Below are 144179 nucleotides of genomic sequence, written 5' to 3'. Positions count from 1 at the left end.
GATGGAAAGAAGCCTCCGAACAAATGACTAGACTTTCCTCTTCCGTGACATGAATGCAGATTCTCAATGGCTCCTGTAAGGTACTTGCATTCAAGGGGACGACACAACTGTCCACAGCTATCGTTCAGCTGTCCTACCATTAAAGGCATGAGATGAAGGAGTGAGTTTAGAGGTGGAATTGACCCGTGCCAGAATAACTGCTCACTGGTTTTATCAGTTCCCTGTTAATCCTTTGACTTCAGCGCGAGATAGGAGCGCAGTGTTTGCTAATGTGAAGGAAGTATGACTCTCTCTGGCTGAGCTGCTCACGGCCCAGTGTGGAGGAGTTGTGTTTCAGCTCATCAATGAGCCTGTCAAAGATGCGAACGTAGGTCCATATGTAGGTCACTCGCACGTGTCAGTCTGCATGCTGCCGTCTTCCTCATCGCTTTACATTCATACTTTACTAACTCAAATGTTGAATTCCACCTAGTGAAAGACGTTTAGTGTTGCTTAAAAATTATAGCTTTAAAGCCACATGGAGTACAACACAGCTTATGAAGTTGGCTACATTTTATTTTAGCACATTTATCATTTCACCACAAGCTGTTTCTCCACAATAACTTAAAGAACACAGACACTAAATAATGTCGGTGTGTGTTAAGAGATCATTGAGGCTGTAATGTTAACTGAGTTGGAAATGTTTTCACCAGCCGGTCATTGAGTTGTGGTCCGAAGATCCATTTTGATATCATTGTCCTTGGTCCAATAAACACGGTATTCAGAGGAAATTTATTGTGAAAACTGTACATGTCACCGCCTTTCTCCTTCACCATTACCGGTGAAAACGTGTCGGAGGTGCGTCTTCTGTTCAGACAACAAAACAATCTTCTTATTTCGCAGTCCCTTCTGGAGCTCAGACGGTTACAACTCCATCATTCATGAACTGGCTGCGCTTCCTAATGGGAGCGTGGAAGGAGCTGCTCTGTTTAAACAACTGTGCTGCTTCCACTGCAAGACAAAGTCTGCCCTTTGCACTTCCTCTGGGACAGTGTGACTGACATTTCCTCTAATGCCACGACATGATCTGTGCCATTTTCAACAAGACGTGGACGAATGCCACCCCGTGCGCTCGCCGCCGCGCCCCTCCACCAGTGAATTATGGATTAGCTTTCTACTACGATTAAATGCATTTACCCCTGCAAGCTGACAACCTCCATGTTTAGCCGTGGTTTGAGTTTGGAGAAAAAAAAAAAAACAGCAGCGATATTTTGGTCCCGCTCTCCCTGCAGTCAGAAGAGATTAAACAGTTACTGCTGAAGGACTATCTGCTCTCTAATGGCTTCGCACTTCCTCTTCTTCCGTCATGTCTTTTGGGGAAAGGTGCCTGCTGGATTTGAAGCAGCCGAATGGGCAGCCAGTGTTGCGAGGGGAGCTGAAATTTTCAGCTGAGTGCAGCGGTTTTTCTCTTCACTCCCTGATGGCTCCCAGATGTTTTTTACGGCAGACTCTCGCTCAGAATTGGCTCTTCTTCTTCATGTGTCAGTCTCACGTTTGCTCGCCCTCCTCCTCCTTCCCCCCCTCCTGCTGTCTGTCCTTCCAATTTTCCCTCTTTCCATCGTGTCCGTTTCACCTTGTCTGATCATAATCACCTTCCCTCAAATAAACACACCTCTCCTTAGTTGTTCTCTCACTCGCTCTCATTTCCTTCTCCCCCTTTTTTCCCCATCCCTCATCACTTTTCATTCATCTGGTCCAGATTCTTCAGTATTCAGCCGCGTCTCTAATACACTTAAACTTGTTATGTCTGCGCAGTGTTTAACCACTGGCCTGTTCTCGTCGTCAAACACGCCGGCCATGCAAAATTCATGTGCTTCTAAGGCACGCTGCCACCACCAGGACGACACCCACTGCACCTTCTCCTGCGATCTGAAACATGGCGATGGGACGTGCGCAAAACGCCTTTGTTTGAGCGCAGTATTCATGCACGAATGAGTGGAAACAGATCCAATAAGCAATATATAACTCGGCTGCAAGTTTCAAATGGATGTAGATGAAATGTTTCTACTGAGAAGGATTTAGTTTTGGATGCCTGAGATCCTGTACACTCAGCATGGTCTCTCCAGTCCCAGCCACACCGCCATGTGGGCTTCAATCGAGTTGTGCGAGCGAGTTCTTGAACACTAGTGCCACCTGCTGTCCCACTGAGCTCATTTAAAGTTGTCCATCACATCAACAACATTTTAAGTGCTAATAAGGGATACATTTATATAGATAAATACATTCAAAACAATTATAATGGGTGAAAAAAACGTTTTATAGTCTACATTAAAATTCTCTAAACCAGTCTTTACCCATTGTTCCTTTCAAACAGCAATATATTTACTTCCCAGTTGTCATTCTATGTGATTTTTTTTTTTAGATTAGTGGTGTGGCAAAAGAAAAAATCAATTCAGATAAGAATCTAGATTAGAATTTAAAATGTCCCAGATGTGATGTTAAAAAATAAATAAATAAATAAATAAATCAGCATACCGTCCACCATTTTATAGCTACTTGCGACGTCCTGATGTCACCACGCCACTCGTTGTGGACGCACACAGTCAGTGCCAAAACAAAAATAGCGAAGGAGATTCAGCCATCTCTGTCTTCTGTATAGGCAGATGGAGAGTTAAGCATCATTTCAGGTTTTTCCTGAGTGCCTAGAAAAAAAAAACGGGCTCAACCCGACATGAAAAACTAAGATGGTATCGCGAGGCATCACCCAGAGAGCCCTCTTTCACTGTGACAGCTGTACAACAGCTTTACCTAGAGACTGAACAAATGGTTGCCAGAATTTAATTGTTACGTTAGTGGCATGTAATATTTCTTTTTTGTAACAGTTGCAACAATTCCCTCACAGCATGGATAAATATTTAACACTGAATAAACATGTAAAAAATTAATTTCTCAATTTCTCTTTCTGTATTGCAAAGCAGTTTAGATCATGTTCAAAAAACATTATGAATCAAATGGGTTTGGATCGAAAAATCACTTTTGAATTGACTCATAGGAATGGAATCATGAGGCAGTAAAAGATTCCCAGCCCTAGTTTACATGTGTCTGGTTCAACTGCTCTTGACCACTGTGCTGCACGTGCTCCTTCACCAGCAACACTGCTCTGAGTTGGCTTCCCCCTATTTACACTGTCTGTGATCCTAACCTGTTGCACTTCTATCCCTCACTACTGTCTGTCTTTGTCAGCTAGCACTTTCTGTCTGGTCCTTCTGTTCCCAACATTTCAATGAACTATTCTGGAACTATTGCTAAAAACAGACGACAATATTTTTTTTCCAAGTAATTGTCGTTTGAGATTTTGATATACAGTATATGCACATGGTTCTGATCAGTTGAAATGGAGTCGCAGGCACAGTGCGCATCAGCCATTTTTGTAGTTGGTGTCAACACATTGACATTTTTACATTTTGTTTTGGCACATCCCATGCTGTGTGTGACTCAGTGTGGGCCCTTGAACACCTCATTTGAATGCATTTGCATGGGCCATGTGGGACTCACCTTCTTGCCACAGCCGGACTGGTTTGGATATGCAGGCTGCTCATGACCGTCCGCTGACAGAGAGGTTGACTGTAAACACTCAGACGTGTTTTGATGACGCACGCCGACCCAGTGCAAACTCATTGATATGGAGAGAGACGCAACAGCACCCTCCTCATCAGCAAACACATTCCTGTGATGTTGACCGGGTGAACTCTGGATGTTCAAGACCTGTTTGCAGATGTGTTTTAATGAGCACGATAAGTAAGTTGATGCGGCGCGATGTGAAGACGTGTCTGATAATGTTTCATCATGTCAGGGAAACCCAAGCAACTCGCAGGACGTTTCAAAGAAATATAAAATAGAGTCACAGTCGGACGATAAGATCACTGTCTACTGTCATTTTTCTCTCCCGCTGCTCTCCACACTCCAGATGTACTGTGGCTTCTACCTGCCAGCTTCTTTTAAGAAGCTGATTCAACAACACGACTGAGCTTAAACCTACAGCTTTACATTACTGATTATCATCCAGTCAGTCAGTCAGTTTTTGTTTTCTCCCCTGCTCACCCAGATCACTCTTCTGGATCAAACGTCCCACCTGAACTCAGCTTTTCTATTTTGTGTTGCTTCTAATTCCTACTGCCTTATAACACTGGTCCTAGGACAGGATTTAATCCGACAGTCCCTCTTGTGTGTCATGTAATGATGGGTGTCAAGTGAACTTTTTCACCCTATGGTGACTCGGCTTTCAACTGACTCGCATGTTTGCCCCTCCCTTGTTATCTTTGGACACCAAGGGTGGCGCCTCACTGGACTGTCCAGCGTGTTTGAGGTAAAGCTGACCCTCCAGTGTGGGATGCTCCTTAAGGTCCGCTCCTTTGCTCCAGTGTAATGTCACTAAATACCAGTCCCTCCAGGAAACGTTCACGATGTCACCCACTCTTTGCATGACGCTGCAATTTTGTCCTATCCTGCCTAACGTTCCTGCAAATTCCTCCCACCACACCTTTAGCTCCTTTCACCTACTCCCCTACATGTCATGTGCAAGCTCAACCACTCACATTTGCCCACAAATACTGCCGCCAAGGGTCGCGATTCGGACGTGTGCGATTTTGAATCCATTCAGAAATGTACGAACTTCAATTATTTAAATGTATAACAGACTGAACTAAAATGCAGAACTCACTAGCAGAACTCGTCATCTGAAACTATACGGAGTGGACATAAGCAAACATGGCTGACCGTGTGATCCATCTCACTCCACGCTATTTCTGAACGTTTTTCCCGACCCTGTGCAACGTGCTATATCACAGGTTACTGTTTTAATTTGCTGTGTTTATGAGCTGCTGAGCAACTCTGGTCACAAACACACAACCATTCACCATCTTTACCACTCACCCTTGTGAGGAGCTCCCTAACAAAACAACAAGCGCTCTCTGCACATTGTCCTTCTGGAATCTATTCACAGAAAATAATCATTTAAAAAATGTACTTCATTTGTCATTTTTTTTTGTTTTTTAACATAGCACGTATTTGTCTGTGGGTTCTTTGCACTTGAAACACTTAGAGAATAAAGCGTATTTTGCTAAAATCATTGCAACCTGGAGCTTTTTGTAGGCTAAAAAGTGACACGAGGTTTTTTTTTTCCTTCATGCCAATTTTTAAGGTTCTTATTTTCTGTCATGTTGATCCGTAACCATAAATGGTCTCAACTTTCACCAGATTTTTTTTTAAATCTGCCGCAAAATCAGTAAACAATCACTAAAACAGTCGTCCTGGAGGGACTGGTGCAGTATATACGCTATAGTCCCTCATGTGATCTCACGAAGCTTTTGGCACCATCAAACAAGTTTGTATATATAGCATGTATCAAAACATACGTTTTTAATTGTCGACTCCTGCCTCATCCAAACCCCAACCATCCTTTTTGAACGTCGCAGTGCTCCGGGAGAGGAAACCCTCATGCGACCGACAGTATGTGATGGTCTCAGTTAAATGAGTGTCGAGAACTAGAAATCCCTGCACAGTGGGCGCTATGCTGCTGAAGCGCTGGAGAGAAGGCCGGCTAGAAGAGAGTAAAACAGGAATATGGATGGAAGGATCTTCAGCTATTTGCTCTTGAACTGCTCTCTGCGTGAATCGCTGCACCTTGACCTTCAGTCACATGTTCCTTCCCTGGACCAGCAGTGACTGACCACTTCCGGGGGCCGCACTAGAGTAGTGACCTGATGTTCTAGTTCAGCAGCCACAGATGTTTGTGTTCCACATTCGCTAATATATATTCAGGAATCGCCCTCCCCACCATTCAATGCTCCCACGGTTAATTGCTCTCCGGTTCATAGCCATATAAGGCGCACTGCTCTGTGTGATGTCAGATGCTTGTTGGTTGCGTATTTCACTTCTGAGCGTTGCGTTGAGGACGGGGAATCCATTGGGAGGGCAGTTTGTCTTCAAAAGAGACAGGCAGGAGTCACACCAAAGCACAATAGCAAACCTTGCTCCACACTAACACAGTCACCGACTATACTGTCAGACGCACCGCGGCGGCGTCACCTCCGTCTGCACCCATCTGTGCCTCTCACTCTTCTTCATGAGCTTTTATCTTCATCAACAATGTTTACCTTGCTGTTTTCTTCTGCCCTTCATTTCACTCCACTCGGCTGATTTACATGAAAGTCTCCCCTCCCCCTTCATTTCTCATTAAAACTCTCCCACTTTAGAGTCACCCTGGCCCAGATCCTGCTCGCCTCCACTCAATAATCTCAGGCATCCTGCAGCAGCTCTCCTCTCCGTCTCCGCTTCCTCCCTCGCTGCTCTACCTGCCCTCCTTCTCTTGCTCTCGCTCCGTGGCTCTGGCGTCGTGTTGAAAGCGTGACGCACGAGCCGCTGTCAGAAAGAGATAGCAGACTTGACTCGGGCAGTGACGTCAGCCAGCTATCTCCCAGTGCTTCTTCCGCATAGCTCTGACCTGCTGCACACACTCACCTGGCTTTATCAAGATCAGAGCGCTGCTGCTGGTACGGGATGAGACGCCTCACATGTGCAGCCACACCTCGCCATTTCTCAGCACATTTACTGTACATGACTCATTAGCTGTTGTAGTGCAGCACTCACACTGCCAGTAGTATACTGTATTGGGAAAAAATAGATCCTAAAAATGCATGACTTTGTTCCAAGGTCAACGGGGCGCTAGTGCTCTACTTACTTCTGGTTAGAGATAAGGACACCCTTGACCAGTTACCATTCCATCACAGGGCAGGGCATGAAACTGCTCACACACACATCTTATTGATGAATGTTGGTAAATTTATGGAATCTGGGAAGAAACCAGAGTGCCCGGGGGAAACCCCATGCAAGCACGGAGAGAGCACAGAAACTCCTCCTATAAAGTTTTAGAGGTTTGCATTGAGGATTGCCGTTCTCCAGTATCACCCACACAACCATGGTTGCTGTGTTGGTCAGTGCTCTCGAAAGAGTCTCGAGTCGTCCACATACGAACACACACGTGACGTTAGATGATCATGGTCTCTGTCAGTTTGACAGCTTGTCCCTGGTGTGTCGTGTGAAGAATCGCCGGCTCCTCTGAGAAATCACAGGAAGAGAGTGTTTCATTTCGGATCCCGCTTTTGCAGAGACGGATTTCACATGTCGAAACACTTTTTCCGACTAAGTCCCAGAACAATTGGAACCTTTAACCGCGGAGACGAGAGTGGCTCTCAGAACTCCTTTGAAGTGGGAAATCGGTCAATGGTGGACTTCAGTGGATTTGGTTTGGGATTCACATGAAATAATGAGCTGGCCTGTTTCTTTGCATTTCCCTGAATTGATCGTTGACCGTTAGATGTCACTGAAGTTGGCGAGTCTGGCAGTCGAAATATCCGGCAGCCAAAAGTCCCAGCCAAGCCGTAAAACTCTCCTGGATTCCGATCACACTCTCCTTCGCCATCACTCGTACCTCCATTTACCTCATCAAAGGAACAGTGATGTTCCTCGCTGCTGCTATTTTATTCCACTTTATTAATGAAGGCATTGTTTTCTGCTTTAAAACCCTCTGAGGACTCATGTCACTCTGATCTGGGTTCATACTTAAAACCTCTCCAGAGAGGATTGGGAGCAGGTCAGACTCCACTGAAAATAATGATGGTTGTTACGTCGCGCCGAGCCGCTGAAGAAACAGGAAGGAGCGGAGCCTCGTCTTCCATCTCTCTGTTCGGTGTCTTACATCAGCCAGCCGTGACGCAATACAGCAACAAAGGAGGAGAGACTCACAATGTGGCTGTGTAGCACTGGAGAGTGTGGGATTGTGACAAATAAAGCCTGTCGAGGGAAGGATGATGAAGCCGCTTGTTCTCAAGTTGAGAACTAATTGCATGTCAAGCTTTCTCCCAGATGTCTGCTGCCCAGAGTTGGGGTTGTTAAGTTGTTCTTATAGCCTCTCACTGACGGATTATGTTTGTGTCGGAAGTGACGCCATGTGACTGAATATTGTGATTCAACTGTGTAAGTCTGTGCCTTCTCCGATTCTCAGAGGGGCACGTGATCGATTCTCTTTCCCACAGTCCCTGTCAGTATCAAGACCGAAACCTCAGACTCCACATGGGGGGACCAGTCTGAGTAGAGCAGGGGTCTCAAATTTGAGTGACTGAGGGGCTGCCAGCAGATGCTTATTTCTTTATTCAATGTCTGGCACCGCAGCACGTAGCAGCCCGGCATCGCGTACAACACTTACAGCAGCACAGTATCCCAGCATCTCACGCTCACACAGTGATCTACCACTACAGTCGTACCTATAACCCTCGCATTGGCTATTTTGAATGACATTCGACTTACGTCCAATCTGACTTACGACCGGTTGGTCGGAACCGATCCCGGTTGTAAGTCGGATGTTACCATACTATATGAAGCAAGTCATCACCACAAATGTGCATCACACTCTTTAGTCCCAGTCGCGAATTACAGTGTGTTGGATCAAAGTGTTCTACTCTGGGGGCGTCCCAACATGCATTGCAGGACTGAACCCTTCCGCTGGACTTCTGTTAATATTGGCAGAATTTCGAGGACATCAGTATGATTTGAGGGATTTGGTGGTTTGGCAAATTGGATTAAAAGAGCTTGTTATGTAGGAAGATGAAAATAGAGTGTCATTGTCTCCATTTATGGAAAAGTATCATGAGTGAAAAATCTAGCTACATTCACCATACCTGCGACAAAATTGAAGGTACTGTATATCAATGGGGTTGGGTCCATGATTCCAAGGTAAAAGCCTAAATGTCCTCCAGAAATCCACAACGATGCTAAAATTGAGCCCCCGATGGTGAGCCACAGAACTGCAGGCAGAGAACTGCGAAGGCTGCAAGTTTGAAAAAACAGAAGTCAAACCACTGCATGATCTGGCTTTGCTTTTTGTCCCTCCAACACAAACGGCTTTTATGGACCTGCCTTGCTGCTGCAAAGAAGATGCTTGCTTTGAGATGGAAACCATCCCACTCTCTGTCAATGGACGAACACCCCACTGGATATTGTGCAATTGGAGAGATCGGTTGCACGAATGCATGGAGCAAATGTGAAATCCTGGAACTCAATATATGTCAAGATTAGCGAGAGAGTGGAAAATCACTGTTTCTTTTCTATGTATTTTAATATATATTTAGAAACAGAGACTCTAGGGGATGCCGCCAGAAAGTTGGGAGGGGAGGTGTTGATGGAAACACAATGCATTTCTTGTATTTTGCTGACGAATCTTCAATAAAAAATTTGATATAAATAAATGAAGCCACTCTAGAGACGACGGTTCCTACACAGTTGTCTCAACTGCTGACCTTCACTGCAATAACAACAGGAGAATAGTTGTTGTGTGTTAAGTCTTGAGTTCTCAGTGCAAGCTTTTCTGTAGTTAGTATTATACACTGTAAATATCAAGTAATGGTCCTCTATAGCAGCAGTTGGACTCAATGTGTGGTACATTTCCTGAATCACAAAGATAACAGATAAAGGCTTGTATTTAAAGACACTGAGTGATGGTAAAGCTGATGACCGGTGACTGGATATAGTAAAGTGTGTACCAACTCCTGGAGAAATGAAACCTGAAACCAACAAAGCTGAATGAAAAAAACATCTTGAGTTCACAAAGTTGACATGAAACTCATTATTACCCTTATGTTTGTACAAGTGGTTGCCTGGGCTGTGACAGACTGGCATGCTGTCCAGGGTGTCCCCACTGTCATCCTTGGAGAACAACTCTACACGGCACAAAATGAAAAGGTTAGAAGCAGGCATCGCATCCATGGCTACTTAGTTTGCACCATTTACACACATAAACACTGTGCTAGACAGAGATAATAACCACTAGTCTTGACTGAGTCTAGGGAGTTGTACTAAAATATAAATCTTTAATTTTAACCATGGAATGTTGGACTGCTGGTTTAGAATGCTCTTAGCATCTCTGCATGTGCCGTCACCAGAGCAGTTCCCGTGCATTACAAACTAGAAGCTCTGACTGCATAAGAAGATCTTCGTGTGACCGACTTGCATTATGAGACCTGTAGCTTTAGAGGTGGAGGTTCATTGTCTACTAGACATTGTGATTTACAGCTCATCTTGTGTGGGATGGAGCAGTGTCCCCGAATGTGTCAGTGGCACTTACGTCCATCCATCTTGTGAAACTAAAGAGACAGAAAAACTATTGTGACGCTGAAGGTGGTTCCGAACAATCCCTCCATTTTCTGCACATCAGAAGAATCCACAGCCTGTGAGTGTAAAGAGTCTGAAGAGGATAGGAGAGAGATTAGCTGTGAACTTGAAACGGGAGACAGATAATCGTGTCCTCAGCTTGCTTTGGCAGGAGCCTCTCCTCTCCCCGCCAAAGAAATCAACCATGTCAACCTACGAGGAGCGATATCGCGGAGGGTTTCATCAGCTGCCCTTCACTGATGGAAGATCCCGACTGTGCGAGGGTCTCCAGAGGATTCACTAAATTCATATTGCAGTTTTGCCTCTGAGATCGATGCTTGCCCTCTGGAGCCTTGGACAGCTTCACTGCAGGGTAGCACAGTTGGTTGCGGTCACATCTCTGTAGCACTTTCAATCCTCGATTGTGCTGCCTGTCCAGCTTTTTTTTAATCATAATATACGGGTCTTGATCGAAGAACAAGATTGCAAACACACACGTGACCCAGATGAGTGCAAGGTGGCAGGATTCTCTGTTCTTAAAAGATAAATTGAATGTTGAAGGAGGCTCCAGGGCTGAGCGAAGACACCCTGGAGGGCAATGATGTCTCTCGTGGTATTCCTTTCGAAGAGCTGAAAAATGAGAAAAAACATGTTTCACCTTGTCTCTCTGTTCTTTACCAAGGATGTGATGCACCGAGTGGCCCGGATTGGTTTGTCTTAGTTAGTAATACTTACCTTCGCCGATGTATGATTGTACCATCTCACTCATCCATGGTTGAAGTGGGTTCCGTAACGCTAGCTAACATCATCTGGACTGCCTCGACATGCAACACAGCTAGCTTGCCGTCAACATAGGATGCAAAGGTGCCTTTGAAAATAGTCGCTACTTGGCGCTTTGGAAGTGAGATTGGGTTGAGCAAAGCAAACCAAGAAATGCTCTGGGTAAGTCGAGATCTCAGTCCCTTCGACTGGTTAGCTACCTGAGGCAAACTGATCTACTCGCTGGGACCATGACCAAGACCTACTCACCACTCCATCGCTGTGTCTTCCCAGTTTCAAGACACAAGGAACATGAACATGTGAGTTGCACACAATGGCAGACAATGTTGTTAAAAATAGCAACGACCGAGTGCAAAGAAAGTTTGCTCTCGCATGTAACACGTTGAAATTGATTTTACATTGTATCGCCTCACAATATTGCGTGCATACTTCTCTAAAATATTTTGCACTATATTTTTTTCCTACCTGATGTTTTTCAATGTAAGCTTTCACACCAGCAACGTTACTCTGCTGACCAAAATTGTTTTTTTGGACTGGAGTCGGTTGAAGTTTCACTAGGGACGAGCACACATTCAACCAATCGAAGTGCGCCTGTTGACACATCACATAACAAAACGTTCAGCAGCGCTTGATTGTGTTCATATCCCAGCAAGCGATTCTTTATTGGTATTACTAGTATAAAGTACTATATAGATGTTTTGAGGAGAACAGCTGCAGAGATGGAATATGATGACGGTGTGTGTATAGTCAAGCTCATGCCGATGTAAAATACCAGGGAAAGGTGGATAGATTCAAGTTTGTCAGTCACATTATTCCGTGATATTCCATGTACATTCCGTAATCCATGATTCATTCCGTGCTCGCGGAAATCATAGGTCCCTATTATTTGCGTCGACTTGCGTGAACGAATGTTTTGTATTTAATTCTGTTGTGCCTTGATGTATATAGACAGGCACGTCAATATTTGACTCTGAATATTTTGCAGTTTTGTGCCGATTATTTCCGTTGCCATTGGTGTGCAAGGAGTTTGAGCATATTTACACTCAGTCAGTCAATACAAACACATCATAGTGAACTGAAATGTATTTTTGTGAACCAATTTTGTAAAACATTTGGGGAAACGTTGTTTAATATTAAAACAAATGTATATTAAAGCTGAGTGATAAGGCTTCATTTACTCCAGAAGGTACATCTTTTTAGAACGAAATAAAAACAAAATAAAAATGAAATTGTATGATAAAAGCAAATGGAAACAGCCCTTCACATTTGTGACTGCAATATAATGGAACTTGCAATAGTGAGCTAGATTCCTAGCTTTCTAGTGACCACGAAGAGGACGTGCAGGGACAGTCAAAAGAGCTTCCTCTGACCACACAATGAACAGGTCCGCCATATCCTCCGATGAGGTCGATAAAACCACGGCCAACACGGCGGTGAAGGCCAAACGTGGAGACTGATAAATCACTCCAGTGCCCCCCGTCCTGTTTATCAGATCACTTCCTCTTTTTTTTCCCTGCCAGCATCCATCAAGTGCGCCGTAGTTAAATAGTGAAGATAAAAGCATATTGTGTGGAGCCACATAAAAACCGCCACTCCCGCTGATATATGAGGCTGTCTCGCGCCACACGTGATTCCCAGGCGATAGGTGCCAGAGAGACAGGGATCCAGTCGCTGACGCCTCAGTCCAGCGCTGGTCATAATCATCTCCACTCCAACAGCTCTGTTTTCTTCCCTCACGCCTTTTCTTCAGCTCACGTTGCACTGAAAGACGTGTGTGTGAAACGTACCGCCATAGATGATCGCGCTGCTCTTTATTCAATGTTTGACTTGATCTGCTGGAAGCGTGTCGACCGTGTCCTACTTGACCTGAAGCTGACACCACAATGCTCAGGTTGCCAGCAGCTCTTCTCTGTGTTTGATTGACATTTCGAGGTAGCAGGGGAGGATGGAAACGTCTGTTTGCTTACAACATTGCCCTCGCAAGCGAGGGATGAGGCAGATTCATGGCACGATAGAGAGAGAAAGAAAGAATGAAGTCTTTTTTTATTTCATCGCAGCAATGAAAGGGCATTGATGATGTTGTCATTTACCCTTTCTTGCTATACTTTTATTTTTACTATGAAAATAAAAGGGGTTGTACTAGCTATTTCCAGGTGCACTTGCCTCAAACATGATAATTTCCATGGATAAATGATAAAAATGACATTATTCAGCGTAGCAGTAACAAACAAGCTCTGATTTATGGACGTCTGAGGGGAAGTGTGCCGGCAGATAACTTCACCTCTGTTGATACAGCGTCTGGGAACCCAGATTTTAGGGAACTGCGAACAGCTCTCCTGCTTTTCTGCTGAAAAAGTCATGTTAACTGGATGCATTATGAAGGAGAATTATACCCGTCTCCCAGTGACGGCGCGCACACTTGAGGGAATTTGAAAACCTTTGTGTCTCGGCTTCCAGATCATTGTTGAATAAAACAGTGGATATTCACTCGTCTGCACTGCTGGGGAGAACATCTGTTTTAAAAAAAAACATTATTTCTGCCTTTCGCCTCTGGTGCTGTACAGGAATATTTTTTAGGTCACACTCCTTGTTGCGGTGATTTTTGGACAAGTACTATTTGCATGTGACCAATGTGCTGAGTATTTACCTGTCATTGGTTCCTTGAAGGAAGCCTCAGTTTCCCTTCCTCCCATTCTGCTTTTGAATGCTGTGACTCCAGAGAAAGGCATCCACCCTCACCACTGTCTAGTCCACCGCGATACCCAGCTGACACCACGCAGATGTGCTGTTATGAGTGTCACTGCGGTAACCACCCCTCGCGCCACTTAAAAGTCGCTCCAAATATTGGGTTATGTAACATCTAATCTGACCCAGAACCTTTTTCTTCTTGGGCGACAGTGGACCACAGGCGTGCCTCAAAGCCAGAAGCCATGGAGGCTTGTCAGTGGCCGGGCCGTCACACTGACACCAATACCCCAGGAATGTCTGCAGGATTCGTTCTTGACCACCGTTTAGTTCTCGGTTTAAAGATCTGCTGTAGTCTTTCCTGCATAATCTGGGTATGTTTGAGGTCCCACAAGTGTTTGTAAATTTGGCTTCTTAGAAGCTTTGATTTTGTTCTATAACTGAAGGTAAAAGCATGTTTACCGAGCTGTTTTCAGCAATATATTCACAGCAGGTAACATCGTAATGTCTAATGCTGCCAAAGCACACACGTTTTGCAAAGAGATCAGAACACATACCTGACAAAACCTTGAGCTCAACCTCAGCTTCCTGCCTTCACCCCGTGCCTCTCGACCCCATGTGCAAGGCTGAAGGATGACGTCTGCCTCCCACCTGGTTGCGCTAATGTTCACCATGCCAAGGTCAGCCGAGGCGTTTCTCAGGTTCAGGACCACAAGGATCATAAGCATAATGCAAGTCAGTGAGAAGCGCCTTGAGATTGTTATGCAACCTCCCATGAAGGAGTGCTTGGGTTACACAACAAAAGAGGGAGGATTTTTTTGCTTCACTTGAGAGTACGCCTTTATAAGAGGTCAGACTTTCAGATGCGTGCTGGACAATAGATAGAATTGATGCCTCTCATGGTGCTGAGGAGAGCAAGTTCAACATCACAGAGCAACAATCTCCGGTGAAACAGAAATGTAACACCCTCACCCATTCTGTTATAGGAAGACTGAGGAGGGTCAGAATTTTGAGCGTAGGGACCGACTTTCTTTGCCACCAGCTGGATGTTTTCTCTGTGCTTATCTGGATTGATCTCTCTCTGCTTCAGGGGTCCTGAAGGTCACTGTTCTCTGTATGGCCCCCAGTGGTGTGGCTGATCCGAATGGAATCCCTTCTGGAGTATTCAAAGTACCCTGGCTTGTGAAGGCCCTGTGACACACAGGTGGAGCACGATATTGACATGCATCAGAGGCGATCTGCTTTCCAGTGCGAGGTACAAAAAACGACTTGGAAGGTCAGACTTGACACCTGGGCCTTGAGTTTGACAATGTGCCATATGTGATATGACAGTAAGCCTGTCCAGGGAATGACAGGTTTTGTGAAGTACAATGGTCAGAGGACAAATACAAAAAGGGCATGAGCACATAAGTCATGTTTTTATGCAGAAGTCCAGTCTGGAAAGGTTTTGCAACAGCAGAGTTGCTCCTTAGCCCTTAGTTTCCTAGAATTTGAGGAGGAACTGAACAGCCTTTATTGATCGGTGCTGACTGACCTCTAACAACTGTGAATGACAAACTATATTTATTACTAGCAGCAGCTTTTGAATGTTACTGTCTTTGTGAGAGCAAGAGCGCTTCCGAAAATACCATTGTCCAGACAATGCTGTCTGAAGTTGTGTCACCATGATCTAAGGATTTAGCTTCCAAGTAAGTCGTGTAAGATATATTTGAGGTGGCTGTCATCTTCAGACACGCTGGTGTAAAGATTCTCCTTTAGCCTACAGCAGTCACATGAAGTCAGGGTGGAGGGAAACCTTCTGATCATGAGCTGTCGACTCGCCTGTTGCACATTACATGCGCCGCATCAGTGAAGCCCTCTGACACGGGCCAAACTTCCAACACCTCCACCTTTCTCCAGCCCCTCGCTCTTTCTGCTGCTGACCCTTTCAGTGGCAGCAGCTCCACAGAGCAGAGAGCTTCATGAAAGAAATATTTAGGCAGATCACAAGCTCCAGCTTCAGCTTTGAAGCCTGTGATGATGCTGTTGTCACCGACGGCGCCTAATTAGGCTGCGGAGAGTTTCTCTGACGCAACTTGGAAGAAGCCCAGCTGTCTCACCCCAGCACCACCGTGGAGATCACATCGTTCCAAATGACCAATTCATGTTTACACGCCGTCACTTAGATCCTCCACTGATCGGCAGTGAGCTCAACTTTTTGGTGAGGCCGTACGGCACGCAGACATGTGGCCTTCCCTTCATGTCAGATATACAGCTGAGCAACAGCTCTAGATAGCAGCAAACAGCGTTTCCAGATAAAGTCTCCTTCCTGGCTCTAGTCCGGACCTGAGAGTCTGGTGTGAACTCAACAAGGTTTTTTGGACGTTTAGACCAACCTGAAAAAGGACGGTGGAAAAACAATCGTCATCTCTGCCAGCTCAGTGAAACTTTGTAAGTGCAGCAAAGTCAGCAACTTGGGAGAGTCGCAGTCCTGCACCCTTCAGATTCATCCATAGGAACATGATCGCAGCGAAGACTGATAAATGAATGCAGCAGATCATCTTGTGCTGTGATCATCCACCATCAGCCTGAACACCATCCAGGGTGGACTGCGTTTGACACTGTTGAAAAACCTAGGCGTCAACATGCAAAAGTCCACCTGAAGATTGTCGCTAGTAATGCCTTGGGAGAGAGACTCTGTAACCTATTGAAAGTTGCTTAGACCTGACCCACTGAGCTAAAAACACTGCTATAAACACTTGCCATCACCAGGAAGACATATCCCAGACTAGACTGTCCTTTTAAAGGAAGGGTCATAGGTTCTTCAATGTGAGTGAGTGACTCCTACTGACTCACTCGCACCCAAACTAACATCAAGATTCATCAGCGACTCGCACTGTTGAACTCTTACATCCTTTTGTATCCCTTAAACCACATGTGCCAAACACAAGTCCCGGGCCCAAATCCACCCTGTCATGTTCATATTTGTGGCCAGCAAGACGCTTAACCACAAATAGATTGTTTTGAGTTCATAAAAAGTACAGATCACTTCCAATACGTGTTCATTTCATGTCCCACAAAGACTACAGTGTTTTAACTGAGCAGTTCAACAGGTTATTTTATTCAGTAAGTGGAGATGATTCAGTGCTGGAGGAGTTCAGTCGATTTTGATAAAACTATTGCATATAAAAACTGCACTATTGTTTAGACCCTCATGACCCTGACTTTTTCTGCTCCACGGGGCGCCACTTTTGCCACGTGAGAATGAGACTGAATGTAAATACTCATTGTGTTTTGGTCAGGTCATATCCACTTCTGATCACAGTTCATGCAGGAAGTCGGTCAATAAAGGCAAATGCACTTCAAAATATTGCTCTTTTCGGACACTTTCTGCCAATCTCTTCCCCCATGAAGAGAGTAACACTTCACTTGTTTTGGTGTCTTCAATGCAGCGCCGTTGCAAATCTCACATGTCGACTAAAGTGATGTTTTGTCAGGAATTTTGTCGAGCGCATGGCTTGGTCTGTGTTTCACCTTTGGGCCCATTGTGCTATTGCTTTGGACTCCCTGCTCTTCAACTATGCTTCATTTACTGCTCTTCAGTCTCCACGTTCTCCAGCTGCAAAACGTTTTTTTTTTTGAGTGCTAATCACATTTAGAATAGTGTTTTTGCGTGGAGATCTGCTTAAAGGGGAGCTATGTTTTGTGATGACACACAAAATTCAAAAGAATTGAGTCTCATGTCTCCATGTTTTCGTCTTCTACTTGCAGGAGGCTTCATTTCAGGCGAAGACAGTCCAGGAAAGAGTCCAACCTGAGGAGCTAATAATTTAATTTATGAGCTCTTCTTTGGTGGTGGTCCCTCCATTGTTGGACCCTGTAAACCTTCTCATTTTACTCGACAAACCAAACAGATTCCTTGGATGATTAAAGCCAAGCCGACCTGCCAGCTGGAAGGTTTTCCTTGTAAATTTGGCCCTAAGAACAGCAGACAGAGCCTGTGATGGAGCGGCAGGGTGGCCCGGTCCGTTGACGAAACCCCTCGACAGACTGAAGGGTCAGTGAATATATAAGGAGAGGGAGTCGACGCGGTGTGTCGCTCGACAATTTAAGACGCTCTTGTGTTGTTTTATACGTGTGTGTCCTTCGCTGTTAGCACGACTGTATCTCTCACATTCTTCCATGTCAGGTGGAGCAGCATCTCGTGTGGTCTGGAAGGTAAACAGGACCCCGAGGGGGTCTGCAAGTTCCCGCTCCTCCGTGTCAGAGTCAAGTGTGAGCTAATGGAGCCTGTCAAAATGCTGCTTGCCTAAAACCACCTGCGTGTCAGCGCTGTAAAGTTACACCAGCAAGGCCTCGAGCAAGACCCAATACTGCTCTGTCACATTTGATTTATTCACCGAGCGGAGAGGAATTAATGCCACAATTAATCTTAATTAAGGTGCCGTAACGCTGCCGGAGCTCTATTAGCTGTGACCTTCTGACCTCCCGATAAAACACCCTGCATGCTAGCTCGGTCAATAGCACAGCGGGCGTCTCATGATGGGGGTTGAAATACTCAGGCAGCGTATCGTGTGTTCGCCCTTGATGATGTTCTTTGATCTTTCTCTTGTGTAATGAGGAAAAAAGTGGCTGTGAAAGAAAATACAGTTTTAATATGAACTAAAGTGATGAGAAAGTTACTGCATTCATGTTTTCTTTATGTTGAAACAATGGTAAATTGCCAATTGCCTAGTATCAACAATGAGATGATCATTGAAATCAGGAAAATAAAATCTATTGCTTACGCTGTGAAGCCACATATCTAAGGAACTTTATTAAAATGGACTGTGTTAAACCCCGCCGCACATTGGTATTGAATTGCACTTGGTATGGTGTTTTAAATATTCAAAGTCTTCCCTTGCCAACGTATCTTTCTCCACCTGTCTACCTGCTCTTTTAAACCATTTTATTCTTGTCAATGTTTATAGTGTATTGACTTTCACCACAAAATATTCCAACTTTGAATTGCATTCTGTTGCACTTTCATTTCTGTTTGTCGATGTGTTATTAATTAAACTTGCTGGCATTTAAATTGCATCATGACAGCTACATTTCGTTCATAATATTTCAATGTTTCCATTTTTTTTAATTTTATAAAAATGTGTTCATTATTTATATTGTTTATATTATATACTGGGTATATTTTATATTGTTTATTAAGATTTTTTTTTTTCCCAAATAATGTTTTTCAATACTTGTGACCTTAAAATGAGCAATTTCTTCCTGAACAAAATTCAGTGTTACATAAAAATATCATGTATTTTGTAAAAGTAGAGGACATACAGTAGGAGATACTGACTTTTGCACCTTAAGCAAAATTACTTACAGTGTCACTCTTCCAACAGTGTGCGTTTAGCCTTTAGCTTTTAAAACCCTGCTGTTCTGTGGCTTATATGTTTAGAATATGTTTGAAATGTATTTAACATGTTGTAATAACTAGTCCCAGTGGTCATAAACAGTTTAGTTGTCCAATGAAAGGATGTAATTCTAGGTCACCGTTTGCAGTGGCTCTGTTCCGCACACCACAGTTTGATACAGCTTTGTCTTCTGCTCATTCAGTCTCTTTCTAAGACCCTTGGTAAAGGACCAAACTATAGAGTCCCACTTTATCATGTAGTCAGGGCGCTGACCTCTTTCTCAGTGGTGACTCCACTGAAACATGGTGACTGACATGAACCACTCTGACCCAAACGCAACTGGGAATGGTACTGTTGAGTCCTCATTCAAACTAAGATAAGAGAAGGTGCTGAACACTTGAGAGAAACGCGATGTAAATAACCAGATTCAAGTCGGAATAGCATGCAAGAGATCGAGCCATGACTGCAGCACTTAAATAATTTAAACACAATGAACAACATCTTTGCATTTGCATTATCATTCGTGCATGTTTTCCTGCTCGAGACATTGACACAACTGCGTTGCTTCATCAGTCTCACAGCCGTCCTGAATGCCAGGCCTCTGCATCCCTGTTCATTCATGCCGAAGAGTCGCTCGACTGAGTCCGACTCACATCAGCAGCAGCTGTTATGTGATCCGAAGAGCCACGGCATGTGTGTGACGTGTAGACAATATGTTTAGACTTAACTTTGTTAATTCATCATGTTACAATACTTGACTTACAAGTACTTCAGCTATATCAAAGTGTTTTGCGATTGAACATTCAACAATGAGCAAAAGGATCAATTCAGTTGCTTTTGGCATTTTGGAATCATGACCTTTTTACTACAGAAATGAAGAGTCTCTGGAATGAAATGCTGTCTAAACACTGACTACTCTCAGGGTCAGATTCAGTCCCATTCTGCGTCTTCATCTGTGACCTGTTGCTGAGACTGGACCCAAAATAAAAGGATACAATTTCAATGTGACATGGCTGGGAAACCGCCCTAATCTCGATCTGATTCAATATTTCTGGGAATAGATTATGATTTTCAAACTGCAAAGATTAAAAAAATGCTCCTGTTTTTAACTGCTCCTTTAACAGGTCTTTCTGAACACATGATGCTATGCTTTGTCGTGTTTGGATTAAACATCAACAAGCTCCTACTGAAGCTTATTTACTCAAAAACTCCAGAAAATAAACTCCCGAGACGTCAGCGTCTCCTTCATAAGACTGCAGTGGCCGTGTTTATGTGCGGAAACTCCACTCAGCTTCTCAGCCGCTCGTCGTGCTCCAGCAGAAATAACCAGTCAAGGAAACCGAAGCAGGCTCTACTCAGATGATGCCCCGGCGTGTCTTCCACTGCAGACAAGCATCACAGAACAACTGCTGGTGTTATACACGCTCCTATATGCAGCACGTGAGCAGCAGATTCCTGAGATGCTAGTTAGCCCGGCGGCTTATCTGACCGCTGCATGTGAGGAGGAAGCAGCCCTGCTCTGGAGTGCAGCGCTGCAATAACAAGCCCTGCCGGATTTTCTTGCCCAGCGCAGATTAGATCAGAGGGTGATGGTTTGGTTTGTCTGAGAGCTCCAAGTCTTTGGCTTTCACCACTTGGAAAACATGGAGGCCCACTCCCTGGGGATGGTCGCGAGCCAAGCGGAGTAGGGAGCTGCAGGGAAAGTCCACGTCCAACACACACTGGTCTGAGGACCGCAGAGCGCAGACAGGAAATGACCTGGGCCTTTGGAAGTCATTAAACCCTTAATCTGATACCACAGGGAGAGAACACACTGCTACAGTCTCTTTATTCAGTGGCACTTTTTGTGTTAGTCATTCCAACATTCCCTGGCTTTGAAATTCACATCTTGGATGGGTTTTCATCCAGTTTTGTGTCCCAATTATGAACCCCACCAACAAAAACGTGCTACAGCTGTGATGCTACGGAACCGATATGTTACCACCCTCTTTACTTCTAGCCTCTTCATAAATGTACATATTTAAACAGAGGAGATGTGTGTAGAGCAACCAAAGTATGGCGGAGTCAGTCAAGAGTCTAGCTACCAAAGATCGCAATTGTCTGCAAAAACTAACGCTGACCAGTGAAGAAAGGATCCTAGACTCGTACAACAGATGGACAGAGAATATCGGCAGGAGGCCAAAAATACACTGATACAACTTTATATAATACTGTTTCTAACAACCGACCATGCAACAGCCAGACATATATACCTCTGAAATCTTTTGCTCCTCTAACCCAGCGCTTCTCAATTACACTCTGTTGCGCCCCCACCAGGAAGAAGCAAACATTTTGCGCTGCCCCCCACCTCCCTCCGCCTTTCTAAATAGTATCATTTGTCTATAAAACGATTATCGGCACACCACTGCATAACATTAAAGATCCTTGCTAACATTAAAGAAAGGAAAAAAGAAAGTAATATAGATCAACTTCCAATAAAGAATAACTTTATCGACATTGTTTTTTGTCTGTGACAGAAAAAGTGCATCAGTTCGCCTGAAATAAAAATACAAAATCATGAGTGGATGTGCAGTTATACTTTATTCTAGTACAGCAAAAAAGTATGTTCCCCGAGGTCACATGCCCCACTATTTTGAGAAGGACTGCTCTAACCAATGTTCACTTGCTCATATATTTAAATGGTCTTAAGAGTCACTTCTGTCGCCAAAACACACGTGCGTCTTCTCTGATGATGTTGACTGTTTGGATCACACCTGTCTTTTGGGGGTCATGGTAGTTTGACAACCACTGCTTTAAGGAATATAGGAATATATATTTCTTTGGCTTTTGTTTGTTGCCTTATACAGGTCCTAATGGCTTTCAGTTTTCTCCATGTTTCTTCAGATGTCGATCAGGTATCAATAATTCTGTTCAATGATGCGCAATAGTGACTGAATACTGAACACAGCGGTTTAAATCTGACCCCCAGGACTTCAACAACACCCTGCTGCACCAGTCCAGCAGTTGTAATTTTTCAGCAGATGCCATTTTAGCGGCTAAATTATTGAGCGCTGCCAGAGAGGTATATGAAGCATGTTTCAGGGCTGCAGAAAAGGTTTGTGGCTTGTGTCTTTAATTGTTGCCATTGACGCCGGAACTGCAGAAGAAAACCACTCAGGAGGTTTTGGTGAATCCATGGATAAGAGGTATGTCCCTGTTTTGATCCTCACTAAACCCCTTTTTTGTTTGCGAAGAATTTGTTTATTTTTCAGACATTAGTGGCGACACTCCCACTCACTTAAGAGGCTTGTCTTTCTTTCCTCAATCATTATTCAGCAGCAACATACCATCCTGTGCTTCGCCTTTAAAGGCCAAAAAGGGTCTGTGGGTACAGAGTGTCTGTGCCTGCGCTCGACTCCTGTAAACACTTCAGACACGGTGTAATGTTCAATGTATCTCGGGGCACTCGCAGCTGTACATTGAACCAAATCTATTCAGCTGTAAACAAGAGAGCAGTCGGATAAAAGATTGTTACCCACCAACAGTGACGGACCATCACTTCTGCTTTGGGGTGTTGGATGATATTAACAGGACTAAAATGTTGAGCTTGACATAACCATCTGACAATGGTCAAGAGCCCAACTGCTCAACACTTTTGAAAAGAATAGAGCGTAGATGAGGATTTCTCTGAGGTCGAGGCGGGTAGATACAAAGATGATTGGGAGGGTCTTGGGGGGATAAACACCTTAGAAGATAAATGTTAAAAGTATAAAATAGCATTCAGTATTAAGTATAACCTCAGAGAAACAAAGGGAAATAGTCACTTATTTTTCAATATCGTCTTATTGATAGCATGTTTAGCTATTTTTTTCTGCTGTTGTGAGCATGACTTCTTTTTTTTTTTCAGAGATGTGATTTTAGCATTTTGCTGATGTCCCAAATGGAAATTAATTTCCCAATTTAGCCCACTTGTTTATCGATCAAGACTCTTGTTCCACATGTAGACATCAGATGAGTCCCTGCGAAACCTGTCTTTTCGTTCACTTATAGATTTTAAAACCAGGTCCAGAACAGGTGGATTTTAACTGGAAAAATTGTTTTTTATCCCTCTTCGTTTGTAAAACTGCACAGCAACTTCAGCAATGATGTTCTTGCCCCGCCCCTCCTTGGACACCCACGATTCATTGTGGTGTTGTCGGTCAATAGGGTTGTTTTTCTGTGATTTGGATACGTTATTTTTTTGTGGCCTGGCCTTGGTACTACATCCAGATGATTTTGTATGGATACAGTTTTTTTCCTAAAATGACATAGTTAAAAACCAGGGAGAGGACTCAAGGAAAAGGTGTAGACAAGGTGACTTGAAGTCAAACCAGTTAAAAATGTCCCACTGAGTATGCCGTCCGCGGACCCTAGCTAGCATGCGCTAATGGTAGTAAGCAACACTTCATCTTAACAAAAATTCAACTTCCTCTTACTATGAAACAAACAAAAAATGCCAAAGCATGTGATGCATCCTTCTGTGGTAATGCTACATGCTATCAAAACTGAAACACCCCGTGTTTATTCAATATTTCTTAAGTTAAATTGCGTCATTAAAAGTATTCTCCTAAAACAAATTTATTATTTTCGGCCCTCTACTTAAAGAATAACAAAGTCAGCAGGGCTACTCTCAACACCGAGCGATTTATAGCCTGCACAGCCTCATGAGCCCGGATCACGTGTTATCGCTCCACGATGTTTATAGTGTTCCAGCTTATCCAAATGACAACTGTAAGCTGTTAGAGAGTCTTCTCATTTTTGTCGGTTTACTTTATACATCCTTTCAGCCATTAAATGACGTCAAAGGGCCACTGCGAAGCACCAAAGGAGCCTTTTTTAGTCTGCTGACATCTGAGCTAACTAGACAACGCTCCGCACGTTGTTTTAATGGAAGAGTTTTACACAAACTGTGATCTGGTGTGAACAGAGGCGTTTGCCTTGACTTTAGGATTCAATGACGTTGCCTTAAAAGTCCTTGTTGAGGCGTCAATCCTGTTGGTGATCCCAGTAAAACATTATTCTCAAAAGGGATTGAGAACAGTGGTGTCGACCCCCTGCTTTCTCTCTGGCGGTCGCTTCCACTTTGGATCACTTCCGACTCCTCTCCAAACATGAGAGGCTGAAGCGATGGTGCCGTACCCGGTGATAGCGTCCAGGATACACAGTAGATACATGTCAGCTTAAAAGCTTTTCCTCCAAATAAAATATTACTGCAGAAGGTTGAAAAGGATGAGCTGGAAAGAGCTTGTCAGAAGCGGAGATGAAGAACAGTCATGAACGATTGGGGCCGACAAATAAGTGCGACGGATTTTTTGGGGGGGCGGAACAAGAGAGCCGTCCTGCCTTCTGTCTCATGTGGTGTCGGGGCCAAGATTGGCGTCTGTAGTCTTTCATTTACACTTACTAAAAACAACTTTATCTCCCCTTTTCATCTCAGCCATGCATTCTGATTTATTTTAAATAACAGTCGGTGGGGAATCATTTCAGACCTTCCTTGCCATTCGTCCTCAACTCTTCTCTATATACACAGCAGTACATCAAGTGGCGATAGTTGGTGTCTGCTGAAGAGACCATCATGAAAGTGAGTCCTATTGTCTTTTCCTGTGAATCTATAGTCACCAATGAGCTGAACCCAAATGTAACCCTTTCAATTTCCGGTCATGCTTTAGATTAGGGAACGTTTATTACCATGAGTCATCTACTTGCTCATATGTGTATTTGCAGCATATCAGATCATAATTATATTCAATGAAAGTTCACTCTTAACACCATAATGACCAAGTAGTAGCAGTAAATAAACATGTAATTGGTTTATTAACAGTTCCCAATGTAAAGTGTTGCTCTATTATAATACATACAACACTGTTCCCACCTCAGCTGTGTGTTTCAGACACATTTGGATGACAGAAAGGGATGGTGACGTTCATTTGGAATCAGAGCCTTTTTTTGTGTTTCCATTCGCGTCCAGCTGGCAAGTGACTGGGAGCAGATTGAAGCATGGACAGAGAAATTCCACCTTATCTCTGGAAAGGAGAGTCTCAGGCAGAAGAGGAGAGGTCCTGCTAAGCCCTGTTCCGATTGGATTAGTTCTCGCGAGGAACTTGGCGCATATGCTTTATCCCGGCAACCGTTACGGCAAACCCATTTCCCCTCCTTAGGCGTCACAAACTGACGGTTGTCAAGAGGACTTTAGTGTAGAAGTCAGTTTTGATACAGGTTCAATGATCAAAAGAAACCTTTCTGTTGTAACCGGTTAGTCAGTCCAGTAAAGCGCCACCCATGGTGCCAGGAAATGCCAAGGCAAGAAAATTGTTCGGTTGAAAGCTTCAACATGCAACAAAGGCTGACTTCTGCGTCACCCTGGGACGAACTATCCACTTGACAACCGTCAATATGCGACACCCGAGGACTAAGAAAATATTGGGCAGTACAAGGCCCGACTGTGTTGTTGCCAATGAGAATTTGTCCGAATATTACTCGCGGTCACGCCACCAGGACAAGCTGTCTTTCACACTCAGACGGCAGTGTTACCATGAAGCACTCTGCCCATGACCCTGTGTTTCCCTGGCGAAGGAGCGCGACTCAAGGAAATGATTCTAGTCTTGCTCTCCTAACTGCATACCTGATGTCAAGCAAAACATGCGAACTGACGTGGACGAAGCAAAAGTCAGCCGTCAGCTCTTCTGGGCTTCTTTTTGCAAGTCCAGACGCACGCATGAAAGCTGGTTTTTGTGGGCTGCCTGACTCTCACACAAGGTGGACCGCTGCTGTTTTTCCTGGCACCTCTTGCACAAACACTGGCCATTAATGCCTGAGCTGGCCGTTGCATCCGCACAATGATCTATGGTTTTATTTTGCATCACTATAAAGTAAACCAACCACTCCTTCCCACCGATTCCATTCTCCCAACAAATTCCTCATCCTTCTGCTGCGTTTGGACATCACCTTGGGCCGAGCCGTTCTGTGGTGGTCAGACAACTTTGGAAAACTTGTAACTTAACTCACCAATGCTTCTCCCCCTAGTCTCCTGTATATGCATTAAGATGTGTGACTCCATCACAGTCAAAGCCTGGAATTGCATTATTCATCCGAGGCGCTGGTTCAACGCTCTCTTTCTCTGCCCGCAGCGCTGCCACCCACACCAGCGAATTAAGCAACGGGCTTCTAATTCAATTTATAATGTTCTCTCCCATCACTCTTCAAAACGGAGCCTCGGTGTTATGCTTACTCGCTGTTTATCTGAGCATGGAAGGCGCGGTAAAAATAACCCCTTTCGACACACATTTCCAACTTCTGAAGATTGTCAATATTTGACAGAAGACCTTCCCTACTCTGCGTGTTATCGAGGTGTCCTGAAGGAGACAGTGTGCCAACTCAGGACATTACCAGTAGCTAGCATCAGAGAGAGCAACTGCTGGGCTTTAGTGGAGAAAAATGTCACAAAAGAGGTATAAATATGCAGCATAAAAGTCAGTTAAAGAGGTATGAAATAAAAAGAACTAATAGCTCACAAGTTAAATCATGGATGAGCAGATATTAATTCTTTGATAAAACCCTTTACTACCACATGGCGGTCACTCAAGTTAAAGACTGCATTGCACAATGCATTTATTTGATAAAGTTTAAGTTTAAAAGTTTAAGTCACTGAGGGGATCAATAAAGTTGACTGGGAAATTCCATCCGATTATAAAATCACTTGAAAACCTGCTGCATAGAAACATTGCAATCCGGTGAGCACAAGAGTCAGAGTGCATTCTGGGAGCTTTAGTTTTTAAGCCAGTGTTCCCTTTAAATTAGTAGTTTTTAGAAGTCAAAGAAGCCATGTGAATGTGAAAAGTGTTTCTGAGTTAATCCAATACAAGTAACATCCGACTTACGACCGGGATCAGTTCAGACCAACTGGTCCTAAGTCATATTGGACATAAGTCGAATGCCGTTCAAAATAGCAGACGCGAGGGTTATAGGTGCTACTGCAGTGGTAGATGGCTGTGTGAGAGTGAGATGCTGGGATACTGTGCTGCTGTAACTGTCGTACGTGCCGGGCTGCTACGTGCTGCGGTGCCAGACATTGGAAAATTGCTGGCCGTGGTCGTAAGTACCGGTGGACGTAAGTCGAGCAAGTCGTAAGTCGGATGTTACTTGTATAACACTTCATACATCGATGTACGTTATTTAGGGTTTGAAGTCAGATCTGTTGTAAATAAGCTCAATGCAGTTTTAGTTTGGGGACTATTTGCAGTTTGAGTCGAGGTTTGTGTGACAAATAAAGCAGAATTTCAGTCTGAAAAAACTGTCTTGATCGAGCAGGGTTTGCCAGCACAGCCGTTCGCTGGATTCAGGAGTGAGCGCAAGCTGACTGCACGGATGACCTGATCTGGCTTGATTCAAATATATAACATTGATCGTAGCTTTGTGATCAATACTGAGCTAATGCACTTTGATTCCAGTAAATAATCAAGCACCCTCATCCAAGCAGATTCTCAAAACAAACTCTTCAACAAAGCAGCATCACTTCTTCAGCTGTAATAAGCGCCACTCATGGGTTGATGCTCTCCATGCTTGCACCCGAGCGCCAGAGAAAGTAAACGACTGACAGGAAGAAAGTGAACATGCGTGCTTGAACGTGTGAAGGCAGAGACATTCGTGAGAGTCCGCGACATGACGAGAGCCTGCGCCGCTTCAGTGGAAACTTGTGCCCATGTGAGCCGTCACCAGGATTGATCCTGCTCTCAGCGCACAAGTGCCCGACGCAATGTAAACATGTTTCCATCACTTCATTCACACTTTCTTCCCTCCGCAGTTTAGTTCCTCTTCAGCTCAACGTTTACATGACCTGAACTAACAGTGAATAACGGCTGAGCATAGATGACACTTTAAAAACATCATTCATACCTTCTTCACAGTGAAGGATGAACATACTCCACCCACTGCACTCTGCCAAACCTCCGTGGCTGTGGTCCCCAACCTTTTTATCACTGTGGACTGGTCAATACTTGACAATTGGAACGTGGCCCGGGGGTATGAAGTTGCCACTTTGACCCGTCATATAAGACCTCAGCATGTTTGTGTGCCCACTAAGACTCACACACTCTCCTCCTCTTGACTAGTGCCCTTACACTCTATGACTCTGGTCGCTATGGTAACGTTTAAACATGCCTTTAAAATAGTGGTAGACGATGATGATGGTAGACGACCGACGTCTTCTTCTTGGAAGTCGTAAGCTCTTCCATCTCTTCACTGAACCTTTCCCCCATGGCAAAGAAACGGGTGTTTCCTACTCATTTTGTGAGCATGTGGGTTAAATTTTGGTTCTCAAGTGACCGAGGCTTAACCGAGAGAACCATCAGTCATTTTTCAAAATAAAATGTTTTTCAAAATAAAAGATCCTTCAGACTCAGATCATACACAAAACGTAAATAATTCATTGTTTGATGTGCGGACTGGTACCAATTGATCCACGGACCGGTACCGGTCCCCGGCCCGGGGATTGGGGACCACTGCTCTAATGGACAAGAGCCTGACTGAATTCTTCACGACACATTTAGATGCAGTTGTCTGCTCTGTTTTGTTTGTCTCAGCTCTCTTTATGTTGGATACAGAATATCCCAATACTGCTCCACCTGTCTGAGGATTGTGACCGGGAGTATATTTTCCCTCACTGCTGTACCTGTTATGTGTGTTACTGTGGGGAGGATGCAGCTCCCAGATTATACATCAGATCTGTCAGTTCCCCTCCGAGGTCAGCAAAGGTCTGAGTCAGGTCACACCAGATAAAAGCAGCCTCACCACATGTCTCACACCTTGGTCCCCTTTTTTTCTCAATGGGGTTCTGCTAGCTAGGTGCCTTTTTAGTCGTGCATGTGTTATCCTGGTTAATTATATATTGCAAAATCACGATTCTATTTTTGAGCGACTGATCATTTCAGCTCAACCCTCACCGACTTACGCAACGTGCTTCCTTCTGAGTCCGACTCAAGTGCTCCACAAATAAAGTAGTTTACACTCTCTGTCTCCTTCGCTGCGCTCTTATCTCCTGCTGGAGGAGGTGATGTTTTTATTCCTGTCATCATGAAAGACTGAGGCGGCAGCATTGTTTTAAACTCCCAAAAACCACAGGGTCAGATAAGATGGAAAAAAACAGATGTCGCGAAGATCCGCTCACCCCGGTTGACTGCACATGTCCTGCGTGAAACACTGCTGTCTGGCACCGAGCAACATGTGCTGGGAAGTGATGGACAGGTCCTGGCCTCCTCTGGCTTCTATCGCTCCCCATCCTGTTAGCGCCTCATCTCCTTCTCTGCTCCTGGCTAATCACTACTGACAAGGGAAGCGCAGGACTGTGCTTTCACTGACGGATTGAAAACTCCACTGTGACCTGTTCCACTCTCAGATCATGGTCAGGTGGAGCGGGAATTGAGAGAGCAAACTGGCAGCCAGGGATGCTGCTGGATACGCCGTCCCTGGTGCCCGCCAGATTTCCATACATAGCTGTTATGTGAGAGAGGCGACACGGCGGTGTGCAGCCCAGGTGGATGAGCGCGCGCTGGCAGGAGAGAAAGGTGGCTGTAGGCTTGAATGTTGTGAAGCTCCGGTCTGGGAACAAGGCTGAAGCCAAGTGGATTTATAGAAAGAAAAAAAGAAAAGAAAACCTGGAAAAAAAGAAAAATATTTTACCATTTGTGGCATAAACTCCTATTATCATTAGTATCCCGGGCTTTTTACTTTTTATGGGGTTGTGAATTTAAGACTCAATAGAAGCAAATAAGTCAAACTTGTGTAAGAGGAACCTCATCAGAAAACACTGTCTGTCTCTCTCTCTAACGGTCAAAACAGTGGGACGGCTTAAGTCGTGATTTTTGGTTATATTATTCTAATGCTACTACAGCTAATAATAATAATACATCAGGAGAGTCATTTTGATGATTCAAAATTCATTAATCTATTATTTAATGTGGAATTAATATGTTGATTTATGGGTTGATAATATGATCAACACCTGTTATAAGGTTTGGGATTTATGTCTAAAATGACACTGAACCTTAAACTGAGGAAGTGTTTGTTTCCACTGATGGTGTTGAGAATGATACTGAGAACAAAATTCATAATGTGTAGTGGGTAACTAACACTGAATGTGTAGGATTTAAACCTGGCTCAAACAAAAACAAACAAAAATGATGACACCTGAGGTGACAGACGTTTCACGCTTGGATGTAAACACGCAGAAGAACTTGAGATGTGTTTTCATAATTGAGAAGAGTCCGCGAGCTATAGCAAGAACAAGTTTCAGTTTAGTGGAGTCGACCCTTAGTGTCCGGTGTTGTGGTTGTACTGGCTGCAAACGTCCCTGCCTGGCAGTCGTACACACCACAGACATGCTTCCAAACTGCGTTCCTTCATTTGCATGCGTTGCATTAATCACCCCGATGTTCCGGAGTCAGGTCCCAGGAGGATGTTCTGCGGACATCTGAGCGAACACAAGTGCCTCTGAAATGTGAACACATGTACTTGAATGCACACAGATGATGTGTGTGCTGAAACATTGATGGGAGCCGCTCTGCTGTGACGCAACACATCATCAGTGACACTTAAAGCCAGATGAATATTTCAATGGCGAGTGGGGGGGGCGCTGGGAGTCGAGCTGCAGGGCAGCCACAGGACACTGTTCTGTGTCACCGCCCAACAGTTTGTGTGCACTTCATGTTCTGCCCAGCGTCTGTCATGCTGAGTTTCACTCGCAGGGAAGACTTTTGCTTGTTGTGGGTATGCATTTTAAAAAATGAGCTAAAAAAAAGGTTCCAAACACACAACAGCTCCTGGGCTTGTATGGGAATGATTTTGAGTCGACGCTCCATCCTCACAGTCACAGTCGCAGGCAGAAGGAGGGAAGCCTTTGAAAAGCTTATTTGATTTTAAAGCTTTTTTTTTTTTTTAATGCAAATGTTTTCTTATATACCACAACAAAGTTACGAATAACACAAATTTTGTGTGTCATTTGAGTTTGGCAACACGTCTGGATTTCCTTAGTTCGGATTTTCACATCAGCACTTGTCAATAGTGTATTGCTCATCTCATAGAATCAAAGAAGTCATTGCATCTAACATTATTTACCAACCTTTCTGTTATTATTATTATTTTTATTATTTGCCTTTGAAAATCTACCACATATCAACTTGAGCTTAGGATCGGTGACGTTGTTACGGCACATTTTCTTGCTCCGACTGGTGGTGGGGTCAGGACTGCAGACTGCTGGTTTGAACTCTTTTTGGCCAAAATGGCGTGCTACGCTGCACAGAGAGTCCTGTCCTCTGCCTCAGTTCTGTGTAGTTTACTGTTTTTTTTTTCAATTCATTTAAATCAATCCTTTCTTCTTTCAATGAGGAAGTCAAAGCACACTGCAGGTGTAGTGAAACTGTGCGATGTGCTTCTTCAGGTGCTGAGAAGATACTTCCACTTTGATGTCTAGTCGCTACTTAAAGTATTCTAACATTTACAGGGTATCAAGCAGATGACAGGTGAACCGTGTTCTGTGGTTGATGTGTTGAAGGACATCAGACTACCCAGCTGATCCAACTGGACCAGAACCAGGAGTTGTGTCCCACCTGTGTAGAGCTAAGAAAGAGAATCCCAGCTGTAACTGATGACGCACGTCCAGAGTTCCAAGTTTGGAAGATGTATATTAATTCACACAAAAATTTAGTTTTGTTTTATATAAACTGGACAATGTATCTTTTCCCCAAATCGTTGATAAAGCATACAGCAGACTCCAAGTTTCTGATGTTGCATTACTGCTATGACATTATTATTATTGTTGTTGTTGTTGTCATTGTCATTATTAGCACTACTACTACTACTACCACTAATAATAATAATAATAATAATAATAACTTAAAGCAGTTAAAGCTATTGTGAGAATTTAAAAAGTTCGTAAAGGTGAGATCACGTCAGAAGCGCAGATAAATAAAAACGTGGTTTAAAACGTAAAATGTTTTATCTGCTTTGTTAGACCATTTTTCACGACATACATATACCCCCACAATCGTACCCCCTAAAACATGTTCCCACGCAGCCACGACGGTGTGGGGTGTGATAGAAACCGCTGGTTGGAGAACTGGTGACAAAACACGGTGGATTTTCCCTCAACCCTCTCACAGCATACATTTTCACGGCACGTTTTTGCCCTCGGTAGCAGTCGGAACTGGACTGGGAAGTGGCTGAGCGCTGGGCACAAGTGTGATTTTTCACTGGACTGGATCGCTGCTTTGGCCACAGAGCTGCTGCTTGGTGGAGCCAGAGAAAAGGATGGGAGCAGGAGTGAAAGAGCCGTCGCGCCACAAAGGAGGGCAGAGCGGGACACGTGTGTGTGCGCGGGGTAAAGCAGTGTCCTAGATATCAATTACATCTGAATTATTCTCTCGTTTGTTTCTGTCGCCGTTTGGAGCAGAATTACCCGCCAAACACACACGCACGCGTCCCGGGACGGGCCGTCTCCGTGCGTAAAAGTAGAGTCCGCGCGTGGTTTGGAGTGAACTTTGAGCTCTCCTGCCCTGTCCAGCCAGCACAGACGCGATATAGACTTCCTCATACTTGATGCTGGCCATGAGTGATGGCGATGTCCGCAGAATCTGACGCGAGCGGTGCGCAGAGCTGCGCGCACCGAGAGCGCAGCCGCTCGCCAGACCGCAACGGTTATGTGAAAACATGTGTGATTCCAGCGTGCCGTGACCGAGTCTCGCAGTCGTGGGTGAGGCCAATGCTCACAAAAACATGGGACTCGCTGGGAGTTGGGAGTGCGGTGTGTGTGGGGTCGCTGTCGATTCTCCTCGCTCTGCTGGTCAGATGTGCAGAGAGGAGCGCCGCTGCTGCTGACAGCTACTCTCTCCTTCACTCGCTCTCAGTGGAGCTGCTGCGAACTTGCTGGAGTGTCCTCTCGCCATTGTTCACCCTTCTATGTGCCTTCTTCTGGGTCGGGCTGTACTTGATCCGCTGCGGGGTGCCGGTCCAAACCAGCCTTCTCTTCTTGACGGCGTGTCACCTGGGAGAAGCAGCGCTGTGGTTTCTCCTGGACGGGACAGATGAGCAGCTGCTTTCTGCCACTTCGGCGGCCGTGGTCGTGCTCGCGTGCGTGGCCACCGGAGCCCTGATGGTAGTGCGGCTCGACCGGGGCACATCTGTGGTTGTTTTCATCAGTTTGGTCCGGACTATCTCGCTCTTCTCCTTGCACAAAGTCCGCGCCGCTTGGAGACCGTGCGTGGCGTACCTGGTCGGTGTGCTGGGCTTAGTGCTGGCGAGGTATGCGGACAAGCTCCTTCCCGACCAAGGGAGACACAAGGAGGGCTGCACCCCCGTGACCGGAGCCAAGGAAGAGATCCCACTATTTAAAAGGCGCAGGAGGTCCAGTTCTGTGATAGCGACAGACATGGCACACAGTCAGTCCAACAGCAAGTCACATCGCAGGACCTCTCTGCCATGCATCCAGAGGGACCAGGTAAGACCACCCCGACTTCTGACTTTCACTTTGGGGAGAAGCAGCTCACAGAATCTGCCTTTTGCTCTCACCAAAACCAGCACTTGGTATGCGCACGTGATTCCACTGGCACCAACAAATAACACACATAGTACATGGAATTAAAAACAAACAGACAACAATAAAATAACAACAATTAAAGTCCAAGCACAATAAGAAGTTCCAGTTGCTTATACAAAAACTGTTAATTTACACTGAGATATGAACCAAATACATTTGCTCCAGTCGGATGTAAGGCGTTTTCTTTAGAAGGACATGAACTCAGAGCACAATTGAAATATTTTCAGTGGAACTGGAGTCTTGTTTGTGTTGCAGCGTACCATTTTAGTGAGCTCTCCATTTACTTACCATTGCAGAAGGATGTCTGCAACACATCTATTCAGGTTTGACATCGGATTAGGGAACAGGAATGAATCATTAACTGTGTTTGTGGCGCACGTGCAGTTTGTTGTTGATTCTTTTGCTTAAATATTTACACCTCTATGCACGGAAATGTCCACGATTTGACTTGCAGTCCACACCTAATATCCTGTATTTAGTCTGGCTGCATGGATGTGCTACATCATGTGATAAATTCAGCGTTTTATTTATGAAAAAAAAAAAAAAAAAAAAAAAGCGCTGATGCTTAGTTGTGACAGTGAATTCTCTCCATCCATGAAAAGCAGGTTCAGTTCAGTTCAGTTTGAAAGATCCACTGCTGGTTGTTCCTCTTAAGAGATACTCATTTAGAAACAGCCTTTCAAGTGATGATGAGGAAAAGGGAAGCTGAGGATACGATGTCAGTGATTCATCTGGTCCCTTATTATTTATGTCACACATTTTCCCCAGATGATCTCCGCGTTGCTGCCACTTTCTTCTCCACATATTGGGTCTTTGTCTCACCGCAGGAATCTAAAACCTCTCGGCACGCATACCTGCGCACATTCACCCGGACCCCTATCAGCTCCCCACCCCCCCCGAGCGTGGAGAATCAATGAGCACACAGAGCATGTGAATGGGAAACACTTTTTTATTAGTGTGCGATCAAAGCTCTCGTTGTGAGTGTGGGGAGCTGCCTGCATGAGAGGCTGCTCTGTCAACTGGGCCACTTGAAAGCTGCCTGGAGCTCTCAGGGCCAGTTAGTGCCGCTTGTTTGTTTTATTTGTGGTCTCACCCAAATAAATGAGACAAACTACTTTTTCCCCCCTCAGAGATGTTGCACTTGATCGCAGTGTTCAGTGTCAGTCCGGGGGACGTGTGTCGTGGGAGGAAGTAACGTTGTTCTAGACGGAGTGATGAGCTGGAAAATGACTGGCTATATAGTTCACATTAAATTTTTACAGCGTGGCTATAAACAAGAGTATGCGCAGATGGCTGATTATTTTACGATCTGCCGTGTTTTAAAGAGCAATGGCTGCAAATTACTGAGAGCATTTCAAGTCTTGTACCTATCAGATAAAGCCGTCACCCCCTTCCCCAGTCTCTAATCGAATTAACTTATTAAACTTTCTTCCCTTTCATGGGTTCAACATGCCCGGTCAGTGGATGCCATTAAGATCCCCTTCACTTAGAGAGATTTTTCCATGAGCACGCAACACTATAAACATGTCTATTAATGCCTCCTGAAGAGAGCGCAGCTCGAAAAAGTAGCTCTTTATAATGCCAGTGTTTGCATAGACGTCAATAGTCTCATGTCAGAAGGATGAGTAACAACTACAGTTGCTACTTACTTTGATGCACACTATGAAGACTTTGAACTGTGTGGACTACCAAATTAACAGATGCAACAGAAATGTGTCCTGAATAGAGGGAGTTATTTGTATGAAGATGGATATCTAGACGGAATGGAAGCAGTCTGTATCCCACACACAGCTGCTAGAGGAGCACACTGCCTTTGCCAGGCAGCAGAGCTGAAAAAGTCAGCTTGTTGGAAGTGACATGATGTGAATCAGTAGACACTTGAAGAAGTTTTCTATAACTGGAATTTGCCTTGAAAATGTCAGTGCATTTCAGCAAGTCACTAGGATAATCTATTCATCTTGTGCCAACTTAGCTAATATTTAAAGTGAACAAATACTACTGCAGTGAGATTTCACAACACAAGCATTTCCCAAGTTGTAACTTTTCTGAACCCTTACAGTAAATCCGTGCAAACTTTGCCTCTTATCGTGAACTAGTTCTGTCACCTGAGCCCCGCCACAGAGGAACCAGAGGTCACCAGTGAGTGTGTTCAGATGCCTACTGGAGAACTAGTAGAGAGTAGAGAGACTGTTTATTTTGCAAGAGTTGCTTCAGTGTTCCAGCACTTCTCTCAGCCCGACACATTATCATTTCAGCTGCTATATAAACCAAGTGACACACAAATATTTGTTCAGATCCAAAGGAGCGCCACTCCATGGTTGAACCCTAACCCCAACGTCCACATTTCTTAAAAGTCCACTTGAAAATAATCACTAGTTCACACCTGCAGAGTGTCCAGGATCTCGATTCATTTCATCGTTCTGGAATTACTTGCAATTTTTATTGTTGTAAAGCGCATTTATCGTTGAATTTGGTGTCTTGTCTTTCCTGACTCCAGCAGGTACGGATCAATTAATTTTGTCGTATCACTTGTGTGAAAGATTTTTTTTTCTCAAATTTAATTTGAGTAACAAGGTTCCTCGGTATAAACATTTTAACTGGCATATACTGCTGGACACACCATTTCAGGATCATGAAGTTACAGTCCAAACAGGATCCGTGCTGTCTTTCATCACATTATAGGAGTGAGTTTTGGGGCCTCTTTTATTATTTATTATTTTTTTAACCAGTAGATTTTGTGTGATCAACATCACGAAATCACATCATGGACCAAACCTAAAAGTGTCAGATGTTACATCTTTGGACTGAAGACATCACCAGTGTGTACGGAGCCTGGTGGGAGTTGTGTGATGACACTTGTTAGTTCAGATCCCAATTCCTTCCCTCACCTATTGTAGACTGTATCCTTTTGCTGTGACATGTGTACTGTAAACCTGAAAGGATTTTGTACTTCGCTACTTCACTTTTGTGAACTTTAGAATGCTCCATTTTTCAACTGCCAGAAGTCATTACTGTTGTTGGTGTTAGATGGTGGGTGACTGCCAAATATGACAAACTTCTGGAGAGAAAAGGAAACCGTAAATCCATATGAAGGTCAGATATGCAGTGTGGTTTGGAGTAGCACTGTAATTTTATGTACTTGGCAACTTTTCATGACAGCAAACGTCTGTCGATTGATTGTACCTGACTACGCTATAAGTGCTCATGGTTTCTATTTTACAGTCTGAGACTGGCCTATAGGTCTATGGTTTCAGCTTCAATGTCTGCAAAGTATCCATGTGTGCTTAAGAGTGAGGAGCAACGTGTCGGAAAAACAGGCTCCAGAAACGCACAGTTAAGTTACATTCATGGTGCTTCATCCTTATTGAAGGGATGATACGTGTGTCTTCATATCTCAGAGCACCTTCAGAAGCTTAAACAAACCCATTCTCTGAGCCAAGAAAAAAAAAAAATCTGTCTTCTATGCGTCTGTAGTTGTGGCATCTTAGCAGCATGGTGAGGAATAAAAACAAATCAGTTTCAGGCTGAAGTGATTCTGGTTTTATTTGGACTTAACCCCTGTGGACAGCAAAGCTTGCTCTGATATGAGCTTTTCTAGTTGTTGACCCAGACCCAGACCCCTGCCACGACTAAAGCATTTGCAAGGATGGCAATGAGAGTTCAGTCAAACTAATAAAGATGGTTGCTGTTTTGCCTGGATTAAACCCGTGAATGGATTCAAGACAGTGGTCAAAAAGCAGCCCATTAGTCAAAGCATTTAGTTGTTAACTGTTCTCCACGGTGCCTCGATGTGGCAACTAGCTGAATTCTGGTCTGGCTTCAGGATGTAACTCAACATCTGAGGAGCTGAGATGGAGCCGCCTCTGACCAGATCTTCCGCATTCATTTTCCCAGGCTCTCCTTATCTTTCTCTCTCCGCCGTCTGCCGAGACTCGCTCTTATGTTTGCTTCGAGATTCACTGACAGATGTTCTCGCCCTCCGCTGACAACGCAACTTAAGACCACGCTTGATTTTCGGAAACAGAACCTGGGTGAGCCAACATTCCTGCAGGGCTGTGCGGCAGCGCCGAGGAGTTGTCCAGTGACCTGCCTGCGATCCAGACACACATGGTGTACACATGTTTTCTTAACTGTCTTGTCTGTGTGGTCTGTAATGTGTAAACAAGCCCATGCTGACCCTTGCTAGTCATCACCTTGCTCGCAGAGGACTTCGGCAGGGTCAGGCCTGGTGGGGGCGGGCGGTGCTGGTGTGGGGGTCACCCACCATAACCTAACACATGGTGTCAGAACCGGTGTTACAATAATGACTGGAGAGGAAATGGACTGCCTGGCAGTGATGACGCTGTGTTGCCAGGAAAGTGCTCTCACTTGAACACCTCATAGTCGAAGACACTCCGTTTGTTTTATGGTGTTTTATCTGGGTGATCTGTGAAATTCTGAACGCCTAATGGTCTGGTTAACAAAGGACTGTTTAAATGTGTCTCTTTTTTTTAGAACCACTCTTGCAAACATTTGTTCTAATGCTGTTCAAAGTCATCCAAAACAATAGCCAAAAGTTTCCCACAGCTTCTCAATAAAATGTTTGCTTCAGTATTTATCTGTTCTGTTCTGTTATTGGTTTCATAATGGACGTTTCAGCAACAACTCTGCCTCCAGTCTGTCTGTTTGCTAAATAACTTTAGAGGTAATGAATACCTTTCATGAAGCAGCATAAAAAAAAGCCTTATAAACGTTGGATGTTCCACCACCACATGAATGCAGCCATATTGCAATGGCTCATTTCAAATTTTAGAACATTTTAGAGGCATTATCAATATCATTTAACCAAATAGGTTTGCATTTAAACCATGAATGAAGCAGTTGTTGCTTGAATCAAAGTAGGATCACTTGGATTCATAAATTTCAGCTGCTGGGACGAAGAGTTGAATGTTGTTGAATGAAAGAGAGCAGTTCCCCCGTCGACCTATTAGCCATCTACTCTGTCGGTGCAGCAGTGCTACCTCCCAGCTGGGGAATTGCATTTCCAAGTGCATTCATCCATCAATAGTTTCTTAAACTATTCCCGCTGTCACACACGCCCAGGTGTTGTAAATCAAGCTCCATCAAGTGGCGGCCTGTGGGCTTCTGCCGGCCCAGGAGCGGTCGCTGAGTGGCCCAAACCGTTAAAATTTGAACGGTGGTGAGCAACCTGGGTGCAACATGCCATGTAGAAACCAAGCAATTCACCAAGGTTCTTGTTAGCTTTACGTCCTGTGTGATTTATGCTCAGCATCTGTTGTTTGACCCAATAGCTGCTTTCGCATTGTTGGAACCCCTTCAGTTCTAGGAAGCATTTAGGAAGTTCCAATTCCAGAGCAGGCTTTTGGTGATGGTCGCGATTTTAAACACATTTTTAATCCACACATTTTTTTAAACTCTTAATAGTTGTGTGAGAAAGTAGTTTGGGATTTAGTCAATGCCAATGAGAGTTTCCTGTCGCGGTCCTGAGTCTCGGCTCCACGGTCAACATGATTTAAAGTCAGTTGTGACCTAAACTAAACCTGTGTCATGTATTCTGTGCAATATGAATCCCGATCGCCGTGGTGTTATTTCAATAGCGCGGGGTGGTGTGTCAGCAGCTCAACACACACACCGCTGCAGCTACACTCTCAGACTTGTGAGTTCGTAGTCTGTGATTGGTTGCTTAAATAAATGTATATTTGGGGAAGACAACAAAAACACTGTTATCAGTATTATACACTATTATACTATTGTGTGTGTGTGTTTGTTCAGTGGTGACAAATATATTTTATAACGGAGTGGCCTTGTCATGAAGCTAAGCAACTGGTTATAAGCGGAAGTCCTTATTCAGACGGTCTGTTCTGCTACCTCAGTTATGCACGTTGTTCGATGCTTGGTCACTGAAAGTCCAACACTGCTCACTAAAGCAGACTCATCGTTGTCTGCCACGACATTGCACAAGTTACAAGTTAGCAGCCAGAATTCTTGAGCCCTCGAGGAAGGGCCTTTTGAACTGGACTCAGAGGCGTGGACCTGCGTTGTGGATCGCTTTTCCCAGCGAGGAAAGAAGTCTCTCCTGCTGCAGACATCAGCACTGTCATCAAGACTTTTTTTTTTTTCCTCCCGAGATAGTCTGCCACATTCTTAGACTGCACTTGCAAGAGCTGGAGCGGAAGCAGATTAGGCAAGTAGCGCGGCAAACACGGGCGGTCGCGGGGCCTCTGCATATTTAATAAGCTTCCTAATAAGGAAGCCTCGCTCTGTTCTCCTCCCCGTCTGTACGCCGCTCTCCGTCATCCCACCCAAACCAACACAAATATTATCCCAACCAGAGGAGGAAATACTTTCTTAACTCGGATGATAAAGCTGCTCTTGAAATATATGATAATGACTTCCCGTGGAATTGGAAACAAACGCAATTACTGTCGCTGCTGTAACTGCTTCCTGTTAATTTAGCAGCACAATCCGAACTAGAATAGCGCTTTAGAAGGGGGGAGGTCGCTAATAGCCTGTAGGCCAGTGATTTACCACTGGGCCGCCGCACGCTCAAATCCCTTAACAGTCTGTTTGTATTCTAAACACTAAACCCTGATGGGATATGATCCTTTTATTTCCACCATTTTGACTGCTTTGGTAGCGCCGATGTTTAAATCCTCCTCGTGCGTGTGTGTGTTTTGTGATGGGGGGGATCCACTTCATGCTCCCAGCTCCGGTTCAGTCCCCGTCTATTAGCTGCTCCGTGCATGTGCGAGGATGCAAAAGGGGGAGGACTCAGGGAGGGATTGAAACTAGGTCATGTGTCGAGTCGCCAGGCAAAACAGCAGCCTGGCAGTTACCCCCAAAATGGGGCAAAGTTATTTGACTGATGCATTACTTCTAACATGCTGACAAACCGTTCTCTACATTATACGAGCAGCGCAACCACGACCGACTAATCGAAAACTCTTTTTTTTTTCCCTTCTTCAGTGAAGCCCGGAGCAGTGTCGGCCGTAATTCAGCTTTATTGCAGCTGCAATCTAATTGTCTTTAGAAGTGACTCTCAGTGAATATGTTACATGACGAATGGGATCTGGAAACGTCCTGACAGCCGAACCGGAGAAGTCTGATGCTGTGATAGAAGCGGAGCAGACAGACGACAAGGCAGTTTATAAATAGCAGATGATCCAAATTCTGTTTTTATCTGAAGGTAAATTATTGCTGAAAACCCTGCGTTGCCTGGTCGGGATTCAGAAGACATGAGGCAGCATGACTGAGGAGGACGAGGGGCAGCGCGGCTCTTTATTATATGCATGGAAAGGTCAATAACTTATGTTGAGTTGAAGGCAGTCCAACGCTGAAGTGTGTGATGAAGAGGATGAGCTTTGTTGGAATGGGACTAGAAGTAAGTAAGCAGGTCACCGGTTCGTAAGATAATTATTTATGTTGCAGCTAGGTGAAGTGTTAAGAGAAGCAATTCTCCTTGAATGTTTTTTAAGATTTGTTTATCCTGCTACAACTGTAGTTAAGGTCTGTGTAATGGGACATTGAACAGCGGCGGAGCCGCACTTTTGGCATCATCTTAATGAATAAATGAAATATGGCAGTTGTTATTTCCTCATGTGGCCCACAGAGACACGCCATGGTTTTAGCTGCGTGTGGGACACCTCTAATGCAAGTCGGGTTGCTTTGTGCGGCATGGGCACCAAACCATCTGCTGACTGAGTCTGGTCTCTATTTTAAAGGTTAGATTTGGAATGTGCTCATGAGTCTATCTGAAGGTCCAGTCAGTTTCTTTAGGGATCTATGAAGGACGGGTAGATGAGGTTTCATGAAACAGTGTCCTGATTCTCAGAGGCCACCAGATGGCGCTGTCGGCTGTAAAATCTTTGGGCTTAAGCAACCTCACATCACTTCTAAACTAACAGCACCATCTGAAAACTAGGACACTGTTTCATCAACTCCACAATACTGTTTTACAATACCTCATCTACCATCACTCGGATCTATGTACCTCGTACTTTGAGCTGCTCAGTTGAATATTTACATCAATGAATACTCAACAATCTTTTGACTTCTTTTGGCTTGTTTGTACGGAAATATTTTGCAATGGCATCAACAAAACAACAGCAATACTAATATAAATAGGCTTCATCTGTACAGCATCTTTCAGAATGCTGATCCCCAAGTGCATTACAGGCCCAAACATGAAGAGCTCATGGAGAATGCAGTGTCTGCACATGCAGAGGAATATACTTTTAAACTGACATGAATTGGATTGACGGTCTGATGTTAATAACTGTGTAAAAATGAGTTTTTAAAAGTGGGGTTACATGCTACATTTCAGATCTGCTCTGCCTCGCTTCTCCAGAGCCCAGGTGCCCTGATGGAAACAGTGCTGACACACTTCGATTCAAGTCTGGACTTTGGGACAATATTCGAAGCGAGCTCATAGGGGGGTCTGCGTTTCTGCATCGCAAGACAGGCTTTTAAAAGTGATCCATATCCAGTCCATTCCGTTGAAGATAGCAGCGGGGTGATGTGCTGTCATCTATGACCAGTTAGAAGCCTCGCTGCTGAGTTCAGCAAGCGGCTTCATGTTGATGCCAGTGAGGAGTTTCAGTAGTCCAGACGGAGCAATATGAACTTGTGATGTTTGCCTCTGTCTGCATGTGAGAGCATGGTTTTGATTTTGAATGATGATTTTCAACTGGAGGAAACAGGACTGGAGTGTATTTCTGCGATTTACGTTGGATCAAATGAAGGAGTGAACGTCACCGGAGTCAAATGTTCCGATCACGTTTGTTTATTAAATATGCTTTGAAAATTCGGTGCTCTCTGGCCGTTCACACGATGCGCTGCTTGGGCTTCATCTGTGATTGAGTTTGACGTCTCTGCGGTGGAACTTTACAAACTGAAGTCAAGTTACTTCAGCTGTGAAGGTCAAAATGAGACCAGTGATTTGGCGGACGTCAAAGTTGCAAAACTCCTTCCAAATCCACGCTAAACAGAGTGGTTAATGTGCTACCTTTTAATATCCAGGTTCAAAATATTAAATAATACAAACGGCAAAAAGAATGATCTTGTTTATTGACTTGACCTTCCGACAGCAGTCCCACAACAATTATCTTAACGGAAGCCTCTTGACGTTGTAAGATCTCAGTAACATCGAGGAAAACTGGCTTGGACGTGAAACAACTGCAAGAACATGAAAACTAATATAAAACCACTGACCCATTTTCTACAAAGCTGCAGCACAACCCAGTATTCCGCTGTGCTTCCACATTTGTAAAATATTTAGGGACATGAGGTTATTGCTCATGACGGTTTCCTTACTTTTCGAGGCTCCCATTTCTGAAATAAAAGGTCACGCTGCCCCACTTTTTTGGGGAATCTGATCATGGCAGCTGAGCGAGAGGTCAAACAGTGAAAGAAAAATCAAATGACGGAATGTGAGTTTGCTTTTTCTTGCTGCTGTGTGACCCCTGGTGCTTTGGGGATTTTCATCAACAGGCAGTATTCCTCTCGCACATGTGTTTGATTTCTTATGTTCCTTCATGGAGAGTCTCCCATCCCCGGCTTTCGTAACAAGTCAGTGATCACCTAAACCCACCAAAGCAGACAACGTTGAGGACCTTTCTTCCCAACTTCTGGAATGGGCATGATCTGATTACCATGGAAATTATGGAAGGATGTCTGTGTGTGTCTGTGTGTGTGAGTGTGTGTGTGTGTTGCCAGCTCCTTGATGACTGCCAGCTGCTGCCGGCAGAGAGGTTGAATTCGCTCAGAGAAACATCGAGGGCCTCTAACCACAGAAACAACCCAAAGCAGCTGGAACTGCTAGACGGGCCTCCGGTCCTGACACACAGCGCACATATTAACACCTCAGGAGCCAATGACGGCCCGGCGTTTGAATAGAATCGCAGATATTTAAGATAATGGTGGAATTTCTGTGCGTGAGCCACGAGTGTATTACATGCCATACTTTCCTCTGCTGTCTCTTCTCCTCTGAAGCAATTATGTCACTTTTTGTGTTACCATAAGAGACCAGTATTTCAGGGATGGAGGTGAACAGAATGTTCCTGGCAGTGAGCGGTGTATGCGGCTGTGCGTGTGGCCGCCTGTGTGTGCGCGATGGTAAGAGGCCACGATCGTGCTGATCTAAATAAGTGTGTGTGTGTTGTTAGCGAGGCAAATAAAGAGTCGAAATAATTCAATTACTACTTTACAGAGGTCCTCCGGAGCAAAAGCAAGTAGGTAGAGTTATTGTTTCCCTCGCGTCCTGCTGCTTCATGTTAGCCTTAACCATTAAGTGCCTACCGCAAACAGGGCTAACTAGTGCAGTTAGTGAGAAGGCATTAGCTCAAATAACACTTGTAGGATTGTTTATTCTAGATTCAACATTTGTCGTAATGATTTCAAGAGGCAGGGCTGGGGGCCAACTGCAAATGCCAACTCCTGGTTTCTTTTTTTATCAAACTCCTGTGGAAGCACTGTGCAGTGAGTTCAGAGCTAACGCGACTCTTGACCTCAGTTATTGGCGCTACATTGTAAACACTATTTAAAACAAATGACAAAAATCTCTTTTTATTCCAATAATGGAACGGATCATGGTTTAGAGACCCAGCTATCACACCAAATTGGTTTTATGGCAAATTTGCAGATGAAAAAATCCTTTTGTTTTTGATAGCAACGGTGGCTAAACTGTAAACAGAGTCCTTTGATAGAACAAGACATGAAGGGACAGGTTTCCTATGCTCACCTGACTTATGTACAGTGGATGATATCTCTTCACTGGCGTGGGAGCGTCTCGGGATCACTCAGTCAGAGCTGGCAGACGTTGCCCAGGAGAATGACGCTTAGCGCTCCCTGTTGAAGCTGCTGCCCCCACGACCTGGCGACGAATAGGTTGTCGAGTACAGATGGGTGTATAACATGCAGAGCTCAAAGCACAAAGACATAAAAAAATAGTTACCAGCCAATTGTCGATTCTTACTGCAACGTTGGTAATGAAGGGTCAAGTGTTTTTATTACACTCAGCGAAGACTCACTCCGTTTTGTGTCAACGGAAGGATAAAGTACTCTGTTGAAAGAAAATCTTTTGAATCATGGGTGAAGAATATGCTTATAACACTGTTTTCAGTCACGACAGGCATCAACATTGGAAATTTGTCCTCATTTGAATAGTACCTGATGCTCGGGTAACGAATGGATTCATACTGATTCTGAGTCATCAATCTATCCTTACTCCCATGGCGTAACATATTGACATTGGGAAAGTGGACTTTTGCGTCCTATAGTGACGGTAAAGGAGGGACAGGGAGACGTACGAAAGCTCTCCTCACTGAATCATATTGGATGTCAGTTGCTATTTATAACCCCCTACGTGGTCTGATTTTACAGTATTGATTATTGCAATTTTATTTCCCTTATTTTCCTGATCTATGAGCACTTCTAGCAATAGTACATGAGCATAGTTACAAAGTAAATAAATACAAAATATTCTACAGGAAATTGGTATTAAGTGTCCAGTGTCAACCTCAAAGGAACGATATTGAGGTGCAGTTATCGGAACACACTGGCCAAGACAGCGTCGACATGGCTACAGCATGGAGTCCTGGATATACATTTGAGTTCGGCTGTTGTTTGATACAGGTATGCAAATAACAGTTTGCCTCAAATATCAAGCTTTTGATTGGCTTCACTCATACGTGACACCTTCAACAGAAGCACTTGAGCTCGGCTCACCTTCAGTTTACCCATAAACAGACACTGCATGACGTCATGCCATTGCTGTCAGTAAAAATGTGAAAAACAGAGTAATATTGTCACAAAAAACAGCATTATATAAATGAATCCAATTTTGCCCTACTCAAAATAAAAAAACAGACACTATTTAATAAAAAAAAAAAAAACTAAAGCTGAATTTCAGCTGTTTATGTATTTGCTAAATCATCATTTGATTTTGTCACAGACACTCACAATTCAATTCATTGTTATGTATCAATACCAAGAAAAAACGATGTGCATGTAATGACACGACTAAGCCACAGACTGGGGCACATTGGAGGTAACTATCCCTTACATGCAGGGACATTCCTGTGCTTGCCATGGCGCTAAATGAACTGGAATGTGCAGGTTGAACGACCCTGAAGGACGGACCTGTGGCCCCATTCATCCCCCCGGCCCTCCCCGCCCTGACCTGAGCCAATACCAGCATCCCAGGCTGTCACCAGGTGTGCGGCGAGCCTGTGTGCTGAATGAATAGACACTCTCACTTGGCCTCAGGAAGTGTGTGCTCCAGTGTCTGTGTGCACATGTTTGTGAGCCGTGCAAGTGCTGGGGGTGGGTTGGGCCGGTCTAGTCCCAGACGTAAATAACTACAGTCACTTAAATGTGTGAAAAACAAACGCGCGGGACAACGATTCATTTCCCCTCTCAGTTCGTGAGCAGAAATTACCATTCTTTTTTAATTAGCTGTCTATGAATACTCATTCCTGCCGCACATATCTCTCCTCTCCTCCATGGTCTATTGTGGGCAGAACCAATTGTACGGCACAACTGCATATGAGTGAATCAAACGTTATTATCAGTCTATTCAAAAGCAAAGTAGGAGTATTAAAACATCCCGACTGAGCCTGTGAGTGGAGATCACATACATTATAAGTTGGCTGTATTGCCAAAGAAGTCCAGAGCGTGATCGCAAAGCTCTCTAAACATTCAGTTTTTGTGAACGTCATGAAGTGGCTGGGGAAAGGGAAACATGTCTGTCACTCATTTAAATGGTGACACCTGTTTCTGATAAAAAAAAATTTGTCATTCAAATTCAATCATTGCAGACTAAGTTCAAACTTTTAAACAACATTTAAACAGTTTAGTCCGGCTACTGGAGAGAAATTTGAATTCCTCTTAGTCGGACTACACGACCTGGATAATCCGGTTAATAGCTGGACTAAACTAGCATGAAGCCGAGTAGCTCAACAATGACTGAACTGGGTGATGTGCAACTTCATAGCTTCTACTACACCGCGGAAACTCATGGACTAATCACAGTCCAATAAACGTATATTCAATCAAATTCATGTTTGTAACGTGATACAGTATGTGTATGTTTGTTCCTGGCCTTAGCCTATGTCTGCGCTGAACACATAACAAACCTGATATCAGCTGTGTTCTGTAACTCACGACAAGGATCATTTGCAGATGTGTAGATTTCTCTTCGACTTTGTTTATCGTAAGATTGGAAGACCTGTTGTTGGTTTAAGGAGATGACATGACCTCCATGTTAGCAACCGCTAGCATGGTGGCTAAGTTAGAGCATCACTCTATGCTTCAGATATTCCACATAATTGAAAAAAGGGATTTATTTTATTCCGAAACTTGCGGGCTTAATCCCAAAACTTGCCGAAGGAAGCGTGTTGATGATGACAGCTCCATGATGCTGACGACATGTTTATTCTGGGCCTCCATGGTAGTTGGTCAGTCAGCACTATCACAGTCTCCAGAGTTCAATATAACAGTCTCAAACTGCTCCTCGCTACCTGTCAACTTTTCTTCTATGGTCATAGGAACCAAAGAGCTCACGGCGCCGCCCCTCATCACAGCTCGATTGTCTCTGCACTGTATGTATATTGGGAGAACATGACACAATCGGATTTGGCGGCTTAATCGAGCTACACACTGCATGTTACCGCAGTCAGTCAATCTGTATTAAAATTAAACTGTTCACATAATATGATAACAACTCAAGGTGCAAATGAGTTGTTATAACAAGTCTCTCCACGCACTGATAGATACACACGCTTGCACAGGTGTAGCGTGGTACAGGTTACAGTTGGGTAACTGAACAGGTAGCGCTACTGTGGACTGCCCACATTTGGGCTCTTGATAAACAGTGTTCAACATCACATAGAACACACATCATATTCAGTTTTATCCAACATGCTTGCACCTCAACAACACGATTGATTTTGTTGCTGTGCATCATTTATTATTATTATTATTATTTTATGAACAGACATGCCTTTTATTACAGTTCCACAGATTTTTTTTTTGTTAGGCAGTTTTTATAAGCCCTATGCATCTCCCAGAGTTTCGGTGCAACCATCGCCATTTTCTCACAAGCAGTAATATGCTCCTATTTTAACAATATAGAGCACGGTGAGATGGATGGATGAAAGGAAGAATGGATGGATTGGTGTTTTAAGGGAAGCAGAGACAACACAGCTCATCGAAAATGATCTTGTGTCATAAGCATTTATTTTATTTTAGGAAAGACGAAAGTGACATGTTTTGTTAGCGTTACGCAGATGAAAAACAAGTCATGCATAAGTCAGCGTCTTCATTTTGTCAACTAGAATTAAGCATTACGGACCTGACCCTAAAAGTCTCTCTGTGCTGTCGCACTCTGTGCCAAGCTAAACACTTCAGTCGGGGAGTGTGAATCTCCCGTGTTGTTTTGTCTGTTAATGGGTGTAACATGTCTCGTATCTTTGTGGTAAAACAATTTGGCTGAGTTCCTTTCCCTTGCCTTTGTCACTCAGTTGCCCGGAGAGTGAGAGTGTTGTTCTAACCTGGCTCTGCTGAGTCCGTCCAACCTGCTGCCTCTCTGGCTCACCGTGATGCCGTCTGTCGCCTGGCCAACAAGGCTTCTGCTGTTCTCTCCTCAATGCTGTTTTACTCTATAAATATTCAGGGAAAAAAGAAAGTTGACTGCACATCTGGGTGTCAGTTTGGTCGCAACACTTCTTTGTGTTGTTTGGTGGACTTGTTTACTAAGAGTCATCAATCGAAGAGTGAGGAAGAGTTCTGACTGGAGAGTCATATCACCAGATAAAAGCGCTGAAACGAATGTATTTTCCACTCCTTGGAGACTTTTGGGTACCATGTTGGTCATATTTTGGAAACCACTCAGTAAACACGAGCGGTCAGCTCGAGCGGGAGAGTTATTTTTTCGTTAATAAAAATAGCAATGCATTTCTGGAGCGGTACAAACAGCTAATTTGGTCTCCACTCTGTTCGCTTAGCTCGGTGAAACCCAATAAATGTGCCCACGGACTGGCACATATTAAACAAAGCAAAAGCAATCTATAAAATATTTGGGGAAATAATGGATGCATGGTTGTGTAGAGGTCAGTGCTGCATCCTGCACCAACGGGTTTGTCTGTACTCCATCTTGATGCAACTCTTCGACTCATGGGCAGTGAAGTGCTGGAAAATGCTTCCATGGTAAAGCCTCAAGAAAGAAGATGTCCAGTGTATCTATTTATTACCACTACTGTCAACTACAGATGTATCTTGTATAGGATTTTCATCAACATCATGTCAGTCGTCTCCACCTGTTCCACCCTGCCTGCACTTTCTTCTTTCCCTTCCAGATGATCTTCAAACTAAAATTGATTCAGAGCTGTAGCCTGAAGTGATCCCATTCTCTATATCGACTTAAAATAAAAAAAGTAGTCTTAGTATCTTGTTAGCTGTATTTATTTCAAGGCACCTCCAACTGGGAAATCTCACAGGGTGGCAGAGGAAAGGGATGGTAATGGTCACTACCTATTGCCTTGCTGTATGAGAAAAATGATTTTTTTTAAATGCAATATTTTTTGATAATTTGTAAGCTCATAAAACTTTTTTTACACATCCAGAAACTACACAGAAGACAGCAGATAAGCATTTTGGGTTGATCACTTTTGCCATTGTGTGAAAACAGCATTTCACCTCTCGTGTTCTGTAGCTGCAATTCTAGCATTGGAGAATGATAGCTCATGCTAGTGCCTGACAGTTAAAGTAGTCCTGGTGCAGTTTGGCATGTAAATAAACCATTATTTCCACTAGAAAAACGAGGCACATACACTTTCAGAATGACGCCCTTCATCACCTCAGCTCTGCCCTGTTCTCTGAAGCACTCATAGATTATCCAGGCTGAGCTTGAACACACACAATATCATGAGTTATTGTGGTAAGTATCATGAAACAATGTGGCACTGATGCAAAAATTGCCTACCAGAAAGTGTGAGAAAATGGATGAAGTTGTGTTCGCAATTTGGTGACATTTCAAGTTGATTTTAAATCCTAGAACGTAGAAAGATCACTACGAAGGTTCTGCTTGCACTTCTTAGGAGTTATTTTCCAGCACCTTTACATTGCTTTTATTTCATTTGTAGATCGTTTCTTACAACAAATGTTTCAGCATTTTTGAATTTCATGCTGTCCATCTCATAGGGATTCTATTTTATACCTCAATGCCCGAATGAAAACTTCATTAATTCTACGAACACCGATACATATACTTTGAATTTGATGTCAGTTCCTTGACTACATTGTTGAGTAGCATCTTTGTTCTTTTTTTTTATCTTCCTGGACCCGGTCAGTCATTAAATGTTGACCCTCTGTGACGCAAGCGCGTCTCCAACCGCTGGCAGACACGGTGGGGCCCAGCCTGCTGAGCTCTCATTGATCTGTGGAGCCTGAAGACTCTAAACAATTACAGGGCTGACATGTTTCTGAGGAGGTGACATCCGTTTATACTCAGCTGCAATCGATGGCCATGAGCAGCAGGCTTGTCTTGGTGGGGGCGGCTTAATCCAAGTTCGGCCTTGAGGCCACGGAGCTTGGTCCCAGATAGTGGAGCTCATGAACTTGAAACCGTAAGTGGAAAAAAAGGCATCAAAAATGGAATTAGAGTTTGTGAAGCTGGCGTTATTTTAATCAAGTTTCTGACTCTTTGCTCGGGCGGAATTCTTTTTTTCAATTACCGATCTTTCATTCATACATGTCCGACTCCTGCTTTGTCTCCCCCAGGGCTGGACAGTTTAAATTGAATCTCCTTACGTAGTGCAGCTCACACCGCCTCGCTCCTCTCCTCTGTTTGATCTGCTCCGTCCTCTAGGCGAGGGGAAGAGTTTATTGTCAGGTCCAAAGGCCCGCGGCAGTTGAGCAGCCTCAGATCCTGGATCACAAGCACCTTCCCCAAACTATCTCAGTGCGACAAATAAAGATAGCTTTTGAGATTTATTCATTTCAAGATGATGTTAGCATTTCCAGTGGATGCTTGGGCTGTGATGAACTTAGTGTGTCGCTGAATACAAATGTGTACCTTTAAGAATATTTGGACTTGCTATAACGCTCCCATGGCCTTGTAGTTTGACACTGGGAAGTGGACCTTTGCGTCCTATGCTGAGCCGAAGACAGCCTTTAGCATGTTGACGCATTTGAATTGATGCACACGTACGGCCTTCCGCGGCATATCCTTGACGCCGTGGGCAGCGTAAAAGAAAGACGAAGGTTGGGACTAGGGTTGGCTATGGCCTGGGCCTCCCTTTGTTCTACATGCCACAACATGGCACTTGCTACTTAAAACCCCTTGAACGGTCGTGCATGTCAGTCACACTGACTTCCTGGGGGTTACATGTACATGTATGACATCCATTTTATCCAATGAAGAAAACTTCCAGCCCCATGGACTCCTACCCCCCTGAGCACAACGTGCATTCCACACCCCTCCACTGAAACATCGATGAGTCAACACGCAAGGCAGAAGGCTGCCTTTGGCTTCAACATAAGACGCCAAAGTCCACTTTCCCAAACCTCAGTATTTTACACCATGGGAGTGAGCTTCAGTTGATGTATAGGGAAGTGAAGTTGAAGACACTAGCTACTGTCGCTCCCTGACTGCCTGCCTCGGCTCGTGTTTTGTGACGTTTATCCAGTGAGCGAGTGCTTACATGGTTGGATCAGAAACTCACGAATGCACCAAGTCACTTGTGTTTACCTTTTGTTTTACAACTCTTTGTTTGGTTCATTTGATTCAATTTTGGCACGTTTAGGTTTTAAACTTATTGAAATTCAGAAAATGTGTAGATTTTGTAGTTAATAGAAATGATCTATATGACTCCATAATAACTTCAATGTTAAATGATCTCATTTCCTTTTTATGAATGTCTATTTTAGGCATTTCAATCTTGAAACTGCATGTCTATTGTCAAGCCGCCATTCTGGTTTTCTCCCTCTTTAACTGTTGTTTTTGTGTTTAAAATTCCAACAGTTAAAGCTGTAGTATTTTTGATCTTGAATATGAACACTGTGTTTAAGCATTCTCCTTGTGTCACATTGGTGAGGGGAAAAAAAAAAAAATTTTATTTGCAATACTTAATCCACACCTCTCCACTACCTTGTCTACAAATGCCCCGTCTGTTCAACCAATAAAATAGACAGACACACTATAACACACTCAGCATTGACCCTCGAGTCCCCGTGATCCCTGCATTCAGACATGAGCGCTCTCATGAAGAACAGCAGGTTTAGCCGTCTTTGACAAGTCACCCAGGTGCCTCGGCACTATCACAGGAGTAAGCAAAGTGTTGCTGAAGTTATTAAAAATATTTATCATGGTTCTGCAATTATAATGGTCCGAGCAGGTTTATTAGACTTTACTGGTCTATAATGGACCCTGCCACTGTGATGAAGTGGTTCTGGCTTCGACACAGAAACAGTCATTGACATGCGGTGCCTAAGAAACATGTGCTTGGTTTGATGTCTCATGACAGCTAGTTTTGCGTTCATAATGTGACCTTTCTACCAAGCTTCTCTTCCACATTTCATCCAACACTTAATGTGGCTTAATGTGTGTCTTCTCGGTGAGTCCAGTTTTGTTGTGTAGCAAAGGCGGCTAGAGTTGTGGCAGGTGATTCATCACATCTTTGGAGGGAGCTTTTCCATTGTTCCAACCAGGAATGACATGTGGCGGTTTTGGCAAAGCTCCACAAACGGGAGAGGCAGAAGGACTTTTGACGTCATCGGGAAACGTGACCCACTTCTCAAGAGGCAAGAAGCCTTGGGCTGATGGAGCAGATGTTGCGCAGATGAGTCTTAGCATTCACACACACGCTCACACACACACACACCTCCATGGAATAGACTTCATTCCCAGCGTTTTATTTTCATAAAGAATTCTAAGAAAATTGCGAAGCAGGCGGAGAAATGTAGGACAAAAGAGTGTTTTAACAAAACAACCTCTGGGATCTGAAATGGAATCGGTCATATCGGTAGAATAGAAGGCTCCGCCAACAGAACGCTTTTTTCTTTTCAGCTCAATTCTACCCAGTAACCTCCTCTGCTCTCCTTCCTCAAGAGTCGTTCTGGTCCATCAGTTGGTGAAAGCAGTGAAAGTGAGACCGCCTCCTTATCTCTTAACTATTTTATTGGAAATGTCAAGTTCTATTAAGACTGGTCAGGCTGACATTGCTTCTCAGCCAAGCGTTGGAAAACGCATTCACTGTTTTAAATTGTGCGTTTTACCACATCTCTGGCTTTTGATAATAAGTTGCGCAGTCGGCAGTTGGTCCATTGTTGGTGCTGATAAACTTGATAATTTATCGTCTGTGCTAATCCGAGCCATTTTTATGAGCGACAAAGGATGGTGATTTTGTAGTTCCCCCTCAGTGAGTTGCCTTTTCATTTCTGCTAGCATTGCTTTATTAACAAGGCGATTTTTTTGAGCACATTTAGTTTGTTCATGTGCAGTGAAGCTTTTGAAGAAGATATCGGAGACAGGTGGCTGAAGCGTTGACATTCACGACTTGACCGAGCAAACATCCATGGCACAGCACGGCGTCGACTCTGGTTCTCCAAAAATATTATGGAAGTCCACGTGTCTTTCTTTGCGTCGCCGTCAGATTGAGAGATTTTACTTCGCTACATCCTGCATGAGAATGTGCAGCTCCCAGTGTGCGATAAGAACGGCTCCAGAGAGGCAGACAACCTTGAGCGGCTCTCACACATATGGGACTTCTCCATCTTTAACAAGCCATGAATAATGTGGAGCGAATGGCAAGTGTTTTTGATACACTGAAGGAAGGCGTTGTTATCATTAAAATATTGAAATTGTCTGTAATTCCTCAAGGAGCTAGTTCACTAAGTCAGGGCCATGTCTGTTGTCTGTTTTTGCTTGCGCCCATACTTTTTCAAGCAAAATTTGTCGCTGTATGTGCAGGTAGTTGTGGGGATTTAAAATTACAGATAGATCAACTGCAACTTTTCTAAGTTTTGACAGTTAGAAAGTTCATTTGCAGCATCACTGATGAGCTCATTATTTCTGAAATGTCAGTTTTAATGGAGATTGTTTCACCTTCGCGAGGCAACTTAATGTGCTGTGACTGAGCTCTTTATGTTTTTCGTCACACCCTGCCCCCGCCGCTGGCTTCAGACCTGACAACATGCCACACTACTCCCGGCTCACACGTGTCGGTATAGTTGCTGGATACAGGAACGTCGCTTTAAATACAAGCGTTCTGTCGCGAAAGGGGGCTGGAACTTGTCATGTTCCCGCACATGCAGTGAGCGTTCATTTATTTCCATGTCGGCAGAATGTTAGGACTGATTCAGGGGCCGCTGGATGAAAAGGTCAGTAGCTTGTTTTGAGTGAGTGTAAGATTTCCATCATCACGCAGCATGCTCAAGCAGGCCTGCTCCAAACTACACAAACACTGTCTCTGAAGCCCCTGACAGCCTCACTTCTGCCATGAGGTCAAAGCCCTGGACTGCTCTCCATCCTTCACAAGCGACCTGCTTGTTAGTTTATGCCGCGTCTTTCTCCTTCGCCGACCGACTCCCTCAAATATGCATCCAAACAGCAGCATAACTTTCTCCCCACTTTGTTTCCTTTGCCATTTTTTCCCCTCAAATCCATCCACATTATGACCTCTCCCTCCCTTATTTTTCCTCACCCTGCAGCTTTCATTGTTTCCAGACATTGGTGAGGCAAATGTGTAGAGCACACTCACACATGTAGGAAGAATAATTCCAGGAAAGTGGCATCTGTGCAGCCCATTAGACAGAGATTTACTGGACCCGTGTGGCCTGTATACTTATTATGGTCAGCAGATGGAAGGGAACTGAAAGCTGGGGTCCGGTTTGAAAGAAAACATTTATTTAGATGAGCAATGTTGGGGTGAGACACAACATTTAATGTCCACTGGGTGTGCTGCTTCAGGATACTCTCGAAGGACTGCTGCCTCAGGACAGACGTGCTGGAGGTTTGGGATCTCTCTCTCAACTCTGTTTTTAGGGAGTACATTTCATGTATATTATTGCTATTAACTAAGAGACAAAGTACAAAAAAAGAATAAATTATAGAGGGAAAAATAAAATACATCAAAGTAAAGTTTAAAAGTAGTAAAGTTAAGTAAGTAAAACAGTGAAAATCAAATTATATGACAAAGTTAAAAAAGGGGGTGGACACATTTGGTTGAAACAATTTCTATTAATATAAATTTAACAAACTGACCAGCCAAAAAAAAGGTTTTATTACTCAGGAATATGCCAACTATTCTTGATAAATAAAAATAAAACAAAATTAAAACAAAAGGAGGAAAACAAAGACTAGCCAAAAAAAATGTAAATTATCAACATCAGTATTCTTTAAATGTTGCTTGAGAAACCTAAAACAGTCAGAAGACAACGCACCTTACATTTCTACGTGGTCATATTCAGCCTGTCCTTCAGAGGCTCAGATGACTTTGGGCAAAGTGCCTCACCTCCTCAACAGACTCGACAACAGCCCAATTCCAGTCAGCCACCGCTCACTTTTTAGAAGTCACGGTTGCATCATGAAAAAGATCTGAATTGAGTTTGTGATCAGACCATCCGACATGAGATCGGATTCTCATCCTCAGAGAGAGTGGAAGGTCACTGACTGATGAGGTGGACAGGCAAAGTCAGCTGCCAAAAGCAGCGACGTAAACCTCCAAACTTCTTCCTTTCATCTTCTTTAGAAATTCTGTCCATGAATTCTCATCAGTAACTGGGCAAAACAGCAGACGCTTCACTCAGCACACAAACACTTCTGAAGTGACTGATTATATCCCCAACTCCTGCACAGTAGATCAGGAAAGTAAAAATAACTTTCCTTTTTTTTCTCAACAATGGTGCATTCTGCTATGGAAATAACAATTGCCATGCTTTTTTCATGCATTCAACTGTGTTGTAGTACACAGTTTTATTGGTACCCCTGCAATGTTCCGTGACAAGTTTTCTGGAGTATTTCTAACTGCATATCGTTATACATTTGTTACCTTTAACCATTCACTTCTCGTGCATAGTCTGCTAGCCAGTCCTCGATGAGACATAAATATTTACAGTAAACCTAAGTCTCTGCAGCAGACAACACAGCGCCATTTTAATTCCTTTAGAATGCACTCATCTCCTCTCGCCAGCGCATTTCAGCCTGTTTTACTTTCACTATAAATGTTTCAGAAACTTTTATAAAAATCAGTGTTTGTAAGTTTGTTAGGAAAATCCTCGGTTGGAGTTTTGAAGCTCATCTTTTCTTGCATTGTAGAGCCACAAACCTCCCATTGAGCAGATGAAGTCGCCCCTGCAAGAACCCGAAATCTTACCAAGCTTTTTTTAGCCTTAATTTTAGCCAAAAATATATTGTCTCACTGAATTTAATACAATTTCACCGCATAAATGACATTTTAGCAAGATGGAGGATGTCTTTTACGTTCACTGTACTTTTACCTAGGAATAAGTGAAAAATATCGGCCAACAGGACAAGTGAAAAAAATATATATATATAAATATATATATATATATTTAAGATTGCATTGTCTCAAAAGAAGTGCCTCATCTTGCTGAAATATTATTTATAAAATAAATGTATCTTAAGTCAAGTCGGATGAAATATTTTGACTAAAAATAAGGCTAACAAACTATCAAATAATATATATAATATACTATTATAACTATATTTGAATATTTTTTCATATTTTAGCATTTTATTGTTAATTTATCTCAGTTATAAAGAAATAAAAATAGTATTTAGTTCTTATTTAATCATACACTCCACAGAACATAAGACTTTTACATGACACTGAATGATAAATTATTGTCTTATGACATAGTTTCACATTTTCATTACATATTGTTTTCAGTACTAAATTCTTGTTCTGTGAATGTTGCTTTAAAATGTAAAATTCTTCTTCTTCTTCCTCTTATTGTTGTTGTTGTTGGTGGTGTTGTTAATACAAACTACAGTGGCACCTCGGTTTTCGAACGCCCCGGACTTCGAACAAATCGGAGTTTAAACAAAAATGTCAAGATTTTTCTGCTTCGGATTTCGAACGAAAAATCAGAACTCGAACGCTCCCGAAAAAAGACAGAAAAAACATGACGTGCGCGGACCGATCAGTCGACCCTCAACGCGCATTGTTGTTGGACACGCACCGGGCACCTCTTCACTTCTGGAGAGACGTCACTCACTCGGCAACCCCTCCCACATGCAGCGGCCACACACATAGAGGAACAGCGCACCTGCAGCAGACACTCTACATTCACTCCTACAAAAGACTATTTTAAGGTTTGGAACGCATTGTTTCTTTTTCCATTCATTGTAATGGGGAAAATCGATTCAGATTTGGAACAAATCACTTCTTGAACGATTGTGGTCAAGAACCAAGGTATCACTGTGTAATAAATACTACTACTACTACTACTACTACAACTACTAACAATAATAATGCTGTAGTGTTTTTAACTTATTTTTATGCTTTATGTTTATGTGTTATGTAAGTTACACATTTACATTTAGCAAACGACAATGGATGATCTTGTGGTGCTGATGGATTCAAACCAGCAACATCCTGCTCCATAGTCCACCCAGTGAGCTGAGCAGCTGAGGTGCGTGATGAGAAGGGAAACAGAATAAACATAGTCACAAATAAAAGAATAAGAATAAATAAAACAATCCTTACTTCAGATCTGCTTTATTTATTCAAGAACAGAGGTGAGTTCAGTTTTCCGACGTGGCCGCTCCCTGATCTGATTCAGGGTTGCTTGTTCATTTTCAGCCAAAATTCCAAGTGTAAAATTGGTAGTTGAAAGTAAATCCCGACTCCTTAGTTCTGACATTGGAGTCATTCCGGTTGATGGCAGGTCATCAGCGGACACATGCTTCTCCCGCGACATCTTGTGTTGTTTGCAGCTAAGGCGTGTCGGTGCACCTGGTCATGGCTCCCGGCCATGGATGCGGCCTCACTGGGTGCAGCACGGACACGAGACTCATTAAGTTAGCGGGTCCACAAGGTGGACAGCCGCCTGCTTCCGTCACAGGCCCTGCCTCGCACAGCTGTGCACACGTGTGCTCTCCCAAATGTCACATCAGACACATACTTCGCTGCGACGAGAACAGTCAGGCTTCTGTAATCAGATCACTCCAGATACGGGATCATTATAACCGAATTAGCGACGAGGCCGGGTTTTGTGTGTCATGTTTGAGTTGAATTTATGGCAGGGAAGTGACACGGAGCACTTGTCTGAAAGGCATTAACAGAACTCTTGTCGCTCACGTAACCGGCCAACAGGAAAGCAACTGATACTAGATTATCGCCTGAAAGGGAAGAGAGATATGTGAGTGTTGGTGACTCAGGAACAGAGTTACTGTGACTGAGTGGAAACATCAGCTCAGGAAGTCCAACAAGGAGCCTCATACCTCTGACCACAACACAAAAGTACAATACATATTTCACTTATTTCCCCAAACAATAGGAGCTGATCCTATATAGGTGGGGGGTTACATTCCTTGAGTTAATGGGGACAACACAAGCACCAGCACGAATGCCACAGGTGGGTTTGGTTCCCCACTAGCCATGATTCATGTGTATTTTGCTCCTGTTCAGTATCACAGCTCAAAAAAGTAGCTTCTGCAGCTACTTGTAATCATTACTGTTTCAACTCAGTGTTATATTCATAAATGCATGGTGTAATGGAAATGGAAAATATGTCAGCTCTTTAGATTGATAGATAGACTTTAGATAGAACACACACTAACTGTGAATAAACTGTGAGTCGTGGTCCGAAGACTTGGACCGTCATCGTGGTGAAGTCCGTTTAATTCAGTGGAGTGAAGATGAGAGTCTGCATCGCCGCTCACACACACAGACCGGGCTGATGTTATTGGTGGCATGAGCCACGTAAAAAATACATATATAAGTAAAATAAATGGCGCACACATTTCTATCTTGATATTTCGAGGAAGATCACGGTAAAATGTATGAATTATATACTGCAGCTAAGTCATGTGACCAGCTGTTCAGGTGAGCCTTACAGCCTTATATATTTGTAGGATGTGGCTCTTTTCAGCAACACAGTACAACAATGTGGCTCTTAGCCTGACTGATTGGCCACCCCTGCACTAATATCCTACGAACACAGACATGAATAAGTTGTTTATTTAGGGTAATAAATGTTCCTAGATTTTAAATGCGACCCAAAATAAACAGCTAGGTTGTGCCCATAAATGCTTGGATTTTTACATTTATACATGTATCTTTTATATGTTTATCGTTTTATATATTTCATTTATTTATCTCTGCATTTCTGTGTCTGTTTTGTCAGAGGAAAAGTACAATGTAAGTGCGCGATTTTTCACTCATTCAAGGTGGCTGTGTGTGCACGATGTGGAATTTACTCAAAGTTTCATATCGTAAAAATTGTTATAGTTTAATCCAAACCCGAACTGGGTCTGCCTCGATTCATTCTATTCATCTATTCAGTTTACTTTTACGAGACGCAACTTTGCAAACAGTGAGTTATTTTCTAATTGTTAGCATGATCGAAGTTCCTACCACAACTTTAAGGTTTGTAGCAAAACTCTACAACAGTAACTGTTTGAGTATAAACTTCAGTCCGCAGCAGTCATGAATGAGCAGCAAGAGCAGCCCTGCGTTCTAACAAACATGAGGCACAGCCAGACTATACACAGTCAACCATCTAAACTCTTTTTCCCCCCCAAAATAATTTATCTTTCTGCAGCTCCATGTAATTCAGCTGAACTACACTGGAGGCTTCCAATGTTGGTTTTGAGTCCTGTCTTTTTCTCAAACACCCACACCTGAGTTTGAGTGAGGCTTAGTGACGGAAGAGCAGCACATTCTTAGTGTTGTCTACTATCAAATGATGCCACTCTTCCAACCTCATAAAAAAAACAAAAACTATTAGACTAACAAAGGTGAAGTTTGTGTGTTGGCATCAAGACAGTTTAAATGATCGGTGGCAGCATTTAAGCGTGGGACATAATGGCTGGCCGCCACGCCCATGTCTGGACCCACCTAATGGTCCTTTGGTGGTGGAAATGAACCTGGCATCAGTAATGGAGTCTTGATCACATGTTTGTCTGGACGTGCCGCTCTGCGATTGGCCGGTTTTTCTTAATTGCCAGAGTGACTGTTTATCCACAGTGTTTGCCCGGATCCTTATCAGTCTGCGCCCCGTTGAACTCCCAGTGGAGAATGTGTGGGAGATGGCGAGAGGAAGTGTGCAGTATGTGTGTTGTGACGCACAATAGTGTACATGTCAGCAGACGTGTTTGATGTGCTTTATCAAGAAGAGTGTGTGGAATGCACAGCACGCAGATTCTCTCAATGATAGTGTGCTGACAGAGTTGCCTTTGCTCCTCATTGTTGGGTCGTGCTCTTGCTTGTATTTCTTTTTTTTTCTTCCATCGATTTCCTCATTCCTCAGCACCACCCTTCCGTCCACCTAAGCATTCAAATTCGCACGAATTTCACCGATCATAAAGGTCGGCGATGCGGCTGCTTATACTTTGTTGCGTGTATAGTGTCGCTGTGTGTGTGGATTTTTTTACGCAGCCCTGTGTGTAACCTGAGCTCTGGCCATCTCCCTGTGTTTGAGTAATGGTCCCTGTTTTATTGGTCGGCTCCTCAACAGACTCTATGAGTAATCACATAATGCCTGTTCTGACGTCAGAGCTGTTTCCATGGTAACCCAGTGCTCCCCACTCTTGGGAGGTGCGTTCATTTTTTTTTTTTCCTCTCTCCCCAACATCCCGTCCTGTGTGCATTCACAGCCTTGCTCTGGGATTAAGACGTTTCTGCCAACACTATAGTTTCACAAGTTTACTGTTCCTTTCCTCTCAAACTTTCTCTTTCCTCTTCTTTTCCATGTCAGGACCTGGTTTTTCTGTCCTTTTTTTTATTACCTCCATGAGCTGAAGCACCATCCAGATGTACACATTTTCCCTGTGTCTGCCTTGCGCTGCTGAACGGCCAAGCTCCACGGGCTTTTCCTCTTTTGCCCTTTCCTTTCTCTGTCTTCACCCTGGTGAGAAAGCAGCCTTGGATGAAAAGGAAACGCAGCCCCTTGTGTATCTGTGTGTGCGGAAGATTGATACAGCTCCAGTCAGCCACAGAAGACAATGAAGCAAGTTCAAATTCAGTTCAGCTCCATATGATATTTTGTTTCTGCGCAGTTGAACAAGCGCCTGATACTTCACAGAGATTGTGCGCTATCACTTTCCACGTAGCTGAAATGCAGACATTCTTTTTTTTTTTTTTTACATTTGGCAATACTTGCACACAGTGAGGGAACCTTGAGGTCAGTTCCATTCTGTTCCCAGATTAATTGCAGGGTGAATATTGAGTTGAATGAAGCAACCTTTTAGAGGCGGATTACAGTTCAAAAGTGAGTCGCCACTTAAGTAAAAATGAAATATTATTTGGCAGGAAAGAGCAATTTACTCATCTTAGATGAGGAACAAAAGCAGGCGCAAGATATTTGGCTGAAATATAAAGATCATAGTGGAGTAAGTGTTTCCTACGATGTACGGTTTAAGAGCAAGTTCCTGGTTAATGATCATTCTTCACGCATTTCTTCACGCCTTCTTTGGCTTCGTTTTTGCTGATTCATCGATAAGCGGAGCATGAAATTGACATCACTCCAAGCTTCCTGAGTCTTATTCAGTCGAGTCATGAACTACTGATCGAGTTAATAACCAGATAGTGAAATCATGTGATGAACATGAGAATGTTTAGTCTTCAATTATCTTTTCCTTCATTTTTTGTTTTAATCTGCGTGACAGGTTCCTGTTTTAGTTGGTGAATCACCAAACTTCAAAATACGGTAAATCCTTGTCATTATCAGTTTTTTCCCCGTCGTCATCTCATCCTCCTGAGAATAAAGCATTTTTATTTAGTTTCCTGTTTTCTTGATTTGAAAAAAGACGCATTTTCATAAAATTAAATTAAGTATTAGGGATGGGATTCGATTAAAAAAATTTGAGAATTTGTGATGAGTTAATCGCAGTTTAATGGTATAAGAATATTTGACACAAGAAGCCACATTTTTCAATTTGAATGAATTTGGTATATTACTGAATCAAATGATGGAGCCATACATACATTTAAACAGCAAAATATTGTTTATTTTGCATCAGTTTAACAATATTACAATAAATCACAATGGTGACCATATTCAGGTTTTTATATCACCTTATTTAAACTAAAGCTCTTTTCATGTCTTGAAAATCTAAAATGAAACTTGCCCCCATAAGTATATATATATATATATATATATATATATATATATATATATATATATATATATATATATATATATATATATATACATAAAATAAAAGGTTTTCAGTTGATTTGTTGAGTCAAGATGCGAGGAGGAACCAAAATGCAGTGATGAAAGTCACAGGAGGCTGGAGCGAGTCAAATGCAATAGTTTAATCATTCACAACAATAAAACCAGAACAGAAAGCGTCACCGAACCGGGAGAAACAAAGCAAAGTCAAAATGTCCAAAGTCAAAGAGTCACCAAACCAGCAGAAGTCCATAAAGAAGAATAAGTGTCCAACACAAAGCGTCATCGAACCGGGAGAATCAAACAAACTTAAATCTGGAAATAGAGAAACGAAAACACAATGAACAGAGATAGTCAATCACAAAGCAAACCAGGGAAATATGGAAACAGAGGAAGGAACAAAACACTAACTCAGGGACCAGGGTTTCAAACAGAGTACTCAAAATAAGCAAACAAGCGCACAGAAAGCCAGAACAACCAAGGAGATCCATGTTACCAAAGGAACGAGAGGAGTCCATCTGGCACACGTTGCTGGAGTCCAGGTGTTCTTATAGGTGGCTCCAGCCGTGTGCCACAGGAGGAAAGGAGGGAGAAAGCAAAACGGAACTCAAGGTACCAAAATAAAAGCGCAATCATGACATGAATTTTCAAGAGACATACAGAATGAAAGAGACTGCATTTTTTTACTGGAATATTTTCGTATAATAATGTAGCACAGTAGGATCCATCCAATCATGTATATTCCATTCAAAGTCAATAAATATCTGTCACTCTCCGATTAACCAGTATTCGGCAGCCCAAGTGGCCCCAGACGGAACCATTTAATGGCCGTGATGCGTTTCTGTTGTCGTTGCTCAGAGATGAAAGCATGACACTGTCCATTCTCAACTCATTTCCTTCCTCGTTCTGAATCGGTGCGTCGCTGCCAAAGAATGAAGCCGCATTGTTTCAGGAAACTGATCTGCTGGCCATCTGAATGTTTGACATAGATTCCCTGGTCCATCCCGTCAGCAGCACAGGGCAGTGAAGAGTGTTTTCTCGGCAGCCGGGCCGTGGTGACTGAGTGTCTGTCTCTTGCTCATCAGCAGGCGTCCATCTTCATTTAGCCAGCTATCAGGCAGCAGTGGAAAACAGGCCATGTGACACAGGTGCGTGTGTGGAGTCTCAGAAGACTCTCAGCTGCAGGCGTGGAAAAAAGAAACATCAGTGTTTGGGAACGCCGTGCATGCGAGTGGGAATCAGCATGCTTTGCCCACAAATCTGCCTCTGCAGATGACCGCCATAAAAAAGTGCCACCTTCCAGCTCGGCCAAAGTCATGGCTGAAAGTTCTGGCTGACTCAGCACCTACATTTTTGTGTGTAGTCTGTTGCTCTGCGTGACCGCTGATTTGACCTGAGACACAGTGAGCCATAACCCAATGAGCCACATTTGACGGTCGCTGTAGCCAGAGGCTTGGCCCATTTTGCCAACACTGTTGCACCGGTTACCCACATTCCTGTGTGCCATCTCAGCAGCAGGGGCTGACACCAGCAAGGACAAAGACAAGGTGAGGCTCGTGCTCATACAGAGGCTGGAATGCACTCTAATAATGCAGATTTGACCTGAATTGATATCTTTACTCGGCTTCACACACATGACAAACCCTCATTTCACATTGTCCATTTTCACCTGAGGAGAAATTGCTGTACGTCCCCCAAACTTAGAAATGGACCTGAAAACAAACTGGGCTCATTTGTACTGTCGCGGTTCAAGATCCCAGATGCTTTGTGGGTGTGTAAGTGACTGGAATGACTAGTCTCGGATGGAAAATACATTTACGTGATCACCTTTTGACCTGCTCCAGGCCACCCAGTCAACTTACTGGTGATGAATGAAAGCAAGTTTTATGAGAAAAAAAAAAACCAAACAAACAACAACAACAAAAAAAAAAAAAAAAAAAAATATATATATATATATATATATATATATATATATAAACTCACCTTTGGGCCCATCTTTCATTGACAAACAAAGGGAGTGTGGTAGTATAAAATAATAACTTACAGAACAAACAACATACATTAAGAGTTTCTATCAGGTTGCAGATGTGTCAATGAAACATGGCTGAACCATTGTGGCAATGAACATCTGAAAAGTATCTCCGACTCGGATACTTAGTTCTCAACCACTGAGAAAGACAGTAGTACCATGAACTCTATGAGTTACTTCGATATACTGTAGCTTTGCTCAATAGAGCTAGCAGCAGCCCGCTGAGTGGCTGTACACTCCCGCTAGATTTAGCTTCAAATGATGTATGGTTAAAAGGATGGCTAGTTAAGTGGTGAATGGGATTTATTGTGTTGAACGATTTGACTGTTCCCTGTCTGTGTATAATCATTTTAAAGAATTCAATTTCAAAACCATAAAACAACAAACATGTTTATTTCAGTTGTAATGTTATGTTAAAATGTGGGTATTAAAAATGTAGCTAACTATTTATGGATACTTGATATGGTTCCAAATATTTTATTGTTCTGTCGGCTGTCGCCAAACTTTCTTTGTTGCAGCCATTCTTGTATTCAAGGATGCTGTTAAACTTATTGTACAGATCCACTGAATGCACCACATGGAGCGGAGAGGCCCAAGTGTCTCTGGTTTGCATCAGTCAATATTAAATTGTGTGGTTATTTAGTCTTCTGTGCAAATCACCTGCATGAAACATGACTAGTTTTATGGAATGGAATTTAGAATGACTGACATATAGCGATTTTTTGCTCTCTTTGTGGAGCTGTGTGTTAACGCCACACCAATGACATGCTAGCTTGAGCATGCAGCCGGCGACTGTGGTCAGGCCTGTCAGTCAGCCTTCTCTCACTGTCTTTAACATTTTGACAGAGGTAGATACGATCACTTTAAAAAAAAAGAATGCGCATCATCTTTACGGCAAAATTGAGCTCCAGTTTCCCTCCAGAGCTTGAAGAGCTGCTTTACTCTTCACCCATATTTAGACTGCACACCTGCCAAACAGCAGTATGTTACAGAGTTCAACTCCACCTTGTGACGCTTTCAAGATGCCCTGTTGACATCATCTCCCAGCAGAGCTGCAGGAGGAAGGTGATTAATAAGAACATCTGTGTGTGTGTGTTAAGATGCTAATGAACTCCGTTTCTTCGCCAGAGGCACAAACATGGACAGTAGTCGATGGCGTATATTGACGCAGAAGAGTTGTACTCTGTGCGCTGCTCCTGCTGATGCATCATCTTGCATGTAAACTGGAAGCTGCTGCCCTAGGTTCCTGCTTGTTGAGACTCACATGTGAGTCATTACAGGTAACAACCGAATAAGTTTCCATGTCCGACCGTCACAGTGAGTGGACCTATCTACGCGGCAGCTGTTTATGACTCAGTTTTATGACTCCTTCAGTCTGCCTCCCTCATTAATAGAACGACTTCCCATTACGGTGGATTAGTCCTTCCACTGGGTCTTTTCCAGCTGGTGGTTGGTTGTTATTGGTTTTTACCGTAAGTTCAATTACAGCAATTGGGAAAGCGAAGTCACACCAGCTTGGGGCTGACTGAGTCCCTTTTTTGGACAAAAGCATCGGACTGCTGGGCAATTAAAACACGCATTCATTCGTCTTTTCCCGACGTGATGAATTATCCTGCCATCATTACTAACTGGCCAATTAGGAGAATAACAAATGGTGCGCTGGACGCTGCAATGAGTGAGTGAGGTTAAACGCAACCTCCGCTCTGCTTCTTTCACTCTAGCCATCATGTTTCTTTCCCCTCTTCACACGGTAACAAGATGGGTCCGATGCTGTTGCCTGACGTCTTCGGACCGCTGCGGGGGGGAGGGAGGGGAGGCGGAATGTGAAAGGTCTCGGTAGATTGTTGCCTCAGCTGCGAGGCGAAGTGGACACTTTTGTGTTTTCGTAAACTTTTTTTCCGTTTTGGGGATATTTTGCGGTTTTCGCTGTTTAAATTCAAAATATTGACGTCGAGCCTTTAAAACAAAACTTAAAAAGCCATTTCCTGTTTACACGCATGGTTCCTCATCCTGAGCCACAGAAGTATATCTGCGAGTCGATATGTCTCACTTGATGTAAATAAATACACGCTGGTGGATTTTCCACTGCAACCAGCCGAAGAATCTCTAACACTAATAATTATCTAGTACTCAGGGAATAAGGCTAGAATGCTGTCTCAAATTTGAGTCAGTGCATCAGTAAAGCAGTGAGACGATTGCATTATCTTCAGGGGTTACATTCTTTCAGGAGTACTTCACTGAAGTGTATGAATGAGACTGGTTTGGGCACATGGAGAGAAAAGACGCGGGACATGTTGAGTGAAGAATGTTGAAGAAGGAGAAGAGTAAAAAGAGACGAGGAGGGCAACCGAAGAGGTTCAGGGGAGAAAGGTGTGAAGCCGACAAGTGTGACCGGAGCGAAGAGTGGAGGAGCTGACATGATGAGGCAACATTCGACAGGAAATACCGCACGACAAAACAGAAAAAAAGTCAGCCTCTTTAACTGTTTAGTTTGAACATGATGTGCGAAAATCTTAAAAAAAATCTTGAGCTGTTTGGCCTCCTGAGCTTCTGAGTCGTGCGCTAGCGTGAATGCTTGTGTTTTAGTAACGTCCGCGTGGCCAGCCATGCCATGGGTTCCTAAAATAAATGGCGGATGATGTAAATGTTGTAAATAAAGTTGGGTGATGGGTCAAAGAGATTAATATAATGTTTCACTGACATTGTTAAGCTGGGTTAAAAAAAAAAAAAACCTTGAAATTTATGGAATTATTTTTGCTTTTATATGACAATATATAATCAAACGCAACACATTTTATTTTCATGCTTCAGGGGAAGAACGTGGTTGTAACGCTTATTCATATGGATGCCAGCAGCATAATCCCGTAATTAATTCAAATATCTATTTCAGTTGTTAGTATCTGTTGCCAACTAAATATACTTGATATACAATGAAAAATATATAATGAAGGGATGTTGCCAGGCTCTAACAAGTCTGAAGAGTGAGAGAAGACAGTTTGACTCCCATCACTGTTGAGTGTCTTCAGGGAAAAACACAACTCAACACTGCTCTGGAATTGAACTTGTGTCGTAAACTGAGGTATTTATTCATATTCATGCAGTGAGCTACTGTTTCCTTGTGTGCCTCCAGACAGCCCATTTGTAAGTATTCAGAGCTTTCATTTCCTAAGTGGAACAGGAAGACAAGAAGCAGAGAGATGTTCTATAAACCGACGCTGAACAAAGTTTAACGGCAGAATCAAAATGAGGACAAAAACAGACCGAGTGAATAATTCTCAGCTCTCATGATGAAACTGCACGGGACTATCAGTGAGAACTGAGGCCGATGAATGCTTGGAATGCTAGTTGACGTCATGAGCTGTCGCCTCGGTCACATGGCTAGGTAAACACAAGTGGCTGTTTGGAGCTCTGCGTGTGTGTGTGTGTGTGTTTGTCAGGGTATGTGACTCTGAATCAGACAACCTCAGGGTGATTTCTTTCAACTTCATCCTAAATTATATCTTGAGTTTTGTTTTGTTTTTTTGGCATTCAAAACACACTGCAAATAATTCAGTGTGCACAGAAGGAGCTGCTTCCTGCTCCTACAACATAACATAACAAAATGTATTGTACTTATCTCTTAATTTAATGTACATGTCCACTTGTCTTCTATGTCAACATGCTGTACTGTGATATATCTGTTGTGCGAGTATCTATGGGAGAGCTGAACATTTGACCTGGGACCATGATCATATATGAGAAAATCATGTATGAGAAGACTAGTTCGGAAGCTTGAACGTCTTAAATGGAAATGGCAATATTTTGTTGTTTGCATTGCGTGTGTGTTCCTACATACATTCCTACATCGAGGATTTCACCATAGCGTTGTGGTTCCTCTAGAGTTCGGGTCCTTCCACCTGAAGAAAGAGGAAGTCGTGATTTATGTCAGCGCTAGCACACTTTCGGATGATCACACGCTCACAAAAGCAAACACGAGCTCTCAGTACACGAGCGGTGTTGAAAATAAACATTCACGCGTCCCCAGCTGAGATTTATAAAAGATGTAGCGCCGTGATTTAAGCGTGTATGTAAACCGCCGCGCACCGTTTACTGGAGTCCTGTGGGAATCTTGATGGTCTTGCAAATGTTCTATGTGCAGCTGAAACAACCAGGTAAATGTGCATGTGCGTGTGTGTGGTCCACTCGCTGCTGAGCAACACGGACCTTGCTGAGTCAGGCATGTGAATAAAAGATGATATAATGTATGTGCTGAAAGTGGCGTGCGTGCGCAGATTCCAGACGTTGCCTCCGAATGAACTCTGCGGTGTCACGTTTTCGCTCTTTGAATTTTATCTGATGGCGAAGTATGAGAGTGATAGTCACGCTGGAATCCAGCTCTCTCTCTACTGAAGCCTCTGCTCCAGTTCCCATGAGAATACTCATCCAAATTGTTTTGTTATTCCCCTGGCCATTAACTTTTTCATGACGTAGGCTGCCTCCTCCGAAAGAAATATTGTCGCCCGTTCCAGCCAGACTTATGGCTTCATAAAAACATTTTATAGTGGAACTGCAGCGCCCAGCCCCTGTGTGAACAAATCTATTAGATGTGCATCACTTAAAGAACACTGACCGCTAACAACAATGTGGCTTGGCTCTCTGTCCAACTTAGTTCCTCATGTTTGGAATTTCATCAAGAAAATGATCAATGAGACGGATGGCCTTTAAGGAGACTCATGAATCAATATTTCCAGCTCTGTATTGTAATGAGAGCCGATCTGGATGATGCCCAAGTGGCTGATAGTTGAACTTCTGAGCTGATAGATGGTCATGGTGAAGTCACGCTCATTTTTTATCTTAATGACGTCTTTATTTTATCAAGAACTTGGAAACCAGCCAGTGAAAAAAGAGATTACACTTGTGGTTTGAATCGAGGGTGTCAAACTCCATCAGTCACGGCATCAAACTTTCAAACACAGTCCAAGTTTTAAACAATGTGTTATTTAATAATTCTAAATGGAATCTGGCTCTTGATGCCCCACCCTACCGACCATCTACTTAGTGAAAGGCTGAGCCCATCCCTGAGACAAAGGGTAAGAGGGCGGAGGCATCCTCGCCCATCCTCGCTCCCATGGCGTCATATATGGACGTGGGGAAAGTGGACTTTTGCGTCCTATGCTGACACCAAAGGAAGTCTTCAGTGATGCATTAAGACGCATTAGGCTTTCAATGGAAGGAAGTGTTTTTCCTTCCTTGGGAGCATGACATGTTAAAAAGAAATACAGAGATTGGGGTATGGTAAGCCATGCTGATGCCGCTCCTTTCATTCTACATGCAACAACGTGTCACTTGCTATTTAAAGCCAGTCAAATGGCTGGTACTAAGAGAGCCACATAAAGGGTTATAAATAGCAAGTGACATTCAAAATCTAGCTTCTGTGCATTTCCTTGTCCCGCATATAATACTATACGGGAAGGGAATTCATAGACATGCCTGTGTGTCTACATGCAACGCTGAAGGCTTTGTCAATACAAGTAACATCCGACTTATGACCGGGATCGGTCCTAAGTCAAATTGGACGTGAGTCGAATGCCATTCAAAATAGCAGAGGCGAGGGTTATAGGTGCTACTGTAGTGGTAGATCACTGTGTGAGCGTGAGATGCTGGGATACTGTGCTGCCGTAACTGTCGTATGCAATGCCGGGCTGCTACGTGCTGCAGTGCCAGACACTGAATAATTTTTTTTTTTTTTTTTAAAAGCATGTGCCGGCTGAGGTCGTAAGTTACTTGTATAGGATGCAAATGTCCACTTTCCCAATGTCGATACATTACGCCATGCGAGTGAGAATAGGTTGCCTGTACAGGCCATGTCATGTCATGTACTGACAACCACTGAGACGTACACATCACTTAATCTTTGTATATGTTTTTGGACTGTGAGAGGAAACCTAAAAATTCCCTCCACATCCAAAGTCAAGCTGGATTCGAACGTACCCGCTATGAGCATCAACCACTATAACACCGTGCTGCCCGGCGACATATTTCTGTTTTCAAAATGTGAATCTATTGAACATGTACATGCGTATTGTGTACCGTGTGTTTCTCTCACATGTTTTGGACAGTTTACCTGCAAGCTGCAAGGGGTTGATCAGGCCTGTTACAAGACGTCACAACTAAGTGAAGTTTTCAAGTGAAAATGGTCATTTCTTTCCGTTATGACCTGAAAACAATCTAAGCTGTTCGCCAGAGATTTCCCGCAATTGTTTACATGCTATGTCTTATTCCACTGTGGATTATAACACACAAAGCCGGCTGGCACCTTGCTGACAGAAGAGTGCAGAGGCTTGTAAAACAAACAAACAAGTGAGGACTGTGTTCCCTTCTGGGCTCTCCAGGAACCAGCAGTAATCCTGACTGGACCATTATACACTAATGGCTTTGGCATGCTGTTTGGAGCTGGGCTGCCAGGACTGCCCCACCAGATCCTCTGGTTTTTGAGCAGCTGCATGTGCCTATCCAGGACTGCTGCGAGTCAGGGAGTCAGCTGAAGCGTGTAAACAAGCAATATTAGTTGAGTTAGAAGTGTGGCGTGATGGTGGGATGGCGCTACTCCTCACATATTTGTCTTCAACTGCACTTCAGTCGAAAATACAAACCGAGATGGAGAATGTTTTCTGTTCCTTCCTCATTCTCCAGATTCGTCGGCTGTAATGTCACACTGTATAATGGCATTTGTTGTTGTTGTTTGCTGTCAGTCACTATGGCATTCAATATCATATTGTTGACTGTTATAGCGTCTTCAAAAAAGACTCATTAGCATTAGCTAAACTGGTCACACTTATCACCCTCAATAACCCTAAATAAACTACTTATTCATATGTGTATTCGCAGCATATTAGCCAGTAAATCATCTTTGTAAGATAGTCATTACTGTGTTGTTAAGATTGACTAGATTTAATCTTGTAATAGTCACTTAAAGTTCACGCTAACTAACAGCATAATTAACTGAAAATAAACATGTAATTGGTTTATTCATAGTTCATTTGTGTCCCCCTGTATAATAACTGCTCCTCTCAGTCACATTATATAATATAACAAGCGAGTGGTATGACTAGAATCCATTCTTGGTGGAATGTAGAATGCACTGTATGTAATGTTTCACAAGCAATCTCATAATGTGATGCGAGAAGGTGTAAGTTATTCAAATGTAAAATGTAATTACTATGTATTAGAGGGGATTTACATGAATATTCATATCTGATAAGCATGACACAAAGCCTGGAGGGCCAAATATGGCCCTCAATGTCACTTCCTTAAACACCTCATAATGCACTGCAACAGTTGAAGTGGTCATGAAAGCAAAAAGTTTAAATACAATTCATGTCATCTTCATCTATAGTTTTGTTGTAGTTACCAACCACTGTGATCAAGGTTGTCCCTGTTGATTTCATGATCCATGAGCCAAAAGCTCTCAGTTAAACAGTACAATTATCGATCATAGAAATATGTACTCAGAAATTGTACTCGTAGCCTTCTTGTTTCATATTGCATTTTTTTCTTTGTCATTCTATTGGGAGTCAAGTCTGATTGTCGATGCTCAAATTGTTGTGGTCAGAGTCCAGTTTATATCCACGTCATGGAAATATTCTTTCCACCTAGTTTGTGGCTGCATCTGCCTCTACTGTGCGTCCCTTTCTGGTGGATCATATTGGGAAGCATGTCCGTAGCTCATTTCATTTTTATTTTTATATTTTTTATCTTGTATTGGCAACAAAATGTACATGTCTCATGGTGTTTCTGTCATGATATAATCCTGAATAAAGGGGTGTGAAAGAAATAAATTTATTGTCTTTTGGAGTCACTTTTTATTCACGTTTTTATTATGTATTAATACGCCCCCTTTAACACCCACCTGCCTGACATCCTTTTAACCATTTAAAAATACAGTTTCAGTTTAACTCTAACCCATACAGTACCATGAATTATCTTAAGTGAACACAGATATATTTATCCTGAACTGACGTGAACCGACACCAAACTCATCTTTTGGCACTCAGTGTAGTAGCAGCATCACATTGGTTTTGCTTTTTTATTTAAAGTTGTCAGGGAAATCCACAAAATGAAAACTGAGGCTGATGGCCCAATGAAATCGGATTAATGGCCGTATCTGGCCCCCGTGCCAGACTGTGGACTTGCTTGTTTAAAGATGCTCATAGATGGTTTGTGTGCACCAGTAACAGTGGCAGCTGCTTGACTTGATTTGAGGACAAAATATGCCTTTTATGTTTGACATCATATTGATTTGCTGTTTTAGCGTTCTGTGTACGACTTCTGTTTAGAGGTTCAGTAAAGAGGTCTGGGTTGGCATGGCTTGATCCGGGCCATCGTGAACACAAGATTTCATGTGTACATCTAGATCTAGCATCTTGTTTGTCAAAAGCTTTTTGCCTTTTTTATGAGTCTTTTCTTCTTTCTTCAGCTAAAATCAGGAACCATATTACACATTCAAATTCATACTCTTGGGCAGTTGGACACTTACAGTGTGTTGTCACTGTGAAAACAGCGTTTAGCACTGAACACATCGCAGAACTCACGCTCACTTGCCTTGAAATGGAAATTAATGATACCCTCAAAAGGAGTGAGATGAAGTTGTGTGTCCTCCCCGCCATCTTTCTTTCGCCCCTGCTCATCCCAACAGACGTCACTGCGGTGCGAAAGAATTTCACAGTTGAGGTTTTATCTGGGCCACGGCAGCCTTTTAGCTTTTACTCTCGTAGCTGCACGAACGTCATGCACTTTGGAAAAACATCACAACAATATCCTATTAGCTGCACTTGAAAAACATGAAGGACTTGAAAAGTGTGAGGAGGGGTCAACGGAAGCTGCAGCGAGTGAATTTGCTCATGAGATCACATTTGCGCTGGAGGAGAATGTTAATGCACAACTGCTTTTCTTCTGGCGGGCCCTTGAATACCTCGGGGAAAGCCAAATAGCTCTTAGGGTGTGCGTGTGCTAATCTTTACATACACACAAGCGGGTTCCTCTTTGCCGACTCATGGCCGTCCCGCTTTGGCAGCCCACCTCAATAGTTCCCTTTCCTTCAGCGATGACGCAAATGACCCAGGATGACTGACCCGCTCGCTAAAACCTGTAAAACATTAGCCAGCCTGAATAGGAACACGTCTCTATACGCCGCTTCAGAGGCCAGAGGAGAGAGGGAGATTTATATGTGTGCTCTCTGGGGATGAAGTGGAGTCACCTGAACAAAAGCTACCCAAGTGTTACACTCCTCAGGAACAGCATTAATCCACTGTTTGGTCTTCAGTTGCCTGAAGATAATTCAGCCTACCTGCCATAAGTAGATGAAGATGGAGGGCATTTTTAGTCAAGCAAAGGAAACGTTCTGCAGTTGCCTCATCGGAACTGCAGAAAGAACGTTCTGCCCCGATGGAGCTCTTCTCAAATGATGTTCAGGAAAACACAGAACTGAAACAATAAATCATATGAAATGAATATGAAACTAGAAATATGTTGCAAATCCTAACTAAATCGTGGAGTGAATGTGGATTTTCGATTGAAAACACTCTGCATACTGCAGGAATTGATGAAAATAGGATACTGTGAGATGAGCAGCCAAATTTAAGAGACAAACTCTCTCATAGAGAAAATAAAACTGCTGCCTTTATTCTAATATAATTCATATGTTATTCAGGGTTTGTTGAAACTTGTTGCAGTTTGTTTACTTCAGGTACGACAAAGTAGTGAGTAAAAATTTTCTCCCAAACCTGTCATCACACTATACAGCTCTGTTTTTCCATCGGCAGCATAAACAAAGTCTGCACACTCACACTTTAGGACCAGTGTGCTGCTGGACCGTGAAGCTCTCCTGTCACGGCAGGAGCACATTTCGTGGATGAACGTCCAATACAAATGATTGAACGGCTTCTGTAAAAGTCTGGGAACATCTCCACCTGCAGGTGCCTCGCACGATTACAGCTGAGCATCACATACTTCAGCACCGGCGTCAGCAAATGTTCTCCAGCCCTTATTATGACAAAGTTGCCCTAAATATCTAATGCCTTCATTTGCTTTGTAGAATATGACCTACTTTCTTCGCCGCCGCCGTCAGAAGTCAGAGAGAAGAGATGTGCGAGTTAGACTTTCAGTACAAGAGAGGAAGAAGGAGGTGGGAGAGTGAGGGCTGACAGGCTTGTGAGTGTGTCATTGTCACTGCGATATATGTTTGGATTTGCACAAGAAAGTGATCACTCATAAACAAATGCATTTCTCTCTTTTAATGATGACAGTTGCCTTCACATTGATTCACCCAAGCTTGGCTCCTCTTCGCCTTTGTTTCCACTCAGGATTCAGCCCAGTCAAAACAACAATGAGAGAAATCTGTGATTCATTTATTGCTAGTCAAAACGGAGTCTGAGAAGGACAAAATTGGGATCCTCCCCTGAAGCGTCACATATTTGATCCGACAGCTGCAGATGTGTGTAACTCAGCTGCAGCTATCTAAAGGCGTACGTCTGGCTCGGATGGATGCACTCGAGTTGGTTTGTGGCGTAACTAAGACGTCTCTGACGTCATTCCACCTCATGTACAGAAACATGTCTGAAACTGTGTCTGAGGCAAACTTTAAACACGGATGTTTGTGTGTCTGATTCTGGTTAATATGCTGTTATAATCTCTAATGTCACAATGGTGCTTGAGTTTGCAGCATAAGACAAATCTGACATGTAAAATAATAGATCGGATCAATGTAACATGCAGCCCAGGGGCAACATGCGGCCCTTTCCTGGTACTCATGCAGCCCTTGTGACGTCATAGTGAAACTATAAATCTGGTCCTGAAAATGATGATGTGTCTTTATTGTCATCTTGTCGTCTTTCTTTCATAATTTTGGACTTTTTAATTTATTTTTATTTCTCGTTTTGTGTATTTGTCATTCCGTATAGCTTTTAACATTGTCATATTCATCATCATACTTTTCTATATATGTACATGTTTGTCATGGCTATTATGTTCAGTTAAATCTTTTTCTTTTTAAAAATTGCATTTATTTATCAAGATATTCACCACTTCAACTGACAATTAATTTATTAATAAATATGTGGAAAAACTATCCTTGACTAACATGCCATCCCATTAGAAATGATGGAATCCTTAACCAAAAATTATGAATAGTCATAAATCAACTGCTGGTACAATCACTTGAATGCATGAGACATACAGAATTCTCACTGGAGGTGAAAGTAAATTCGAATAGTGCCTGAAACATTTCATGTAATGTTAGTAGTTAAGTAGTTAAAAACATGAAATGGCTCTAAGATATTTGACTGATCTAAAAGTTACATTTGCACAACATTTAAAGTGAATTTAACCTGATTTTTTTTAGCGCCTCATGATGAATGGTAAATCTTAGACATCGTCTTACTACTGTGATTTCCCTCACTTTTCTGTCTGCAGTTGTCGAGAGCAAGAGAGCGTTCGACTCTGCTGCGCAGATCTGCAGGTCTTAATTTGACTGCCTATTACAGCAGCTATTACCATTGTTGCCGCTGTCACCTCACCGCCACAGAAAAGTGCTTCGCAGTTAGCCATTAGCTGCAGGAGCAAGTTCAACAACAATATTTTCCAGTGGATTGTTTGTGCTTTGACACCATGGTGTTTACCCAGAACCTCAGAGGCATGGCAGCCTGCTGTGGGCTGTGGCTCTCAGCCACGGCGCTGGACAGGACATGGCGGCGAACGCTGGCACCAACTCCACTGCCCTCTTAACACTTGGGGCGAGAGGAAAGCTGGGAGTTTACTTGGCTGCCTCTTTCTAGAGGAGCTGTACAGCACACTTCTCCTCATTGAATATGAATATTTGGGACCTTTTTTTTTCTACTTTTACTCTGCCTCAACAGTGAGGGATGTTATTTGCTCAAACCCAACTGATGACAGATCTTGAACACAACATTTCATTTTTTTTTTTTTTAAATCAATGTTACACAACAGTTCAAACCTCAAATACTGCAGGAACCTGACAACAGAGTGTTGGTGATGGACAGAGAAGCAGAATGGGGGACGCTAACAACAGATGTGATCAAGACGGCAGTTTTGGATGAAAGACGAAAGCAGTCATTGGCAAACAGCTTGAACCCCCTGGTACTAGACAGATGAGGGACTTAGATCAACAAGGCCTTTGCTGAGAACAAGCATGTGTGACGGACGAGAAAAACTGAAAACTAAAGAACACTGATGCAATAAGCTTTTCAAGCTGAGAGGCTTCGGCACGTCAAATGAAACACATTTTTGAATAGGAATATTCGTTCAAGGTGTTTTTTGAGTCCAAATGGAAGACCTGCCAACCCCTCGTACTTGACTTGGACCCAGGGGTATCCAAGTCATCACACACATCATGAATACTTTAGAATTGACTGAAGTGAATTGATGGAGCACAACAGCTTGTGAGTACTTTCTTCATTAGTTGTACATGTACCAGGTAAGCCAGCGCAGTAGCCCAGTGGTTTATGCTGCAGCCTCACAGCAAGCATGACAGGTTGGCTCCAGCTGGAGTGTTTGGCGGGAACCTGGTTTCTATTCCTGTACAATTTGTAGGTTATCTCTGTGAGGGTGTGTGGCTCTCCAAAGGCACTTCGATTTTTCCGCCGTCCAGAGCATTGATTCTTAACCATAGAGACAGGGCCCATGGTCGGGCCGCGAGCGCCTCCTTGAGGGCTGCTAAAAGTTTTTTTGCTTTACACATTTGGGCCGTGAGATGCTCAGCTTTAATACATTAGCCACACATGGTGGCAGTAGTGTGTCAATTGACTTGACAGCTGCAAATCTGTGATAGTTGACAACTATGGAGAAGTTCTTGAAAATAATTTTTTTTTTTTTTAAAGTGATGGTGCCCCCAAAAACAAAAGTGTTCACATGTTGAAGCATTTATTTTATCTTCTTTCTCAACAGTTCAAGTGTACATCAAGTGTATTTTTTTTCTCATTTTTTTCTTCAGCAAATTTGATGAGTATGGCTTGCATCTGTTCTGCTGGACCTTTTCGATGACAAATAACTATCTTTGCGAAGATCATGTCATTTCACAAGGCTTTGATTTGTTTATGTGTAAGTACATTAAATATGGTTGGTGATTACAAATGAAATCCAGTGTAATGGATCAGTTCTATTGAATGGGTCCCAGTCCCATTTGTTCTGGGAAAGGTGGGCCCCGAGATCAAAAAGGTTAAGAACCTTTGGTCTAGAGGACTTGCTCATGAAGTCATTGTAAATCTATAGAACCGATCATGTATTAACAGCGACCTGCCATTTTTATTTTGTACTTTTATAGTTCGGTTCCAAATTTGACTTTTAGATGTTCAAGTTTTAGGTTCATTTCATTTGTCTTCTTTTCATCTGTCCCTTATGTGATCGTATACTGTATATACTCAAATCTAATTTTACTTCACATTTAAATTAGTGTACTTTTTCCCTTCAGATAAAGACTCCTCGTCCTCATCCCGTCTTTCTTATGCATCACGGCCCTGTCGCTTCAGTTGCCCACTCCAGCTCATGTTAATGTCCACGTGAGGGCTGTAATGGACTGGCGACCTGCCCAAGTCATCCCCTGCTTCCTCCCCTATATAGCTGGCAGAGGCACCAGGCCCATGTGACCTTGTTAGCATGAAGAATCTTTGGCGTCTTTGTCTATTTATAAGTAGTAGATTTCAGCCGCTGCTGCTTTAGGCCCCACCCCCTTTGCACAAAGAGGCCACTCCCACTGACTGATATGAATGAAGTGTATCCAGCAGTAAATATGGCTTGTATGCTCTGCTTGGGAATATTCATAGTGAACGCTGCAGGGGATGTTGCGTGCACTCCAAAACAATAACACTGAGCATTTACTTCAGTGCCAGGCCGTTCATTATTTCACAACACAACATGCTATTATGCTGTCTGCAGAACCCTGATGAACGACTCCATGTGGAATCTAACAGAAACAATAGATTAATATTGATAGATGCATTTTCCAAACTTTGTTGCTGAAGAATATTAATCTCTTCCCCAAACTCTGCACTGAAATGCAGCGGAGCAGCATCACATCTCTTCATTTATTTGTGACGCACATCAATCTAGACGTTGAAAGTTCAGTAAATCTGCAACCACAACATCATAAAAATCATATTACTCTGGCATCAAAGAGGCCCAGATTGAAAGGTTATCTTCCATCTTCTCCGAGGCAGAGATGTTTTTTTCCTGTCAAGGAGTCTCTTAAAAATGAAGGTTTCACTGTGATAGAAAACCACTGCCTGACCTGGATTACTCCTAATAACAGGGCAACATTAATGAAACCACCAGTGGGTGAAACTGGGGCCACTGCTTTTCTGGTAGGTGCGACAAAGCTCCGGGACAAAAACAACTCCATTTGGGAGGATTTGCAGTTTTGGTTGCCTGGAGGAATTGAAGTGAAAAAAGTAGAAGAGAAGAAGGGAATTTGGCTGACTGGTCCATCTCCCTGTAGTTCCCCTATATTCTGTCTAGCCTCTTCTTTATGCTCAATGTGAAAAGTTTGGATGCAACAGTCCTGTAGATTGAATTCAAACATGCAGGCGCTGGGAGGCACAAGCTGATACCAGAACACTTTAAATAGAGCGGCTTCTATGCAAGAGCCTGGTGCCGGAGCTCTTCCAATAATCCCATTACCCTGTTGTCGAAGCAGTGACAAGGATAATGCTATCGCTGACATCTCTTCCACGAGCGTCTTGCTCTGCCAGTTTACCTGCTGACTTTTATTTCCCAGCTGACATCAAGTGCATGCACCGGTGTGTGTGTTTGATAGAGCCGAAAATTGAATTGCAGATAATGAGGAATCACCAGAGGAAGCTGTTCTGGTTTTTGATGGTCATCCATCATTATGCAGCTTTTAGAACATGTATGAATACGACTCAAAACCCTGGACGTAGATCCTGTCCTCACGCTGTTAGAATGCAGGTTAAAAAATTAAAAAAAAAAAAAGCTCTTTAGCTTCAGTATTGGAGGAGAAAGGGAAAGTCTACAAAAGGGTGGTGAGGCCAGCAATGTTGTATGGTTTGGAAACAGTGGCACTGAGGAAAAGACAGGAGGCAGAGCTGGAGGTAGCAGAGATGGAGATGCTGAGCTTCTCTCTGGGAGTGAGCTGGATGGATAGGATCAGGAAGCAGTAGATCAGAGGGGCAGCACATGTGGTCAGGTGTTTAGGAGACAAAGTCAGAGAGGCTAGATGGAGATGGTTTGGACATGTACAGAGGAAAGAGAGCCAGTACACTGGTAGGAAGATGTTGAGGCTGGAACTGTCAGGCAGAAGGTGGAGAGGAAGGCCGAAGAGGAGATTGATGGAGGTGGTGAAGGAGGACATGAGGTTTGTAGGTTTGAGAGAAGAGGAAGCAGTGGACAGGGTGAGATGGAGGAAGATGATCCACTGGGGCGATGCCTGAAGGGAGAAGCGGAGAGGAAAAGAAGGAGAAGAAGATTGGAGAAGAAATACCGAACTGTTGCATGTTCCAATCATGCCACTGAGCAAGTTACCCTGTTCTTCTGACCATAAGATGAACAGCGTCATAAGAAATAGGTGAAGCAAAACTTAAACCAACGTAAACAAGCGGCATGGGATGACGCATAAAACAGCACAGAGAAGCTGCCAAAAACAGCAGAGGAGAAGTAAAAACAACTCATTCGTTTACATGAGCATGCTCTTCTTCCTCAAAAATTGTTGACAAATCCCTCATTATTTGCAGATATAGCTGCTACTTCTACGCTTCAGTGGGGGCGGCGGCGTTTGACCCACACTTTTTTGTATACACGGAATGAAAACCCATAATTTCTACTCTCTACATATGTATTAGTTGATGTTGATGACGCTGTATTGTCCATCACAGAACACACACTCACACACATTTGGACCAGGATAGACTTGTTTTATGTAGTCACCTCTCAGGTTGATCTATCCTTCCACAAGCCACAGCCTTTCCTTTACCATTAAAGCTTCAAGTTAATAAGAAATATATAATGGCATTACTCATCACAAAGTCCCAACTATCAAACATGACTCAGTGCCGGTTCCTGAATGAGCTGCTGTTCCACTGATGCAAATCTTTAGACCCGCTTGTTGGAATCTCTGCGGGACTTCACTCCACAAATCAGGATTTGGGTCCAGACAGACGAGTGACTGAAACCCACTGTGTCCGACGTGTTTTTTTTTCTCACCGTGACCGAGCTCAATGACCTCTTACAGTACTCTAAATTACGCCTGAATTATCTCTTTTTTTCTGGTATGCTGAGCTTGCCGCTGTTGTGTTGAAAAGCATCCTGCTGGGTTTAGGGATTCTGGCTCTCACGTTACCCAGAAATGTGGGACATGACTGTGCTGATGCATGCGGTGACTCCAAGAAAGTGAGGTTTACTGGGCCTGTGGGAGGACACAGTGGCTGGTAATTTGACAGCGCGAAAATGCTCAGCCTCCACTCGCCCCGCAGGCTACGAGTTAGAGCTAAAGCAAACCAAACCTGACTGTGAAATTGCATTAGACTGTCTGAGCTTAATGGAAAGAAAATAGACAAAACTCATTTTTGCGTTTACAAGCGTTTCCATTCCCCCCACGACCATTTGCATCACGAGTCTGGCGCCGCCTCCTTTTTTTCTTGTCTCTGGGTTGCTGGACAGAAACAGGACATGCAGGTCTGACGGTCTCTTTGTCTCCTCACAGATGCTTTCCCGCTCAGACTGGGACCACAAGCGAGGGTCACGAGGATCACAGGTGAATATTTCAAAAGAGATTCAACACATCAACATAGCAGACACATCCGAATGCGGCATTTCAAGCAAACACACACATTTGGATTCTCATGTTTGTGGGGACCTCTCGTTGCCATAATGCTTTCCCCAGCCTCTCATCCTCAACTAAACCATCCAAAACAAATGACTAACCTTAACTAGGACCAAACTTAAACCGAATCATCATGACCCAGTCATTTTGATGCCTTCTTCCTCAAACTGAGCCTTGGAATTGAAGGGTACAGCCAAATTGGCATAAGGTCCTCACAAGGATAGTGTTTTGCCAAGTCCCCCACAAGTGAGTCCCAACCAGAGACACATACAGTACACACACACACACACACACACACACACACACGTCCACACACCTTGTAAATGACGCAAATGGTGAAAGTGCTTCCAAGAACCAATTTCGGCTGAAACAGCAAGTCCAGAGGTGTCACTTCCCCCCCGGAGCTGTGGGGGTTTCCTAGTAATGCTACACCTTGGGGGTTATTTGTTCTTAAGTCTGAAGCCTTAGGTAAAGTCTGAACTAACCCTTTTCACAATGATAATATGGTGAACCAGTCATGTGATCATCCTCTTCATCCTTCAGTCAATTCAACCCTTTTAAAATAAACAATCCTTCCTCAACACTCAAGTGAACAGTGGAATGAAAGAAGCAAACTCATAGGCAGAGCAAAGCCGAGTCACACCATTATATCATTATAAAACCCAAATTCTCTATGTCTGACACTCTACTGCAGACCTGGGCAAAGTGCAGCCCGGGGACCATAAGCAGCCCTTTGCCTGTGTTTTTGCGGCCCTCATGAGATCAGACTAAAGCTATACAACTGATAAGTAGTCTGACTATTTTTTTATGTTGTTTCTTTCTCAGCATTGCTATTTCAGCAATTATAACATGTTCAGGACAAAAATTTCTTTTTGTCATTTTAGTGACTATTTCTTGTTCCTCAAAATACATTGAAAGAATGTAAAATATATTTTGAAATTATTTTCCTTTTAATATTTCCTAGACATTTGTGCTATAGTTTTAATTTTATTTATATTCAAAATAAATTGCATATTAAATTGAATATTTTTATAGGTTTCATGCCATATTTGCACTTCTTAATATCCTTTCTTCCACTGAATCTTTAACAGTTATTTTCGTTCTTGTTACTTAAGATTATTTTTTCCGCCACATTTCTTAGCCATCGCCGCCTTTCTTTTGGCATGGCGGCCCCTCACAACAGTCAGTAGGAAATTTAACTGCCCACTGAGATGTTTCTCAACTAGGAAATTGGTTCATAGAAACTCAGGCTGTCTACGAATCACTTTCGATGGGTACCTTTGAGTTACCTCCTACCTCCAGTGACACCTGTTGGTCATTATTTAAAAGATTTGCTTACCGGTCCACACTACTTACCCGAGTGCATGTATCAAACTGACGTCACCATGGGCAAATCCAGCCCCCCGTCCAGATTCCCATTGCAATATACGCGAAGGTGACGCTTCATCTTGTTAACACAGTGGACAACTCTTAGAACATGGAGGAGCACGACTGATTCCATGAAACGTCGGAGAGGAACAAAAGGGAATACATGGTGCCTGGGAATAGACCTGGCTTTCTGAACTAAGAGGAGATTTAGGCTTTAGAGGACACACACACACACAAACATATCATTGAGATCAACCTTCCCTGTCCTGAGGGAAAAGGGCCGTGCGTTTCGGAATTGATGTATTGAGCCGCAACAAAGCTGCAGGGCTCCACTCTCAAGAGCGTTAGAACAAACAATGCCCTTGGTCTTGTCAGATACAGTAAGTGTCCAGCAGTCATCCTATCAGAAGGATTTCCTCTGGAAATGAGCAGACGCTCTTCAGACGGGGGTATGCTTAGATTGCAATATACACCGCGAAGTTGTGGTCGGATGGAAAATAAGCCCACTATCATGAATAGAGAAGACAGCTTGGCAAATGGCTTGAAATCACATTAGACAGCGTATAATTTCCTAGAGATGTGAAGTTTCATAAAGAGGCTTATCTGGTCCCAAGATCAGCCTGCCAGTATTAAAACATCTTCCCTTAAAGCTCAGAAATGTTCAAATAGCATGGTGCTGTTCAAAAAAATGTCCAGGCGTCATCTCAATTTGTTATTTGGGGTTAGTAGGCAAGCACATATTTTTGATTGATGCATTCCCTAAACCTGCTATTTAGACTCTGCGGTCAGTTCAGTCATCTTTTTATTTGGGTTGGTGTGCGTGTTTGTCGGTGGAATCCTGTAATAGCCCTCCGACTGACAAGACATGTGACTGGCTGCTTGTGTTGGCATCTGCCTCCATCCTGTGGCTAGCTCTCGCTGGCCCTCCTGTCTTGGACCTAGTTGGACCTGGTACCGTGTCATTATGCCTTTCAAAAGGCGCTGGTGACAACCGTGCTCCAGCGATCTTACTGTATGTGAGCGCCATCCTTTACGCATTGGAAGTTTGGTTTTCCAAACCACAATACCTTCTTCCCAAAGCGTGCGCTGGATGTCTCGGCTTTGGAAATTGATGGCGACGGTACTTATGGACGGAGCTAAATATTTATATTCAACTTAGACACACATTGATTTTGGAACGTCGCTGAGGGAGAATATCAGAGAAAACAGTACGCAGACTGTACTCCTTTGACTTTCATTGTAAATGAAAACCAGTGGAAGAGAAGCCAGAGGAGCAATGAGATTGTAGATGTACTCATAACCATTGAGAAATATGGCTTCAGCGTTTTTTTAACTGTTGCTTTGGACTCGGTTAAAGGAACTGCTCTGCTTTCTGTTTTTCCTTTTCTTTTTTTTACTCAACTGGCGTCACAAAGCAATAGCCAAGTCATTTCTCATAATGGTCTTTGGGAATCCTTCACAGTTTCTTAAACTTGATAAATATAAACAATATACTTTTGCTTGTATGCGTTTCTGGCTGTATGAGTGGTGAAAGAAGAAGAATGGAGAAAGGCTTAGATTCTTTTTCCTTCTGCTGGTTTCACATTATTTCCTCTCCATTGTGGGAAGAATGTAGGTAATCTAATGTAATGTAATGCAATATAGTATAATATAATATAATATCATTCAATCCACAATATCAATCTTTCTTCTTTGAGAATGACACTGTGGTCCGCAGCTATTGTTTATTCAGTCCTTGTTCCTGCTGTTATTTGCATACGTGTGTGATCGAGGTTCGAACTGATAAAAATTTGTCTCACAGGTTCTTCCAAAAAATGTGATGTCACAAAATGCATGGCTCCCATGACAGTGTTTTAGAGGTTCAAACCGCAATGAGATTTTGGCACAAAAATCACTAACGCTTATACCTCAGTCAAACAGCTTCAGTCCACCGCCAACTCAATTGCCCAATGACAAACAAAAAGAAAAAAAAATGTTTTTTTTTTTTTTAATCCTGGATCCAGACAGTGCTCTGGATCACGCCCAAAATTAAATCATTTGTTCCTTGTCCCATTTCACATATCTCCTGAACGCCTCATCTAAATCGCTCTGAAACCTTTCAAGTTATTTTGAACACAGAGAGAAAAACAAACAGAAGGAGGTTGGAGAGCCCTTTTTGAAGAACTTTGAGTGGTCAAAACTGTTTCTCACTAAAGTAAAAGATCCGAGCCAGCCAGGAGTCGAACCTAGAATCTTCTGATCCGTAGTCAGACGCGTTATCCATTGCGCCACTGGCCCACGATTCCTGGATGCGGAGGGTGATTCGGATCACGCCCAAAACTGAATCAATTTTTCCTTGTACTGACGTTTTCGTCCACATTCGTCTAAAACTGTATAACCTAAAACCTTACCTAAAAAGGTATTATTATTATTAAGTTATTTGGAACACAGACGGACAAAGCAACGCTGTTGAAAACATCTATTCAGCGAAGATAAAAAGGGGATAACCTGAAAACACACCGGCATTATATAAACATATATGTACTGTATTGTGCAGGATTCAAAAACATACATATTTTTTCAAAAGAGAAACTGAATTGTTTAAAATGAAACATCCTTAAAACATGACTTTAACATGGGGGGTGGGGAGTGAGGGGTTGGGGGGTTGGGGGGTGGACAACAGCTCATGCACTCACGCAATGCACTGTTTAGATAGATTAATTTGCGTTGTGAATTGTTTTGGATTGTGGGAGGAAATTGGAGTGCCAGCACCGAACACATGCAAACGTGTTCCCTCAGGCTGGAAGTGAACTCGTGATTTTCTCGCTGTGAAGCTACTTTTCAAATTAAAGGTTTCATGTTGAGGAAACGCGAGCTAACTTCGGTTCGTGGTGGTGGTGGGGGGGGTGGTTCTCCTCGTTTTTCGACCCTTGAGCGGATTCTGGAAGTGAGAATTCTCTCGGTGGAGTTTTGTGTTTCTGTTTTTCCGGTGATTCTCACTGTATCACTTCTCTTTTGTTCTTCCAAAATAACATCATCATCTCCAAGGATTCTCTTCATCTAATCCTCCCAGACAATAGCAAGCAGGTCCAAAACACTCACTGCGTTTGTACTGAAGTGCAACACATCAAACATGTTTTTTAATCACACTGACTTCATAACTGCATCCTTCATGACATGCTGAGTCCATAAAGATTTTGTTATTATACAGTGTCTACCAGAAGTGATACCAGAAGTGACATAGCTTGAACTTACGTCAATGAAAGATTACTCCCCGTCTATTGTGATTCAAATCACGCTCATGCAAATGTCTGCAGAACAATAAGACTGACTTGCTCCTGGCCTCAGTTTTGAACTACAAACCTTAGCTTTACTAGTACATTCACTCACAGGGACTGAAGGTCTGTAATTGTCTCAGGCGACCTCAGTAGGAGGATGGGACTGAATGCATGTGGACCATCTCAAAAATGATAACTATGTGACCTTTGTTTCGGAGTACCTCAATAATAGTTGACATCAAGTGGGAGGGTTTGTTTGCACCGACTTGATGTCCTCAGCTTTTATATTTAGAAGCAGTCACAGCAAAAGTGAAAGGTAATAAAACATAGCATTAAATGTATGGACGTTTTTATTTTGTGAGTATGGAATAGATGTTTAGAAAAGTGCAGTCAAAGTCAGTCACACTATGGGGCAAATCGCGAAGTCCAAGTCGCGGGCGGAACCAAGAGTTTGTATATAATTGGTGGACTCTAACAGGAAATAAAAGTCTGAATAGAATGTGTCTCAAAAAAAGGATCATGTTAGCATTAGCATGTCTGTGGCTCACCTCTGAATCATAACTCAAGAGAGACTCAGGTTTTCTCTTCGAAACACCGACGTTGTTCAACGAATTCCCCTCTCTTTCCACTTTCATTGTTGATATATTGGCCAGACGTTTTTAGTGACAGTCGGACTCTTGCAGAGTTTAAAATGTTTACGGGTCGCAATAAATGATTGACCGCCCAGGATTTGTCCCCCGTGCCTTGAGTTTGACACATGATTTGGCAGAACAATGAAAGAGGAAAACAATCCAATAAACAAATTCGTTCACTAGTTCTAGATAAATAAATACATTGGTATGCTAACTACTTCCAAATATAGCTAGCGAGTTGCCAAGCTGGCTTGGTGGATGGTGTCTATTTATTACCTCCACCAGTCATGCTGTGGGTGATGTTATGTATTAATGGGGTCTCTGCTTCATTTGTTTGTTTGTTGACAGAATAACTCCCACACAGCTGATATATTGGTTGGTGGAATAACCCAGGTCTAATTTGATGGTGTGGTTTTTGTAGGTTCTATTGGCATTGTGAACGTAAAACAGCAATTTTTTTGTAACAAATTCTGTCTTCTGAATCCTTGCCACCGAGGGAAACTCAAATCTTTCTGCGAATACAAGATGAACACAAAACAAACGCCTTTGCTGTTTAATTTATTTAAAATTAACCTCTTGCCTAAGAAGCTCTGAAACTAGTTTTCCTGAACAGAAAATGAATAAAACACAATGCATCTGAGTACTATTATGTAACTATTTCATTTATTGATCGCATTTTAAAAACCTGAGTTTCTGAGCAGAAGTCTGCCGCAGTATTTCTCACTCCACCCCAAATGTGAGGTAGCTAATGACGGTGCCTTGAAGACAAAGTGCATCCTCTCAGCAACGTATGTTTGTTTATGTTCCTTGCGCTACATTCTCTGGATAAAAGCTTTTGTATGTTTCTATCCGCTGATGTCGTCTCAGATTCGTGAGTTAGGTCCCGAGGTCTCAATGCTCCCTCCGTGCGAGACCGATTCCTCGCTGAGTTTCCGCAGCACCCATGGATGTTTTATCCTCGCTGTTGAAAGCAGTAAAAGCTCCTGGGATGTTTTCTTTTTAATTCTTTTCTCTTGTTGGGGAATATTGCAGTCATGTAATATGTATTTACTCTGAAAAAATGGAAATTCAATGCACAGTTTCTAGTAGGTCACTTAAAAAAAATTAGGCACTTCAATAATGATGTTAAACTTTCTTTATACATCTAGAAAATTTAAAATTAAAATAACATACTACTACTAATAATAATAATAGTAATAATCATAATAGTTAAACGATACCACTCTGGAAAAGATTTGAAACCTTGTGGATATTGCATGTAGTCACGAGGAGCGAGGAAGAGACCATCCATCTCTAACATGTGAGCAACTGTCTGTGTATGCTAACATGTGTGTTCCCGCATTAATCACTGTTGTTTTTCGGCCAGATGTTCGACACATTCTTCTCTTTCTCTCCCCTCCTCTTACAGAAAACTCATAAATCATTCTGTTAATGAACTGAGGAGCAGTTTACTTCTGATCCCCACAGCTAGGGTTGTACCAGGAAGACATTAAGAAGTATAAGTAGCTGTGATGCGTCTGTGGCTCAATAGTCTTCTGTGGGAGGGTGTTTGCTCCAATGAACAGAAAGGTATTGCAATCCAGTTTAGTTTCTAAATGTGATCAGTTCGAACTAAAAAGAGTACCTTTTTTGATGCTGGATTGTCTGGTGTTTATTGTTGGCATGCTTAACCCCTTAGGTGCCATTGTTAATCGCAACAGGCAGCTGGATTTAAACAAGTCAAGCTGCAAATATGGAGCCTGATTTTCCACAAGCAGATGCAACTTCAAACTTAGAAACGTGCGGGCGTGTTTATATGAATCTTTTGGAGACTGGAAACATCCCCCAGGACAAGGAGAGGAAGGAGGCTGTAGAGCGGGTTTGATGGACTGAAATCCTGAAGAGGAATATTCACTCTCTGATCAAGATCAGACAGTGGAAGAAGTGATAGAATCGATGAAATCTCGGCAGGCTCTTTGTATATTACTATAACAAGTGTCATGTATTGAACGGTGTCCCAGCGGTCAGCGCTGCTGCCTCTCAGCAAGAAGGTTCCAGTTCGAATCCAGCTCTACACCTTTCTTCAGGGAGTTTGAATGTGCTTCCCATGCCTCCGTAGGTTTTTTCTGGGTGCTCTGGTTTCCTCCCACAGCCCAGAGACATGCTCACTAGGTCAATTGGACACTCTAAAATTGCCCCTAGCTATGTGTGTGTGTGTGTGTGTGTGACCAGTGCCTGACCTTGAGGGTTAAGCAGATTTTTATGTGATGGCAAAGCCCATAATAAAGTCATGCATGACAGCCAGTCTCGATGCATACAGTCGTCAGGATAGGAAGTAGGGCAGATATCTGCTTGGCAAATGACCTGCTTGACAAATATTTATATAAAATATAAATACTGATGTAAAAAGTATATTTATATAAAATAGAAATATCTAAAATATAAACATATATTTGAGCAAAAGAAAGCGCCATCAACTTCTTCATTTGAGTGTACATTATTTATCTATTCATTTTTTTTTTCAATTTCCAGATTTTTTTAATAAATTGGTCAGTCAACATCAAACCAACCAATGAGATTCATGGATGTGGTGAATGAGGACATCTGTGTGTACAAAGAAATTCAATTCTCAAGTGCTGAACATCGTCGTTGATGTCTTGTTCATTGAATGAATCCGCCTTTTGCTGTCATTAACAACAAAAAACAAGTTAATACACAGAACAGAAACATGGTTTTCACCTGCCATTTCATGTACTAAAACACAAGAGGGCAATATCATGATTGTAAAAATGTGAGTGAGACGGCATCAAATAAAACTGAATGTCGCAAAAGCAGACAAATATCTTTCTACTAAATTTAGTTCAGAAAATGTGATGAGGTCTTCCAACATTTGTCTCCCAACCTCTTCATGCCTTGTTTTTAATAACTGGAAGCCGAACAGACCTGTATAAGGAAACGGGAGAAGGCTTTGATGCAAGATGATAAGTTCAAGTTTCTTCTCGAAGCTTGTCGCTGATGTGTGTCTCTGAACCCTCCACAACATTTGTGGTGATGTTTGTCAAACAGATGCTTTCCGTTGACTGATGCTAGATATTAGTCTATGAGCGGTTGCTGTTGCCTCTGTTTTTTTCTTTTTACAATTCTAAAAGCAAAAGTGAGTTTTAAGCCATGAACATCAGCTACTATATGAATTTGTCTTCATGTTGCTGAAATACAGAAATCTGAGTAAGGACATTCCTATTTTCAATGAGACTGTGGCTGGAAGATGCTGAAGGACGTCATCCCCTCCATGTTTCCTCTGCAGTTTCGACACAGCTGAGAAGCCGAGCAGACAGGAGGATTAGCAAGACAGGAGCCAGTTTTGTGGGGCGCCACAATAAGTATGAGTGATCAGAAGGTACATCGTCATTTTGGTGGAAATGTTTGAGAGCTTGAGGTCAGAAAACAAATTCTGGCTTTCAACTGGAACAGCCAATTACACCCCAGATTATGGAATAATTGGTGTGGCCTGTGTGCAAAGGTCCTTGTCAGTGTGTGCCCACGCTTTTGTGAGAGAGGCATGATTTAAAGGGCTTGAAGTCCATCTGTTTTGGAGTGGTAATAAAACAAATCAGCTGACGCCAGCTGAACCCTCTTGCTCTGAGGTTCAAAATGACAAAGTCTTGTCAAAGTGCAGCGATACCTTGCGAATTCCAAAACCAACTGAAAGCAGAAGCAAGGGATTTCACACTCATATAGCCGTCTTGTAGACTGACAGCGTAAATAGTGACCAGATTCACTTCTTTCATGAGGTCCTCAGATTCATGACTCCAGATACAGTATTTAAAAAATAGATTTTAGCTGATGTTTGAATCGTCACTGGGTTTAAAACACTCTCCCTCTCTCGCCATATACAAACATTTTTAACAGGTAACATAACCTCTTCCATTTTCTGTCAGTGTCAAGGCGTGATGCAACCATGAGCTCCTCTCTGGCGTTCGCTAGTTTATTTACAAATCCCTACCTGTTGTCTCCTTAGTTGTATATTTCAAATAGTCATGCTAGTCTGCGCCAATACGTGATTCCTCAGTCCAACTCCCCCTTTCCAAACAGACGCCTCTAATCTCCAGAAATGTAAAAGAATAGCTGAAGTCAATATCAATATTTATGAGCCAACAGTGTTGCTTTACTTGAGGTTTATTTATATAAGATGGCACAGAGTTCTGCAGCATGCACTGCCTTCAAATAGCTTTGGATTTTCTGCGTTACCGTTAAGCGAGCTGGGATCTGGGACTTCATTGTCTATGCAGAGAAGTAAATATGAGCCATTCATTTATCCGCCCTTGTTTGCTGAGCGGGCAAAAATAGTCCTCATCTTAGCAGCGCGGCTTTTAATCAACCTCTAAACCTAAGACAGTTCTGCACATGGCTTTTCCAATGGTGATTTTTGGGTTCATGGATGCAGTCATGGGGGGCGTGGAGAGGATAGAAGTGACTGGGGATTATGGCTAAAGGTGGAGGAGAATGACGGGAAATGGCGTAAGAAAAGGACGACAACAGTCCAGCTGTATCTTTATATATGAAGCATTTTACGCCATATAATGTCCTTTTGACACTGATGGATTATTTTAGCTGTGTGCAGCTGCTAGATCTTTGCGCCAACAAATGATGCCAGTGTCACATTAGCCACGTTGTCCTCGAGGGAGACATTAGCCAACTTAACACACCTGCTCTTCACGCCTTCCTCTGGTTAGCGCCGCACAACTGCAGCGCGACCCCTCCACTGTACATTAACATCAACTTGTGTTAGCCGCTGCCCCCTTGTTTACCCGCTCTTGCTCTTCTGTCACTCCGCAGTCGTCAGGCACCACTGTCATGGTGGACATCGCCGTGATGGGAGAAGCCCACGGTCTTATCACCGACCTGTTGGCTGACCCTTCGCTGCCGCCCAACACCTGCACCTCGCTGAGGGCTGTCAGTAACATGCTCACCACGCAGCTCACCTTCCAGCCGCTGCACCGGCCACGCCCTGTTCCCCTGCTCAACCCCAGTGATGCTTACGTCTGCTCCGACTCAGAGGAGGGGCCTGAGAAGGGGGAGAAGACGTCCATTCATAAGGTAAGAAAAAAAAAAAAGTGCTTTGATTATTAAAATAAGAACAAACAAGAACCCTGATTTTTTAGTTTTGAGAGAGGAAATAAAATCTTAAAATATTATCAGATTTCCAGTAAAAGTCTCAGGATAAAATAGAGACTATTTAACTAGGTAGTATTGATGCACTGTATTATATATATATATATATATATATATATATATATATATATATATATATATATATATATATATATATATATATATATATATATATATATACGCACCACATTGCTGGACACACACGTGAACTTTTCAGCCCGTGTTTCGGCTAATGAGCACTTCCTGCTCTGAGCTTTGAGCATCAAGCGCTGGAGTATATTTTTCTTTAGTTGAGTGAAGAAAAATAGTGCACGTCTACCGCTCAGAGCACTGTTCTCTCTTTCATAGCTACAGCTGTGTCAACATGACGGACAGAGCCAGACTGTGTGTGTGTGTGTGTAGTGTGCGTCTCTAACAGAAGATGGGGAACATGATGGTAAATTCTCTCCTCAGAAGGTTCCAAAAATGGTCGTGTGAGTCAACATATTCTCCTGTATTAGCCAGTGGATAAGTTCGCAACAACAATGCACATCAGAACATTCCGAGGCAGGGGGGGGATAAAAAGGAAAATGGTGTTGTGCCTAATTTCTGAGAACCCTCCGAGTACTTTTATTATCTGTCACATTGGAACAGCAGGGATCTATTTTTAAAGACGCTCATGCTCAACTTTTTTTTTTTTGTTTTCGACTATAATAAGTCCATACACTCAAATATACATGAGTCTGCTGTATCCGATTTCAATCAAGAATGTGGTGGAGGGTTTTGTTTATCTGCAAAAGGCAACGCTCGTAGTGGAGGTCACTTGACTCGCCAGCAGCACGTGTCGATGTGCTCGTCCTCTGAATATGAAAGTGACCTGTGAATGGATTCATTCAGTATCCTGAGAGGATCTCCACTGGGTCACACTGCCAAAGATTAAGAGAGTGCAGAAGGGAGAGAGGGGGAGACTGCCTTCTTTGGTGCTACGCTGCCAAGCTGCTGCATGGCACCCAGCTGACGGAGGCATCACAAGGACAGGGGCCAGTGGGAATCCTGCTTAAACACAAATAAAGAAGAAAGGGAGCGCGATCCATTTATGTTTAATGAAATATGTGGAATTTCGTCCCAGAAATCGAGGAGGAGGAGCTCACAAGCATCGTTGAACTGCGTACATATGGCAGAAGCCACGCCACTGCAGGCACTCACACACTCAAATGCTGAGCTCCACCCCTGCCCTGTCAAAGTTTAACAAACCTGCTGGTGCAACTCACACCCGTCATGCTCACTCTGCTTCTATTTCACTGAGAAGAATCTGTGAATCTGATTTCATCAGAAGTATTGCTTGTGTTGGCTTGCGTGAGGTTGAAAACTTTCACTTTAGTTTGGAAAATTACATTGGCTAAGGAGGTTATGTGTTCATTTGTGGTCTTGTGTAACTCACAAATGGATTTCAATTGAGGTCTTCTGAAGGTATGACTGTGGGATGAGGAACAGTTATTACACGTTAGCTGCATCCACATCCACACAGACGGGCACATCTTCCTATTGGAACCAATTCCTTGCCAGTTTCTGATAAATGCTTCGTAAAAAGTAAGCTATATTCGTGCCAACCCACTAAAAATAAATAATGTTATACATATGCCAGGCCTCTAGTCTGCGCTGTTATGATCAAACAACAAACAAGGAAGGTGGCACAGCGCATGTGCACAAGCGAAACAAGAGTCATGGTCAAACTCAAGATGATCCATGGACAACAGTTATGAATATCAATTCCCTGAGTTTGTTTGTTTTTTGATAAATGTATAATCGCTTGCAATATTAGACTAGTGTTTGTGACTCGTTTCTCTCCAGAGCATGTGCTTTAACTGTCAGCAGAGTTAAAAATATTGGCTGCAGCTCAATGTAATATCACATAATCTGTTAATTTTGTGTTAATACTTACATTACGATGAAGTGTTGTCGCCGGTATTAGTGTGAATGACAACTTTAGGGAAGAGCTGAGAGGGAGATGGGCAGTGACATCCTTGTTTTCAAAAAAGGTGCGGCACTTCTGAATACACAGCGGCATGGATCCAGTCTGGAACCTGGGTTCAAAAAGTACCATATATATGTCACTGAAAACGCAGGATCCGTGTGAACGACAGGCCTATCTGATACCAAACTTGAGCAGATATGTCCAAGTCTGTCTCTGTGTGGACGCAGTGTTCCTGCTAATTCCAGAACAGTTCTGCCACCTTCTGTCCAGTCAAGTTTATTACGATCAATGATTTTTAAAGTGCTAAAAAAAAAGAGATGGCAGAGAAAATGCCACACAGTAATTTAAGATTTTTATTTTCAACCATTAGCAAGTAGTAGACTCTCATCCTTCCAATGTGATGTTACAATGTTTCTCTGACTGTCTCCCTTCTCTCCTAAGAGTCAGCAGCAGGCATTAGTCACAATTGAGCAAAGTAGACACGCAACCCAGCGTGCACAGCAACACTTAATTAACCCCGGCTGAAGTTCCGTCTTAAGGCAAACCGTCACACGCCTCACTCTTTCAATCTTCTCCTCTCGCTGCAGCGTATCAGGAGAAGTCTTCACCCGGGGCTTCTTAGAAGGATCTCCTCTTCATGGACCACCACCACTTCTGCCACAGGCCTGCCGACCATCGAGCCCGGGCCTGTCCGCAGGGACCGAAGCTCCAGCATCAAACCCTATCATGAAGCGCTCACATGCAGGTAACAGACTCTGTTGCTCAGCGCGTGCTGGCGCATCCACCGAGGCTCCTGCTTTTGCTCCTGTCTTGTATTTACATACTGAGTCCAATTTTTGGTTTATTTTTGCAAGCACTACATTTTCTTCCTTCCCAAAGGGCATGATCTGCTGCGGTTTGAGCCAAGCAGCCAACTATTCCCTATTTACAAACATGAGAACATGAGTCTTTCACAGCATATTAGCTCCCCCCTGTTCTGCAACCATCTCCGCCGCGCGACGTATCACCCTGTAGGTTGCAAGGTTGAATCCCTGCAGTGTAGCTTTAGTTTCGCCAAAGCCATCTGCACGACTGAACAGTAATGGCACAGCAGTTCAGAAAAGAGATGCGTGTGCAACGGGAGCCGGAATGGAAATGTGCCCCACAGGCAAACGCATTAACCTGAATAACTAAGACACACTTCCACTCTCTGCACATCGCTGCTCAATATAGAACAAGAGTGAGGCTGCAGTCAAGTATCGTGTGCACCTCCATGGAGGAGGCTCCAATAGAGAACTGTACTTCTATGTGGATGATAAAAGGACTTGTGATTTTGAAGCAGCAGTGAAGTCATCGGCCTCAGGTTTTGTCATATTGCCATGGGGGGATCATCACTCACCAGTCACCAACCATTGGAACAAGGGAAAGTCAAGTCAAAATCATTGTTCTTTGTTTGTGTCTTTCATGTGAAACAAGGTTACAGCAGGGAGGAACAGAGAACATGCGCCGTCATGTATCCTGTATATAGTGACCCACTCACACACACGCACGACTGTATGCACTCGCTTTGCACTGGGTCATTGATCCAGTCAGTTCACATCACACGCTGATCGGGTTCAAGTACAGAGGAGAGTTAAGTCATGACACGTCTTGGTAGTGCTCAAGACCAAGGCAGGTTATGGGATATTAGTACTTACAGTATCTCTCCGTTTGAATTGCTCCAGAATTACGGATGCTGACGCTCACATCTCAAGTCGTCGGTCCAGTTTTCACAATTTCATGTCCAGGTTACGCGACACAAGTCAAGCGATGCCTCAGTTCTACTGTCACTGCAGTGTTCAGTTCTGAAGGCAGGCAAAGACTAGCTCAGGTTGCAAGTCATTCGTGTTAATAAAGTCATGAATTATTGCAGATAATCAAGCCAGAAAGAGGTCAAGTGTCACGAGTGGATATTAATTGGTGACTTGAATCTTGAATTGGGTCAGGAGTCATCAGCGTTTTTCATACTGGGAACAAGAATGCTGTTTATAATCAGGGAGGGTTTGTGATCAACTGTTTAGTAAAACATGTGTTAGTATTTTACATTATATTAGTTGCAGCGATCACTCAAACGTCTTTCTTCTTCCTTCTTGTATTTGAAGTTCCGGAACGCTTCTGCCACCTGCTGTCTAACTGAACACACTTGTATTTGATTCGTAACAAAATAAGTGATGTTTCAAATGGTAAAAAGGTGTGAAAAAGGCATAAAAAAGATTGAAAGATTGAGTCTGTGACCTTGTCTAGATCAACTGTATGACCCGAAAACTGACTAGACACTTTTGAACGTGATATTGACATACTACTAATAAAAAGATAACATATAAAAACACAAATTACACACATGTACTTATTACTACTGAGTGTACTTTGAGTTGCTTTTTTTTTTTTAGAAGAAGAAGAGGAAGTCATCTGTGTTTTTTCATACTGGGGTTGACATCATGTACGTATTTCTAGTTTAGTGTGGTTCTCACACAGCAAGCTGAGAAGGCATCTGCGTGCCAAGATGAGCACTGAGGACATAGAAATACATCTTCCTATGGCTATGAGAGATTACAATGAGTTTATGGTAAGCCATTGTGTCGACCAGTGATGCCTCTGTCACAGACTTTTTTCCTCATTGTTTTGTGACTATGTATATGAGGGAAAATGTTAAGGTCTGTTGTTAGCGATATGCAATACTGGCACCAAAAGCCAGATCTTTGTTTGATGCTTTCTCCTGAGGCAAGTCAGAATGTGACTTGGAGTGGTGTTCAGACCCAGTTGTGGCATAATAAGCCAGCTATTCAAAGGTGGAATTGACTGAGGTGAAGAAAACTGGTGTCACAAGCTATGACTTTGGCATGTAGCCTGACTTCTGACTTGTTTGGGTTATTTTTTTTAGGGGCCAAGTTTGATTTAAGTGTCAAGTAGTCATTTCTCCTTCCAAGTGCTCAGCTCTACGACCGCTCGGGGCGCTTTGCTGCATTGCACAAGAGAAAAAACACAAGAGTCAGAGACTCCAGCTTACAGAGTCTAAGTAGGAGTCAAGCGTGAAAAAAACAAGTCAGAACACAGAACAAAATCGCCCCTTATGTTTGGAAAAAGGGCTTGATTCTGCCTGCAGCTATTCCTCAGACTGTGACGTCGACCGAAATGGTCGCTTTCTCGCAGAAACCAAACCCGATCATATTGAATTGGCTAGTATTCCCACTGCGTTTACTCAGTTTAAGTCACGACTAATCCACTAAGGCATGACTGACTTTGCTTGATGAACACATTCCTCACAATTACCTTGCGATTGCTGCGATGTTGTGTTTGGAGAGAGTCAGAGCAGATCTGAATTAATCATATGAGTTTCAAAGCCGTGGAGGTTGGCTTTGATAGATTCCATGCCTGTGTGTCTGTGCGTTTCAGAATGGGTTATTGTGCATATGATGTTTTTATAATGCAGGCGGGCGAGCTGCAGCACTTGTTCTCTCTATCTCCGTCTTTGCAATATGCATTAGCTCTCAAAAGGAAAATCATTTTTATACTATATGTCACTCCTGGGTGGAAACACGCTCGGAAACCCGGACAAAAGTGTTCGCGGTTGACAAATAGGCGTCGGCAAACGAAGGCGGCGTAAGTAAACAAGTCTTTCGGTGTGTTGTTGTTCACAGTTAGTGCAATTTCCTGGATGTCGTCTGAGAGCATTTGCCGTGGCCGCACAAGTGAAATATTTATTATTGAAAAGTAAGATAACTGCGCTCCCTTATGCCTGCCGTCAGGCTCTGAGACACTTCACCATAGCTTCTACACAGCATTACATGACAGTTTATTATTGCTTTTAGTTCAAAGACATACAGCACGATTCAATCATACAATGAATTCGGAATAACAGAATGGAAAGGACAAGCCAAGACGAAAACAATGATGTAATATTTCGATGAAAGCAATGTCATGTTCAAGGTGAGAGGAAAGGGTGATTGGACTTGTCAGCTAACAGAAATGGACTGTGGGACTTGGATGGGAAATGCTTTGGTAACCTTACGGCTAAATCAAAAGGTCACTATTACTATATTATATTATATTATATTTGATTTTTGATTTTTTTTTACCATGTTACCCATCCATTTTGTCATGTTAGATTATTTGTTTTTCATTTTATTTTTTATTTTAACAAAAAAAGATTGTATAATAACACAGATATATATATATATATATATATATATATATATATATATATATATATATATTAGACGCAGTGAATTGGTATATTTCTAGTTGCAATCTCCTGGATCACTGGAACAATGCTTTAATATTCATACATTAAAAAGCATTTAAATGAATGGAAGTGATGACTAAACATCTAAAACAGTTTTCACTCACTTTCAATTTCACTTTCTTTTCTTTACTAAAAACAATAGTGTTGCGAGGTGAGGTTGCGATGAAGCAGTCAATACCACCACAAAGCCTGCTAAGATGGAATGTATTAAAGTTTAAACTATTTACATATAGAGATCAGTCACACTTGGGCCGTACCAAATCCTCCTTTCTCAGTCAAACTCTAATTAATTCTGATTTCCATTCTTGGAATTCTTCCTGTTGAGACTGAACTATTCCATTCCCACATGTGGTTTCCGTCTAATAAGGTAATGGTTTAAACCCAACTGGCCGGCCAGACACGTGTCCTCAGCGTGTGGTTAGCCCAAACCTCCTGGTATTTGTTCACTTGTGGTCTGATAATAATGTGGTTTGAGATCTGTGTATTGGAAGCATTTTCTCGATCTGCAGGCCGTATTGATCTGGAAATTCTAATGACGTCTAAGTGCATCGCTGCGAAGCACCGTGTGGAGTTTGTCAATACAAGTTGAGGGAAATCATTAAACAAGAACACAAGTAAATGTTGAATGTGGTTAAGAGTTTAAACGCCAAGAGAAACGCTCTAATCGAAATAACTTGACCTCAAAGTTGTGATCGTGCTGGAGAAATATCAAATGTTTCAAAACCTTGTTTTCCTGAAGAATAGCAACTGTTTTGGTTTTGGAGAATGATGATGAATTTGGAGTTAGTTCTTGTCAGTCTGTTTTTCCTCATGGATGTAATTTATGAGTTTATTTTTAAGAAGAAAAAAAAATCTGTGTGAAAATAGGTGCTGAAAACTCCTGTTTTGCCTGGCAAACTATTAAAAAATGTGGTTCTGTGTGTGTTTCTACAAACGCTAATATGAACTCTACATTTTTGACCACTGTGCAAAGTCAACACTTTCAGAGTCTGCAGTGGCAAGTGTTCTTGTCTGCCCCCTAATGTTGCAGTACTCAGCAGTCTGAGGTGAACCTTGCAGCCTTTGTGTCTGGCAGCCCTCAGATGACCGCAGCAAGGAAGTGAATTGACTTTTCCCACCTCCAGATCACATTTGTGAGAGTAACTGTATCGGTATCTCACATAGTAAAACACTGATCTTCTTCATAGTTATTCACTTTTAAAAAACAGATTTATATTTACAGCTTTTGTGGTCCTGCAGTCATTTGTGAAACCTGTCATAAATCATCTGGAAAAATTTATGAAATAGTTATAAATACAGGAGATATTTGGTCCAGTTTTTGGTGGCAGCTTTCCCCATTGATGTACATACAAACACACAGCCTTAAAAATATCACTGTACTGAACAATATCCTTTTATATTGTCAGAAAAAAACGATGCACAGTGTATTGTTTTCTATCAAAGCTCTTCACTCAAATGTACATGAAAAAACATTTCGTTTTATTTTAGAACTCAGAGTACAACGCAACATAATGCACCTTTTTGAATAGACTGAATAGCAGATGCACAGGGCGTATTATGGTACGACATACGAGTACGAAGCTGGGGGTACGTTTTGTCGGAGGCGAGATGCTATGAGTCAGCATTCTGGCCAAAACACTTTTTACACACGTTGGCCTTGTGGTGAAAGCTCATTGTGACACATAACTGACATGACCTTGTTCTTATTGACCTCTTGCAGCCACTGGGCCAATCGGTCTTCACGATGCCTCTCTTGTGTTGGTCTGGCAGAGTTAGACATTGGTGACTTTCTAACTCTATGTTGAGGATGTCAATTGAAACGTCACTAAAGCAGCACTGAGTCTCTGTTTTAGTCTGGGTTATTTGCACAACAGACAATTTAGGGGCCAATGGTACTGATGCCGCACGACTTATTTCCAGACGACTTAAGCGCCACACACCGGGTTGATGCTGAAGCTTTGTGAAGCAGCGCCCTCATTTTCACAGGTCAGCAGGTGGCGCTCCCAGTTTGAGACAGTGAGGTTTCAGAAGATTAGGACACTGTTTCATGAAACCTCATCAACCCTTCAATACTGGTTCATGAAACATCATCTACCCATCACTAGTGAATTGTACTGAATAAATGTCATGCAATGCTGGTACAAGCCAATGTGTATGGATTGGAAAACAGGGAGGACTTGAAATAAAGCTAAAGTGAAAGATACAGTGTAATCTCAAACGTCTTGGTGACATGTTTTAGCTAAATGTAATAATAGTCACTAGATAGTATCTTATTTGTAACTAAATAAGAATAAACAGACAAATAAAACTTATAATCTTACACTTTCTGTTCTTACATATTTTTTTTTAATACAAGACTTTACTCAAAACATTTTCTCTATGAATAAGATTTTAAAGCTTGACAAGGTTTAGATAAGATAAGCATTTTTTTTGCTGTGTAAAGAGCAGAGAGTGCCACCAAGTGGCTCTGAAAATGAGGCGACTAATGTATGGAGCTTCGTCAGCCCATCACAACAGAGTAAGAGCAGGTCATGGAATGTACCGGCATTGTCTCATAAAAACCATGAACTGACTGAAAATAGATAAATAAAAATCAGAAAACACTGGTAACTGCCTCAGGTCACATGCTTGCATGACGGCTTAAACACCAAAACAGTTTTGGCAAAGATACAGTATATGCGGGTCCATATTCATGAGTCATCACTTAAGAAATTGGGTGTTGACGGACACACTCAAATGTACTCTTTTCTCTGGTTGGACCCTTCAGATCACTCGCGTGTCTCAACAGCGACAGCTGTGCAACGTGAGCCACCTCTGAACACGCGCCATGTCGCCTTCCCTCTTGAGCAGCCTGTCCAGCAGCGGGTCCCACTGACAGCCACTTATGGTGGTGTGAGCTAAAACAAACATCTGGGCCTCTTCCCGTTCACCAGAGCCCCTGCAATTATCAGATACTTAGGCCCAATGTCACAGCTGCACCTCCTGCCAGGAGGTATAGCCAAACATTGGAGCGTGGAGGAGAGACATCTTCAATCAGACACCTCACCAACAGAGCCTCTCAGAGCTGGATAAACCAAATATTCAACCGATGAGCGAGGAAACAAACACATGGCTTCAATTGCTCCTGCAGCATTATCACATCTGTATCTTCATTATGACATTAGGCAGCTTTTTTCCACCCTGACATTCAGTGTGAGGAAAGAATAACAGCGACTTTAAAGCTGTGTTTATCTGACACACGTTGCGAACCAGGCAATTGAATTCTTTCCTCCGCCTCGGCCACTGTGCCGTTATCTCCCCCGCGTCATCTGGCTGGAGACGCCGTAGATTACTGGAAGCAAAAATAATGTCTGCTGTGTTTATCCTGGCTTGGACACTGTCCGTTTGGGCGCTGGACCAAAGGTGATCCGTCAAACAACAGAGAGCATTTGAGTTTTAAATCTGGGAGTGAACTGTGGCGGGGAAGGTAGCAAGGAGAGGTCAGACGGAGCTTATTACATACGTGGAAATAAGAAGTTAAGCAGAAGGGGAGGATGGAAAGCCACAATTAATGTTCAGGGATTCCTGTTTAGAGCAACAAACATGAAGGCCTTTAAAACCCAATAAAGCTCAGCACTATCTTCATCTTTATACTGGCCCAGGAGCAGCGAGCAACTGTCGCCCCTCCCGACTCCCCCCTGAATCTCTGCCACTGGTTGGGCCTGCTTCTGATAGAGAAAGGTCACCACTGCAAACACAGCCTTTTCGCTGTTTTAATTTATACTTTTAAATCGCCCCACTAGTCCCAGCTGGTGCGGGTTATTAAATCACAGTCCATCCCATCTGTCAAAGCGCCGGTCTGGGTACACAGCTACTGTATGAAGAGTCCCATCCATCTGGTCATTCTGGGATGACTTTTATTTTTTTTAACTTTGGTCTGAAACACAAAGTGGAATGTTCACACTTGAGGTGAGCGGGAATCCCCTCAACTACGTGGTCATAATTATAAATTAAAATATATCACATTAAGCTGTCCATCACCCATTTTAATCTAAATTTTATTCAAATGACAAAATGATGGAATGGCACCTTACACAAATTTTAGCAAGCTATTTTCAATAAACAATTACAGTTGTTGGAGTTTGACTTTCCTAAGTCAGGACATAAAATCAATTTGCAGCCCAACTGCTGTGTTTTCAGTCGAATGTGGACCTTTATATTTTAGCAAATTTCATCCAGTGACAGTGGGTGTAAATAAATTCCAGTCTGTTGGTGGTTCCATTACAACACTGCTGAATCTCAGAAAAAGGTGCCACAAATTTGATTTGTGTTTGCATATAATGTCTTTAATGTTGTCGTTGAGAGCACCTACTGTAAACCAAGACTGAGTCAAGACTGTGACCACAGCATGAAAAAGACCAATCCAAGGTCCGAGACTGAGTCGAGACAAAGAACAACGAAGGGGGCAAGATCAAGAGAGACCAAACTGAACTATTAGTCAGGAAGACACACACATTTAAGACAGTGGTCTTTTTTTCAAATGCTATCAGGAACTGAAATGCTGAAATTGGAACGAAGTAGGAGTTTGTTTAGCATCTGGTCTTGGTCTTGCCCACCTCATTGGTCTTGGTTTGAACTCGGCCTCAGGTTTGGTGGTCTTGAATACAATACTATTGTTCATTTTCTTCTTGCTTCTTATTGAGAATTATTAAAGAAAAGTTTTACTATATAACAAAACTTGTTTTTCAAGATGTGCAAACCTTCATAACGGACATCCACAGACATTTATGGACTAAGAAAAATGGTGGGCTGAATGTGGGCTGAAGGTGGACTATGGGGGGGCTAATAATATTTTTTGTTATACAGCAATGTGGGTTGACGCTCAAGCACCAATAAGGGTCCAACCTAAAATCCCGTCCTTGTTATAAATTATATAAGGACGCGTTTTGGTGTTCTACATCCACAACTCAACTGCATATTTTGTGGTCATTGATTTTTTTTAAATGTTTTTGTGTCCTGTACTGATGGCAAAAGTTGCTTTCCGTGTTGCATGTTGAGGTGTTGTAAAGAGCTCTGCTCCTTACTGCCGGTGCCATCAGAAAGTCACCATGAGTGAAACACACTGAATGTGCCGCGGAAGGCCGAGCATGTGTTTCAATTGAAAGAATTGTTGCAGAAAATTTAAATGAATTACTTAAATTAGATTTATTTATTCATAATTTGTTTTTCAAACTATTATAATTTTTATTATAATATCTTGGCTAACTTGCTCAGCATCATAGATAACCTGCTAACATGTGAATTTAGTCACTTGACTCTTGGCTAAAATGGACCTGCAGTTCTGCTTATCCCATCACATGTGACAATTAAACTAAACATATTTTGAGGAGACAGATGATTGGCTTTCCAGTCACTTCTAAATGGTCCTGTGAACCGACCAAAGCAAACATCTGTCAGCGTGTCTTTGTTTTTCTTTTGCTGATATTGGTGCTAATCTCATCTGGAACATCGGATTCTCTTCTGGTGAAAAACACTCCAGGCTGCGTCGCCTTTGTTCTTGGGGTTGCTAGGTTTAGCCGACACACTAACTACTGATTCTGCACTATTTTTTGATGAAAGCAAAGTCACTTGATACCTGACTGACAGATTCCTCCAGCAAAAAAATGTCTGCCTTTCTTATTTACATTCTGCACTGAAGGCTCAATGTCAGTAGCTGAGGTTATTCTGCTACATTAGCAGAATAGGAAGCGTGGATGCCAGTTCCTCAGCTTTCATTAAAAGTAAACCTTTTAAGCCAAGCCTTCGGTGTCTGCCCACTCCCCCCTTGACAATAATGTACTAACTGTTCGCCCGCCAAACTATCAAACTATTTTATATTCCACACCTGCTAGGCATTACGCACAGTGGTCCGATTTGGCTGTGCAAACACCACAGAACTTTCTTTCTTTGTCAGGGCCTCAGGACCATTAGGCTGGGTGGCTACGGCTCAAGAAGTGTTCAAGAAACCATTTATCAGAGGAAGATAGACACAGTAAGAGTCTTTGTGCTCCCGGTGACACCATGCTCCAACGACAGGCATTTCCTGCGCTCAGACCGCAGGTCCTACAACATTTAGACAGAGGCATTTTAATTGGAACCACGTCCAGTCTGACAGTGGCCTTGGAGGAGGGACTTGGAATAACAGTTATCCGCAGATCGGGAGGATTCCCATGGTGTCACATGAGCTTTTGACTGACCTGGCGAGGACTATTGCATAAGACATGATGACACCTGGAATGCTCAGGCAGCCCAGAACGTCTGGTCAAATGTGTTGCCTCTCTTCGAGTCTGCTCAACTGTCACCAGCTGATGAACCAGTACTGTATATCAGGACAAGCTGGAACTGGTCCAGAGGCAGGGCTATGCAAGGGCTGAATCATTTTCATTTGGCGTATAGACAATGCAAGGCATTGGTCTTCTGTCTGAAGGGGGTCTGATGCTTCAGGCAACCTGAGGTTGCTCTCTCATTGGCTTCCTCCACAAACACACTCAAACACTTCACCGTGTGATACTTTGTGTAGCCTTTGAGCTCACGTCACATGGCCGGACTGAGAGCGCAGATAACCGCGGGATATTTTCCTGGCTGTTGGATCTCTGGCTGGAGCTTTCAAAGTGCACCTTCAAAACCTTGCGCTTTTTAAACGAACGTCAAACTTCAAGCTCCCTGATCTTGTCTCTGGTCAGACTCTTAAAAGCAGCTGAGGCACAGGCATGTGTCCCGGGTGGAGCTGTCTAACTCAAATGTGAAACACAAGTTTGAGTCTAACATTGCCACTCCTTTCAGTGGAAGTCAGTCTAAACCGAGTGCTGTAGCATCCAACATCCTTCCTCGACGACTCCTGATCCCTGATGTGCAAATCTAACTCTTCCTTCCACTCAGACTGTTTTCCTGTTGACATTTCTAATCTATGCTGCCAGAGAACCACCTATTGAAGGCACAGCTTCACACTGTAATCTTCTTGATCCATGGTATCAAGATGGAATGTAGGGATGCGCTGATCCGCATTTTTTTCACTGCCGATTCAACTTCAATACCTGAATTGGGATCTGTACTGATACCAATGTTATTGGATTACCAGAGATCTGTTTGCTTTATTATTTTCATGATTTACATGATTATTACCATCTTTTCCGGATTAGAAGCTCCTTTTTTCTCGCGGTCGGAACCCTGTGGCTTATATATGGATTTTTACAGGCTGAAGAGCTTGTAAAAATCTGTCAAAATATTGAGCTTCGTCACAGCAAACCAATGAAATCGCAGGCGTTTGCCTGAAAGCTCTCCAAATTTAGTGGGTGCGGTTGATATTCTGGTGCACCCTATAGTCTGGAACTTACGGTAATTGCTTCCTACACCAAGCAATTTCAGGTCAGTATAAGACAAGAAGAGGAAGTCATAAAAAAAGAAATCCCGTCAACAGGAAAAATCCAACCCTGAAAACCACTGGGCAACTCTGATAGCTTCAAATTGACATGAATATTTATTATATCCTAGACAGATATATATCAAAGGTAAATAAAACACAAGTTGTTGCTTCATCTTAGGAAAACAATGCGTCATGGAAAAACCTAATTTGCATTTGCTTGGAGTTCCAACTTACCACTGGAAGCAAAAAACTTCACCCAAAGGGTGAAGTGACTCCATACGTTTCATCCCCAAGTGCTGCTAAATGCTCGCATGCTAAATGGCTGCTAACTGTAGAATGGATTCTAGCTCACACTGGGCTCATGGATCAGAAAACTCGAAGATGAATTTCTGATCTGTCAAAATTGCGGTGTTGGACCCGTTCTATGGAGCTTCAACTCCTGTAAGCCTCAGAGAATTCCTTTGCCGGCCAGATTTGGCCCCCGGGCCTTCAGTTTGACCTAAGTGATTTAGTGGCTCACATCAGAAGCTTGCAGTTTCAGCACTAAAAGAGCCGTCTAAACAGACCATCACCGGCTGATGTCTGCAGTGCAGACTGCTGATGAGACCTGTTCAGTACCTGAGCCCTTTTGTCTTGTCAACTAGGAGCACGAGCTCGACAGAAGTAATTCCTTTCCTTCTGTGATGTCAGCCTTCACTACATGGTCACACTGAATCATTGCAGTGCACAGGCTGTTCCCGCACAGCAATGGCAGAGATTTTCAATAACCTTTTCATTAGTCTTTGGTACTGGGACATAATCACTGTCTGGTTTCCTGCCTGATCCCTGTTTTATATCTCAGATATTCAGAGCTACGTTTTAATAATGTCTTTGTGAACGACATGGTAGAGTGGGAACTGAAATGACGGAGTCATGGAAACAGAAATAACATTGTTTCTACTTCATATGAGAAAGAAATCCTTCAATTTGGCTGATTTTTCTGCGTCAACTTTCTTCACAGTTGTGGGAGGCCGTACATCAAACTGAGCCATGGAGACGGCTCTCTGGACAAAGGAGACAGGATACCTCGGTCAGGTACTGGATCTTCTGTTGATGGTTGTGCTAACATGAATGTATTGATGCCATCTACCATTTTTATAGGCATTCTTTTTATTATATCAAATGGAAGCTGTTGATTTTTTTTATTCATTTTGTTTGTGTAGTCTGCCATTTCATCTTTTCTGAATGGAATGGATGTGGCTTTTGTCAGGAAATTTTATTCATTTTATTGAGTAAACAAATATATTATTCAAGCGTTATTTTTAGATCAGCTGATAGTTGTGTTTTTTTTTATTTAAAACTTGAAAAAAAAGGTGCGTGTCTTTTCTTCAATAGCATAAATATATATTAGATTATAAAGTTTACTCATACACTAAGTAATACATAGAAGACGTTCATAATGTGGAAAATAGAAAGTCGTAGTCAGTAATTTCTCAAATTTACTTGTGAGGTGTTTGTGCCTGGACTCAGCTTCCTGTTTGAAGACACATCAGTCAACAAACCACTCACTGCTAAAAATAGAAGAGGAAACCAGGACATTTAAAAGTGGATAACCTGCCGTGCTAATTCCGTCACGCCTCCAAAAAAGAAAAAAAAAAAAAATAAGATTAACAGTGGATTTTTCCCTTCGGGCCGACCAAGAGTGACGTCTTTTTATTGCTCCCTTTATTAGCCGAGGACCAAGTTGTTGTGTCATCAGACTATGACAGCACCCACGAAGCCAACAACAGTGACAGCAGCGATGTAGCACACGCAGAAGAGGACACGGAGGACGGCAAAAGCTCCTCCCAGAATGTCATTCTCCATCCGTTAATACCTCCCGAGGTGAGATGAGGCCGAGTCTCCACTCGCAGCAGCCTTTGACAGATGTGAAGCGGAATTGAAAAATACATTATTCACATGGATCTTGGTTTTGCTCCTTTCCCATTATGTGTCACGTGCACAGGACAAGCCCATTCTGGCTCCTGAGCCGTTAATTATGGAGGATTTGGAACCTTTGATGAGTCAACTAAACAATTGGAACTTTCCCATCTTCACCTTGATGGAGAAGACCAATGGCAAATGTGGGCGGATCCTGAGTCAGGTGAGCTCTACACTGGAGCAAACGGTTGCTTGTACAGGGATGTGAAAATGTATTCTACCATTCTTCACTTACACAATGCCATTCAAGAGCTTGGTGTCACCAGAGGTTGCGACTACAGCCGTAGTTTATCTGGTATTTGGGTATTAATTTTTAGTGATATATATATATGTGTATGATCTATATATGGTGTAAAGTTTACGGACCCAGTCACCATCACTTTTTTGTGCTTGCTAAATGTGTGGAAAAGGCTGGTGAGTTACCATTTCTTTGAGTCAGTTAAGTGCCTGGCACATTTGTGACTTCAACTATACCTGCGGTGTCCACCCTTTATTCCAAGAGGATCAGATATATCAGGTGAAATTGTGGGAGGGCAAGATTGTATCTGACATTCCATAACACAAATTCATTGTAGGTCAAGTTTAAATCAGATGGGAAGCATAAGCTAAGGTGATCTTACTCAATCTTACTTTTTCTTTCTTTAGTTTAGTTTACTTACTTCTTCTTACTGTTACAGTTGGGATGCCATTTGGTTGCGAACAATAAAAATAAGAATAATAAATAAAAATAAAACGGTTTGTGGGCAGCATGCAATTCGATTGAGGCATACAAATGGCACCTGGTTGTCCCTTTGGACATTCTTGGACTCTACTTTCAAAATAGCAAAAAATCTTTTTTTTTTGTCATGTTCATCGACTTGTACATCACTTGTACATGTATCATGATATGGCGACTATTTGACTAATCGTGAAAGTAGTCTGTACCCAGTCGACTATCAAAGTACTTCTGACTTGCAGCCCCACATTTCTGAGATACATAACAATGCCTGACATTGTCAAGCCCGGTGGAGGTGTTGTGATGGTCTGCTTTTCCCGTGTTCAACACCATGCCACACCTTGTGGACAGAACCTAGTTGGTATCAGTTCCTGCTCACAAACCAAACCCATCTGTTGTAGCATGTTGACTTTACAGTCTCCAAGAAGTATCCATCCAGCCATCTAACATTTGGAAGATGACTGAGGGAGCGTTGGCTGAAATGTATTAATTCCACGTCCAAAAATTGTTCTCATATCCTCCGTGGATTGAACTCACAGTCTGAAAGAAAATTATGGGCTGTGAGGCTGCAATCGCTGCAAGAGTAGAATTGAAGTTAGAAGGACAGGGTGACCCCAAACTTTTGAACTCCACCACCTCTTAACAGTGTTTTACATCCTCAACACCCACAAAATCTGTCTCCTGCCGTACTGATATGATTCTTTCAAAAGCCTACTATGTATTCTGGCTCTTTCCCAGTACTCATGCGCTGTTAAATATGATCTATTTCCCCTTGTATTTCTATGGGGATTCATAGCTAGCGTCAACAATACGGTGATGATGATTCAGAGACTTCAACACAATTAAAACCACTAAAAAAACTGACTGACTAAAGAAACATGACATGAGACTCCAATAGCAACAAGACTTTAAAGTGTCGGTGACGATTTTGTGTAAAAATTTCATGAAATAGTTTATTTTCATGATTTATATATTTTTTTAGTATTGAAGGAATACTTTAATTTACTTTTATTTTATTTGAAAAAAAAATTGCTAACAATAATGTAATTGTAATAAGAGTAATATCTGTATTTTTCTCTGTCACATACACTGGTTTATTTCTTTGCTAGGTGTCGTACAGGCTCTTTGAAGACACTGGCCTCTTCCAGACCTTCAAGATCCCTGTCAAGGAATTCATGAACTACTTCCACGCCCTCGAGAACGGCTACAGAGACATACCGTGTAGGTTTAAACGACCTTTGCGTTTGCAACTGCAGCGTCTCATCCGCGAGATGGAAATATCCTCCGAGGGTTTCCTGACGCCTTACTCGCGGCCCTATACTGCACCCTGGTGGAGCATATGAGAATCACCACTGACTTGTGCTTTTGGTTTCTGACCCAGATCACAACAGGGTCCACGCCACAGATGTGCTCCATGCGGTCTGGTACCTCACCACGCAGGCTGTCCCGGGTCTGCCCAGCCTCATCAGTGACCACGGCTCGGCCAGTGACTCAGGTTAAAGCCCCTGACAATCTTTCTGAAGTTCAAGCTGCCTTGCATCAAACTCACTCTTTCAAACGTTTGTTTCCAAATAATAAAAAAAAAAGGCATGATCTGTTTGCAGGCCAGATTTATTTTTTAGATCCCGTCTGCCGGTGGCTTTCCTGGAAGCCATTTTGTTATTGTCAGAGGATCAGAACCTGCAGGAGAGTGTATTCTGATCCCACTCACAGTTTGTTTTATCTTCCTCAGGCTTTGGGCGCTCACTTTTCTGCACCAAACTCTTTTTGAAGTCTAGAGCAGCATGAAATTGTCGGGGATTAGAATTCCCTCTTCCCCCGTATTTCCATAACCCCATTTGTATGCCTTACTCAGGCCTCTGCTTTGATCCGTATATAGATGGGTTTTATGTGTGGAAACATGTGTGCCATCGCATATGGTTTGTGTACGTCTCACCAGCTGGCTCTTCACACCCCTTTCCCTTTTGTCTGCTCTCCTTTGGTTAGACTCTGACAGTGGGATAACACACAGTCACATGGGCTTCCTAGTTTCTAAGACGTACACTGTGTCGGAAGACGGCTACGGCTGTCTCTCTGGTCTCATCCCTGCGCTGGAGCTCATGGCCCTTTATGTTGCGGCGGCCATGCATGACTACGACCACCCGGGCCGGACCAACGCCTTCCTCGTGGCCACCAGTGCTCCTCAGGTACTCTCTTTAAATCATGTCTAAACTATGTACTGCTCAGATTTAGTCGCATTGAGAAGAGCCAGTCGTGTTTAAGGAAAGAAAATGGGTTATTATACGTTCATTTTATAGTATTAACTTTCACTTTAAATGACGGATATGAATGAAGTTGGTTGTAATTTGGCCGTATAAGTATGTTTGCACCAAATTAATATGAGTAACAGAATCAACTTTTAATAAAGTATTGAGTAGACAAGAAACAATAGTCCTTCCCGTCTCTCAGTTTTTCAACTGTTTTTCAAAGACATTACAAGGTCGCGCATCTGAATTTATATTGCCAGAGCTTTATATATTCACTTGCTCAGGCGTCATTGGCAAGTTTTGGTTGTAAACTATTGAAACTTAACTTGTTAATCCTGGCCACCACATGTATAGGGGTTTAAAGAGTGTTGATGCACTTAACATTGAAATATTGCATCGATACTCTATTCATATTTTAGGCTATTTTATGCTCTTTTATGCTATATTGATATTTAATAAAGATATACTTGCCTATGTTTGTGTTTTTGAATTGTATTAAGGCCAGAGATGGGTTGTTGAGGTTGAAAAGGTTGTGAAACAAATGGATGATCCTACTGAGTCATCTTTGTAATGAATGCAGTTAGTTTGGTGTATAATGTCGTTTTTCTTCTTAAATACCGATGATTCTTATTAACAAATGTACCGATATATCGGCGGGTTGACAGTACCACAAAATATATCACTCCTACATCAACATATTGATCATGGCCAGCACCGTGGAGAACTATAAAAAAAAGTCTAAAAAGTATAGTGTGTTTCTTTTCACAAAATTCTCTATAAATCTTCTGCGGAACACATTTTGAAACAAGCAGATCTGGAAGTCGGAATTGCTGGACGGGACCCATTTAATAATATTAATTTAAATTGTATTTTGCAGTTGAGTGCAAATCTGGAAGCTTTGCTGGAATCGTAACATGCCAAGTTTTGAGTAATTCAATTTCATAACTATGAACGATAACTTACTTGGACCCTCATTTCTGTCGGTCTGCAGGCTGTGCTCTACAACGACCGCTCAGTTTTGGAAAACCACCACGCTGCCGCGGCCTGGAACCTTTTCATGTCAAGGCCGGAGTTCAACTTCCTCATCAACTTGGACCATGTGGAGTTCAAGCGGTTTCGCTTCTTGGTCATCGAGGCCATTCTGGCCACCGATTTAAAAAAGCACTTTGATTTCTTGGCAGAGTTTAATGCAAAGGTAAAGAAGTTGTTAACTGTTCCTCGCTTACTACCAATAGATTTGCACTTCTGGAGAGCGGAAAGTGAAGATTTCTTTGATACTTTTCTGGTACATTTTGGGTTTGCCTCACCAATAATCCGGAGTGTCGAAGTCTGTGAACATTGCCGGTGCCAAATCTGCACCAACTATTGTGTTTATTTATTGATTTATCTTGGCCAACGTGTCAAACTTTCTCAAGTGTTTATACGAGAAACTGCTCTGGTTCTGCTGAACTTTTAAGACTTGCAATTTATTCCCCTCACGCACAAAGGCCCTGCAGCTTTTCAAGAACTCTAACAGACAGAATTTTGGCCGTGGATTCGGATCTCTCAGGTTTTTCCATTGTGAGAAAGCATGTGTCTTGGTGGCCAGCACCCTTCAGCTGGCACTCATTCCTGGCTTGGCTGTGGAAGTAATGGCCGTGACTCTCACTGTAGCGCACACTGCGCTGCCTTTCTTGGACGTAAATTAGCTTTCTGTGAAGGTTCGATCGGCTCAACTTCCTAGGTTACTGAGATAACACGCGGACGCATGCTTGTGATCCTCTTACCAGATCTGAAGATTATTACTCCTAACTCTTCCACAGCTTTTTCGCCCAGCATTTAGATGAACAACCAATTCACGAGAGTCTAAACTTTTAAGTCATGTGAGACATGTGGGCAGTCGAAGGCTTTTTGCTGTGTCCCACATTTTACTAAACAAACACTTTAATGATGTTATAAAGTGAAAGACTGACTGCTTAACATTTCCCTCTCACCATCTAGGTGGGTGACGATCCATCGACGGGTATTGACTGGTCCAATGAGAACGACAGGTTACTGGTCTGCCAGATGTGCATCAAACTGGCCGACATCAATGGACCTCTGAAGTGTAAGGACCTCCATCTGCAGTGGACTGAAGGAATCGTCAATGAGTTCTATGAGCAGGTTTGTGAGCTTTTTTCCAGGAAAAAAAATGTACTGTAACTTCCGGACTTCTTTCACACGGTCTGAACCCTGCGGCTTAAACAACCAAGCGGCTAATATATGGATTTTTACAGGCAAAGCAGCTTCATGCTGCCCTGATATTGAGCCTTGTCACATCAGACCCTTGGAATTTTGGAAATTACCCTCGCGGGAGTAATAAAAAAATCTTATCTCACCTTAAAGTACAGGTGTTTTATATGCATTGAAGCGCTCTGAAGCACTGTTTTTGCCTGTGCATCTTCTGGCATATAATTTCATTGGTCTAATGTGATAAGTCAATTTATACCGGCAGCGTGATGTGCGCTCAGTATATGGCTGAGTTTGAATCGATGCTGGACTCTAAACTTGTTCAGAAGGATTGTGACGTATCCTTGCGCATTCTTCAGCCAGTACACAGAAATCACTGTCCTTTCTATGGTGCCCCACTGCACCTGTACTGTAGCTTCTAGCTGCTGCTTTGGTTTGTCCGTTTGGCTGAGTCGAAAAGAACTTGAAAAGTTATGTATGGATTTGGATGACATTTTCAGGAAAGGACAAGGAATAAATGATTCAATTTTGAGAGTGATCTAGATCAACGTCCGACTCTAGGATTCTATAACATTGGAAAAATTGTGTTGTGGGTGAAGATGTTTGGTGGAGGTTTGCACTCTCTTCATGCTTTTCTGGTTTATTGTTAAATTTTGTGGGTGTGGCTCATATTCTGGTCCACTAAACAGTTCGGGAAGCCGATTGTATACAAGTAACATCCGACTTACGATCTGCTCGACTTACATCCACCCGTGCTTACGACCACGGCCAGCAGATGCTTATTTTTGTATTCAATGTCTGGCACCGCAGCACGTAGCAGCCCGGCATCATGTACAACAGTTACAGCAGCACAGTATCCCAGCATCTCACTCTCACACAGCGATCTACCACTACAGTAGGACCTGTAACCCTCGCGTCGGCTATTTTGAACGGCATTTGACTTAGGTCCAATCTGACTTATGACCGGTTGGTCGGAACGGATCTCAGCGGTGAGTCGGATGTTACTTGTATATGCAGTTTGACGAAGTTTTACGAAAGTATATGAAAATTCAGGATACGATTTTATATATATATATATATATATATATATATATATATAAAACCTGTCATCAGTGTCATCAGTAAAGAAAAAAATCTTGAGGCTGATAAAAAAAGAAGAAATCCATCAGAGACATAAAAGGAGTGGCCATATCAACAGCTGTACATTCTGAGAAAGGAAGCGTGTACTGGTGGATGTTCTCAGAATCCTTTCCATCGTGAATCACAACATCCCCTTAAGTGAATAGCACTCTCCAAGAAGTAGGTGAATCTAAGTGCTCCATCATGAAAAGACTTCATGCTCAGGATTCATGACACAGTTTTGAAGGGTTCATGAGGCCACCAGGTGGCACAGTCTGCTGTAAAACGTTTGGACTAATTCACTGGACCCTCACGTGAATTCTAAACTAAGAGCGCCATCTAGTGGCCTCTGAAAATCAGGACACTGTTTCATCAACCCTGCAACTTTGTTGTTGAATACAAATGATTCACCACAAGGTGCAAACCATCAATTGCCCAGAATTCACTTTGCCAAAAAACACCCGAAGAAGCCAGTCCAGTTCTGGGATAACATTCTTTAGACAGATGAGACTAAGATCAACCTGTACCACAATGATGGACAGCACAGCACATCTTCTGTAAAACATGGTGTGGACACGCATGGCTTCCACTGGCACTGAAGAAATCTGAAGTATTTTGGGATCAGATTCAGCCAAATGCAGTTGATTGAACGGTGCTTCACAGTAATGTTCCAAAATACATTCTGCAAAAGCAACCCAGGAGTTTTTTTTTTTAGCAAAGAAGTGAAATATTCTACAGTGTCCGAGTCATTCACCACATCTCAACCCACTCGAGCATTCAGTCCACTTGCTCAAGAAAAACAGGCAGCAATGGAAGACAGCTGCAGTAAAGGCTTGGCAAGCATCACTCGGGATGACACCCAGCACTTGGTGATGTCCATGGGTTCTAGATGTCAAATTGTTGATGTCTGCAAAGGACTCGCAACAAAATATTAAAATGTAGCGTTGAACTTGGGGTATTTACCCACTTACTGTTGAGTCCCTGATATGAGGAGTGTTTGTATAAAATATATCCTATATGTTCTGATCAAATATTTTTGAATTAAACCTTCAAGTCTGCACTTCGATTCCATTGTAGTTGTTTTATTTCAAACCCAATGTAGTGGCATGCAGAGTGCAAGACTGTGTCGCTGTTCAAGTATTTCTGGGCCAAACCGTGTGCTTTTGCTATTTTGGCCGATGCAATTGAATCTGTTCTCTCTGAAACAGAAGTTGCAAGATCAAGCACCCACGTCCCTGTGCACAGTAATCCTCTTTGTTGAGTCACGTATTAGTGAATGCTACTTCAACAACATGTTTCTTGGCAGAACGCGGCCAATCTGTGCTCTTTCTAATCTGAGTTTGTTGAAACCGATACACGAGCCATAATCCTAGCAAAAACCACTTTCAAAACAGGTGCTGGTCTAAACACATTCATGGCATTGTCACCGTTAATTGACATGCCTGGCTTCGTCAATGAGAACAGAGCAGTTTCCTGACCAACGAAATGTGGCTTGATCATTCTGCCTCCTCGCATATGTCCACAGTTACAGTACCACATCCATGTTTCCTGACATATCCATCTCAAACATTCTACTTCACTTCACTGTCCGTCCTCCCCACATGTCCAAGCCATCATCATCATCATCATCATCCATGAAAAGGATGTAGCAATCGGATTCTATCAATCCTCACCGAAGGACACGAGGACGGTGGAGAGGCGGTATTCTTTGTTGTGACAATGGACAAGAGGCTCTTGATGTGGTGACGCAAGCGCGGCAACCAGGCAACCAGGGAACAGTTATTCAGTCAGGAGAAGCTGCTAATATTTTCAGCCCTCCGAGGGATTCAAACAGCAGGATACATTTCCTTCTCAATTCAGAACATGTTTAGGCATGTGGATTAGCACACGAGAAAACACCAGCCCTCCAAAGCTCATTCTGAGACGTGTTGGTGTGGAGCAGGACCCAGATGTGGAAGCGAGATCACCACCCGATGGAGAGTTCACAGTCTTTTAATAAATAATAATCCAAAACATAGTTCACCAGTTCCAAAACGTTGTGGACCCAACCCAACATGAAGCACAAGACATGAGTCGGGGCATGGCTGGAGACAGCACTCACTCAGAAAAAAAAATAAAAGGAGGCGAAAAACTCAAAAAGCTAACAACGTCAGAAAAATGTCCATGGGATTCAGAGTGAGATCGGGAGCAAACGTTAGCCGGTTCCTTGTGAAGGAACACAATCTGATGGCTTGTTCTGGCGTGGGGTGATCCAGCCGTGCACACGTGTCAAAAAACAAGAACAGAAACAGGACAAAACGGAAATACGAAAGCAAAATTAAACACACAAATTCTTAACCTAATAGTTGCTATGTCCAACCACTGGAAGTAACAAAAAGGTAGAGACGTTTTGTCTAGCCATTTCTGAGGTTGGGCCAAACTTCCCTATCCCTAGAATCCGTCTTGAGTTCTTCTGGAGTTATGTTTCCTGGACAATATTAAAAGCTTTTTATTTAGAGTTTTAAACTGATAATTTCCCACAGCACACCGAGTAATTATGTAAAACTTTTTACACAATATCAAAGTTATGGCGTACAAATGCTCACTTGTTGATTTACTATGACACTCTTTTCCTGCTTCCTAGGGGGATGAAGAATCCAGTCTGGGTCTTCCCATCAGCCCCTTCATGGACCGGTCTGCCCCACAACTGGCCAAACTGCAAGAATCGTTCATCACACATATTGTGGGACCACTGTGCAACTCATACGACTCGGCCTGCCTCATGCCGGGACGACTGGTGGAACCGAGTCCAGAGTTGGAAGAGCAAGAAGTGAATGAGACTGAAGAGGAGGACGAGGACACGGCAGAGGAAGACTCGTCTACGGGCTCAGAGGCATCACGTAAGATAAGGATCATTTCAGGGGGACCGAGGTTGATGTTCAGTTCTAAATAAACTTTAAATGTAAGAGCTCGAATTTGCGGAAACAATCTCTGATCTCTCAAACTCTCACTGATCTTATAATGCACAGTAATAGTTCAAGTTTAGTGCTTAGTGCTTTTTGAAACTGAATACATGTTGATCCTTTGTTTTACCACTGATAATCTATTGGTATCTATTTGTGTCATTCCAGAAAAAACAGCCCCCAAAAAGAGGAGGAAAGTCTTCTGCCAGATCACGCAGCACCTGCTGGAGAACCACGAGATGTGGAAGAAAGTGATAGCAGAGGAGACGCAGAAACAAGGTCAAGCGCCAGAGTCTGTCCATTTAAACAATGTAGCTGAGCCAATTTTGGCAATCCACGAGGAGGAGGAGGAATCAGGGAGTAGAGAGGAGCTGGTGGAAGGAGAGGATCCCGAGGAGGAACCTGAATGGCCCGTGAGTCCTCAGGAGGACTCCAAAGAGGAGCTAGAGGACGAAGACGCTCAGTGAAGGAAGGATTTCTACGACTCCTGTTCTTGCCAGCACATCACTTAGACACAACACTGTAGATGTTTGGGAATTGCGTGCCTATAACGAAACAACACAGGGTGGAAATCTGAAAAATCTGTGCTTTACACATTTTATCCAAACACGTGGTTCCACCGAACATTTAGAGGAACTATTTAAAATTGCAATACTAGTGTACTTTGGGGTGAAGGCTCTTTTGCTACTGTCAAGAGAAGAAGAGGACGACAGCTCACAGACCTCAACCTCGGCGTGACGGCACAGAACTGCAGACACTTGCTGCCAATTTATACATAGTTATTTTCTGAATGCAATTATCGACACAAGTCACACTTTCTTTTTTTGAGTTTGTTTAAATCTCACCTGCATCCTAATATATATATATAAACCGATGTAAAGAGAGTAAGTCTGAAGAAAATCAGTGGTAGACATTTTTTTTTTCCAGCCAAAATCACTCTCCCACAGATATTTATGAATTTTACTGCTATCATGTGTTGCCAAACTTTTTTACCGCGTTGTCACGTTCTTCCTTTTGCTGTTTCCATCGCCGTTGATCTCCAACCTTTTCTTTTTTATCCAGAATCTAATGATCTCGCCTGGCGTCGCGCACTGACAGCAGTGTCTCGCTGCAGATTCTGTTGCAACAAAATTGTGAAAGGTATCCAAAAGTCTCTGCCAAACAGATGTTTGCTGTGTGATGCCATTTGCAGTTTATTGCGAGAGCCTGCGACTGACGCTGGATTTTAACCCTCAGGAAACTTTTACTTAGCACTCAAGATCCGCATTATATATGAAGACAAAGTGATGCATAATGATATCAGTTGATGCTTCTTTTCCCACAAGAAGAAGAATTGGGAAAATTGTACGACTCTGATTCCGAAAACAAAGAGTGACTTGGAGTTACTCAGTGTCTGTTTAGTTCAGCACATCTTGACTTCACCATAACCTATATGTTTCTCACTCTTCAAACAAAACCTTCTATACTGACCATGTTTCAGAATTTTACCTGTTATTTCTCACCTTTTCAGCTGAAGGTGTCTCTCTAAAATAGCTTGTGGCCAGATTAAGCTGCTCTAAATTTGAATAAATTCAATCTCATCTCACTCAGAATGGAGTGGTTTGCCCCATCCATGTCAGAAATGGCATCCTTCCTGACTATTTTGAGCACTTGTGTGGGCGTGAAGGACTGAAGTAGCATGAGATCCAGAGGTGAACCAATGTCGAAACAGAAGTAGAAGTTGTTCTCCTCCCTAACCTACTAGCTTAAGCTTTTTAGTGAGGAAAAAGATAGGATACAAGCATCTGATTTTAGTATTCTCTATAGGATGTCTGGGCTCCTCTGAGGTTGGGTGAGGATCTCCATCATCTGGGATTGGAACACCTCCACATTGAGGTTGCTCAGGGGTAAACCAAGGACACAATGGAGAGATTATGTCTCTAGGCTGTCTGGGAAAGCGAAGGTATTACCCCACAAAAGCTGGAGGAAGATTCTGTGCGCCTCTGTTTAGAATGCTCCCGTCATAAATATGGATACATGGAAGAAAACAGTTGGATGGAGCATCAGCTTCTGAGGCAGCACGTAACTGATGGATTATATCAATATAGCAACCACAACATTTTTTTGTTAAATTCTTCCAGACATTACATTTGTTATCTGACTCATACGTTGAATTTAAATAGTACAAATACTGCGTAGGTCTATGCCAAAATATATTGGTGCTTCCATCAGAGTATAACCAGGGTACAATGACAGAGCTCCTGACACGAAGTAGAAGTACTCGTCCAGTATAAGAAGTATAAATCCCAGTTGTCTAAATGCTCCCAGAAAACCTTTGAGAAATAAATGAATGTCGTGAGATTTCAGAAATTTGAAGGACTGAAATGTCTCCTAGAAGCTCGGCAACCTTTGTTGATAAAGCCAGTTGTGTTGTAAATCCTACCCTAGTTTTCAACTTTATAAAGATACTATACAAATACTATTTCTTTTCAAGGTCCAACAGGGTATCGTTTTTCTCCGGCTACTACGTTCCCACAAGCTTAATCAGATACGCATCACATGGTTGCATCTCTTCTTCTACATAATGCATCACATTAATATGATCAAAAAACTAAAAAAAAAAGTATAATTGCCACCTCACGAAAAGATTTGGTGGTCACAAATTATTCTGGAAATCTCCATGTGTGGTCACAAAGCGTCTCAGGGAGGCTTGTCGCTGGGGAGTCCAGGTTTCGGAAAAGATCATGTATTTTTCAGCAAATTAAACACAAAGCGACTTTGTTTTCTGTTGATAATCTGAAAACAGTTTGAGGAGTCAAGTGTGAGTAAAACTGCAGCAGACTTACGAGTGAGAATCATAAATATCAATGGAACACTTTTCACTAACTGCTCATGGTGTTTTGCAGTAGCTGATGTATTCATCACTTTTGACATCATAAAGTATCAAGAAAATAAGAGTTGTAATATGGCTCCACATCTCAATAGGCTGTGGGTTTGACGCTTTCACTCTCCCGGTTTCCTCTCCCATTTGATGTCACATTCTTTAGATTTATCAGAGTCTACAAATGTGTATGTGAAATGTGTATTCTCTGTTTGTCATCCATCCCGCACCATCCAAGGCTCAGAGTGCACAGGTGCCCATGAGAAACGCTGTGGAACATCACGTTGGAAATTGCGATGTATCTGAAAATTTGTCAGTTCATGTTCAATTTAAATCTTCCTCACCTCTTTGACCTTATCTGGACTGTTAGCTTTTATCACAAGAGAGAAGCTACACAGCAATGAATTATTCTCAGATGAAATTGCTATTCGCCTCAAATTCTCCGAGTGCTTCCTTTTGACGACCTGCGGAGCTGAAGACCTTACACCGCGATGAAACAGTGATGTTATTGCTTCCCTCCACACTGTTGAATTGTCACGTTGAATTTATGCCTGTGATTTAAAGGGATCTATTGTTTTTGTTTGTTCTTATACTTGGTCACACTTGTAGCATAATTCTACTCATGCAAAACCAAACAAGCTTTACAATAATGTAGAGTTTAGAGTATTTTTATATAGCTGACACACCAGAACATCATTTCTTCTCACAGTTCCTTGCACTTGTAGCTTGTATTAATCCTTACACATGAAAGTATACACCCAAATACACAGAATTTGTGGGGGAATTAATAATAATAATAATAATAATGATCTTCATTTGCAGGAAAATGCTCCATTTTGTACAATAAACATATGCTGTACAGTGATGAAATTTTAAAACTACAAAAACTTTTAGATAAACTTTATTTATTTTTACCATTTTGTAATTTAGACACTATACTGTAGCTTCAATATTGCCAGACTTACTGGAAGTGCCTATTGGTATTATGTATCATACAGTGAATATATTTGGAGATCATTAGAGGTTGTCACACGCTGAACTATGTGGTTGTTGTAATGTGAATACATTGAATTACAAGACGATCATTTCTGTGGTATCCTTGTGTCTCACCTTCATTTACTTTACAACTCCAATTACTACAACATGAGTCGCAGGTTTTGTGCTGCTAGTGTTGCTTTTTTATTGCTGGGAAATTAGAAATGAGTGTTTTCGTCATTTAAATATGATAATTTCTCTACCCGTCAGTGGCACCTGCTGTTTTCTTTCTTCCACTATCTGCTTGTCTGTTGAGCAACAACCTATTTGCCAACTTCCCAGTCGAAAGACAAACTTTTATACTGGTTCTTTATCATGTGAATTCCGACCCATTTTACCCCATTTTTGCTATCCAATAAACAACAAAAGGAGTAACTGATGCATCGAGGTTAAACCCAAACTTAAAGATGCAGGTATAGACAACCCACAAAACCAATTCTAAAACCAACCGAATGGTTTTGTTGTGCTAACTAATGCTGTACTTTTGCCTTAAGAGCCAAAAAGTCAGATAATAGCTGGGTGTTTTGGTCTGGAGTTTTTTTGTTGTAATTTTTTTTTTTACGAAGAAGCTCATACATATTAAATCCATAACAAGATGGGTGTGTTTTATTTTGTTTGGTGCTGTGAATAGATGAAAACATTTCATCTCAGTTATTCGTACTGAATCTGAGGTAACTATGGCAAATCACATATGATTTGTGTTCTAAATATAACTTAAAGAACATTTGTTTATTACTACATGACATATACTGTCAAGAAAAAACTTTAGAATAACCTCAGACGCACTGAAAAGGTTCAAAAATGGGATAAAAGCATAACATTGCGAGCTTTACTGGCCACTCTTGTGTTGATTGAAAGTTACTGTTCATAGCAAACAGATACAAAATGTGTGAGTAATTTGCATAAACCGCGAGTTAACTTCAGTCCAATTAATTGAAATTACACATTTTAATCTATTGACACTTTTGTTTTATTTCCCAACCACACAAGAAATTCCTATACTATATGACGAGAAACATTTTTTGCTTTTGCATTCGCATGACAACCATATACTTAGTAGTCAGTTGATAATATTGCCTTCCTTGACCTCCTGGCTCCTCTTCAGGTGCTGCTGCACAGTCTTCCTCCTTGTCTGCTGGTCTACTACTCGCTTCTACTACTTCTCACCGGAGAAAACTCATTTCAGCCGCTTGTATCTGGGATCTCCTTCTTTCGGTCATAACCCAAAACTCATGACCATAGATGAAGGTCAGGATGAATACTGATAAGTAAACAGAGAGCTTTGCCTTTTGGCTCAGCTCTCTTTTATGCAGAACAGTGCGGTAGATTGACCGCAATACCGCTTGTGCTGTGCTGATTCACTCCAACTGTTTTACCCCCTACACAAGAACAAGACCCCAAGATCATTAAGCTTCTCCACTTGACCTCAGTCCTCACCCGGAGAGAGCAATCCATCCTTCCAGTTGAGAACCATGGCCTCGAACTTAGAGGTGCTGATCCTTACCCGAGTCGCTTCACACTCAGATGCAAACTGATCCTGTGAGAGTTGAAGTCACAGTGTGATGAAGCCATGAGTACCAAATCCTCCACAAATAACAGTGACTGGATCCTCGGGCAACCAAAGCACAACTCCTCCGCAACTGGGCTGTGCCTCAAAATCCTGTCAATGCAGACCAAAAACAGGATTGGAGACAAAGTACAACACTGGCGGAGACCAACCCTCACCAGAAACACATTCTCCCAAAGCACCTCGTGCAACTTGTCCCTGGGCACCCGGTCATACCCCCAGGCACCCTCAAGAACTGTTGAGAGAGTAAAGAGTCGGTCCATAGTTCATGGCCATAATGGAACCACATTGTTCCACTTGAATCCGAGGTTCAACAATCGCTCGGACCTTCCTCTCCAGCACCTTAGAGTCGACCTCACCACAAAGGCAGGGGAGCGTGATCCAGTCTGCCACCCAGTACTGACCCAGACATCCACGCAATGTTGAAGATGATAGTGTCCAGCCCCTATCAAGGTGTTGGGTTCCAGAACCCAAGCTGTGCATGGAAGTGAGCCCCACCAGATCCAACTGGTAATGCTCCACCTCCCGCACTAACTCATGCTCCTCACAGTGAGGTGACGTTCCACATTCCCCAGAGCCAGCCGATGCATCAAAGACCCCATATGCAGACGCGACCCTCTTCCACTGCCACCCAAATGGGAACACATCCGACTCATGGGATGTTTCTCACAGGTGGTGGGATGAGGATGGAGTGTCCACGCAGCTCTTTTTGGTAGCCACCCATTATATTTAATTTTTGTTATTTTATTTTATATTTTATTACTGAACCCCCATCCATCTTTGCCAGCTACTTAACAGTAGTCCGTTCCTCCTCCTACTGCCTATGTAGTGCATATATATATATATATATATATATATGTGTATATATATATATATATATATATATATATATATATATATATATATATATATATATATATATATATATATACACGCTATGTATATATCTGTAAACTACGCCATACTTACATGCATCTAGATGATGATCATATTCTGATGTTGTTTTCCAGGTCACACGCGAATGAGAAGACTGATCATAGCAATATTGTTGTGGTTCAGCACAGCCTCTATAATCCTTGGCTCGATGACCGCAATATCCTTTGTTATTGTGAACTTTTCCAAACACTGTTTTTCTGTCTGTGGAAACCTTTGTCTCCTACATTTCAAAGCAACCTGATTTAGTTCAACTCACACCGTCCTTTAAAGAGGACCTTTCCTCAAGATGTTCCTCATGCACATGTTTCGAACGTTGAAGTCCTCCACTCTGTGATGCAGTGAGTCACTCATCACAATTATGCTCTATTTTAAGTTATTGCATGATATATATGCCAAGTATGTATTAACATACAGGGAATTTCTTTCCGGCCGATGGTGACTCATAGAGATTTTCAAATGGGAAATAGAAGAAAATTTATTTACAGAGAAACACACTCAATAATAATAATAATAATAAGAGTAAAAATAAAAAACACTGTGTAGACCAGAATTATGAACCCGCCCACCTCCTTATTTGATCAAGCAGCGCAGGCGAGACTCCGGATCAGATGTCTGCTCCAATGCTTCCCCCTTCTCTGGTACTCTGGAACCAGGTGCTCCACGTATGTTTATTTCAAAATAAACGGTGTAGAAAGCACGCGGACACGACGGCGCACAAAGGGAGAACATGAAGAAGCAGCATCTCTACTCTGAGTCTCTCCCGAGTGACAGACTACGACACTTCGCAACATATCTCTAAGAGAGACGCCTGCCTCCAGGAGAAGGAAATTCATTTCAGCCGCTTGTATCCAAGATTCCTCACACCACAACACAGTTTAATGGTGCAGCCACAAATCCATGCTCAGTGCTCAGTCATATATCAGCAAGGCATATGCACATTTTCTCATTTATATATAAAAAAAACACAGAGAGTTTTGTGCTACAGCTTTCCATAGAAGTCCACTATCATATGTTAGATGCTTAAATCGCCTGGATTGGTCTTCTCCTGCACTTTTCAGGGTCTTTTTCAAATAATGCACTGCAGGGAGTTTCTGTTATAGACTTCAAATTATTTCATTCTTCATCTCTCAACTTTGATGATAAACTGTAAACCAAAAGTCCACCTCACTGGACTTTTGGTGTGAAAAGTGTTGTTTGCTGCAGCAGAGATGGAACTTTGGCGCTGCATTGAAGGGATATGAATCATTTTTTCTTAGCATTTAAATCCAATATTGGCCTAGATATTAATAGATATGGATGTGTTGTTGAAACCTCCATTAAGGCCTTTTTTTTACTCAGCTAAATGAGCCTATCGATCCATCAGTAAGGAAGGTGGAAACACAACTCACGAGCTGTTCCTCTGCGGCTGTCATGGAAACAAGGTAGATAAAAATGTACTGGCGTACTGCACATGTTCACAGGCCTGATGAGCGAAGTCTGTTTAAGTTTTGTCAGCAGAAGTGCTGACTGCTACACTGTCTACCTCCAGTGCATACAGTACATGCAGCTATACAAACAAGATGAATAATTCATTGCTAAGAGCTTGATGAGGTCGGTGTGTTTATTGGTCCGATATGTCAGATTCTTGCCTCTAATTTACATTGTTCTATGAACTGCCGTCGATCCTGAACTTGCCTTGCGGTTCAAGTAACGTAAAAATGTGCTAAGTCCACCGCTGCCCTCAGCACATCACGTGCTCCAGTGAGAACAGAGAGTTCAGTATCCACCCTGTCACTCCCACTGGAAACACACTTGCATCCGCGCTCCTTCCACAAGCAGCAGCATCATCTGACTCACTGGATCATCATGCTATGTGGCTGAGGCTCAGCAGCGTCGCACACGAAAGCCTTTATTGTTGTCTGCTCAGCTTCTATTTACAGAAGACTCCAGAGGAAACGCTGCAGAGCGGTGGAGTGAGTTAGGTAAGTCATTAACGGGCATGCCTACTACCACTGATGGGGTGTGAATGCAGATGTGCACAGTGTGATCAGGAATCTAAATCAGCCCGGGCACGCTGAGGCAGCAGCCAACCTTCCGGGAAAAGCATGGATTTTTCTTGTCCTGAAGCTTAGCTGCGTTATTCAATTGTACTTACTTTTTGGAAAGTATGAGCTAGTGATAAAGTGAAAAAAAAGAAAAATTAAGAATCAAAATGAGCATGTGTTGTTGGTCATCATGCACACTGTGACCAACATAAATGAAGGAGTGTGTGTGTGTGTGCGTGTGTGTCAGCGCCTGCAGCAATGTTTGTTTCCTAGAAGAGTTCAAAGCAGCTGTACTAGATCAGGTATTTATCTGCTGCCCTCGGTCTCTTCTGATGCATCTAAGAATATCTAAGAATACACACTTGCGATCCAAATACTACAAAACCCTGGACCCTCATCGTCCGCTTGAGAAAAGGCAGAATTAGAGAAAAGTGTTGAACCAAGTGAAGCCTTTGATTTCATCAGATGATCACACTCTCGGTGCATGGCTGCGATGGCGTCAAAAATCTCGAGAAACAGACAGAACGCTGACACATTTCACGAGTCTTTGAGACCAACATAGATATTCAGTTCTGAAAACAAATCGTGTACCTGAATGTTACGATAAGAGAAAGCTCAGGTGTCCAGGCTTGATGAGCCATTCTGCAGAACTGAATTCCAGGTGCTGGAGCCGTCTCTTCAACAGGGTAACATCTTAAATCAGAACACTTTCTGTTTACGACCAAGATGTGCTTTCCATCTAGGGTCAGAAGAGAAAGTGAGAGGCTGAATATGTACCTCAGTATCTTTTCAATCAGGCATCTAAACTTATATAGTAAAAATATTTAAACTTTACCAGTTTTTTTGCCAGAGGTTTTTTCACTTATTAGCACAACTTTGAGGAACTTTGATTTTTACGTCTCTGGTCCGAATGATGGGACCCGGAGGGGGCTTTTATAATCTCAATTTTAGAAATGTTGAGGTTGCCAAAGACAGCAGGTCATGTGGAATATACTCATGATCACAACCGTCAATGAGCACCATTTGCTCAAATACCACAGGAGAAATATGTTCCCAAAATGCACGTTTTCATGAGCCTCTTGCTCAGTGTAAGAACCAAATTGGTCCGAGATTCTAGGAACAATAAAATGATTTTATAAACTGCATACTTGTCAGCTTTGGACCTATTTAAGGTGAACAACTTCAGACGTGTCACATGGCTGATGCCAAAGATACAACCAAATGATTTTGTTGAGGTCTTTGTTGCGTCCATTTAATGTCTTAGTTGACAAATATGTTTTGGTCTTTTTTTCATTTTTTTATTGATTGTTTTAACTTAGATGAATCTTAATACCTTAATACCGTTTTGTGCAGTGATTCCCAAAATATTTTGCAGTAACCTGCAAAAGCTATTTGAGTGAACAACTAGGACCCAGTCTGTCATGTATTTCTGTAACATTAGACTAAGATTATAGAAAGATTTTGGAAACACTTTAGAATGAGGAACATATATTGAATATTAATGAACAAAATACATGCTTATTAACCCCTATGGAGTTGATAAGGGTGAACCTTCATTCCATGGTAAATATGGTCAGGTTTAGCAAGTGGATCCTCAGTTCCATTTTCTTCAATTCAAATGAAATGCTGGCTAATATACTGCTAATACACACATATGTTTGATAATTTCACCAAGATTTTAACAAAGCAAGTACTAAAAATGTATTATTATTATTATTATTATTATTATTATTATTATTTGGCATTTAGCAAGAATGAACATCTCTACCATCGTCTATTATATCATCAAACAATTTTTCCATTAAAATCCGTCACTGTTTTTTCCCACCAGGACCTGGGGTCGTCTTTGCGCTTCTATATTTTGGACCATTCTAAAATTTGCCATGAAGAAAACAGACAGCTGGTCGACTGACACCAACCCATCTTCATCATCAGTGAAGAACTCCTGCCCTCCGACTCTGAAGGTAGTTTTGGCTGTATACAACATGCTGCAGACGGCACACAAAATCCTGAAAATGTTTGCACTGTGTCGCCCCCACACAAGGGTAGAACAAATTAAATCCCTGGCTCAGGGTGACTCTAGCAAGTTCTTCCACCAGGCCATTGAGAAAGACGTTTCTCATGCATGAAAAGGCCTCTGTAGGCTTTCACACGTGGATTAAAACACCATGAATATTTGAACAAGTACACGCAAGGTTGGAGTGGAGCATGCGGCACAGTTTCTATCTGCCCTCTTCGTCCCTTCGTGCCCTTTGAACTGGTTAATCGACCAGTGGGAGAATTTATTGGATCAGGTTTCTGCTCAAGTCAAGGAATCTTTGACAGATTAGGAAGTGCGTGTAACAACAATGCAAAAAGCTGCTTAGTGGAATACTTGAAAAAAGAGCACGGAAGAATTAAAGAAAACACAGTCATGCTGATTATTGTTGGACATGTTGTGAATCAGCGTGAGTGTTTTTACACTGGAGAATTTGTCTGCTCGCATGGAGCACACATTCTCATTATATCCAATGCTGCATTGTTAGCTGTGTGCAGGACAGATTAAGATTGACCTACATACTGGAGCTGTGAAGAGGATTGGACTACATTTATGTAGACTGCCAGAGTATTACACTTAAAAAAAGTGTTGAAAATGTTATGTAAGTAAAAAAAGTGGAAACCCTGACTCAACTTTTAACTCTTAGACCCGAGGGCTTGAGACGAGCAATGTTTAGTCTGAAATAGCTATTTTATGAGTCTAAAAGGCCTCACCAGGCTGCAAGAAGAGACTAAAGGTTTGAGCTCCTGAACTTGGCATTCAGGATCAGGACTGGTCACCCTGATCAGGATTTCAACTGGATTTTCAGTGTTGCCTCGTAGTTTACAGTTCACTTAAGTGATGTCAGAGGTGACAAGGAAAAAAAAAGTTTCCTCCTCCACATGTCATGTGATGGGGTGGATGGTTACAGGTATTTGTTTGCAGGTGACTGTAAGAATTTCTCTTTAACAGTAAGATAAGATTATTATTTGCGTAATATTTGCTTACAGCTAAGGTGTCAAACCCAAACACAGTCTGTGAGCTTCTTCTATATTGTAGAGTCTAGAACTCACAGTCCGTTAGCAGGAGTAAACAGAACTTGATGTCGGTCAAGCACCAATTTTTTCTCTGAGGTTCACAACTAACTCTGCACCAAAGGGACTGTTTTTTCCTCCTTGAAGCACAAACATCTGTTTTCATGTCCACTGAAGTCCCTTGCATCCGCACCAATCTATAATTTTAGTTTTCTTTATCTCACCATACTGGATTTCTGTCACAAAAACAATGTTAATTTATTGTAAGTTGGTTGATATCATATTTATATCGACCAACTTACAATAAAGTTAGGAAAAAAAAATTTACAGGTAATTATTTACAGGTATTTATTTATATATATCTATATATATATATATTTACTTTTTTATGTTAATAAGGGTACAATGTTATTCAGAGGTGTACTGATAATAATTTTGTGGAAAAATGATTCTGTTTACAGAATCAACAGACAATAATTGAGAAGCAGTGCTGTAAAGCAATATGTCATTCACTTTTGACTTTCACACACTTCTGAAAGATACCTGCAAGCTGTAAACAAAATAAACCCCACCGTATCAAAGCCTGGAACATTGACTCCTCTTCGGTTGAGTGATGTTTTAATTATCTGCAGACCGGCCGGGTGGTTGCCATGGCTGCACTGATCACTGTCTCTTTTATTGTATTTACATCAAAGTTTGATGGAAAACTACAGGCAGCTCCTTTTTTTTAAAATATCAGCTTGTCACTGCGGCCCAGACTGTTGTAGTTATCATGACTGGTGTAGTTGACCTCTGTTTCCAACAAGCAGACTGATGTTGTCCGCAGCCAGACTTCACAAGTCGTCAGAAAATGTTATGGGTCCAAACAGATTTTGGTCTAATATTCAATGTTGAAACTCTGTCTCCATGTCTGACACCCAACGTTACAAAACAGCTGATCAACAGATATTATAGGGTCAGTGCTTTCTTGTTTACTTTATTGCTCTGACCTGACCTGACTCTGTTCTGTATGTGTCACCAATACAACTAACAAGTTCTATTTTGGGGGCTACTTGTTGTTCACATATAGGCTGCTCACCACAAGTCAAACTGCTGGTCAAGGGTCGTGATCCAAACTGCCAATTCATTTTATGTGGCATGTTAAATACATCACCATGTCAACACAGCGTCGTGACCCACCATCTGCACGGTGTAGATGTCAACAGTTCAACGGGGAACTGGGGGGAAAATGTGAATGCAGCACAATGGCTACTGAATGAAAGACTTCGATATATGTTTGAACAATATTATAACTATTTCCAAGCCACTTGTGATGACTGTTCAATACATTACACTGTTATCGCCTAAAGGTAAAAATCGTCGGGAAGAGCTTGACAACCATGTCAAATATGGTGTTGCCTTTTTGCGCAGCTTGGTTTTGATGGTAAATAGGGGCATGTTTTCTGTTTCACGGGCCGTATGAGTTGCAGTTAGCAGTGAAGCATAATTGAAAGGTTGGCATTCAGAGAAGAGACCAGGCCAGACGGGATGCTCGGCTTTGTGAGAACATTCATCAAACTGACGTCGTCTTTATTATATATATTTTGAAGTTCCTGTACCTTGGTGTTTTGTTCATCAAAGCATGAACATCCTGTAGGAGTACCTGCATATGTGTGTTGGAGCCGCTCTTTGCTTCGAGCTACGGCCGTATGTGGAGGCTGTTATTAGCGCTCACCTGTTTCACATTATGCTGCATGTCAGGTCACAGCGGATGTGCTTGCATCCTGGTGGGATTTCCATCTCTAATCCCCCTTTTGTTGCTCGCTGGGTGCCCACAGGTAGCTGAGCTGAAGAGTGCCTGGCCCAAGCTCTGAAAGTCCATTTGGCTGCTACTGAGCAACAACCTATACAGTGACTTAATGGAATGTATATGGCGTTCCACTTCAATAGTCGTTTGCAAAATGGTTATTTTCCAGTGTTTATTTGGGTTTGTTTTTTTGTCCGTAATTCCATGGAATATTTGTCCTTGAACGTTTATTACTGCTTGAGAGTCACAAAACAACCTTGTTTATGTCGTCTGTGCTGCTTCACTGTCCACACAATACACCTTTCTCTCTCTTCATAGATGTTCCTGGGAGCCTTGTCCTTCGCATACTTCTCCAAGGCTTTGTCCGGGAGCTACATGAAGAGCACAATAACACAGCTGGAAAGGCGGTTCGACATTCCCAGTTATCTGATAGGCATCATTGATGGGAGCTTTGAAATAGGTGAGGCTCAAGTGAACAAATTACTGTGCATGGTTGTTCAGTTACTGTATGTCGACTGGATATCTTGGAGCTCAATATGTATTTCAGCTGCTTTTTATTATATTGTGAATCAGCTAGAAATGCGCAACTCTTCTTTGAAGTACAGAAGGAGAAAAGGGGCCATTTTTGTTCATGCACAACAAACTAGAGACGCAAACCCAGTTGCATCTTTGGACTTTGATCAGGCCAAACAAGCGCCTCTCTGAATAATATCGTCCAGATATAGACTTGCATTCCTTTTTTGGGACCCAGTTATATAAGCCATCTAACATTCCAAAATGAAGGGAAGTCGTTTCCCAAACTTGTGTATGACGCAGGGGATGGAACGTCTTTCATCTGTTTTGTTTCCTTGCAGGAAATCTGTTGCTCATTGCTTTTGTGAGTTATTTTGGCGCCAAGCTTCATCGCCCAAAGATCATCGCAATCGGATGTGTCCTGATGTCTTTTGGGACCTTTTTGATGGCGATGCCTCACTTCATCATTGGTCGGTAAGAAAATTCTCTACATTGGAGCTGTTTTCTCCATTTTGCGAGAGAAATGTATCTTGGTTTTATGCTAAATGTCACCAAGAACTTTTAAGCAGTCTTCTAATACCCTCATATTAGATGGCAAGCTTGATGTGCTTTGAGTGTAGCAAAGGTCCTTCTACATTCACATGGCAGTGACCAAGCCTTAGCCACAACCACTACATTTTTAGGATGATTCTCATGATTGGGCATGGGGCACCAGTTCAGTCTTCATTGTGGAGCTTGCCATGTTATATGACGGTAATATGCAGAGTTAGAAGACCGACATGAGGCCTAATATCTTGATGGTAAAAAAACGATTACGGGATAAGGCTATTTATTAGCCACAGCCTTGTTATACTAACTGACACCATTTTGTATGTTTCAAAAGGAGTGCCACCTTATCCCCAACTTCTGCCTGTCTTTTACGTGATGTGATTCCCATATGCTGCAGCTGGCAAAACAAGTATGATGTTTCAACATGCAACGTGAATTGGTGGCTTCAGTATCACTCTTGGTCGCAAAAGTCCTCTAGTCGCTATTTGACACCGTGGGATGGTGAATGTTGTCATGACTGAAAATGCTTGAAATCTACCTGGACATGAAACAGAAACAAAGCGAGGAAAACGAGAACAAAGGAGGCGGCTGAAACAGAAATCAAGGTGCACGGAATTTAGAATATTTGAAGGAGTTTAGCGAGAGAGAAGTCGTGGGAGAGTTTACCATTAGGAACATGAAGAAACCATTTGGCCACGCAGACTGGAACCCGGAACTCAGCGGGGCTTGCTCATCTGACAAGCTCCAGCTGCGCAGCCATTAAGCTGGAGGGAAAACAGGAAGAGGAAACAAAACAGGCAACAACAAAATAAAAGCATGGGAAAAGACACAGAACCGGCAATGACAGAACAGACAAACAAAGTGCGGACATGACTACTGTCTATACACATCGCCTGGTTGCCACTTCCTGCACATTTGTGGAGCATCCACTGCCAGCTCTGTGTCTTGGTGTGTCTTAATCTTATTGGCCACTCCCTCTTGGAAGTGTGAGTGTGATATAAGCAGACACCAATGAAGTGGATATCAGTACCAAGTCTGTTAAGGGCGATGGCTTTACTATAATCTCAGGTGGAGAGATTCAAATCTCAGGTGGCTTTCTGTCTCAGCTCCTGGTTTGGTTGGGAGATGGACGTGGGTTTTTTTGTCAAACTCTGAACAATGTTACATGATGGAATTGGTTGATCCAAGCTGCTACTAATTATGTTGGAGCCCTGTGTGATTTTAAAAGTCCTCCTTTTATGTACACAGCTATAAGATTGAATCTTCAATTGGCCCTTCGTTGAATTCGACGACAAACATCTCCCCATGCGCAGCAGGCTCACCAGAGCCAGTGGATGATAGACCCTCTATCATGCCCTCCAGAGGTAAGACTCAACAACAATTCAAATTCCATATACTGTGGTTAAGGAAATTATTTCCCCCCTTACTTTCACTGCTTAGGATGTGAGCGAGAGTCTGGCTTTTCTATGTGGATATATTTGTTCCTGGGAAACATTCTACGTGGGATTGGAGAGACACCAATTCAACCCTTGGGAATCTCCTACATTGATGATTACTCGCAATCTGAAAATGCGGCCCTGTACATTGGTAATACACTACTGTCGCCACACTCCTCCATTCACTTCCATTCATTCTCCATCTTGCATACATACAAGCCAGTTTGAAGAAAACCCTGCTGCCTTGAATGCTGCGACTCAAACTTACACGACTAGACGTGATTTCATGAGAGACTTTTAAAAACTACTGAAATGTATTATTGCAGTGAAAGCTCAAACACACACAAGCTAGTAAATCACTGCTAATTCTGTTCATTTAAATACTTCCATTTTTTCAGGTTGGGTCCAAACCATCTCAATCATAGGCCCGGTCTTTGGGTACCTGCTGGGCTCTCTGTGTGCCAAAGTCTACGTTGATATTGGTTATGTGGACATGGGTAAGAACGACGAGTTCGGCACCCACACAATAACTACACCATTAACTACAGTATTGTCATGATAACTGAACTTCAATTCCGACTTATTTTCCAACGTATTACGATAAAGAGGTGCAGCCTCAAGTTTTCCGCCTTTTTGTCTTCAATGAGGAAGAAGCAACAGGAAGAGAAACACAACTCTGATGTTACAAATGTCCTCCCAGATTCGCTGACTATCACGGCGGGAGACGCCCGCTGGGTGGGAGCGTGGTGGCTGGGCTACCTCATCGCCGGTGTTATCACCCTGATGTCTGCTGTTCCTTTCTGGTTCCTGCCTAAATCCTTGCCCATGCCCGTGGACAAACACGACACCAGCTGTAGCCCGGAGGAGACCAGGTTTATCAAGGACTCCGGAGGAGATCACAAGATCAGATCTGAGGAGCCGGTTAATTTACAACACATGGCCAGAGGTTTGAGATTAGTCACGTCGTGTGCTAGCGTGAGAGAAAAACATCAAATAGTCATTAATTTATGCTCCTCGCTTACACTGTGGAGGAGCCAGTTCTTTGAATTTCTCAAGTAAACATGGGTAAATATTGAATTTGCAATGAAACTGTCCTGAAACAAATGACATACACTGACACAACTGAAGCATCTAGTTGGTCAGAGCAAGGCTGCTTCCAAAAACAATATAAATTTTTATTTTATTATTTATTTTAATTCTTTTTTTTTAAAACATGACAATCACTGATATTCCATCAGTCGATTTGGAGCATGAAAAATATCAACTATTAATACGACATTTCCTCTGCCAGAATTCGTGCCCACGCTCAAGAGCCTCCTTGGAAACCCCGTCTTCATCATTTACTTATGCGTCACCATCATCCAGTTCAACTCTCTCATTGGCATGGTGACTTACAAGCCCAAGTACATCGAGCAGCACTATGGCCAGTCGGCCTCAAAAGCTAACTTCCTCATGGGTGAGTGGAATATTATTATTGTTCCGTTTCAACATGGCTACATTTCTCCCGCAAAAGGTCATCATTAACGGACACTTGGCGGAGGCAGAAATCTCTCATAAGTGTTTCATGAAGCAGCTTCTGATTCATATTTTATAGTTCAACTCGCACTTCCCAATTGCACCCTCATCCTCAATAGCCAGCTTTGAAGAAAGGCCATAAATTACAAATGCAGCTTGAACTCTATTGTGTGATGTTGATGTCATTTTCTCTGTCTTGCTCCATGAACAGGGATGATCAACATCCCGGCTGTTGCTCTGGGTATGTTCTCAGGGGGAGTTGTCATGAAGAAGTACAAACTCGGAATCATGGCGGCGGCTAAATTTGCTTTCGGGACGTCTATACTGGGCTACTTCCTGTCGCTGCTCTTCCTTGCCATGGGATGCGAGAATGCCAAGGTGGCAGGAGTCACTGTCTCTTACAGCGGGTAAGAAACACTTGTATTACATTAATCCACACCATTTCATCCTCCTCTCTATTTGAATAAGTCCAACACGGTCTGACATCTCCTCTTATCTATTATTCAACATGGCGGTCAATAATGAATGCCTTTCCGTATTCAGAGATGAAGGCCTGTCGTACGAGGAGCGGTCGCTGTTCTCAGAGTGTAATTCTGGTTGCTGGTGCTCACAGAGGGACTGGGATCCAGTGTGCGGGGAGAACGGCGTCACCTACGTTTCCCCGTGTTTGGCCGGGTGCTCATCGTCTTCCGGCTCAGGCAGGAACACGGTCAGAATCGGAAATAGATGTCAGATGTTCCAGGCCTGTTTCACTGCATCCTGGCTTGAGTGTGTGTCAGCTACATGTGTGTTTAAATAAGCTCTTTAAATACAGAGAAACTACTCGAGGTGCTCTTCCCTTCAGATCTTAGCTGGACTGATGACTTATTGAAAAGATTTGTCTTTGTCATGAAGGATCTTTCCACCATCAGATCAGGATTGTTTTTAAATACATCCGTGCTGTTCAATATTCCTTTTCTCTCCCAGGTGTTTGAGAACTGCAGGTGTGTAGCAGTCACTGACGGCTCCGCGCTAAACCTGACCGCCACCTTGGGTCAGTGCCAGCACAGAGACGGCTGTGACCGGGTTTTCCCATACTTCCTGACGCTTTCCGTGCTTACGTCATTCATCATTTCACTCGGGGGAACTCCGGGATTTGTGCTGCTGGTCAGGTGAAGCAAAAGTCTGACACAACTTCTCCCAAAAATATATAACAAAAGAGATGTTCAGTGTGGAACCCAATATGGTCAATACACAAATATACATTGAAATCACAAAATTTAAGATTAAATTATCCTGAGCAATTTGAGGCAGCACAGTGGTTAGTAGTGATGGTTTCAAAAGGTTTCCTTATTTTCAGAGCTCAGTAAGTGGGGCTCTTCGTTTAAAAAAATAATGTGAGGTTTCATTGAAATATTGGTCTAAAGAGCCAAAGATCATGTGCAGACAGTGCCATCTACTGGGCTCCAGACATGAGGACACAGTTTCATGAAACCTCATCAACCCACCTGAGGTAAGTGCTGCGACCGCAAAGCAAGAGGGTCGTGGTTTGAATCCAGCTTGAAGCAGGGCTAGGAGTGAGCCTATGTGTGTGGGGTTTGTATGTTCTGAGTGTCACTGGGTGGGTTTGACTGAGCACTCTGGTTTCCTCCCACATACCCAAAACATAAAAAAGGGTGTTAAAGATTTTCTTACTGCACCTGCCTTAGATAGATGGTGATGTTTCACAAAGCCCCCAGGTCTCTCTGATCCCACATAAGAATGATTCATTACACTTTATTATTGATCATGACCATGTTAGTACAACAGATTATTGACCAAGATTCCTATCAATATAACAATAACAATCACTAGCCTCGCACCTTCTGTTAGCAGCTTATTACCAGGATTATGAAGAGCCAGTTTATTTCATTGTTATCGTTTTACTAACCTATGGTTCTATGGGACAATAATGCAACATTTTTGGCCCTTTTTTTTTATTATTGTCAGACGTATTTTTTTTTTTTAACCCTATAATGCGATGTTGCACGTCCAGTGTTTTAGTGTTGTGTTATCATATCAATTGCCCATTTGTAATGAAAATGTAAGTGTATTTTTCTTCAATAAATCCATCATAATAGTGCTTAATAAAAAAGCCATTCACACAAAGCACATTATAGATCAGTCTAATAGTTCACTAACATATTCTAACTGCTGTATATTTAGCCAAAGCTCCATTTTTTTTACTTTTTTCTGTTACCTCTCTGCAGATGCGTGAAGCATGAGCTCAAATCTCTTGCTCTTGGAATCCACATGCTGGCCACTCACATCCTGGGTGAGAACCATCCTTCATTTTTTTCTATGTATTTTTCTGAAATGTCAGGTACTAGCTTTGCAAGAGCTGACATTTGGCTCAATGAATTTCATATATTTAAACAAATGATTCATATGAGGCCCTTCACTTTCTGCAACACACACAGCAGTGTGTTATTGCTACATTTCACTGACATTTCTTTCATAGTTGTACCTATTGTTTCTTGGCACAACAGCAGGGATACCAGCTCCGATATACTTTGGAGCCATCATAGACACCACGTGTCTGAAGTGGGGCTACAAGGCGTGCGGCGGACGAGGAGCATGCAGAATATACAACACATCAGCCTACAGGTGCTTGACTTGTTCTGGTATTTCATCCTCTGCTCATTTTGTTGAATATTATTGGGAGTATTTTAAAAGTATTTTGTTATCTGGGGCAACATTAATACTGACAGTTTGGAGGTCACATTAGTGATGGTAGCCATATCTTTAAACAACACATGAGTTATTCAGTGTATTCATATGAAAATCAACAGATATGTGAAAAGGCAGAGGAAACCTAACAGAAGGATCATCATGAAATGAGGATTTTAAGTCACAAAAATAATAGAAATTAAAAAGAATGGAATCTCAAATCTCAAATGCCATGTTCATAAATAACTGAGTGAAAAAAAATACAATCGAAACGTATAAAATGAAAGCCAATATGTATTTAATATTACAACTGAAAGCTCATAAATAGATGGATTGATGTCAAAAGGGCAAATGTGTTGAACAGCAGAGCAAATACAGCTAAAAGTTATCCCTTGATGTCTTGTGTTTGATGTTCGCAGGATATTGTATCTGGGCCTGACATTAGGGTTGAGGACAGTTTCCTTCCTTCTTTGCATTTTGGGCTTTTCTCTCCTCCAAAGACACGTAAAACAAGAGGAGAAAACAGCCTTGGCCAACAGCAGCGGTGAGCAGGAGTCACTGGAGAAGGAGGAAAACACTTCTACACAACGCGAACAATTTATGGTGACCTCCAGCCAGAGTTCGGACAGAGAGACCCACTTGTGATCCTCGGCACGGTTTCTTGTCTCACTCAGGAATGTGTAGCACTTGGGACGACTCTTTTGAAAACCGTCTGTTCGTCCAGGGTTTATAAATATTAAGTACCTGATCCAACATCTTTTTCTTCAGCCAATTATCTATTTCAAATATGTACATTTGTCTAAGAAATCCTATTGAATTGTGGTGTCATTTTTATGTTTGATACTGTACGAATAAAGACAATACAGCTGACTTGGACTGTTTTTTTCTGCACAGCATGTGAATTACATTCATTCTTTCAGAAAGATCAAAGATCAGGAGGAGTCTTACAAGTTCTGAAAAACTTTCAAGACAAGCAGATACAGTATAAACATTTAATAAAATCAAGTCATTCATGAGCAGCAGTCGCCAACTCTTCCTCCCAATAACTCAATGATTTGTTGTCGATGATAGATCTATTGACGATTGACCATATTTATTCCTAACAATAACAAACTTGAGGACGAATTCTCATCTGTGTCTATTGACCCTTTTTATCTGCAGCACTTTGGACATTCTGCAAATAAAGAAGAGGAAGGGGTTTACCGCCACTCATGGGCATCACGGATGTGTTTTATCAATACCTGCAGTCGATGATGTTCGTTCAGCAGTCGGTCGTACTCTTGAGCAAGACCTTTGGCTTGCCTGGTCATGGCTTCCACCTCTGCTTCAGACTTGCGTGCAGCTGGACACACACACAGGTTTGTTTCACTAACTTTTGGGGGACCTCGCATTGCTTGACCTAATCCTAACCATCCAAAACAAACGGCGAACCTAAACAAGGAGCTAAAGCAAACTTAAATTCCATTATAATGACCTAGTTATTTTGAAGTTTCAATCTTAAAATTGAGGATTGGAGTTGTGAGGACCTGCAGAAAACACACACACACGCACACACACAACAACCTCATAATCGTGTGTCATGTGTTGCTGTCTTGACATATCAGAATAAAAGATCAAAATAGTGTCAAACTTGTCATGTGACTAGACTCTCACCTGCTTCAGCTTCCTTCAGTTTTGCTGTCAAACTCTCCACCTCCACCTTCAGTTGATGTTTGTTTTCCGACATTGATTTTTCACCCTCCAGCAGCGCCTGAACATAGAGTATGATTTTTTTTTCTTCCCATAATGTGCCATGAGGTTGATTCAATGCAATAAGCAGGTACTAAAAACCTGACAGTTTGACAGACATGACCATCCACTTTATTTCAAGATATTTTCTTACTCTTTTTAACGTAGCGTTGTCCTCCTGGTGCTTTTTGGCTGTTTTCACCGCTCCTTCCAACTGGGCCTGGAGTCCGGCACTGTCCTCCAAAGTCACAGCTACTTGGTTAAGCAGCGTAATGACGCGCCGCATGATACTGAAAATGAAGAAAAACAAATTCATTTTGTTTACTTATTTCTGTTTATATTATACTACTATAAGACAGAGGTGCTTAGTTTTGAATGTTTGGACAGTTTAACTCAGGTTTTGGAAGGCACCTATTTTCACCACAGCTACGTTCTTAGCTATGCTAAGCTTAACTACGCTAACATTCATTTTGTCTATAATTTGTCTGCATTTCTTTCTTTTCTAGGCCTGATCTCTGCATATCAAATCAAACACAAGAGTAGGTTGTTTACCATAGAGACACATGAAGTTGTGCAAGAATCATCTGCATAAGTCATTGTTTTGTTACCTAGCAGTAAGCATGGTCTCACTGCTCCACAGCACAGTATAGCAGTCACATTATATGTTTGGGGTTTGCCATCTTTTTCGCATCATCACAAATCGCAATAAAAATCTTGATTTTTGCGTTTTAGTTACTAGCTACTTTAGTTACTATTGGCTGTGAATGTCATTACGAAAGTGGAGACCTCCATGTGCAACTGGCTGCTGGACTTTCTCACCAACAGAACCCAGTCTGTCCGAGTAGGAAGTAACACGTCAAGTGTTATCTCCCAGAACATCGGCTCCCCTCAGGGATGTGTCCTCAGCCCACTGCTGTTCACTCTGCTGACCCACGACTGTCGCCCCAAGTATAGCAGCAACCACATCCTGAAGTACGCGGACGACACAATGGTTGTGGGTCTCATCCAGGACAATGATGAACTGGCCTACAGGAAGGAGGTGCAACATCTGGTGGACTGGTGTGAGACAAACAATCTGGCCCTGAATCTCGACAAGACGAAGGAGATTGTCGTGGACTTCGGGAGATCAAGACACAGCCATGCCCCTCTTTACATCAACGACAGGGCTGTGGAAGTGGTGAGTACAACCAAATACCTGGGTGTGCACATCACAGACGATCTTAGCTGGTCACTCCACACCTCCTCCCTGGCAAAGAAGGCACAGCAGCGTCTGCACTTCCTGAGGCGGATGAGAAGAGCTTCCCTGCCCCCCCCCATCCTGACCACCTTCTACAGAGGGACAATCGAGAGCCTGCTGACCAGTTGCATCTCCGTCTGGTCTGGGAGCTGCAGTGCATCAGACTGGAAGTCTCTGCAGAGGGTGGTGAGGACAGCGGAGAAAATCACCGGGACCCCGCTCCCTGCCATCAAGGATATAGCAGATATTCGCTGCTTATCCAGGGCACAAAGGATCATCGCGGACTCTACTCATCCAAACTATGCACTGTTCTCCCTCCTGCCATCTGGCAGACGGTTCCGTAGCATCCGATGCAGAACCACCAGATTCAGGAACAGTTTTGTTCCTGGTGCTGTCAGGTTGCTGAACATGGGACAATAGCGGCAATACTGTTTATTTGTTCAATTGTACATCCTCTGGACTGGCACTTATCTGTTATTATTTTATTATTATTTATCTATCTATTTATTTTTGGACATTTCGTTTGTTTTTGGAAACTGGAGGCCTCAGACCGAAATTTCGTTGCCATCATATAGTAATATGTTTTGTGCAATGACAATAAAGAAAGTCTAAGTCTAAGTCTAAGTCTAAGGAAGATTGGTACTGTAGAAATGTGATGTACATTCAATGTTTTTTCATGCAAAGCAGGAAAAAAGCATGGATTCGATTAGGGAACATTTATTATGCTAAATAAACTACTTATTCACATGTGTATTAGTAGCAGTAATTGATCAGTATAAAGTATTCTTCAGACTGACTTGATGTTCATCTGGAATAGTCACTGAAAGTTCACTTGAAACCATTACTGCCAAGTATTAACTGTAAATAAACAAGCAATTTGTTTATCAACAGTTAAAATGCATTCTCCAATCGGAAGTGTTGGCCTTAATTTACAAAACTGTAAATACAGTGAAACTCCTCAAATGTTAATGTCAAAATAGCAAACAACAAATCTATACTTCACTATCACAGGGATTCAGTGGGACCTCCAGATGTCACAAGATGGTTGCCAGTGGCCTTTTACGCAAACTTACAGCCACAGAAAGAGAGAGAAGCCAGAGATGTAGAGGTTCCTCTGCGCTCTGAAGAGCTTCATGTGGAGATGGTCAAAAAGATTGGTGTTCACCTTGGCTTCTTGCATGGACTCAGGTCCAGAGTACTTGTTCACCTCCCGGAGTGCGTCTGCAGATGAACCGTCATGAGACTGAACACAACTTGGCCTTAGTACATCCTCAAATGTGGTGACTTCTTACCAAGGAAAAGGACAATCAGGACCATGATCATTGTAAAGAAGCATTTGTTCCAGTATGGAGACAGCCAGTTCCAAATTCTCCAGCTGAACACCAAGCGCCATCTGTTGAGCATTTGGAAAATAATCTGCATCATGTTTTCACACATTTTATTTTTTTTTGTATTGAACAACAAGCAACTACCTCCTGGCAGATATGAAGGGTAAACACAGGATGAGGTTGGCGGCGATTTCCACGTAGAGGAAGAGTGCGACCGCGGTCCACTGCAGAGTCATGGTGAACTTCTGAAGAGACCATCAAGCATGAATTAGTGTTTACAGGAATTTTGATTGTTACACTGTGGCAGGTGTTTATCTTATTTTTTCATTATTTCAAAGTAAATTCATTTAATTTCAAATTGACTATTTTCTTATAGTCTGTTTGTTAAACATTATATTATCAGGATTTGTAAATTTAAAAAAGTTTATGTGCTTAATTTTATTTTTTAAATAGTTCTTCATACGCACATGGAAAGTACAGTGTTTTTATTTATTCTATTTCAAATACTTTACAGTGCTTAAAGTGTGTTTTAAGTTGAAATAGTGTAAACAGTTTTCCAGTATTTAATTCAAGGTGGCATTTGACTTTATTTAAAGTATTTTTTTTTTAATAAAGAAGAGGCTTGTTTAAAATAAATAAGCGTCAGCAGAAATCGAAAGTCTTTGTTCTTTAATATTCATCAAAGAGGTTGGGACTTTTCAAACCAGGGTGAAATGGGTGGCACGCAACCGGTTTTCTGATTCTAAACAGCGAAACAAAAGCTGATTCATCGGGTCTGAATGCAACAAGTGAAAGTCCAGTGAGCAAAGAAGAGCCGGGTCGATCCTCTGTCGACACATAATAAAGAGACGACGACTCCAAACAAACAAACAAGTCCATACATGACATCAAGTAAAGCACAAAGGTATAAAACTTACCAGTAAACGTTCGATTAGTCAACAAACGTCCGCGCGCACGTCTTCGGGAGCGCGCACGGTCTCAACTGCTGACACAGCTCGATTGTGACCGAAAAGCTTCTCCACCTGTTCACCAACTTTGTGAACGAAGACCTTCCTTTAAGCACAAACAAATAAAAAGTATTTTTCAATCCCGATTTTGCGTTTGCGTAAAGCGCGTGTCCCTCTCGGGGAGTAAAAGCGCGAGTGTGTGTGTGTTTCCCCCCGAATCTCGTGTTACACACTACCTTCCTAAAATAGCCTGCACAGCAGTGACACATTCAAATGCACATTCTGTCCGGTTTGTTATCCTAAAATAGAAAAACCATCACATAACGCAAGTAAATCTCTGACCACAAGATGGCAGAGTGAACTAGTTTAACCAGTAAACCTATCGAGTAGTTCAGTGTTGACGGTAACAGGCGACTCTGAGTTAATGTTGAAACGATGTGCATCAAAAATCGCTTTCTAAACTCTGACTTTATTTATGTGCTATGCATCAAAATGAATTTGACACGGTCCACTGTAAACTACTACTATTACTGCTACTTCTCCTCCTCCTCCTCTTCCTACTAATAATATAATGCTCTTATAAACAAAAGCCATTATAAACAAAAGTGCAGGGACCTTCAAAGAAATCATTATTAGATAGATAGATAAGATAATATATGTTATGTATAATGAAGGTAAAAACAATATTTTCATGTGCACATCCTCAATCTAAATAATAAAATATGAATGACAAAATGTTCACAAAAATAAAATAGCTGAGTATTGAGCATGTAACTCTTCAGTTGCTGCTTGATACACTGGAACAGGGAAATTTATTGAATAAAATAGTTTCAGTAACTTGCCTCAAACTCTTCCAACTTCCTATGGCATAACAATTTTCAATGGCAATTTTTGTGAATAATAGTTCAGAATTTTAATGGCATGGCTTCACGATACAAACATAGTTAACTAACCACACGATCATTTAAAAAACTGACAAAACCAGAACCCTCATTTCGACTTTATCAGATTGGCAGTTTCACGCTGACCTCACGAGGGCCAGAGAAAAACAGGCAGAGGGCCACATGTGGCCCCAGGCAGACGCAGGCATTCGCTCAGGAGCTACTCTGCTGTACCTCCCCTTCTCTCCCGGTTCTTGTGAAACTGGACAAACAAATATATTGGCTCTCTAACAGGTCTTCACCCCAATCTATCAAAAACAGAAGCGAATTCTCGACCCTTCTGGGCCCACATTCTTCAACATAATGATGTTTTTTTTCCTGGCCCAACTGTGATCCCAGAGTACTGGGTGTATATTTACCCTCACCACTTGATCCAGTTTGTCTATTCACCCGGGCTTCCTGTCTGAAATAGACTGATGGCTGCCGCCCTCTTTGACTGCGTCTCTCAGGAGCGTTGAGGAGCAGAAATGTTTACAGCTGCATCGTGTGGCGGCTTCTCGAGAGCAGAGAAATGACTGAAGCAGGAACTGAATGTGCTTTGATTGCTGCCGGTCTCTTTAGCATCTCAGAGGTCGCAGCTCAGGAGACGACAGAGTCATCCGAGGAGGAGGTGACGACGAGCAGATGGTCCAGCTGAGATGAGTCTGCTGTTTCTGGAATTGCAACCTGAGATCCTCGTCGTCCTCCGCCGTGTATTGCTGAGCCACAAACATGTTTTCTTGAGAATACTTTTCCGAGGAACGGAGTCTATTTACGGGTGGCGGAATTAAAAGCGGATTTCTTCAGGGGTCAAAAACATCAACAGGCGAGGTTTCAGTTTAACAGTTCTTAACAGTTTCGGTCTGTAGGAAAGGAAAGATGTTTTTAATGAGACTGAATAATTCAAGATGCAATCGGAGAGAAGGTCGAGGACAGACCTGATCGAACACAAGCACGACTTTGTGTGTCTTTGTCTTTGTCTACAGCATCATATCAGAACCAAAAACATCTCACTTCTCCTACTTCCAGTTAGAGGTGGGTCACACACTGGACAGGTCCTAAGTACACCCCAGGAAAATGTAGCCCTCAAGACATTTCGAGTGACTGGGAGGACTGAGGGAAGAAATCAGAGTGTAGGAGGGAAACTCACATGACCAGAACATGTCGTTTAACCCTCAGGCTGGACTGAAATCCAGGGTCTTCATGAGACTTAAAGCATAAAATTAGTGGGTGAAATGGAAGCATGGAGTACAAAATGCACCACTGACCTCTGAAATTAAACATTTCAAATTGTGCCGAAAGACAAGTCTTCTCAAGTCAAAGGCATCAATCTACTGAATGATACAGATGAGCAACTTCAATAATTCATGGTAAAAAAAAAAGCATCAAACTGGACTTGAAGAAGTGAACAATCTCAACCCCCTGACTGAATGGGCAAAGTCTCTGCATATGATATATCAATTTGAAGTAACAGGGGCATGAGCATGCGTCATACCCTCAGAATAAACAGCCCCTCGCCTTCGAATAGTGTGTTAGACTGCATCTGCCCCAAATAGAGACTGTTACTGTCTGACGGTTATTTGACCCGACGGATCTTAAAATACAAATTCAGCTGTTGATTTTCAAGCAGGGGTCAAGTGCATCAAAGACATTTATGGGACGAATCAAATGGCACATGTTGGTGAATATATGGTGGAAAGCAGGAGCTGATGTCAAAAGCAAAGAGGACTCAATGAAGTGGGGCCACTGGTCTACTGTTAGAGGACTTTTGTGACGTGAATAAATGACAGCAGAAACGCCGGGGGGATGAAGCCCCACCTGAACAGCTGCCATTGAAGCAGAGATGCAGCCTTTGCCACATTGGACGCAGTAGGTGTAGGCGTTCATGCTCAGCATTCGAGTGAGAGAAGGTGGGTAAAAACCCCAGAGTGTGATGATACATGACCACCGTCCGTTGAAAGGCTGCCCTCAGATGCGAAGCCACAGATCGTCCATCACGGCCCACCATAGAAGATGCATGAAGAAG

General features: G+C 42.6%; 3 protein-coding genes and 1 non-coding gene across 4 annotated transcripts; 2 read left to right on the top strand and 2 right to left on the bottom strand.

Moving 5' to 3' along the window:
- The first annotated feature begins 32154 nt into the window (after window positions 1–32154).
- Window positions 32155–119973, top strand: LOC128770426 (cGMP-inhibited 3',5'-cyclic phosphodiesterase 3A-like). Its single transcript, XM_053884855.1, has 14 exons — window positions 32155–33528; window positions 80721–80771; window positions 90913–91173; window positions 93790–93947; window positions 105845–105918; window positions 106556–106707; window positions 106829–106966; window positions 108628–108739; window positions 108900–109013; window positions 109505–109704; window positions 110756–110959; window positions 111745–111906; window positions 115715–115970; window positions 116202–119973. The coding sequence occupies exons 1-14, from the start codon at window positions 32647–32649 to the stop codon at window positions 116498–116500; spliced, it is 3063 nt and encodes a 1020-aa protein (XP_053740830.1). The 5' UTR covers window positions 32155–32646; the 3' UTR covers window positions 116501–119973.
- Window positions 84413–84485, bottom strand: trnar-acg (transfer RNA arginine (anticodon ACG)). The gene has a single exon. It is a non-coding gene; the product is annotated as a tRNA-Arg (tRNA).
- Window positions 119974–124216: 4243 nt separating the features above from the next.
- LOC128771039 (solute carrier organic anion transporter family member 1C1-like) lies at window positions 124217–136863 on the top strand. Its single transcript, XM_053886143.1, has 15 exons — window positions 124217–124392; window positions 126287–126419; window positions 129611–129752; window positions 130147–130279; window positions 131603–131718; window positions 131795–131941; window positions 132189–132287; window positions 132491–132736; window positions 133082–133246; window positions 133517–133712; window positions 133849–134014; window positions 134272–134456; window positions 135534–135598; window positions 135813–135930; window positions 136413–136863. Exons 2-15 carry the CDS (start codon window positions 126339–126341, stop codon window positions 136636–136638), a joined length of 2085 nt encoding a protein of 694 aa, XP_053742118.1. The 5' UTR covers window positions 124217–124392; window positions 126287–126338; the 3' UTR covers window positions 136639–136863.
- LOC128771040 (B-cell receptor-associated protein 29-like) lies at window positions 136285–141343 on the bottom strand. The gene is made up of 8 exons (XM_053886144.1): window positions 141204–141343; window positions 140431–140531; window positions 140251–140351; window positions 140032–140179; window positions 137876–138011; window positions 137647–137743; window positions 137235–137335; window positions 136285–137167 (listed from the first exon to the last, which is right to left on the bottom strand). The coding sequence occupies exons 2-8, from the start codon at window positions 140520–140522 to the stop codon at window positions 137132–137134; spliced, it is 711 nt and encodes a 236-aa protein (XP_053742119.1). The 5' UTR covers window positions 140523–140531; window positions 141204–141343; the 3' UTR covers window positions 136285–137131.
- Window positions 141344–144179: the final 2836 nt, after the last annotated feature.

Source organism: Synchiropus splendidus, chromosome 14 (assembly GCF_027744825.2).
Source record: "Synchiropus splendidus isolate RoL2022-P1 chromosome 14, RoL_Sspl_1.0, whole genome shotgun sequence".
NCBI classification, from domain to species: domain Eukaryota; kingdom Metazoa; phylum Chordata; class Actinopteri; order Syngnathiformes; family Callionymidae; genus Synchiropus; species Synchiropus splendidus.
The sequence above is the reverse complement of the archived record's forward strand: the minus strand, read 5'-3'. Positions and strand labels throughout refer to the sequence as shown.

What these genes read in the sequence shown, in the direction of transcription:
- LOC128770426 (XM_053884855.1), top strand. Translation starts at nt 32,647, where the DNA reads ATGGCGATGTCCGCAGAATCTGACGCGAGCGGTGCGCAGAGCTGCGCG. An exon ending in AGACAGGATACCTCGGTCAG is followed by an intron (nt 105,919 to 106,555) that starts GTACTGGATCTT and finishes TCCCTTTATTAG; the next exon opens with CCGAGGACCAAGTTGTTGTG. An exon ending in TCAATGAGTTCTATGAGCAG is followed by an intron (nt 111,907 to 115,714) that starts GTTTGTGAGCTT and finishes CCTGCTTCCTAG; the next exon opens with GGGGATGAAGAATCCAGTCT.
- LOC128771039 (XM_053886143.1), top strand. Translation starts at nt 126,339, where the DNA reads ATGAAGAAAACAGACAGCTGGTCGACTGACACCAACCCATCTTCATCA. An exon ending in TTTACAACACATGGCCAGAG is followed by an intron (nt 132,737 to 133,081) that starts GTTTGAGATTAG and finishes TTCCTCTGCCAG; the next exon opens with AATTCGTGCCCACGCTCAAG. An exon ending in CCGGCTCAGGCAGGAACACG is followed by an intron (nt 134,015 to 134,271) that starts GTCAGAATCGGA and finishes TTTCTCTCCCAG; the next exon opens with GTGTTTGAGAACTGCAGGTG.
- LOC128771040 (XM_053886144.1), bottom strand. Translation starts at nt 140,522, where the DNA reads ATGACTCTGCAGTGGACCGCGGTCGCACTCTTCCTCTACGTGGAAATC. An exon ending in CCCTTCATATCTGCCAGGAG is followed by an intron (nt 140,352 to 140,430) that starts GTAGTTGCTTGT and finishes AATGCTCAACAG; the next exon opens with ATGGCGCTTGGTGTTCAGCT. An exon ending in TTCTCTCTCTTTCTGTGGCT is followed by an intron (nt 138,012 to 140,031) that starts GTAAGTTTGCGT and finishes CTTCATTTTCAG; the next exon opens with TATCATGCGGCGCGTCATTA.